Raw genomic sequence first — 124,223 nt, forward strand, 5'->3', positions numbered from 1 at the left:
CCTCCTACCCTGTTGGTGGGAATGTAAGTTGGTGCAGCCACTATGGAAAACAGTATGGCGGTTCCTCAAAAAACTAAAAACAGAGCTACCATATGATCCAGCAATCCCATTCCTGGACATACATCCGGAGAAAATATACGTGCACCCCTGTGTTCATAGCAGCACTATTTACAATAGCCAAGACATGGAAGCAACCTAAATGTCCATCGCCAGAGGAATGGATAAAGAAGATGTGGCACATATATACAATGGAATATTACTCAGCCATAAAAAGAACAAACTAATGCCATTTGCAGCAACATAGATGCAACTAGAGATTATCATACTAAGTGAAGTGAGTCAGAAAGAGAAAGACAAATCCATATGATACTACTTATATGTGGAATCTAAAATACAACACAAATGAACATATCTATGAAACAGAAACAGACTCACAGATATAGAGAACAGACTGTTAATTTAACTGTTAATTTAACTACTGTTAACTACTGTTAAGGTGGTGGTGGAGGGGGAGGCGGGGGAGGGATGGATTGGGAGTTTGGGATTAGCAGATGCAAACTATTATATATAGGATGGATAAATGATAAAGTCCTACTGTATAGCACAGGGGACTATATTCAATATCCTGTGATAAACCATAATGGAAAAGAATATGGAAAAGAATACATACATACGTATAACTGAAGCACTTTGCTGTACAGCAGAAATGAACACAACATTGTAAATCAGCTATACCTCAATTTTTTTAAAAAAAAGAATAAGGGGATTTATTAAATTATGGCACATCCATAAAATAGAACATTATTTACCTTGTAAAACTATGCTGTAGATGAATACTCATAGACATGGACAGATGGGTACGGTACAATAAACTGTTAGAAAAAAATATAATTGTAGTATGATGCCATTTTTGCCAGTATACATACAGATAAATGTACAGATAGATATATGTATTTCAAGTGTTAACAGCAGTTGACTTGAAATGGTGGGTATGTTTATTATCTTCATTTTGCCTAAGTGTAGGTTCTACATATCTTCTAGGGGTTACCTTTAGGGATGGTATTGAAGAAAAAGGAACATGAGGAAGATTTCTGGGGTGCTGGGAATGTTCTAAATCAGTGCTGTCCAAAAGAAATATAATGTAAGCTGCATATGTCAATTAAAATTTACAGGTGAAATTAATTTTAAGGATATATTTTTATTTAATATAATATATCCAAAATATTGTCATTTGGGTATTTAATCACTATAAACAAACTACCAGTGACATATGTTCCCTTTTATTGTACTAAGTTGTTGGAAGTGTATTTTACACTCACAGCACATCTCAATTCCAACTAGCCAGACTTGAACTGCTTAGTAGACACAGTGGCTAGTAGTTACTGTATCGAATAGTGCAAGACTGTATCTTGATTTCAGTGGTGGCTTCATGGATATTTATATAAAAATTCATCATGCTGTAGATTTAAGATATAAGCGTTGGGGACTTCCCTGGTGGTGCAGTGGTTAAGAATCCGCCTGCCAATGCAGGAGAGCCGGGTTCCAGCCCTGGTTCGGGAAGATCCCACATGCCGCGGAGCAACTAAGCCCGTGCACCACAACTACAGAGCCTGCGCTCTAGAGTCCGCGAGCCACGACTACTGAAGCCCGCGCGCCTAGAGCCCGTGCTCCGCAACAAGAGAAGCCACTGCAATGAGAAGCCTGCGCACCGAAACGAAGAGTAGCCCCCCCTCTCCGCAAGTAGAGAAAGCCCGCGCGCAGCAACAAAGAGCCAATGCAGCCAAAAATAAATAAAATAAATAAAAGACTTGACCTTTAAAAAAGAAATCTTTAGAAAAAGGTATAAGCGTTGTATCAATACTTCAATAAAATAAAATTTTAAAAATTTAAATGAACCTTTAAAAAAAGAGGGTTAGGAGACCTATCAAGCAAAGAAAAGCAGCCTCTGGAGACTCAGCAGAGCTGAGCAGCCCTCTCTGGGACTGAGGATACCATTCAGAGTTCCAGGGGCAACCCCCTCAAGTCAGCTGATTTGCCTACACAACAGAGGCTCAACCCAGGGCCAGGCAGAGCAGGGCGAATCAGCTCCATTAAGAGAAGGAAGAACAGAAACTTGGGAAGAATGCCCTAATGCTAGTAGGAGTGTGGAGTGAGTCTAAAGGTTTACACACAGCACCTACTAGCTGTGTTTGCCCCCAGAGATGAAGAGAATGTTCTGGGACTCATGTAGAGAAGAGGCGGGTGAGATCCCAACCCACTGGCCAGGAAGGCTCCCACGGCCACAGCTGACCCCTGCTGCACGCAAGCCTGAGAGAATCTACTTCCATTCTGCTCTGAGCACTGCAGGTCAGGCCAGTGTTCCTGAGGTAGGGTACATGCACCCGATAATTTTAGTGGTATATCAGAAAATTTTTTTAATAGTTATGTATTTATTTAAAATTGTGTGTGTGTGTAAGTACATGTGTATATAATGGAACATAAAATCCATAACTTCATAGATAACAATGGTTAGGGTAATGCTAAAGTTAAAAAAATGACCATAGGGAGTCCCCTGGTGGTCCAGCAGTTAGGACTCTGCGCTTCCACTGCAGGGGGCCCAGGTTCGATCCCTGGTCGGGGAACTGAGATCGCACAAGCTGCATGGAGCAGCCAAGAAATAAAAAAATAAAATAAAGTAAAATAAATAAATAAAATAAAAGATGACTGTAAATAAAAATATTAAGTATGTAACAACACAGATGGTACATGGATATAGCAGCAACAGCAACAAATCGTGAAGCGGTAGGCAAATCTTTGAATTTTTGATAAACCACTGTCCCTCCATGAAATGATCCTGGAGACCCAGGCTTTTTGGGGTGGGGCAGGGGGAGGTACTTAAGGGACTGGTCCATGCAGGTGAATCAGGAGGAAAAGAAGAGCAACAGTTAGTTCAGAATCTCTTCAAGAGGCATCAGAAATGGCTGGTTGGAAGTCAAGAGACCATTTGCTAGAAAAAGCAAGACCTTGAAGGAAACACAGTGCAGGTTTCTCCAAAGGGACTTATATTGTGGTCACAATAGAGATTCTTCTTCTTTGTTCCCCTGGGGCAAAGGGGAAAGGCCCCCACTCCTCACCCAGGCGGCATCCCAGAGCGATGCACTCCTGGGTCAGCAGATCTCCCAAGGGGGCACTTCCTGTCTGTGGGGTTCACAAGCAAGTGGCTGCCTGCAGGGCTGACCAAGGGCCGGGACAGCTGCCAGGATGAAGGACTGACAGAGAGGAAAGCCGTGGGGACGTGCACATCCGTGAATACTGAATTTGTTGAACAAAAAAAGATAATGGACCAGTTCCCTAACTCTGGGTGGCACTCTCTTTCTTAGGTCTATGAGTAGATCTGTTTTGGGAATTTGTCTTTCCTATTAATATCCCCAAAGTCCTATCTTTCTTTTCTTTTTACCTGTTTCTGACCAGAATGCTTCCCAACTTGGATAGAACTACCTTTGGATGCCAGAGCTAAGGGTCAGGGTCCCGCCAGCAGAGCAGGAAGTAAGGGCTTTGTCTGCCCTTGAGTTCCTGGGGGCCGCAGGGCCCACTGAAAAGAAGCCACACACACACCCATTCAGCAAGCATGTGGGTTTCCCACTATTTCTTTTGGGTCCTTTGAGCCGAAAGCCTTGTGTGTGACACCTGTGGAGCGGACACAACGATGTCACCACCTTGTTCTTAATGTACTCAGTCCACCTGGGAGTAGAGAGGAGCAAAAGCATTAAAAAGGCAGAAGGAAGCCAAGAAGGCGGGATGCCTAGGAGTGCGCTGAGGAAGGAACAAGCCAGGCTCACAGAACAGGGTGGCAGTGAATTATAACCCTCCACAGCGCTCCCAGCCATATGGATGGGCCCATGATGGTAATAATTGTTTCTATTTATGGACAGTTGACAACGTGCCAGGACTGTGCTGAGCTCTCTCCATGTGTTACCCCACTTAGCAGAGCGGCTGAGAGCACAGGCTCTGGAGTTATTCAGTCAGCACATTTTATTAAGAGCCTACTACATGCCAGGTGCTGTTCTAGGTACTGGAGAAACAGCAGTGCCAAGTCCAAGTCCTTACTCTAAGAAGTTACCTAAGCCAGAGGCTTCACTTGGACCAGATTTGTGTTTTAAACCTACCTTTCGCTAGATGATCGACCAATAGCCCCTGTGGGCCTTAGTTTCTCCAGCTACGAAATTTAAAAAGAATTTACCTTAAAGGTTTGTGTGAGGCTTAAATGAAACAAAACGTGTCAAGTTCTTAGAGCAGTGCACAGGACCCAGTAAAGGCTCAATAAATACTGGCTGTTATTTGTAATGCTTCAGGTAGGTACCCTTATTGTCCCCATTCTTTTTTTTTTTGCTGTGGTGGTAAAATATACATAACATAAAATTTATCATTTTTACCATTTTAGAGTATAGAGTTCAATGGCATTAAGTACATTCACATTGGTGGGCAACCATCACCACCATCCATATCCACCTTCCCAAACTGAAATTTCATACCCATTAAAAATAACTCTCCATTTCTCCCTTCCTCTGGTCCCTGGCAACCACCATACTACTTTCTATGAATTTAACTACTGTTAAGTACCTAATATAAATGGAATCATACAATATTTATCCTTTTGTGACTGGCTTATTTCACTTAGCATAATATCCTCAAGGATCATCCATGTTGTAGCATGTGTCAGAATTTCCTTCCCTTTTTTTTTCTATTTCTATTTTGTTTAACATCTTTATTGGAGTATAATTGCTTTACATTGTTGTGTTAGTTTCTGCTGTATAACAAAGTGAATCACCTATACATATACACATATCCCCATATCCCCTCCCTCTTGCCTCTCCCTCCCACCCTCCCTATCCCACCCCTCTAGGTGGTCACAAAGCACCGAGCTGATCTCCCTGTGCTATGCAGCTGCTTCCCAGTAGCTGTCTATTTTACATTTGGTAGTGTATGTATGTCAATGTCACTCTCTCACTTCGTCCCAGCTTACCCTTCCCCCTCACCGTGTCCTCAAGTCCTTTCTCTACATCTGCATCTTTATTCCTGTCTTGCCTCCAGGTTCTTCATGACCTTTTTTTTTTTTCTTCTTAGATTCCATATATATGTGTTAGCATACGGCATTTGTTTTTCTCTTTCTGACTTACTTCACTCTGTATGACAGACTCTAGGTCCATCCACCTCACTACAAATAACTCAATTTCATTTCCTTTTATGGTTGAGTAATATTCCATTGTATATATGTGCCACATCTTCTTTATCCATTCATCTGTCAATGGACACTTAGGTTGCTTCCATGTCCTGGTTATTGTAAATAGTGCTGCAATGAACATTGTGCTACATGACTCTTTTTGAATTATGGTTTTCTCAGGGTATATGCCCAGTAGTGGGATTGCTGGGTCATATGGTAGTTCTATTTTTAGTTTTTTAAGGACCCTCCATATTGTTCTCCATAGTGGCTGTATCAATTTACATTCCCACCAACAGTGCAAGAGGGTTCCCTTTTCTCCACATCCTCTCCAGCATTTACTGTTTGTAGATTTTTTGATGATGGCCATTCTGACTGGTGTGAGGTGATACCTCATTGTAGTTTTGATTTGCATTTCTCTAATGATTAGTGATGTTGAGCATCCTTTTATGTGTTTGTTGGCAACCTGTGTATCTTCTTTGGAGAAATGTCTCTTCTGCCCATTTTTGGATTGGGTTGTTTGTTTTTTTTGATATTGAGCTGCATGAGCTGCTTGTATATTTCAGAGATTAATCCTTTGTCAGTTGCTTCATTTGCAAATATTTTCTCCCATTCTGAGGGCTGTCTTTTCGTCTTGCTTATGGTTTCCTTTGCTGTGCAAAAGCTTTTAAGTTTCATTATGTCCCATTTATTTATTTTTGTTATTTCCATTTCTCTAGGAGGTGGGCCAAAAAGGAACTTGCTGTGATTTATGTCATAGAGTGTTCTGCCTATATTTTCCTCTAAGACTTTTATGGTGTCTGGCCTTACATTTAGGTCCTTAATCCATTTGGAGTTTATTTTTGTGTATGGTGTTAGGGAGTGTTCTAACTTCCTTCTTTTACATGTAGCTGTCCAGTTTTCCCAGCACCACTTATTGAAGAGGCTGTCTTCCCTCCATTGTATACTCTTACCTCCTTTATCAAAGATAAGGTGACCATATGTGCATGGGTTTATCTCTTGGCTTTCTATCCTGTTCCACTGATCTATATTTCTGTTTTTGTGCCAGTACCATACTGTCTTGATTACTGTAACTTTGTAGTCTAAAGTCAGGGAGCCTGATTCCTCCAACTCTGTTTTTCTTTCTCAAGATTGCTTTGGCTATTCGGGGTCTTTTGTGTTTCCATACAAATTGAGAAATTTTTTTGTTCTAGTTCTGTGAAAAATGCCATTGGTAGTTTGATAGGGATTGCACTGACTGCTTTGGGTAGTATAGTCATTTTCACAATGCTGATTCTTCCAATCCAAGAACATGGTATATCTCTCCATCTGTTTGTATCATCTTTAATTTCTTTCATCAGTGTCTTATAGTTTTCTGCATACAGGTCTTTTTCTCCTTAGGTAGGTTTATTCCTAGCTGTTTTATTCTTTTTGTTGCAATGGTAAATGGGAGTGTTTCCTTAATTTCTTTTTCAGATTTTTCATCATTAGTGTATAGAAATGCAAGGCATTTCTGTGCATTAATTTTGTATCCTGCTACTTTACCAAATTCATTGATTAGCTCTTGTAGTTTTCTGGTAGCATCTTTAGGATTTTCTATGTATAGCATCATGTAATCTGCAAACACTGACAATTTTACTTCTTCTTTTCCAATTTGGATTCCTTTTATTTCTTTTTTTTCTCTGATTGCTGTGGCTAAAACTTCCACTATGTTGAATAATAGTGGTAAGAGTGGGCAACCTTGTCTTGTTCCTGATCTTAGTGGAAATGGTTTCAGTTTTTCACCATTGAGAATGATGTTGGCTGTGGGTTTGTCATATATGGCCTTTATTATGTTGAGGTAAGTTCCCTCTATGCACACTTTCTGGAGGGTTTTTATCATAAATGGGTGTTGAATTTTGTCAGAAGCTTTTTCTGCATCTATTGAAATGATCATATGGTTTTTCTCCTTCAGTTTGTTAATATGGTTTATCACATTGATTGATTTGCATATATTGAAGAGTCCTTGCATTCCTGGGATAAACTCCACTTGATCATGGTGTATGATCCTTTTAATGTGCTGTTGGATTCTGTTTGCTAGTATTTTGTTGAGGATTTTTGCATCTATGTTCATCAGTGGTATTGGCCTGTAGTTTTCTTTTTTTGTGACATCTTTGTGTGGTTTTGTTATCAGGGTGATGGTAGCCTCGTAGAATGAGTTTGGGAGTGTTCCTTCCTCTGCTATATTTTGGAAGAGTTTGAGAAGGATAGGTGTTAGCTCTTCTCTAAATGTTTGATAGAATTTGCCTGTGAAGCCATCTGGTCCTGGGCTTTTATGTGTTGGAAGAGTTTTAATCACAGTTTCAATTTCAGTGCTTGTGATTCGTCTGTTTATATTTTCTATTTCTTCCTGGTTCAGTCTTGGAAGGTTGTGCTTTTTAAGAATTTGTCCATTTCTTCCAGGTTGTCCATTTTATCAGCATATAGTTGCTTGTAGTAATCTCTCATGATTCTTTGTATTCCTGCAGGGTCAGTTGTTACTTCTCCTTTTTCATTTCTAATTCTGTTGATTTGAGTCTTCTCCCTTTTCTTCTTGATGAGTCTGGCTAATGGTTTATCAATTTTGTTTATCTTCTCAAAGAACCAGCTTTTAGTTTTATTGATCTTTGCTCTTGTTTCCTTCATTTCTTTTTCATTTATTTCTGATCTGATCTTTATGATTTCTTTCCTTCTGCTAACTTTGGGGGTTTTTTTGTTCTTCTTTCTCTAATTGCTTTAGGTGTAAGGTTAGGTTGTTTATTTGAGATTTTTCTTGTTTCTTGAGGTAGGATTGTATTGCTATAAACTTCCCTCTTAGAACTGCTTTTGCTGCATCCCATAGGTTTTGGGTCATCGTGTTTTCATTGTCATTTGTTTCCAGGTATTTTTTGATTTCCTCTTTGATTTCTTCAGTGATCTCTTGGTTATTTAGTAGTGTACTGTTTAGCCTCCATGTGTTTGTATTTTTTACAGTTTTTTTCCTGTAATTGATATCTAGTCTCATAGTGTTGTGGTAGGAAAAGATACTTGATACGATTTCAATTTTCTTAAATTTACCAAGGCTTGATTTGTGACCCAAGGTATGATCTATCCTGGAGAATGTTCCATGACCACTTGAGAAGAAAGTGTATTCTGTTGTTTTTGGATGGAATGTCCTATAAATATCAATCAAGTCCATCTTGTTTAATGTGTCATTTAAAGCTTGCGTTTCCTTATTTATTTTCATTTTGGATGATCTGTCCATTGGTAAAAGTGGGGTGTTAAAGTCCCCTACTATTTTTGTGTTACTGTCGATTTTCGATTTCATGGCTGTTAGCATTTGCCTTATGTATTGAGGTGCTCCTATGTTGGGGTCATAAATGTTTACAGTTGTTATATCTTCTTCTTGGATTGATCTCTTGATCATTATGTAGTGTCCTTCTTTGTCTCTTGTAATAGTCTTTATTTTAAAGTCTATTTTGTCTGATATGAGAATTGCTACTCCAGTTTTCTTTTGATTTCCATTTGCATGGAATATCTTTTTCCATCCCCTCACTTCCGGTCTGTATGTGTCCCTAGGTCTGAAATGTGTCTCTTGTAGACAGCATATGTACGGGTCTTGTTTTTGTATCCATTCAGCCAGTCTATGTCTTTTGGTTGGAGCACTTAATCCCTTTACATTTAAGGTAATTATCGATATGTATGTTCCTGTTATCATTTTCTTAATTGTTTTGGGTTTGTTATTGTAGGTCTTTTCCTTCTCTTGTGTTTCTTGCCTAGAGAAGTTCCTTTAGCATTTGTTGTAAAGCTGGTTTGGTGGTGATGAATTCTCTTAGCTTTTGCTTGTCTGTAAAGGTTTTAATTTCTCTGTCAAATCTGAATGAGATCCTTGCTGGGTAGAGTAATCTTGGTTGTAGGTTTTTCCCTTTCATCACTTTAAATATGTCCTGCCACTCCCTTCTGGCTTGCAGAGTTTCTGTTGAAAGATCAGCTGTTAACCTTATGGGGATTCCCTTGTTTTTTTTTTTTTACCTTGTATGTTATTTGTTGCTTTTCCCTTGCTGCTTTTAATATTTTTTCTTTATATTTAATTTTTGATTGTTTGATTAACATGTTTTGGCATGTTTCTCCTTGGATTTATCCTGTATGGGACTCTCTGAGCTTCCTGGACTTGACTGACTATTTCCTTTCCCATATTAGGGAAGTTTTCAACTATAATCTCTTCAAATATTTTCTCAGTCCCTTTTTTTATTCCCCTTCTTCTTCTGGGACCCCTATCATTTGAATGTTGTTGTGCTTAATGTTGTCCCAGAGGTCTCTGAGACTGTCCTCAATTCTTTTCATTCTTTTTTCTTTATTCTGCTCTACGGTAGTTATTTCCACTATTTTATCTTCCAGGTCACTTATCCGTTCTTCTGCCTCAGTTATTCTGCTATTGATTCCTTCTAGAGAATTTAAAATTTCATTTATTGTGTTGTTCATCATTGTTTGTTTGCTCTTTAGTCTTCTAGGTCCTTGTTAAATGTTTCTTGTATTTTCTCCCTTCTATTTCCAAGATTTTGGATCATCTTTACTATCATTACTCTGAATTCTTTTTCAGGTAGACTGCCTATTTCCTCTTCATTTGTTTGGTCTGGTGGGTTTTTACCTTGCTCCTTCATCTGCTGCGTATTTCTCTGTCTTCTCATTTTGCTTAAATTACTGTGTTTGGGGTCTCCTTTTCACATGCTGCAGGTTCGTAGTTCCCGTTGTTTTTGGTGTCTGCCCCCAGTGGGTAAGGTTGGTTCAGTGGGTTGTATAGGCTTCCTGGTAGAGGGGACTGGTGCCTGTGTTCTGGTGGATGAAGCTGGATCTTGTCTTTCTGGTGGGCAAGACTGTGTCCGGTGGCGTGTTTTGGGATGTCTGTGAACTTATTATGATTTTAGGCAGCCTCTCTGCTAATGAGTGGGGTTGTGTTCCTGTCTTGCTAGTTGTTTGGCATGGGGTGTCCAGCACTGGAGCTTGCTGGTCGTTGAGTGCAGCTGGGTCTTAGCGTTGAGACGGAGATCTCTGGGAGAGCTCTCACCGATTGACATTACGTTGGGCCAGGAGGTCTCTGGTGGTCCAATGTCCTGAACTCGGCTCTCCCACCTCAGAGGCTCAGTCCTGACACCTGGCTGGAGCACCAAGACCCCATCAGCCACACAGCCAGGTACGTGGGGAGTTTCTTGCCTATTGGGAAGTCTGAGGTCTTCTGCCAATGTTCAGTAGGTGTTCTGTAGGAGTTGTTCCACATGTAGATGTATTTTTGATGTATTTGTGGGGAGGAAGGTGACCTCCACATCTTACTCCTCCGCCATCTTGAATGTCCTCTTCCTCCTTCCTTTTTAAGGTTGAGTAATATGCCATTATATGTATATACCATATTTTTTTTATCCATGGACACTTGGGTAGTTTCTACCTTTTGACCATTGTGAATAATGCTGCTATGAACATGGGTGAACAAGTATCATTTCAAGTCCTTGCGTTTGGATATACACCCAGAAGTGGAATTGCTAGTTCATACAGTAATTCCATTTTTAATTTTTTGAGGAACTGCCATACTGCATTTCCACAGCAATGCACCATTTTACATTCCCACCACAAGAGTTCTAATTTCTCCACATCCTCACCAACACTTATTATCAGTTTTCTTTTTTTTATAATAGCCATGCTAATGGGTGTGAGGTGGTATCTCATTGTAGTATTTATTTATTTATTTATTTACTTATTTATTTAGCTGCACTGGGTCTTAGTTGCAGCAAGCAGGATCTTCGTTGTGGCATGTGGGCTCTTTAGTTGCGGCATGCGGGCTCTTTAGTTGCGGCATGTGGGCTCTTAGTTGTCGCACGCAGGATCTAGTTTCCTGACCAGGGATTGAAGCTGGGGCCCCTGCATTGGGAGCACAGAGTCTTAACCACTGGACCACCAGGGAAGTCCCCTCATTGTGGTTTTGATTTGCATTTTCCTACTGGTCAGTGATGTTGAACATCTTTTCAGGTACTTCTTGGCTATTTGCATACCTTCCTTGGAGAAATGTGTATGTAAGTCATTTTTGAATTTGAGCTGTTTGTGTTGTTGTTGAGTACAGCAAGGTGTTTTACACGAGTTTAGTCCTTTCTTCCCACAATGCTCCCAGAGTCTCCTCTTAATGCCCCTGCCAGGCACAGACTCAGGCCCCGCCTCCTCTGCTGGCATCCCAAGGCACCTCAGACTGATAAATGAAACCTGCAACAGTAGCTAGACAAGAAATAACCAAATGCAGAAAGGAGGGAGGGGAAGGCCAACTAAGAGGATAAACAAACAGGCTCCAATTCTCTCAATCCAGTCCTTACTAAATTGGGCACAAAATGTCAGTGCCTCAAATCCAAATGTGAAGTGATTCATATGAATTTCACCTTTGCACTTCACAAAGGGAATGTGTCTTTGCACATTCTAGGAGCATCCTCCCTACATCCCCTCACAATGGAACAGCAGCAGCAAGGACCAGAAGACATAAGAAAAAGAGGGGCCTGGAAGGATGGTAGGTCCTGTGCAAGCAGCCTTTGGGGAGCAGAAACGTGTCTGGGGGAAGAAGCAGGAAGAGTGATTGCTCCCCCAGCATATTCTCCAGAGGTGGAATTTTAGAACAATAGTGTAATAAGTAAGTTGATGTTAATAAGGCAATTGCAGCCATGATGAAAAGTTGTGTAGGGAAGAAACGTGAGAGCAAAATCAGGAGACCTCCTAAAATGGCAGCCATCCATGAGCCACTTTTTAAGCATACTTGCTCCTCTGACAGTGACCCCAGCCCCATCCCAGGTTCCTTCCCCTAGACATTAGAATAAGACTATAGCTCTTCACCAGGAAATACTACATGCAGGTTCCCAGGCACCATCTCTGGAGATGTACCCTCAGTGGGTCTGGGGCAGGGCCTGGGAACCTGAATTTTGGCCCCGCTGCCCAAGATGATGGCAACGCTAATGGCTAGAGCCCATACCTTGAACCCCGCTGGCTACTCTCAGTGGCAAGAGACTCCCCTGGGCTGTCCCCAGTCTGTGAGACAGCCACCATAGTCTCTATTCCCCCTTTCCCTTCCCCAATACTGGGAATGATTCCTGAGATGATGAACAGAAAAATTAGGGGTCAATGACTTATTACCCCAAGACAACAGGATTCTTCCCTCCCCAAAAGAATTTGCTAAGGGATGCTTTCACTTTTCAGGTGCTTGCTCTTAGGTGTTTGCCAGATTAAGAGTGTGAGAAGTTTGGCAGATGGCATTCAGGGGAGAGGTGGAGAGCATTTAAGATCCATGGCAAACTGGACATCACTGAGCAACGAAGATAAAATGAGAATCACAGGCTAAAGTTACAGAGAGATAGGATTTGGTTTATACACTTGTCAAGAACACATCCATTTGTAACCATAATAATAATGGCTCATGAGCCAGGCCCTGTGCTAAGTGTTTTATTCATTAATTCATTTAAAAATATATTTACATAAGTAAACGTGTACAAAAATATAAACAGAGGCTGTATTTACAGATGGTTGCAAGTCAGTCAAGCAGTGTAGCCTTCTGTTTTAGCACTTGAGTTCTAGACAGCCTCAGGTTCAAGTCCTGGCTCTGACATTCATTAACTGTGTGACCTTAGCAAGAAGGATATCCAGACCTCAGTGTGCTCATCTGAGAAATAAGGCAGCACGTACCTCACAGGACTGTTCATCTGATTAAAGGAGATGATACATGCAAAGCTCTTAGCACAGTCTCCGGCATGTGGTAAAACAGCTTATGAGTGTATCCAATGGTTGTTATTATCGTTGTTGCTGCCAGAGTAGAGTTTGAGTCCCCCATCCTAAAGCAGGGCAAGAGTTGGGTCTACAGCCACTTCTGACTTCACACATTCCCACCAAGATACAGAGGAAATCCAGGGGATGCTTTCAGGCTAGTGTAGTTGCCGAGGTGGTTACCAGAGCTGGAAACAACCCGCCACCAGCATTCATACTGGATAACTCCTCCTGCACAGACAGTATGTCCTAGAAACTGCAGAGATCTGTAAGATAGATGTGAGGTCACTCTAAGAATTAAATGAGGTAGTAGAGAGCCTAGCACACAGCAAATATTCCATCATTATTAGGCATTGTTATTATCTATCATTTTGTAAGATATTTGCTATAGTGTCTCTAAAAACATGACTTCATTAATAATAATTCACATTAATTGAGCAGTACTCCAAGAGCCATCTCTTGGGTCTGCATGCCCAATACCTTCACCTTTTCCTGATGATAGCAACTCATTTACCTCTGGGGAACTTCCTCCCTCCATCACAGTCCTCTATTCCAGCTCCTGACAGTCAGTAATCAATCGTTCCAGCCTAATCAGCCAGAGGTGACCAAGAACAAGCCTGTGGCCTGATGGAATCAGATTTCTTGGCTCCAAGCAGTGAGGTGGGGCACTCCAGAGGACCCACAGAAGGATGGCAGCTCTTTTGTAAGTTTTGGGCTCCAGCTCAAGGATTCCAAGGAGGGTCAAAGAGAAGTGGGAATCAGTTCTGGACTGGTTGCTGTCTTGGACTCAGGACTGAGAAAAGCAGAGATTAACTAGGGATGGAGCGCTGTCATGAGGTGAGGCCACAGAGCAGTTGGTTATCCGTGCAGTAAGAGATGAGAATAGCAAACCAGGATTTTGCTTTTGTCTCTGTCAAAAGTCAGAAAGCAGCAGTCACCCAAAGAGAGGTCCTTGTGGCATTTCACAGCTGCTGCCTGACTGTGGGAGAAACACAAAGCTGTGGCTTTGCAGCTGGCTTTATCTCCTCTGTCCTCCCAGCCAGCTTTTTTTTCTTTTTCAGTCCAAGCTGATTTTCACTTTCAGCCCCAACTGTGACTTTGTACAGAGACACCCTTCCTCAAGACACTTGACTGTCATTTGCTAGAAAATTGTCCTAATGAGAATTCAATCCTCTGATGACTGTGACGTGAAAGAACCCCCTGGAGCGTGCAAAGCCCAACCTGCAGTGATAGGCAGAACCCTGCCACACCAACAGAGGTTGGAGCTGGGTCATCCAAGACAGAGCCCCAGGGGAGGCCGAGCTACAAGCCTCTGGTGCTGAGATGCCCATCACTTCCTGGCCTCTTTCCAGCCTCCCAGAGGACTGATTGTTTAGCTATTCTTTGCATTCTGGGAGCTATCCCAATCTTTATCCAGTAATCCTTGTTAAACCAAGCCACTGAGTTTCTGTTGCTTGCTACTCCAGAATCCTAAATGACCCATCTCTGTAAGCCCTGTGTTGGCTGCTGGGGATAGAGGAATAAGATGCAGGCCCACCTGGATGTGTTCACTGACTACCTGTGACTAAAGGGAGTGATTATTCTCATGACAAAAAAATTCTTCCTTTTGTAAAATAATTCACTCCTGGGTCCTCCCTTCCTCCCCCCATCCCTCATTTTGTAAACTTCACGATGGCTTACTCTATCCCCAGTGCCAGACCTGCAACAAGCCCTCAGCGGATTCACTGAATGAATGAATGAATGGATGGTGTGATCATCTCCATTTCTACAGATAAGGAAAAAGACAATGGATGGTGTGATCATCTCCATTTCTACAGATAAGGAAAAAGACAATGGATGGTGTGATCATCTCCATTTCTACAGATAAGGAAAAAGACAATGGATGGTGTGATCATCTCCATTTCTGCTGATAACGTATTAGCAGATGCTTTCAATAAGTGGTAGAGCAGACATTCAAAACCAGGTCAGCTTGTGTCTTCCCTGCACTACACCACACTGTGTTTCTCTTATTCACCTGAAAAATGAGCTCTCCTTTTCCTGGATAGGAGAAAGCCAAGGTACCAAGGAGAGATTCTAATATCAAAACGTCACATTCTGATTTGGCGGGTCCTCTAAAAGTTAAACAGAATTCCCGTATGACGCAGCAATGCATTCCTAGGTACACACCCAAAACACTGAAAACAGGTACCCAGACAAGCACACATACACTTACGTTCACGGCTGTACTAGAGCCACAAGGTGGAAACAGCCCGAAAGTCCATCAGTGAACGGATGGATAAACAAACTGTGGCAGATGCACACAATGGAATGTTATTCGGCCATAACAAGAAACGAAGCACTGATGCATATTATAACGTAGATAAACCTCAAACACATATGCTATGGGAAAGAAGCCACACACAAAAGGTCACATATAGTGTGATTCGATTTATATGAAACACCCAGAATACATAAATCCACAGAGACAGAACACCTATTTGGTGGTTATCAGAGGTTGGGGGGAGGGGGTAATGGAGAGAAACTGCTTAACGGGTAGAGGGTTTCCTTTTGGGGTGATGAAAATGTTTTGGAACTAAATAGAGGTGATGATTATAAAACACTGTGAGTGCACTAAATGCCACTGAATTGTTCACTTTAACATGGTTAATTTTATGTTAGGTGAATTTCACCTCAATTTTTTTTTTTTTGCCGCACCATATGGCATGCGGGATCTCAGTTCCCCCACCAGGGATTGAACCCATGACCCCTACAGTGGAAGCGTGGAGTCTTAACCACTGGACGGCCAGGGAAGTCTCTCACCTCAATTTTTAAAAAATCACATTCCAGGGGCTGTGCTGGCACTCAGAACATCAAATGTTTCCCATGGCACCTATGCTTAATGCTGTTAATTGGTTTTTAGGTTGTGCCAGAGAAGCCCTCTTTTGGAGGCAGTATGGTCAAATGGCTGGAGTACAGACAGCCTTGGTTCAAACCCCAGATCAACTACTTATGTGACCTTGGGTGAATTTCTAAACCTCTGGTTACCAGGTTTCTCATCAGTGAAACTGGAATAAGGGTATCTACCTCATAGGGTTGTTTTAAGGACTAAGTGAGATTATAATGCATGCAAAGTACTTGGAACAGTCCCTAGGACACGATAAATGCTCAGTGAATATCAGCTGCTATAATTATGATGATGATCCCCTATAGCGGGTTCACTGTTTCCAACTCCTCCATTTTCAAAAGTTTTTGTCATACTCTCTGTTATACATCTTATGCTGCAGAGATCTGTTTCTGCCAGGAAAGGAGCTGTTCTCCTCAAAGCAGACTGACTCCCCAAGGAGGAGACCTCCAGCAATGAAATTCCAAGGATGTTCCAGAGGGACCCTTTCCGGTTTTTATCTCCATCAGCAGTGGAGAGCTCCCAGGAAGTGAACTCGACACACGATCATTAGAGCGATCCCTGTTCCCTGTGGCTGCCTGCGCAATTCAGTGCACTTACTGTGAGCTCTGTTTCTTGGTCATTTGCTACGTGGGATGACATTGTTCCCCTCCCAGCCCCAGGCTAGTTCCTGTGCTCTCTGGTGTGGAGACTTGGAGATGTGGGAAACATCCCACACAGCTGGTTGGCCAGCCTCAGAGGTCCACCCTTGTGCAGACGGGTCACTAGGCTCAAAAAACATCCTGTCCACACCCTTAGCCTATCAAACCTGTGCCTCTCACCCATGCCCAGGTCACACATTCGATTTTTTAAAAATCATTGTTTTAAAAATAATTAAAAGTGTTCCGTTTGCAAAAGGATATGCCCTGAAAAGGAAGCCTCTTCTGCTCCCTGCCCTTCAGCCTCTCAGCCTTTCAGTTCCCCTCCCCCAAGATCATCATGACTGTTTCTTGAATATCCTTCCAGAGACAGTCGACACATATAGGAACATATATTTATTCCTCTCTGCATGACCCCCACGCATATTCTAGCACAAATGATACCATACATGGAATTTGCATCTTGTTTTTTTTTTTAATTAACTATCTATCATGGTAGTACTCATATTAGTTCACAGAACTCCACCTCATTTTTAATGGTTGCATTGTATTCCATTTTACAGGTACCCAAAGCTTTATCCAACCAGTTCCCGACTGATGGACATTTAGGTTGTTTCCAGTATTTGCCTTTAACAAGCAGGCTACAATGAATGCCCTTCTAGAAGGAAATGAGAATTCAATTTCCTTCTGTTGAGGTGAGGCTTCCTTCTCTTCCCTTAGCACTTTGCTCATAGAGTTGCCTGTACATACAGGACATGTCCTGTATTTTGTCCTGCGTCCTGTATTGACTGTCAGGACACCCTGAATGTCCTGTATTCAGCTTTTTTCAATAAATTACTAAAATGCGTCGGAGCTATTTTTCCTCCTCAGTAACTGGTGCTTAAATCACTTAAATGGCAACACCAGCTGAAAAGCATATCTCCACAAATAAAAATTCAACCTCTTATGATCTCCTGCAGGTTTAGCTGAGGGAAATAAAAGGGGAGACTGAGAATTAAAGGTACTTATTTTCATATGCAGGAAAGGAGAACACCGTTCTTTGGCCAAAGTCCCAAGCTGTGACCAGTAACCGCGTTGATGAGAAATCACTTACGATTTTTGTTCTGAAAATCAGCCAATCAGCGATACTCTCACTTCAGTAACTATGCTTCTGGATGTGAACAAATCCACGACCAACCCTCCGAAAGCCAGCCAGTCAGTGACAGTCCCCACGCTCCTAGACGACAGCCAATCAGCAAGCGTCTCACTCCCAGGACCATGCTCGAAAGCCAGCCAGTCAAAGGCAACCTTGCTCCAGGGATACAGTAACGCAGCTGAAAGTCCTTACATCCTTAAATCCTTTCTCTTTTGAAAGTCCACCAGCCGCTGCACCCAGGCTCCCCAAAACCTTCCATAAAATCAGCTCTGGCTTTGCTGGGGAGACTTTGCCTTAAAAGTGCAGTCTCACTTTCAGGCAAACAGGAAGTTCACCTTTTTTTTTTTTTTTTAATCAGATGTTAAATTCAATTTATGTTAGCATGCAGTTTTGCAGCCCTTTCAACAGTTGGACCCAGTTTATAGTAAGTCAAGAGTTTGAACCTGTAAATGACAAATGCACTCTCACGGCTGTGAGATTATCAAATTCAATCTCTTTGATTCTTTAAGTGGTTTCTCTTACTATTTTTTAAACCTTCCTGCAATATTTTTTTTTACTGAGGTGTAACAGACATAACACTGTATTAGTTTCAATTGAACAAAATATTTGATACTTGTAAATATTGCAAAATGATCACCACAATAAGCCTAGTTAACATGTCACCATACAGTTAAAAAATATTTTTTTTGTGATGAGGACTTTTCAGATCTACTCTCTTAGCAGCTTTAAAATCTGCAGTAAAGTTGAACTGTTGTCACCATTACATTGTACCATTACATTACAGTCACATTACATCCCCATGATTTATTTACTTTATTGCTGGAAACCTGTACCTTTTGGTCCTCTTCACCAATTTCTCCCACTCCTTACCCCCTCACCTGTGGCAACCACCAATCTGTTCTCTGTATCTGTGAGCTTGGTTTTTTGATGTTGTTTTAAATTTCACGTATAAGTGTAATCATAGGCTATTCTTTGTCTTATTTTGCTTAGCATAATGCCCTCGAGGCCCATCCATTTTGTTGCCAATGGCAAGATTTCATTCTTTTTGATGGCTGAATAGTATTCCATTGTGTAATGTATACTGCATCTTCTTTTTTAAAAAATATTTATTTATTTACTTACTTGGCTGCGCCTCATCTTAGTTGTGGCAGGTGGACTCCTTAGTTGTGGCATGCAAACTCTTAGTTGTGGCATGCATGTGGGATCTAGTTCCCTGATCAGGGATCGAACCCGGGCCCCCTGCATTGGGAACATGGGGTCCTATCCACTGCGCCACCAGGGAAGTCCCTATACTGCATCTTCTTTATCTATTCATCCATTGATGGACACGTGGGTTGTTTCCATTATCTTGGCTATTGTAAGTAATGCTGCAGTGAACACAGGGTTGCATATATCTTTTTAAAAAAACATTTATTTATTTATTTGGCTGCACGGGGCCTTAGTTGCAGCACGTGGGATCTTCGTTGCGGCATGCGGGAATCTTTTAGTTGCAGCATGTGAACTCTTAGTTGCAGCATGCATGTGGGATCTAGTTCCCTGACCAGGGATCGAACCCGGGGCCCCTGCTTTGGGAGCTCAGCGTCTTAGCCACTGGGCCACCAGGGAAGTCCTAACATATATCTTTTCGAATTAGTGTTTTCGTTTTCTTCAGATAAATACCTAGGAGTGGAATTGCTGGATCGTATGGTAGTTCTATTTTTAATTTTTTAGGAACTTCCATACTGTTTTCCATAGTGGCTGCACCAATTTACATTCCCACCAACAGTGCACGAGGGTTCCCTTTTCTCCACATTCTCGCCAACACTTGTTATTTGTTGTCTTTTTGGTAGCAGCCATCCTGACAAGTGTGAGATGATACCTCATTGTGGTTCTGATTTGCATTTCCTCATGATTAGTGATGTTGAGTATCTTTTCATGTACCTATTGGCCATCTGTATATCTTCCTTGGAAAATGTCTGTTCAGATCCTCTACCTATTTTTAATTGGGATTGTTTGTTTGTTTTTTGCTATTCAGTTGTATGAGTTCCTTATATATTTTGGATATTAACACTTTATCAGAAATCTATTTTTCTGTATATATGAACCCCCAAATATAAAAGAGCAAGCATAAATTTTGTGCTGAACTTTCTGAGCAGTGAACATTTATTAAACAAGACAGAAATCCCTTTTGAAAGTTTCTGCAGTATGCATTTGTTCATTTAATATAAAAAAGATGAAAAATCAGACATAAGCCAGCATATATTAACAACTAACCATAAGAGATGTATGATTTCCTTAACTAACACTAAGGAAAGTGATAAACAATTTTTATTAGGAAAAATTCAGATTAAGAAGATAATACAATCACAGCAGAAATGTAATGGACTTCCACACCTGTATATCATCATCAGTCTTTCAACTCAAGTAAGTGTTTGGATGTACTACCACCAGAAGTGTTTTCAGGTTCCAAAATTGCAAACAAATTTTCAAATGCTAGGATGAAATCTACTGCCATAATAATAATAATATAATAGCTCCATTTATTACTACAGAGATTATCAAAGATCTAAATGTCTTACCCTTTTATGGCATAGCCAAAATGCAAATAATCACAGTGCAGAAACAAATGTTCCTTTGTGCAATATTTTTCTTATGAAAAAGGCTTGCATATAAGGCTACTGCAAGTAGAATGCCTTTCAGATGAGACTTTAGAAACAGTAAAAATTTTTGCAGACACTCTCTTATTGAGTTAAGAGTTAATCACACACACACACACACACACACACACACACACCCGAAAACCAAAAACAAAGGGACACGGGAAACTTTTGGAGGTGATGGATAAATCTATTACCTTGATTATGGTGATTGTTCCCCAGGGAATGCATATGCCCATACTCATCAAATTATACACATTAAATATACATAGTTATTTTGTATATATTTTAAAAAGTTAGTAGTGCAAATCAAAACCACAATGAGGGACTTCCCTGGTGGTCCAGTGGTTAAGAATCCACCTTCCAATGCAGGGGACACAGGTTCAATCCCTGATCAGGGAACTAAGATCCCACAAGCCATGGGGCAACTAAGCCCGTGCGCCACAACTACTGAGCCCACACACTCTGGAGCCTGCGCCGCAACTGGAGAGAAGACCACATGCCACAACAAAGAGCCCGAGTGCCGCTACGAAAGATCCCATGTGCCGCAACTAAGACCCAACGCGGCCAAATAAATAAATTAATTTAAAAAACCCCACCACAATGAGATATCACTTCACACCTGTCAGAATGGCTATTACCAAAAAGACAACAAATAACAAGTGTTTGTGAGGAGGTGGAGAAAAGGGAACCCTTGTGCACTGCTGGTGGGAATGTAAATTGGTGCAGCCACTATGGAAAATAGTGGCTCAAAAAATTAAAAACAGAACTACCATACGATCCAGCAATTCCACTCCTAGGTGTGAAGTGATACCTCATTGTGGTGGGGTTTTTAAAATTTGAATTTAATCTGAAGAAAAGAAAAACACTAATTCAAAAAGATGCACCCCGGGCTTCCCTGGTGGTGCAGTGGTTAAGAATCCTCCTGCCAATGCAGGGGACACAGGTTCGAGGCCTGGTCCGGGAAGATCCCACACGCCGTGGAGCAACTAAGCCCATGCGCCACAACTACTGAGCCTGCGCTCTAGAGCCCACGAGCCACAACTACTGAGCCTGTGCGCCTAGAGCCCGTGCTCCACAACAAGAGACACCACCGCAGTGAGAAGCCCATGCACTGCAACGAAGAGTAGCCCCCGCTCGCCGCAACTACAGAAAGCCCACACGCAGCAATGAAGACCCAACACAGCCAAAAATAAATAAATAAATAAATAATTTTTAAAAAGATGCACCCCTATGTTCATTGCAGCATTATTTCCAAGATATGAAGCAACCTAAGTGCCCACTGATAGATGAATGGATAAAGAAGATGTGGTACATATAATGGAATATTATTCAGCCATAAAAAAAGAATGAAATCTTGCCATTGGTGACAACATGGATGGACCTGGAGGGCATTATGCTAAGTCAGATGGACAAAGACAAATACTGTATGATATCACTTATATGTGGAATCTAAAAGCAAAACAAATGAACAAACATAACAAAACAAACACAGAGAACAACAGGTGGTTGCCAGAGGGGAGCGGGGTGGGGGAATGAGAGAAATAGGTGAGGGAGATTAAGAGGTATAAACTTCCAGTTACAAAATAAGAGTCATGGGTATGAAATGTATAGCGTGAGGAATATAGTCAATAATAATGTAATATTTTTATATGGTGACAGACGGTAACTAGATTTATTCTGGTGATCATTTTGTAACATATAGAAATATCAAATCACTATGTTGTATACCAGGAGCTAACACAGTATTGTAGGTCAATTATACTTCAAAACCAAAAAAACTCAACATATACACACTACTATGTATAAAATAGATAATCAACAAGGACCTACTGTATAGCACAGGGAACTCTACTCAATATTCTCTAATAACCTATATGGGAAAAGAATCTGAAAAAGAATAAATATATGTAGGGACTTCCCTGGCAGTCCAGTGGTTAAGACCCACACTTCTACTGCAGGGGTGTGGGTTCGGTCCCTGGTCGGGGAACTAAGATCTCACATGCAGCACAGCCAAAAAATAAATAAATAGAATAAAAATTAAATTAAAAAAAATTTTAAAAACCCAAACTATCTTCCCTTCTAAAAAAAAAAAAAATTACATGTGCATCACAACCAATTCTAAGGTCATTGCTAATATCCTAATATGGTAAAAACATTTTTATCATGAAGCTGTGATTCACCAAAATATATATTTGTATTGAGACCTCAGAAACAATTTTATCTTGAATGCTGGATATTTTAACTAAATTTATAATTGTGTTTACATTAATTTTGGATGCTTTACCTTTGGCAGAATGAACTTCTTAAAGCTTTATTTTGATTCCATGAATTGGTTGAAAAAAAATCAAATCCCTATTGGAGTTAACTGATATACTTAAAACACTGGATGACATTGATATCAAACTGGCATCATTTAGCTGTCTGTAAGGTTGTTCTTTTGCCCATGGAGCCCACACATTAACAGTTATCACTTCTCTTTGGATATGTACAAGGAAACTTGGAATAAAAAATGAACAAGATTAAAACAAACTCACAGAAAAAGAGATGAGATTTGCAGTTACCAGAGGCAGGGGGTGGAGAGAGAGGGAGTTGGATGAAGGTGGTCAAAAGGTACAAACTTCCTTTTAAAAGATAAATAAGTACTAGGGATGTAGTGTACAACATGATTAATAATAATTAACACTGCTGTACATTATGAATGAAAGATGTTGAGTAAATCCTAAGAGTTCTTATCATAGGTAAAAACATTTTTTTCTTTTATTTTGTATCTATGAGATGAAGGAGGCTCACTAAACTTACTGTGATAATCATTTCATGATGAATGTAAGTCAGATCATTATGCTGTACACCTTAAACTTGTACAGTGCTGTATGCCAATTATATCTTAATAAAACTGGAAGGAAAAAAATTTCCCAAATAAGTGCCCCAAATACACATTTTGGCTGAATAACTGAATGTTTATATCAGTATTTGGCCAAAGTCAAGGTCAAAACGCAATACTACAATCACAGAATGAACTTCTTGGATATCAGAATAAAGTCGAAATTTTATTTTAAAAATAAAGAGTTAATGAGAAATTTTTACTACTTTTGTTGGAGATAATACAAATACAACTTTTGGTGGATGTTTCCATAAAGGCACAAACAACGTTTATTCAAAGTTGAAGCAAAGCATGAATAAGTCTATGGAAGGTGTTGGTGGTCCTTCCTGTGCTCTGCATAATGTGCTCAAGAGAACCTGATGTTGGGACTTCCCTGGTGGCCCGGTGGTTAAGACTCTGTGCTCCTAATGCAGGGAGCCTGGGTTTGATCCCTGGTCGGGGAACTAGATCCCGCATGCCGCAACAAAGATCCTGCAGTCCGCAACGAAGATCCCGCGTGCTGCAACTAAGACCCGGTGCAGTCAAATAAATAAATAATTTATTTTTTTTTAAAAAAAGAGTACCTGATGTCTTTTCTTTTGAGATTGAAGTAACTGTCATGCAATGTTGTCCTACTTCAGCATTTACACTATTCTAACTAAGCGATTTAAAGCTTTTTGTGATTTTTTTGGCATTCAGTATTCTTTACTTCTCTCACATTCAAAAACTACTGGCTCTCTAACAACTGCAGTTGAGAGAATCCTCCATTTATTTGAAGCACTCACATTATGCTTCAGTTCTGAAGAAAAGGACCCCAAAATTCTTGTTGGCTTTTTAAATAATGCACTGAATGAAGTTTGTTCCTAGTTTTCAGTATCAATTTAGCAATAGGATTATGCCAACAGTGTTACTGCAGTACTCCATTGCTTAAAGGAACTTGTTGAATTGTTAATGTGTTAAAGAAGAATTGATGGAAAATGTATCCCTTTTATTACCAAAGCTGTTCTTAAAAGGGACATTATGTGAGCAGGAAAATAAATTTCAGCCCAAAGTGGAAAATTACTGCAGCACTTGCTATGATTATCTTTTGAAATGGATCTCATCCATTGACAAATTCAATTCTTTTACATGGATGTTACTAAATACGCTTTTAGCGTGGAAACAGGTGGAATCATCAGGTGCAGTGTTGAAGACAAAAAGAATAAACACTGATGACAATGCTCCTTTTTGTTTGTGCACATTTTAAAAAGTTGTTGATCAAAAGGTACAATGTAACCCTGAAGAGTGGAAAAGCAAGTTATGCTGTGAAAGACTGTATTATGGGCTTCAACCAATGAAATTTGAAGAGTAATTCTCAGAGTTGTTAACTTTATGACAGTACGTGTTCTATATACTGGCTCATAATGCTAACGCTGAGCATGATTTCTCATTAGTGAATGTTCAATGGCCAAGAACATAATAAGTTAGATGTGACCACTAAAGAAATCATACCAAAATGTAAATGAAACACAGACTGTAACTTTGAGGAATTTTATAAGCAAATCCTGCAAAACAAAGATTAAGAGCTTCAGTAGTTGTGGCGCGTGGGCTCATTAGTGGCTCGCGGGCTCTAGAGCGCAGGCTCAGTAGTTGTGGCGCATGGGCTTAGTTGCTCCGCGGCATGTGGGATCTTCTTGGACCAGGGATCGAACCCATGTCCCCTACACTGGCAGGCAGATTCTTAACCACTGCGCCACCAGGTAATTCCCCAAAATATGCTTCTAGAATAAGTATGTATCATGTGATATTTTTCTTTTATCTCAAAGTACATATGCACAGGCAAGTAGCCATAATTCAAATTTAACTCGATATCCTGTGTTTTTGTTTCTTAACTCTGGAAACACTACTCCCCCAGCCTCAGTGCCTTCCTGCCTCTGATCATCCCTGTCTGTAATGCCACCCTCCTCCTCTTCAGCGACCAAACCCTGATTCTCTTTCAAGGCCCATCTCAAAACCCTAGTAATAATAATGATCCCTCAGTGACAGCTAACTCAGTGCCAGGCACTGTTCTAAGTGCCTTACATGTATTAAATCATTTATTCCTCCCCTAAGGTAACTACTCTTGGCAATAATAGTCCATACAATAAGGTAGGTGTTATTTTTCCTATTTCATGGATGAAGCAATTAGTCAGAAAGAAATTGACTTCCCAGAAGTTAACCAATCGGTAAGTGGTAGAGCTGGAATTCAAAGCCAAACAGTGTGGCTCTGGCATCCATTCCTGGATATGCCACCCAAGTCTGCCCGGCTCTGACAGATGTGGCTCTCTTGGGGCCCTGACCTGCTTCCCCATTTAATATTTGAACAACACAATCATGCAGTTTATTACATTGTCTTCCCCTTGTGAAGGAGCCTGAAATTACTAAATTTGTTCATATTTCCCCATTTAAAAGGAATTCTGCAATAGCCAAGAGGTAGAAGCAACCTCAGTATCCATGGACAGATGAATGGATAAAATAATATAGTATGTATGTATGTGTGTGTGTGTGTATGTATGTATGTATGTATGTATGTGAGGACACTGTGCTAACTGAAGTCAGTTGCAAAAGTCAAATACCACATGATTCCAAGTATATGAGGGAACTAGAGTAATTGAATTCATAGAGACAGAAAGTAGAACAGTGGCTGCAGGGACTCGGGGCAGGAGGAAATGGGGAAGTTGTTGTCTAATGGGTATAGAGTTTCAGTTTGCCAAGAGGAAAGAGAAGTGGAGATTGGTTGTACAACATGAATGTACTTAACACTATTGAGCTGGATGCTTAAAAATGGTTAAGATGGTAAACTTTGTATGTTTTTACCATAATTAAAATTTTTTTAAAAGAAAGAAGGAATTTCACCTTTGCCTTCTCAGCCTCTCCCCTCTCTTCTGCTCTCTAGGAAGCCAGTTTTGGGCAGTATCATGTCTAGGTTTTTGCAATGAAAGAGAGGAAAAGAGAGACACCTGGGAAGCCAAACCCACGTGTCTGCATCAAAAAAGACAGAGAAATTTACTGTGAGGAAGAGAATGGAGGTAAGTTGAAGGATGGGCAAGGTAGTCACCTACTTTGGCTGGTTATGTGGGATGGGGTGTTGGGGCAGATATTTTTTTAGTTAGGAGTTTAGAATGAGCAGTGGAAAAGGTTTCCTGGTAACAGTAAAAAGAATGAGGCAAGGAGAATTTTAAGAGGTGCTCTGAGTTCTGATTTGGATTGTCTTTAACATTCTTCTAGAGACATTACCAACAATTGTAATTGTTTTGGGTTGCCGGACTGTTTCTTTGAATATAACTCTGGTGAAAGGATAAAAATAATAATATGAGATTAAACTATGTGAAACTGCCAATATTTAGTTTTTTGACCCAGAAAAATGACAATTTTTGGATGATTCAATCTAATAAGTGATATTTATGGAGCAGCTGCCATGTGTCAGGCATAGTTCCAAATGCTTTCCACGTGACAATGTATTTTAATGCTCAAAACAACCCTATGAAGTAGGTACCATTATTCTCCCTATTTTACAGTTGAGGAAACTGAGGCACAGAGATTAAGAAAGTGCCCCAGCTAATAAGTGGTTGATCTAGCATCTGAACCCAATGGGCTCCAGAGCCAATGCTCTGAAACATGTGGGGCTTTGGCTTTTATGTGCAAGGTAGTGAGCTAGGTGGTATGGGAAATGCAAAGATCAGTGAGAAACATCTACAGGGAATGAAGGTAAGACATGGCCTCAGATAATTAGAAAACAGCAAGTAACAGGAAGAAAGGCTCAGCAGAAGCCTTGGCAGGGGATTCCACAAACATGGCGGAGGGCAGCACAACGTGGGAATGTGTGGTCTGAGGAATGGAGTCTCTGGTGGGTCAGATGGCGCACCTCCAGGCACAGGGGAGAGAAACAGGGGTTGAATCCCCTGCTTAACACCTACCCCACCTATGGAATTTTCCTGAGTGTGTTAAATATCTATTGCAGCATAACGAATGACTTTATAATTTAGCAGCTTAAAACAACAAATGTTTATTATCTCACAGCTTCTGTGGGTCAGGAATTCAGGACTGACTTAGCTGAGTGATTCTGGGTCAGGGTCTCTCATGAGATTTCACTCAATATACTGATCAGAGTGGCACACTTGTTACAAGTGACAAACCTACACATTATAATCACCCAAAGTCCATAGTTTACATCAGAGTTTACTCTTGTACATTCCAGGGTTTAGACAAAAGTATAACCACATGTATCCACCACTACAGAGTGGGAAGGCCTACCTTATAACCTGTAAGTCACTACCCTATAACCTCCATGCTCTACCTATTCATCCCACCCTCCCTGCTAACTCCTGGCAACCATCTTTTTATTGTCTCCATAGTTTTGCCTTTTCCAGAACATCATAGGGTTGGAATATTACAATATGTAGCCTTTTCAGTAACACACATTTATGTTTCCTCCAGGTCTTTTCATGGCTTGAAAGCACATTTCTTTTTAGCCCTTATTGTAATTACTGCTTTCAGCCATTAAGTTTTGGGGTAATCTGTTATGCAGCAATAGATAACTCAATATTCTTCCAGAGTCTCCCTTAACTAGCCTCAGGGAAAAAAAGATATTTATTTTTGTACTCCCTCATTCATTCACCCAACTTAAACCCAACAGAGTATATTTGGCTTTGGACATGGCTAGATCTAGGAAGCTCAAATGATGTCACAGGGCTTTGTATCTCTTTTCTATTGTTTCTACTTTCCTCACTGGCAGCTCTAAGCTTTCCTGGATTTCACAGCTCAAAATTCCTGTAGAAGAAAGGTATCTCCCCGCAATACCAACATAAACCCCAAGGAAGACCTGAGTCATCTGCTGTAACAGTGAGTCATGTTTTTAATCTCAAGACACAGAAAACTCTACCAGCAGTGGCTTAAATAAATACCACACGGATATTTGTTATTTCCTTAGAGGAAGTCCAGAAGTAGAGGCCTAGCACTTGTCAAACATCAAAGACTTAAGTTCCTTCTATCCTCCACTCTACCTTCATGCTTATTGCCTCATAGTTATAATATGGCTTCCCCAGCTCCAGGCATCACATCTGCCTTTACCACAGGAAGGAAGGAAAAGGAACAGAGACTGCATAGATGAACTCACAAGCAAAAAATCTGGGGTGGGAAGGGACTCACAATTCTTTTAGTTAGCCAACTTTAGTTCCAAAACAAGAGGATGGAAGGATGGGTATGGGTAACAGTTTAAACCCAGGCATGGAGTGGGAGGAGCCTGAGGAGGGCAGAAGGTTAGGGTAGAGAGTATTTCAGGGTTAGAGAGAGAGAGCTGTAAGGAGGGTAGGAGGAAATAAGGGGTATCAGTAACATGGCTAGCCATGCTATGCTATGCTAACACAGTCAGCCATCAGTTTCCCCAGGAAATTGGTTCCAGGACTCCCACAAATACCAAAATCCATGCATGCTCAAATCTCTTACATAAAATGACACAGTATTTGCATGTAACCTACATACATCTTCCCATACACTTAAAATCACCTCTAGACTACTTATAACACCTAATATAACGTAAATGCTATGTAAACAGTTGCCAGGCAACAAGCAAATTCAAGTTTTGCTTTTTGAGAACTTTCAGGAATTATTTTTTGAATATTTTCCATCTGAGGTTGGTTGAATCTGTGCATTTGGAACCACAGATATGCAGGGCCCACTGGTTTTCATTTAATGCTTACAACAGCTACATGAGGCCACTATTGCATAATTTCCACTCAATTCCCAAGTTCCAGATAAGAAAATGAAGAGTTGGAGAAGCTGAGTCACTGGCTTGAGTCACTCACTCAAGAAGTGGATATTGGCAAGACCAGAATTTAAACCCAGGCCTTCCTGATTAGTCCGTATGCACAATCAAGAGCCTCCAGACTTAACAGACACCTGCACTGGTTCCCTACAGAAAGGGTAACTCTGGGGAAACAGGCCCAGTTAAAGTCACATGAAATCACTTCCTGTACCATCTGAGGGCAACTGCTGCAGACCTGGAGGTATGATCTGAAGTGTTTGGAGACTGGGGTGGGAACCTCACTGTGAAACATCTGCAATCCTCAGGCTGAGATGAGATTTCTAACTGAATTAAAGAAAACAAAAAAACAAAAGACACCTACACCAACACTGAGGCCAAAGAACAAGTCCCTCAAACTGTGTTAGCTCCACCGCCCGGGCTCATCAGGGCCTCACCATTAGAAGCCCACTCTCTCAAGCTGCTCCGCAGCCGCAGCGAGGCCCAAGGAAGAGGCGAGCCGAGTCACGGGAACTGCAGGATGTGGTCGCCCAGCTGACTGTGGACCACACGTGTGGTGTGTTCTCATTTCTGTAAAATACAATGTAAGGATATTCACGAAAAATCACTGAGGATGTAGTCTAACCTGTTAGCAATGATTACCTTAGGGTGGGGAGTAGAGGAGACCAGGGACCTACATTTTTCTCTAGTTCATAGTGCTGTAAAGATGGATTTTTTTTTTTAAGGTAGAAAAATCCAATTATATTTAAAACAAAAAAGCAGTAATATCTAGGTAAATAAATGATATCTAAAAAAATAAACTGAAGGCAGAGCCAAGCCCAGCCTAGAGGAAGCGATTCTGCTCTTCCTCCCGCGCCCCACCCCTAGCACTGAAAACCCTGCCGCAGCCCCCGGCCTTGGGGACTGCATCCCTGGGAGCGACCTGGGACCCCCCAAGTCTCCCTCCTCCACCAAACCAGTCTCCAAGCCCCGCCCCCCACGGCTTCTCCGGTGCCTACACAGCCTCTGGCCCGCCGGGCAGAGTCCTCCTTGGAGCCGCGGCCCCAGAAGTCAGCCCCGCGGGCGGAGCGCGGCACCGCGTGACCTGCAGCCACATGACCCACGCGGGGCGGGGCCGCCAGCGCAGTCGCTGCATCAGCCGCGGGAGGCGTCCGCGTAAGTGGGGAGCGGGGTCCGCGGGGACTCTCCTCGCGGGCGGGCGTCCGGGCGCTGCCCAGCCTCCGGCAACCTGGGGCCAGGACTCCCAGCGATCCGCTCGGGTCCCCTCCCCGGGAGGGGCGATGGGATCGCCACTGGGGTGGGGGAAAAACTCCTGCACCCCACGGACCGCGGATCCGGCCACCTCAGCCTTGGCCTTCCCACTCTGATTTGACCGCAGTGCGGCGGGGAGGACTAAACGCCCTCCTTCCAGAGCGATTACCTTTGCCGCGTGTTCTTTGGGGGAAACAGGATCTGCAAAGCAAGGCAGGCCGGTGGGAGCGCCCCTCTCTGGTACTGAAAGAGAACACACCTTTCCAGGCCTCCACCTGCTCTAGTGATCCAAGATGATCCCATGACCTTCCCACGACCTTCCCAACCCCCATCCAAGATGATCCCATGACTCTTCCTATTGAGGAAGAGTTCAACAGTAGAGTATCTAGCCAGGTGGGGGTTGTCGAGGGGTGGCGAAGAGGGGCCTGGGTCGAGCTGCAAGATAATAGCCAACATGTTATATTGAATACTATGTGGTTTACATGCATCTTCTTTCATATTCACCATCATGAAATTTGTCAGGTAGGTGCTGTTGTCCCCATTTTCCCGTAAGAGAAAACAGGCTCAAAGAACTTGGGTTCTTCACCAAGCTCCTGCAGTTGATCAATGGAGGAACCGAGATTAGAACCCAGGTCTGTCCCACAGCAGCGCCTCCCGGTGGGTAGTGGAGGCACTTGGCCCAGCTTGTCAATGCTCTGTGAACTTCCCCTTCCAGGCTCAGACAGCATGGAGAGAAGGGCTTCTCCCCTCCACCCCTTTCTCCTTACCCCTTACCACTGATTCCTTTTGTCACGTACCCCTGCAGGACAAGATGAAGCTCATCATCCTGGACCACTATTCTCAGGCCAGTGAGTGGGCAGCCAAATACATCAGGAACCGCATCATCCAGTTTAACCCAGGGCCAGACAAGTACTTCACTCTGGGGCTCCCTACTGGTGCGTTGTGGGATGGGGAGGGTGGGTGAGGGCATTATGGGCTTTTAAGGGGCCAGGTAGGTAGGCTCATTCAGCCAAGGGACTGCAAGGAGGGCTCTGAGGTACTGGCCCTGTGAGTGAACAACTCCCCTGCCCCCGGACATACGAAACAGAGGACCCAGCTTCCTCTGGGTTGGTTTGTTGCTGCCTGCTCCTGAAGAGTCCTGGAGTAGAAGGGATCTTGGTTAGGCAGGAAAAACTTTGATTTTTAGCCTATATCCTAAGCCAGCCCTGTCAGTCAAGTTTCCTTAACAGAATTAAGTCCTAATACCTTAAGGCATACGTTTTATGTAATGAATTAATTTCTCTTCTCTGCATCTAGAGTGCTACTAACTAAGCGCCATCCTTGGGAGAATTGAGAAGATAGTCACTCAACGCATTTTCTGTAAGGCTTAATTAAACACAGGACCTAAGTGAAAAACAGTCCTAGTTTCTTTAGGGAAAAAATCAGAATGTTGCCTTTATGGGAGGATATCTTGAACCCAGTTTTTCAAGGCAAATGTTCTGATTATTTCTTTCAGAAGTGGGGTGGATTTGCCTCAGTGACCAATCCACTATTGCAGGAGTCTTCAAGCTTTTTCTGTATATGGCCAAATAATAAATATTTTACACCTCACTGGCCATACAGTTTCTGTTGCAGCTACTTAACTCTGCCCTTGTAGCTCAAAAGGAGCCATAGACAATCCAGAGATGAGCATGGATGTCTGCCAGCACTGACGTTTGAGTTTATATAATTTTCATATATCATAATATTCTTTTGGTTTTTAAAAACTTTTAAAATGTAAAAACTACTCTTAATTTATCAGCTGTACAAAAACAGGCAGCAGGCCAGATCTGGCCTGTGGGCTGAAGTTTTCCGACCTCTGCTCTAGAGGTTTGTGGGAACACTATACTCAGGTAGGTATCTGTGAAACCACCAGCGTCTCAGGCTGTGTCGGGGCTGTGCTAACATCCTGTTTTCTAACTGTGGAGCCACCCTGGGTCAGAGTCTGGGCTTCTGCTGAAACCCCTCCCCGTTTCCCCATCGTCTGCAAAATTAGATCCAAGCCCCTCAGAGTGGTGTTCAGGGCCCTCCAAGACCTGGCCCCTTCCTGACTGTCACACTTGAACCAGCACAGCATTTCCATACGGGTTCCTTGGAACATTCCTACTGTTAGTTGAAGCACCCTCAGGGTTCTGGGTGGAAGCCACAGAAACCGACTCTGGCTAACTTAAGCAGAAAAGGAATTTATTGGCTAGATATTGGAAGCTCACAGAATTGATGGGAAGGCTAGAAGTTTGGAAAATGGACATGATGAAGCTCAGGGGGAGGACAGGGAAGCTGTGTGGCTCAGCCATGGCTAAGACCATGTCACAGGGATAGGCTGATGATTATGTGTGGATGGGGCTGCCACTGTCATTCATTCAGCAGATATTTATTGAATACCTGCTGTATGCCGAGTTGTTCTAGGTGCCAGGGATGCAGCAGTGAATAAAAAGAACACAAATTCCTGCCCTCCTAAAGCTTGAATTATGGTGGGAGAGACAGATAATAAACAAGTGAATTAGCAAAATATAGAATATGTTAGATGGTGATAAGAGGGAAGGAGAAAAATGAAGCAGGGAAAGGGGCTAGAGAGTGTTTAGGCAGAGGTGGGAGTTACATTGTTGGATATGGGGGCAGGGAAGGTCTCTCTGAGAAAGTGACACTTGAGTAAAGGCCTAAAGAGGTGAGTTAGCTGTGCAGATACCTGAAGGAGAGCATTGCTGGCAAAGGAAACAAACACCATGTGCAAAGGCCCTGAGGTGGAATTGCTTGAAGCAGGATTCCTAGCTGGGGAGAGAGTTAGCCAGGGGCCAAATTATATAGAGCCTTTGTTAGGACTGATTATAACTCAGAGTGAAATGAAAAGCCATTAGTGGGTTATGAAAAGAATGATCTGATTTGGGTGGGGCTTTTTTCTTTCCATCTTTTTATTTTTAAAAGTTTCATGCATTCAGAAAAGCTGAAAGAATAGTACAGTACCATCTACTTAGATTCAGCAACTGTTAACCTTTTGCCACATTTGCTTTCATCTCTTGTGGCTCACACATACACACATTTCTTATGAGCCACTGGAAAGTAAGGTCCAGAGATCCTGACACTTTACCTCTAAATCCTTTAGTACATATCTCCTCAGAATAAGGACATTCTCTTACATAACCACAATACTATTATAATACCTAAGAAAATTAAAAATCATTTCATAATATCATCTAATATACAGACTATATTAAATTTTTTCCCCTAATTGTCCACATTTATTTTTTATAGTTTTTTTAAAAAAATTAATCCCAGTGTCCAGTCAGGCGTCATGCATATTTAGTTTCTTAATCGACAGCAGTCCTCTTGCCTTTTTATGGGTTTTATGACTGACTTTCTAATGAGACTCAACTCGGGTTTGCTGCTCCGAGGCGAAGTCTTCCCCAAACCCACAGGCTAGCCTGTACCACAGCCGACATTACTGCTTCGGGTCCCCACACCTAGACAGTGAGCTCTTCCAGGGTGTCTGCTCACTTCTCTGTGTCCCCATCACGTACCTCTCACGTACTGGTTGCTCAGGGAATGTCATGTCAGTAATTAAGCCTGACACTCACTCAGGTGCTAATCACAGTCATTTCAATCATCAGTGTGCTGAGTGCTAGGGATTCAGCCGTGAACAAGACAGACACAGCCCTTCCCTCCTGCAGCTTACGGTCTAGGGGGGAAATAGGCATTAAACCAGCACTTAACGGGTGGCGGTTGGGATTGAGCATTGGGTAGGACTTCAGATCTGATTTGTTTGTCAGCTCTGACGGGTTCTCCTGGTGGAGCATCCCTGACTCATTCCCGGGCGGCCTCTGGGCTTCCAGGAGCGGGGGGCTGAAGGGGGTTCATGGCTGTGGCCTCTCTTGCAGGGAGCACCCCGCTTGGCTGCTACAAGAAGCTGATTGAATACTGCAAGAACGGAGACCTGTCCTTCAAGTATGTGAAGACCTTCAACATGGACGAGTACGTGGGTGAGTCTTGGGAGAGTCGTACTCCTCCCCTCACAGGATCGGCCCAGGAGAGGACTGGGGAGGTCTCAGGGAACCAGTGGCATTTGGGGGTAGGCTCAATTGGTGATACTATATCTTCCAGGCCTTGGTTCACTCAGCTATGACATGAGGCTAATAAAGCTGACCTCATGGGCCGTAAGCGTTAAGTGATATACCACGTGTGGAAGCTTCTTGATCAGAGCAAGCACTTAATGAATTCCAGCATATCGCCTCCTCTGCCTCCTCCCCAACTCCATGCCATTTCTTTCTGGAACAAATGGCTGCAAATGGGATCTGGGGTCCCATGGCTGGGGTGTGTGACCCTCCCCCCCCCACACTAGTGTCTGTGTCTGGACTTTCTCTCTACTGTTCATCTTCCCGTCCCCTTCCTGCCAAGTATACTGGGAAGGGAGCTGAGACTGGTGTCCTTTCCACTGATGAAAAGTGGCACCTTGGGCTTCTGTCACCCTCTCCACCCCCACCATCATTTTGTAATGGTTTCGCCTTAAAGATTCTTTTTTTTTTTAATTGTGGTAAACTACACGTAACATAAAATTTACCATTTTAACCATTTTTATGTGTACAGTTCAGTGTTATGTACATTCACACTGTTGTGCAACTAATCTCCAGAACTCTTTTCATCTTGCAAAACTGAAACTATCCATTAAAAATCAACTGCCCATTTCCCCACTCCTCAGCCCCCTGAAACATGCACTTTAAACATTGTTTTTCTTCTTGACTGAAAAAAATCTTTTTTGGGAAGCTCTGAGATAATTCTCTCCAACCACTTGGTGTTCCAGTTGGGGTGCAGGGTGTAACGGGGGGATGAACGGTGAGGTGGGAGGCACAGGGTAAGGGGTGTTCTTGCTTCCTTTCCTGATGGGCCCAGCCCTACCCCCCAGAGGCTAGCCCACCTCCAGAGGTCCAGACTGATCCTCGCCTCCAGCCATTCTCTTGTGAAAAGATCAGAATGAGGGCCCAGGCCCACGGTCATGGGCACAAGGACACCAGCTCAGCTTACTCTGAGTGGCTGGGGGTGAGAGGGCTAGTGCCCAAGGCTCCCTGATGGGCTCTTCCCTGAAAGTGTCTCTGGGGGTCTGGGGGTATCCTGGCATCCTTGGGAGGGCGCTCTTGCTCAGTCTGGCATGACTGAGTGCAGCCATGGCCCCACAGGCCTTCCTCGAGACCACCCGGAGAGCTACCACTCCTTCATGTGGAACAACTTCTTCAAGCACATTGACATCCACCCAGAAAACACCCACATCCTGGATGGGAATGCAGGTGACCTGCAGGCTGAGTGTGATGCCTTTGAAGAGAAGATCAAGGCTGCGGGTGGGATTGAGCTGTTTGTCGGAGGTGAGCGCGACACCGCAGCAGGTGTCCAGGGCAAACCCAGGGTGGCTGGAACATATGAGGAGGACAAGACCCATGCCTGTCTGCAAACAGCTCCCTCTCTCTGCACCAGTGACAGTGGGGTCACTTATTAGCCTGAGGCAGCAGGGAAGGCACAGAGTGGGAGCCCTGGTGCCCTGCCCTGCCTCTGCCGCTCAGAAACTTTGTGATCTGGGGCATCTCCTCTTTCTGCAATTCGATGCCTTGTCTGTAAATTGAGGTATTTGGATTTGGACTCTGAGATTCTCTCTATTCCTTAGACAAGGTTTTATGGATCAGTCATGGGACTTAGTTAAACATAATCACAGACTCATGTAGTTCCAGAAGATTCTACCATCAGCCCCTGCATGCTAAAAATAGCAATTGAACCCCAGAGAAGTTTTGTGACTTGCCCGGGGTCAGCCAGCCAGAGCAGTGGAGAGAGGGTGGGGACCTAGGGTATCCCGCTCTCAGGCTTATGCGTGTTCCTGCCCTGAGTTGCCCTCTTACACTTCCGTCTGTCACGGCCTCTGGAGTCCCCCATGGGGGGTGGGGGTGGGAGGCTGAAGTTGAACAGTCTTTGACTGCTCCAGATTTAACCCTTCTTTACTTCAAGGTGGGGAGGAAATGGCTAGGAGTGCTCATGTTCTGAGATTTTATAAACTTGGCAGCCCCTTTCCAGGCCCTGTGTATGTTTTCTTCGGTGTGACTCCAGCCCAGCAGGGATAGAGAAGTGGCAGGAGAGAGAGAAGTTACACTTGGATGATCTGGGGGGGCAGAAGCTTTTGGGATTGCTCCCTACTTAGCTTTCTGAGGGTGGTAGCAAGTTAACAATGTCTGTGTGTGCCTCAGCTAGAAATGAGAGGGGACGATCATATGCTTAAAGTGTACCTTTAAATGAATGAGGTGAGAGACACGGTTTTCAAGGATTTTTTTCAGACCCCAGGTGGGGAAGGAGAGATTGTCCATTCTTGAAATCTTGGATCCCTGGGACTGACAGGGCTGCCCTGTCTCTTCTGGGCAGGCATCGGCCCTGACGGACACATTGCCTTCAACGAGCCGGGGTCCAGTCTGGTGTCCAGGACCCGTGTGAAGACGCTGGCCATGGACACCATCCTGGCCAATGCTAGGTTCTTCGATGGAGATCTCGCCAAGGTGCCCACCATGGCCCTGACGGTGGGTGTGGGCACTGTCATGGATGCTAGAGAGGTAAGGGTGCAAGGGATCCACAGACCTTCATTGGGGGGCTGGACTTGGCTTTTTGCTGTTAATTTCAACTATACAGGTACCACCTGAATCCATTTTATTAAAAATGAAGACATTGTAAATAAGGCTAAAATCCCAACTGACCCTATCACTGCTCTCCTTCCTCTCTGGAAGTAACCATTCTTCCCAGTGTGAGGTGAAACCTTTTCAGCACTGACTGCCCAGGAGGCCACAGGCTCCTGGTCTCTGCTTACCCAGCACCACTAATATCAGAATATGAATTTGTACCTGTCCAGGTACTGAGAGGGGCCCTCTGGTTCCCTGCAGTTGGTGGAGGCCACTGCCTGAAGGGAGCTCCCCCTGCAACCGCAGGATGCTTGTGGTTATAGCCCTGTGCTCAGGGATTCATAAATGTGGAGAAGTGTGATTGAAATAGTGTCTTGAACTGAATTGAGTCTTTCTATAGAAATTTGGGTATCATTTGAATTTCTTGTAGTTCCAATTTCCTTACTTTCATTAGAAGCATTTTCTCTTCCTGATATATTCAGTGGGAAGCAGCTACAGACATTTTAGCTTTAAGTTTCTTTGCCCAAGTCTGTATGTAAACAAACATGTAAATCATTGGAAAAGTTTCCCTGTCTAAAGTGAATTTTTGTGAAATGAGCGATGGCAGCAGATTTCTGTTGGGTAACCTTGAATCCGTACCTAGGCAGGTCATTCTGCTGTTTTTGGCCTTGCAGCTTATAAACACTACAGTTTGAGGGCTCTTCCTGTGGTGTGCAGAAAGGACCTGGGGCTGGAAATCTGGAAATTCTCTTTTTTAAAATGAGTTCTGGGGTCCTGAACAAAGAGTCACATTCTCTCTATGCCTCTGTCTTCTCATTTCAAGAAAGGAACAGTAAATCCTGCTCACAATTCCATGGCACAAGTGAATTACAATGAAAGGATATCTGGAATGCTGAGTTCTTTATAATCACTTTCTGGCACTTAACATTCTTTTTTTTTTTTAATTAAAAAAATTATTTTATTTTATTTATTTATTTTTTGGCCGTGCCTCACTGCTTGCAGGATCTTAGTACCCTGACCAGGGATTGAACCCAGGCCCTCAGCCGTGAAAGCAAGGAGTCCTAACCACCAGACTGCCAGGGAATTCCCACACTTAACATTCTCGATATTTTAAGTGTTGAGGGGAGTCTGTGCCTGTTTTACTTAAACAAAAAGCATTACTCCAAGTCACATGAGCAGGTCTAATACTCTGAACTGAAAGTGACCAGATTAAGGGGCAGCTTTATTGGGATTCAACCTTAGCAGCCACACAGATAACTCTCACCATTGCTTCCAAGGCCTCCCTGGAGGTGCAAATCAGGACCCCTCTTTTTCCGGTTTGTCACTGTGAAAACTCACCCAACCTAGGGGCCCCGGGACCCAGCGTCAGAACTGTTGGGATAAGGCGTGGGCCTCTGTATGTATGGCACATCCGTTCACAGGGCACTTTCACGGTCATCATCAAAGGCGCCAGGAGGCACTATCATGTGGTGGTCAAGAGCATGGCCTCTGGGTTAGAAATGACCTGGGGCAAGTTACGTAAACCCCCATCACAGAGTCCACTTCCTTATCCGAGCATGTAGGGATGACAACGCTCCCCATCTCAGGCTCCTTGTGTGATAAAGCACACAGAGCGGGGAGCAGTGTGCCACGTGCTGACGACCTACAATGACACATAAAAACAACAGTCCTTACAGTCGTTTTGGGCGGCCGCTGGAATTCAGGCGTCTAGACTCCCAGCTCCGCTGCTCCTTCTCCTCCATCACAGGCCTGTTTTCTGACCCCCAGGTGATGATCCTCATCACGGGTGCTCACAAGGCGTTTGCTCTATACAAGGCCATCGAGGAGGGAGTGAACCACATGTGGACCGTGTCTGCCTTCCAGCAGCATCCCCGCACGGTGTTTGTGTGCGACGAGGATGCCACCCTGGAGTTGAAAGTGAAGACCGTCAAGTATTTCAAAGGTGAGGGTGGGGTGGGTCAGGGAGTAGGTGGCCAAGTTCAGGTGCGCCAGGAGTGAGGAATGGATCTAGCTTGCAGGCTCTGGCCACTTTGACAACTATGATTTTAATCAAATCAAACCCTCCTCTCAGAATACAGTTTTCTCTTCCATCCGTGACTATTTAAGGGTCCATTTCTAGAGACCTGTTTGCTCTGAGGAGGAGGAAAGAAAATGAAATGAAAGTTGTAGTTCAAGGGCTGTTTGGTAATCACCTTGCAGTGATATTGAGCCTCAGGCTTTTTATCTTTCCAGATCTTATACAGGCCTTTTCCTTCTAGTCAAGGCACTGAACTGTCATGCACATCTTTCTTTCTCCTACTTAAAGCGGACACTCACTGCTTTAAATAAACTTATGTGAAAATCCTCATTTACTGAGCAGGCAAATTAGGAATTTGTTTTTTTTTTTTAAGATTTATTTATTGATTGATTGATTAATTGATTGATTGATTGCTATGTTGGGTCTTCGTTTCTGTGCTAGGGCTTTCTCTAGTTGCGGCAAGCGGGGGCCACTCTTCATTGCGGTGCGCGGGCCTCTCACTATCGCGGCCTCTCTTATTGTAGAGCACAGGCTCAAGACGCACAGGCTCAGTAGTTGTGGCTCACGGGCCTAGTTGCTCCACGGCATGTGGGATCTTCCCAGACCAGGGCTCGAACCCGTGTCCCCTGCATCAGCAGGCAGATTCTCAACCACTGCGCCACCAGGGAAGCCCTAGGAATTTGTTCTTTGATGAAAAGATTAACCTTTTAATGGCCAACTCTCCTAGAGATTGAATTTATAACAGTCCCATGGATTGTAGCATTCATTAGGAATAACAAATTCTTTTCCTATTCTTAGGGTGTTTATCATTTGGGCCCACAGAGAAAAGATGATGAGTGTCAGTTCTAGGACAAAATTTGAGAGCCCCTGGATGTTACTGTTGATAATCATGGAACTCTACCTCTACCTGCATTAATGACTTTTGTTTTTCATTTTTTGTAGGTTTAATGCTTGTTCATAACAAGTTGGTGGACCCCTTGTACAGTATCAAAGAGAAAGAAACAGGGAAAAGCCAGTCTTCTAAGAAACCATACAGTGATTAGCCTGTGCTAATCCTAGTGTCAAGTACCTCATTGGGACAGGCAGGTCTTTCTGGAAATTGTCTTTAGGAGGACAGAATTGTATTTCTTTAATCTAGTACGGTTACTCCAGATAAGTGAGTGAACTTATTATTCTTGGCTATGCAGTGTGGAGTCTAGTCATGGAGTTTAGCTACTTGTTTGTAACTTACTGTTAATCAGAAAAAAAAAAAAAATCTCTCCATAATTTTGATGTCGGCCCAACTAGGGGTTTTTAGCTTTTTGTTCTGTCTCTGACACTGTTCACATGTACAATACACTCCTGCCAGTAAGTTCTATCATTATGTGCACTGATTCTCAATTGGGAGGGAGTTAGGGGCTTATGTATATGGGACAAAACCTCTTTGGAGAGTCCTGAGAGCCCCTCTTGAGCAGGCCTGCCCCTTATTTGGGAATCACTGTTTTAGATTAAGGAACAAACACTCTCAATGTCTAAAATCAGTATAAGGAAGTGGTCCCTCTGGTCAGTAACAAGTGCCATGGGAAGGAAACTATCCCTTATTTTCTTTCCCCAGTTTTTACTGCTCTTTCAGTTGGCCTTTCCGAGAACTCAGAGGACTCCTTGAGGGAGGATTTGGGTGGGTAGGACTAAGAAGAAGGCTTTTGCTGATAAACTCAGAGCCTCAAGGGGCCCAGCCACGTTAAACTCCCCTCCATCAGAGACCTTCCAGCACCAGGAGGAAGGCGGAAACCCTTTTCCCACCAGAGCCCTGTGTTTTGTTCCAAGGTCTCACTGTGGCACCTCTCATACATGCTCTTTCATAAGTCCACAAGGCCAGCAGATACTGTCAAGTTCAGCGTTGTGTTCAGTCAAGGTGATGGAGCCAGGGCAAGCAGCTTAGTTGAGTTAGAAACAACACACGAGTGACATGTTCTACATCCCTAAGAGCTGAGTGCCAAGAAACATACCAACTGTTTCTAAAGTTGCCTAATGTCCTTTCCCCACTGAAAATACCCTGCCCTTCTAACCCTCCCAGGTTCGTGTGGCATGGTCTGATGTGCCCAGAACATCAGGAAATACAATGCTTTTGCTCCTTTATCCTTCACCCCTTGTTCACAAGCTGTCCACTGCTCTGCCTTCCTTTTACTCCTATGCCTTGATGGTTTGGATGCTGCCTCCTCCTCCCTATTTTTGTGCCCATTTGAAGCTGCTGCCGCCTCTATTTCTGGGAAAGATCTTTCAGAGCCTGGCTCAGGCCTCTCTTTAAGTGCTGTGTTTGGTACCAGCATTTCATCTTTAGCTTTTATACGTGATTGTGCTGTCATTCTGTTTTAAGCTAATGGATCAATGAACTTGTTTACAATATTTTCTATTAAATCCAGTATTTTCAAGTAAAATGTGTTGTTTGTGGACTTCCACCCCCAAAGGTCAGAAGCTGGTTTGGGTTGATATTTATATATTTTGAGAATAGCTAGCGAGCAAAGCTTCATACTCACTCCTCACAGCAGCTCGGCAGGAAGTCACAATCATAGCAACTGTTGATCTTCTTCAATCACCAGAGGGGAAAATAATCAAAATATTTCATAAAAATGAAGTGCCTGTGTGAAAAAATGGTAGGAATGAACAGATGAGCAATAAATTGTCCGATTCTGTCTCTACTTGGCATCCAAATGAAGATATGACTGTTAAATAGAATAACGCAGATTTGTGACCAGGAGGGATATATCAACTGCAAGGTATGGAAAACAGGTTTAAGTTTTTTTTTTTTAGTTAAAAAAGTCAATATAATGGAACATCTTGAGTCAACATAACCAACTGAGGTACAAGTAGAAGTTGAAAGAAGGGTTTACTTTTTTAAGAACTGTATTAAGATAATTTACATTCCCATAGAATTCACCTGTTTTAAATATAAATTCAATGATTTTTATTAACTTTATGGAGTTGTACAATTCCTCACCACAATCCCTCTCTGTCATCCCCCAAAGCTCCCTACTCCTTCCCCAGCCCAGGTGACCACTCATCTACTTTGTCTCTATAGATTTACCTTTGCTGGACATTTCACATATAAATGGAATCATACAGCAGACATCTTTTGGATCTGGCTTCTTTCACTAAGCATAATGTTTTTGAGGTTTACCCATATGACATGTAGCAAGCAGTCCATTCCGTCTTATTGCTGAAGAATATTCCATTGTATGGATATACCACATTTTGTTTATCCAGTAAAGAAGGGATTACATTTTAAGTACATATGTTAATAGGAAAAAAATCATTAGAATGAAATGAGAAAGGATTTAGTGATGACAGCTAAACTGGAGATGTCGTATGAACTCAGGACCTTAAAAAGATCTGTCATGGGAAAAGAATCTTAAAAAGAGTGGCTATATGTATATAACTGATTCACTTCACTGTACAGCAGAAAGTAACAACATTAAATCACCTATACGCCAATAAAAATTAAAATAATAATAATGATTAAAAAAAAAAAAAAAAAAAGATCTGTCTTTCCCAGGCCAGTTTCCCTGGTGGCCCAACAGCCGTGTCGTCCTGCTACAACCAGCTCTTATGCAGATCAAGTGGGATGTATAGTCCTGGGCCAGACTGGGCCTCTGATACCACTCAGGTCTTGGAGAGGAGAAATTATATGTTTTGGGGCAGGGATCACAGTGGGCCTGGAATATCTTGTTCCCAGAAAACAAGGATGCTTTAAAAAATGTCCAGGGTAGTACTGAGAGGACAAAGCAGCCCGTTTAATGAGACTCCTATTGGCCAGGTTGTGACAGTTTGATCAATAAAGAAATATTAAATACAGCTAAGTGGAAGAAGACATACAGATGGCCAAAAAAGCACATGTAAAGATGCTCACCACCACTAATTATCAGAGCAATGCAAATCAAAACTACAATATCACCTCACACCAGTCAGAATGGTCATCATCAAAAAGTCTACAAGCAGGACTTCCCTGGTGGCGCAGTGGTTAAGAATCTGCCTGCCAATGCAGGGGACACGGGTTCAAGCTCTGGTCCGGGAAGATCCCACATGCCGCGGAGCAACTAAGCCCATGCGCCACAACTACTGAGCCTGAGCTCTAGAGCCTGTGAGCCACAACTACTGAGCCCACGAGCCACAACTACTGAAGCCCGTGGCCCTAGAGCCCGTGCTCCGCAACAAGAGAAGCCACCGCAATGAGAAGCCCGCGCACCACACGAAGAGTAGCCCCCGCTCGCCGCGACTAGAGAAAGCCCGCGCGCAGCAACGAAGACCTAACGCAGCCAAAAATAAAATTAATTAAAAAAAAAGAAAAGTACAAACAATAAATGCTGGAGATGGTGTGGAGAAAAGAGAACCCTCCTACACTGTTGGTGGGAATGTCAATTGGTACAACCACTATAAAGAACAGTATGGAGGTTCCTTAAACTAAAAATAGAACTACCATATGATCCAGCAGTCCCACTCCTGGGCATAATATCTGGAGAAAACCATAATTTGAAAAGATACATGCTCCCCAGTGTTCATTGTGGCACTGTTTACAATGGCCAAGACATGGAAGCAACCTAAATGTCCATCGATAGGAATGGATAAAGAAGATGTGTTACATATATACAATGGAATATTACTCAGCCATAAAAAAGAACAAAATAATGCCATTTTGCAGCAACATGGATGGACCTAGAGATTATCATACTAAGTGAAGTAAGTCAGATAGAGAAAGACAAATATCAGGATATCACTCATATGTGGAATCTAATTTTAAAAAATGATATAAATGAACTTATTTACAAAACAGAAACAGACTCACAGATTTCAAAACCAAACATGATTATCAAAGGAGAAATGTTGGGGGAAGGGATAAATTAGGAGCTTGGGATTAACATACACACACTACTATATATAAAATAGATAACTAACAAGGACCTACTATATAGCACAGGGAACTCTACTCAATATTCTATAATAACCTATATGGGAAAAGAATCTGAAGAAGAACGAATATATGTATATGTATTGATATAACTGAGTCACTTCTCTACACACCTGAAACTAACACAACATTGTAAATAAATCAACTATACTCCAACAAAATTTTTAAAAAATAAATAAATACAGCTAAGTGGAACAAGTTGAATCTATCTGTAAAACCCCAAGTGTGACACTCAAAAAGGAAATGGTGATATTAAGTATACATGGAGTTGTATTTCAGGAAGGGTGGATGGAATGTGCTTAAATTTTCATTACATTTAGTAAAAACAAGCAGCATGTTGACATAAGTGGGTGTCACCTCTCCTATTAAATACGTCTGTTTATAAAGAACAGACGGATACAAGAGTCTAGCCCACTATCTACCTGCCCCTATCTATGGCTTACTCCCTTACTTCCTAAGGTCTTTGCTCAAATGTCATCTATCAGAGAGATCTTCCCTGACCCTCCGATATAAAATAGCAATCCTGATTCTCTATCCCTCTCTGGGATAGTTTCTGATGCCTCCTTCCTGGGAACTAAAATCCTTACTGTGATGAGATGCTAGTGAAGCATGCATAAGTTTCCAGTAAGACATATTGTGATAGAATCCTGGGTTATGAAATAATGGGTAAATAAAACAACATAGTAATTTGGATCTCAAGGGTGCCCTTAACACCAACTATTTTCCCCTAGTCCATTCGGTCTACTTAGAGAGCCCTAATTCATAATGTCTCAAGACACTAATCCCTTTTCCTCCAGTTCTTCTCTGAGCTGATGACCTTGAAAATAGAAGCAATCAGGAAAGAACTTCCACAAGTTCCCACCATCACACACACCCGCCTGCCAGCCCTGTCCCTGTCACTTGTTCCTTGGCCAGTCCCTCTGTGCACCAGATCCCATCTTCTCTTCCCTTCTTGAGGGCATTGCTCCAGCAAGACTCTCCTCTCGCACCTACAGCATCAAACTCCTTCTTTCCTGGATCACCCCTATCAGAATACAAAACAAGCTTTAAAAACAAAACTCTTTACCCTGTTTGTCCCCTCCTATCATAGCTTCATTCTCTGATACCCTTTTCAATAAGCAAAATTTCTGGAATTACCTATACTCCGGCTCCAATCTCTCTCCCCCAGTTCTCTCTCTTTATTCTGGTATTCCCATTATGCACGTTACACACCTTTTGCAAGTCTCACAGTTCTTAGATATTCTGTACCTATTTTTCTTTCATTCCTTTTTCTCTTTAAATTTCAGTTTGGGACATTTCAAGATATTGACATATCTTCAAGTGCAAGATTCTTTTCTCAGCTGTGTTCAGTCTACTGATGAGCCCATCAAAAGCATTCATTTCTGTTACAATGTTTTTATTTCTAGCATTTCTTTCCATTCTTAGAGTTTCTTTTGCTTACTCATCTGTTCTTGCATGTTGTCCACTTTTTCTGAGACCTTAGCATATTAATCTGGGTTATTTTAAATTCCCATTCTGATAACTCGAAAATCTCTGCCATGTCTGAGTTCGGTTCTGATGCTTGCTTTATCTCCTCAGATTATTTTTTTCCGCCTCTTAGCATCCTTGTAATTTTTTACTTAAAGTTGGACATGAGGTACTGGGTAATAGGAACTGAGATAAATAGGCCATTAATGTGAGGTTTTATGTTTATCTGGCTAGCAGCTAGGCTGTGTTTTAATGTCTCCTGTAGGTGTCAGAGGCTTCAATTTTCTTCAGTGTCTTTTGTTTTTGTCTCCCCTGTTGTCTTTGGGTTTCCCTAGAAACTCCTTCTTAAAATAGAGGCTGTGTCTTGCAACTCTTTCAAGAGCTGTAATCCACTGTTATAATACTGGAGCCCTATAGATGGTATAGTATTAGGGAGAAGCATTCTATAATCTTATGGTTGAATCTGCTTTATTTTACTGGGCTAGAATCTCTGGGCTGAGACCTACAGAAGTTCCTTAGCCTTTTGTTTCTCCCCACTTATGTGAGCAAGGAAGGCTAGAGAGGGCTCAAACCATCCAAATGCCCTTCCCCTAGATCACAGAAGACTCCAGCAAAGTAATTTTCCTTGAGGGCAGGCTTCTGCCCTGGAAGCAAAGCTCTGGATATATTTCCAAATGGTTACTCCTCTCACCCCCCAACCCCCGACTGCCCCTACCCCCCCCCAACCCCACCCCCACACCGCCCCCACACCCCCCGGCCACCCGGTTCCCCCGACAAGAGGGGATTCCTCTGCCATCTTCACAGTGGGAACATGATCGAGCTCCTGGAGGTAAAACCCACAGAAGCATGGGGGCCCCCTCAGGAAAGCTCCCAGGAGTTGTTGTTGTTCATGTTTTAAGTTGTAATAATTTATTTGATACTTGTTACAAATTGCTCCCCAGAGTTTTAAACTCTCAAATGAATCCACATTCAGCCCCCTAGCAATTCATTTAAATCCTAATTATTGCCTCAAGCAACTTCGACTTTGGGTGAGCTAATCTGTATTTTCTGCATTTTTCGGTCTTTATAGTTTTTGTGGAAGTTTGCCCTGTGACCTCAGTTCTCTGATGGATTGAAGAAAAGTTGATTTTCAGTTTGTTCAGCTTTTTTTTATTGTGAAGATACCCCATTCTTTCTCGAACACACCCCAGATTTTCACCTCCCCTCCAGGGAAACAGCACTCATCAAGGCCACCAATGACCTCTACATTGATTGCCAAGTCAGTTCTTAGAGCGCATATTACTTGATCCATTTGCAGTACCTGACAAAGCCGACCCCTCCTTCCTTCAAATTTGACATGGCTTTCCAGGACATCGCACTGTGCTGGTTTTCTTACCTTACTGGCCACTCTCAGTCTCCTTTGCTGGTTCCTCCTCATCACCCTGAATTCTTAGCATTTGCAGTGTCCCAAGACTCAGTCTTTGGACCGCTTCTCTTAAAACTCACTCTCTTGGTAATTTCATCCAGTCTCATGGCCTTAAATACAATCTATACATTGACTCCCATATTTATATCTCCAGCCCGAATCTCTCCTTTGAACCCTGGACTAGAATATCCAACTGCCTATCGAACATCTCCACTGAAATAACTATCAGACATCTCAAACTCATCTGTCCACAACTCAAGTCCTGATCTTCACTTGCAAACCTCTGCTACCTATAGGTTTCTCCATCTCAACTATTCAAACGACCTAGAAATCGACTCTGATGCCTCACCTTCTCACATTGTACCAATCTATCAGCAAATCCTATTAGTTTTACCTTCAAGGAAGTACAGAATCTGAACATTTGTCAAGATTCCAAGTGCTGGTACACTTGTCCAAGCCATCTGTACTTCTCACCTGAGTCACTGCAGTAGTCTCCTAATTGGTCTGTTTCTGTCCTTGCTCACCCTGCTCCCCTAAAACGTAAGTCAGACCCTATCACACTTTGCTCAAAGTCCTCCAAAGGCTCCCATCGCAGAGTAGAAGCCAAAGTTCACCCAAGGCCCTATGCAGTCTGTAGCACCACCCACTCCCATCCCACCTCTTAAAATTCTCCCTTCCTCAGTCTGCTTAAGTCCTTACTGGCTACCACACTGTTCCTGGAGCCCTCTATCATGCTCCTATCCCAAGGGCCTTTGCCCCTGTTCCCTCTGCCTCGACTCTCTTCTCACAGGTGCCCACAAGGTTCACTCTCACACTGCCAAGCCTTTGTTCAAGTGCTATGTTGATGAACTCCTCTCCACTCTTTAAGATTCCAACATCACTCTGCTTCCCTTAACACCCTATTCCTTCTCCCAACTTCTCTCTGTGGTGCTTATTTTCTGATAAACCATATGATTTGCTTAGCGTCTGTCTCCTTCCGCCAGAATTTAAGTTCTACAAGGGCAGGGAGATTTATACCTGCTTTAATCACTGTTACATTCTCAGCACCTAGAAAAACAGTAAGGCCCATTGTGAGGTGTTCAATAAATATTCGTTAAATGAGTGAATGAATACTAGAAAACACAATAGGTTACAAGAAGTGGAACGGGATTGAAAATAAGATACACAATCACCTTTTAAATTTATATGCATTAAGGTTATATTAATATAGTTTAGTTTGTTGATTCAATGAAAAAAATAAAAAAGAGCCAAGGAAAAGAAATAACTGTGCTGACTTTATACTTACCAACTTTGGCATCAGAATCTCACTAAATTTTCAATGTGTACAATATTCTCCAAAGCAACCCCTGGCTCTGAGAAATAGGGGACTACTTGGAGTGGTAAATCTTTGGACTACCTGAATAATTGTGCAAAGACTAGACTATGAGTGCTGAAAGTTGATATTACCATAAACAGCTTTCTGACCACAAACTCTCAACCTGTTCTGCAGGCCGATGTTTTTTTTAGTGAGCCAAAGTTCAGGGAACAGACTATTTGGCTACTCTTACCAGTATGAGAGGGCACCACAGTTGTTACAATTCCTTGGTCTTACTTAGCAGCTTCAGCTATAACTTAATTTCTTTACTTCAGTGGTGGCAGGCAAGTGCTACTATCAGGAGTGACACTTTAATGTCACATCACAGTTGGATGTCAACTATGGTTCAAATAGTTTTAAGTGGCCTTACAGTTTTTGGTAATACTGCTATTCCTGCCTTGCTTGTCTCATTAGATGCTATTCTACCTACCAAGGTGTGTAACAGACTATAATGAAACACAGTGAGGAAAATTAAAATCCCAGAAATACACCTGCTTCTATAACAAAGTACTACTCCTGTCATAAGCAGTTATTGCATTTATAACATGGGAACTGTTGCCACCTGCTGGTGCTGCTTATGATAAAATTAATACTTGGTGGGCTCTCCAAAATTCCAGTCAAAATTTTAAAATTCCCTTCTAAAGCAGGCAACCACATGAATGGCTTTATGGTTATCATATTCGATTAACTCTAATTTTTTTCTCTGAACTAAAAAGTAGTAAGTATATTAATGAAATTCTAATGTAAACGAGAACCCTCTACTACTAAAAAATGACTTTGCTGACAATGCTATAGGTCTGGGAATACGGCTGCCAAGTATTTTCTGCCTCACCCATCTCCTCAACAGGAAGGGATGTAGCCACTAGATGCTCACTCGTTGGATTCAGTATTTAGCTGAGGTGGCAGGCTAATCCTCTCACACTAGTGCAGAGCCTCCGTGAGTCCAGATGACCCACAAGTCTGTCCAGTGTTTAATGATTTCCTCATGAAGCTGAGCAGAAAAATGACCATAACAGGCACACAGCCTAAAACTCCAAAGACAGCCAGTGTTCTCAAAAAAAAACTGATTCAAAGCTACAAAAAGACCTCAATCAAAAAAGAATTTCAGGGACTTCCCTGGTGGTACAGTGGTTAAGAATCCAACTGCCAATGCAGGGGACACGGGTTCGAGCCCTGGTGCAGGAAGATCTCACATGCCACGTAGCAGCTAAGCCCGTGCGCCACAACTACTGAGCCTGCACTCTAGAGCCCGCAAGTCACAACTACTGAGCCCACGTGCCACAACTACTGAAGCCTGCGTGCCTAGAGCCTGTGCTCCACAACAAGAGAAGCCACCGCAATGAGAAGCCCACGCACCGCAACGAAGAGTAGCGCCCGCTCGCCACAACTAGAGAAAGCCTGCGCGCAGCAACGAAGACCCAACGCAGCCAAAAATAAATAAATAAATAAATTACTTAAAAAAAAAATTCAAAGGAAGTTAACAGCAATTCATAGAATGAAATTTCAAATTTCCAAAAATTATACTCATTAGTAATTAATGAGTGTGCAAAAAATTTTTTAATTGTGTGCCATTTTGCCCTATCAGATTGGCAAAAATAAGTTAATTTTAAAATAAAACAATAATCTTAAATGCTGGGGAAAAAAAAAGCCTTCATGAAATGAAGCTAGATACACAAAACTCTTTGTCCTCTCATATACTTTCTTGACAGCCCAACATTCCACAGACCTATTCATTTCACAGGTCATATGAGGGGTTACCTCAAGCTTCCATTTTACTCAGAGACAGAAGTACTCTACCCAAAACTATACCATCTTAAAATTAGCTCGTGACTCACGCCGCAAAACTAAGCCCTACTGTCTTTGTGAAAATTAAGGGGTGAAGATTTTGTACCTAAGGAAGAAACACTCAGTTAAACAAACAAATCTTTGAGACTAACGACCTGCTGTGTTATTTATTTATTTTTGGCTACGTTGGGTCTTCGTTGCTGCGCGCAGGCTTTCTCTAGTTGCGGCGAGCGGGGACTACTCCTTGTTGCGGTGCGCGGGCTTCTCATTGCGGTGGCTTCTCTTGTTGCAGAGCGTGGGCTCTAGGCGCACGGGCTTCAGTAGTTGTGGTGCGTGGGCTCAGTAGTTGTGGCTCGCGGGCTCTAGAGCGCAGGCTCAGTAGTTGTGGCGCACAGGCTTAGTTGCTCCATGGCATGTGGGATCTTCCCGGACCAAGGCTCAAACCCATGTCCCCTGCATTGGCAGGCGGATTCTTAACCACTGCGCCACCAGGGAAGCCCACGTTGTTTTTTAAAATCATGGAGAAAAACCCTGCCATTTGTTTCACGAAACTAAGGCTTCTTTCCTACTTCCAATACATCATCAACATAATGTACAACAGCCTAAAATAAAATGATCTCTAGCAACATCAACTAGCCCATGAACTAAAGAGCTTCTGAGTGGCTAGTAGTGAAAGATGAATTGAACTCCTATCCAGTCACTGAGAAGAAGCACTCTTCTCAAGTATGTACTGTATAATTAGTTGTTTTAATTTCCATTTCTTATCTTCAACTTATTCTTTAAGTTAACTTTCGTTCTTATATTAAATGTGCTGAATCGAAGTCCGTGTAGTTCAAACAAAATATGGGTCCTAAAATCTAAGTTCAGTCACAAGCGGAGGCGCTGTACTATGACTTTCTTCTGCTCATTTTAAGAATATGTGTTATATACCATATAGTTTTTAAATGTGATCAGTTGCCTTGGTGACAGAACACAGAGCAGCAACTCTGCTTTAATTATAAGACAATTTTTAAATAATTTTTATTTTTAAGATTAAGCATCCTCATTGACAATCCAGAAACAGTCCGTGCTCTTTGGATACACACACTTAAAATGGTTAAAAGTGATTCCCCAATTTTCAATGACAAGGCATGAAAAAAGAACATGTTCACAGCTGCAGCTGAATTCCTCTGTCCTTTTTTCCCAAAAATCTTATTTTGCTACCAAGCCACTCACCAAACCACAAGAAAAGACAATTTTTCAAAAAGCCAGCAAAACCCAGAAACAAGGATCTAGGTATCAAGCCAAAATTATCCCCTGAAACAGTGCTGTTGCAAAAAAAAAAAAAAAAAAAGGATAGGAAGACAAATTTCCATAGCTCATTAGAGAAGCCCTTTAAAAAGAATTCAGAAAGTTAGGACTGGAACTATGGTGGTGCAGTGTTCAAAACGCAGATAATTAAAGTTCAGCTTGTTCGGCTTGGGAACATATTAGGCTTTCTCCTATCCCAGCAGAGGAAATAGAAATATGAGCTGCTGGAGCTAATATTAAAATTGTCCTTACCAATGAAAAGCAGGGCAAGAGTCAACAGAAAGAATGCAGAACAGAAGACAAGTCATTCTGAATCTAGGCTCTACTGCCTAGAAGGAACAGGAAAGTTGAATAGGGCTGAAATTCTTCTGAGCCAGTATCAATAAATTCTAGACTGGGCTCAAAACCAGTGGACTATAGACCACTAATAAATATATCAGGTGACCCACAGTGTTTGTGGTATCAAAAAATATTTTTAAAATTATCTATAAATTTCTATTCTGAAAATCAGATCAAAATGACACTGGGCCATCCAATCAGCTAGAGTAAAGGGCTTCCTCCAAAGAAAATTAATTTAGCAGAAATTCTAGACTTGGCTCAAAAACAGTGGACTACAGGCCACTAATAAATATAGCAGGTGACCCACAGTGTTTGTGGTATCAAAAAATATTTTTAAAATTATCTATAAATTTCTAACCTGAAAATCAGATCAAAATGACACTGGGCCATCCAATCAGTTATAGAGTAAAGGGCTTCCTCCAAAGAAAATTAATTTAGCAGAAATTCAGGTTGGAAAGAATGTAACATGGAGTAAATAACATCAGGCTCTCGGTACAATTTTAATAAGGCTTCTACCCACCTCAGCTGTAAGCAGTACTACTGAGGGAGCTCCCACAGAATGTCTTAGAGGGATGCTTCTCAAGAGATAAAAAGGACTATAAGTTTAACTCTTGACCCCTCTCTCCTTACCTAAAGCTTGGAGAAGAAAATAAATATTTAATTTTTAACTACTCAAAGCTTTGGGCACACTGTAATACTAATATTTTCTAGTTTTCATTTTCGGAACCTTTGGCTTAATATTTCCTCAATCATGTTGCAATGAAAAATGTCTGAATGTGCCTTAATCAGTAGTACCACATGAAAATATCAACCTTGTTCTCCCATATCTTCTACATAGGAAGAGGGAATCAATGGTACCCTAAATATCCTGCAAAGTTACTCTGTATACTTGACAAAAGATTAGGGCAAACCACTCCACTTCCATATCTTGAGCAGCAGAAGTTAACTAGTCTTCAACCTCATCTTCCCAAATATCTCCATTAACATCCACAGCATGGAACAACCTGGAAGCATAAAATAAGGTACATTTTAATACACCTGATAGAAACTGAATATAATTTCTTTCCTTTTCTCAAATATACTTTCTGCACTCTTCTGATAACATCTTTGTATATCGTTTCCTCTCCTTTAATCATTCCACTGGGGAGGGCTGAAATATGGGTCCCTTAAAGTTTATAGGAACAGCCCTTTTAAGGATCCAGACAACTCTCTAGGACCAAGTATAAACAATAATGGGAGATGGGTATCACAAAACTGATACTAAATGTGTACAACATGTGGAATAAGCCAAGACTGGAAAATTCAGGCAGTCTAGAAGCTGAACTCCTTCAAAACACTAAAACTTTATTACACGCTAATCACTCCATCTTCACTGTCCTTGCACTCTCCATCTATAGAATATTTTTCAGTTGCCAATTTGTTTTCCTCCCCTTATGTTACTTAAAATTTATGCAATTTTCAACACTATATTTCCAATGGTTCATGGGAAGAGCCTGTTTCTTCAACTTATCTTACAGTTTCATAACACCAATGATTGATTGTAGGTACTCCACAGATGTCTATTAACAAAGATTATCAGCTGATGCTGAAATTGGAGCTGGTGGAGAACAAGATATTCACATTGTGCCAAGGAATCACCCCACAGATCACTTACTAATAACAAAAAGAGAAACCTTTCCTTTACAATGGAACAAATGATAGAACTGAGCATCATACTAACAGTGAGACAGCCTGACATTATGGATCTGATGTGGTACAACATGAAGTATGTCACCCCTTATTAAGTATTCTTGCCAAAAATGTTACTCTAAATCTAGTCAAACTCCAGTCTAGAGCTAACTTCCACTTTACAGGAAATAGAGAGGATAGAGAAACAAACTCAGAGGTACCATGGAGAAACAAAACTCCAAAAGGTAAGAGGTTATACAGGACAACAGCCTGGACTCTTCAAAAAGTCAATGTTCCCCTCAACACAAACAAACAAAAAAAAGGTGGGCAAAACTTTTCTCCATTAAGAAACTAAAGAGACAGAACCAAATAAAGTGATTGAACTTGATTAGATCCTGGTATAATAAAACAGCTTCAAGAGGTATTTTTAGGGATAGTTGATAAGTCTTAAATATTTTATTAGATGATAGTAAGCCATTGTTGTTAAATTTTTTGCGTTATTGTTGTTATGTAGAAGACTTTTCTTATCTTAGGAAAGACGTGTGAAAGCATATAGAGGGACTTCCCTGGTGGCGCAGCAGTTAAGAATCCACCTGCTGATGCAGGGGACACGGGTTCGAGCCTTGATCCGGGAAGATCCCACATGCCACAGAGCAACTAAGCCTGTGTGCCACATCTACTGGGCCTGAGCTCTAGAGCCCGCGAGCCACAACAACTGAAGCATATGCACCTAGAGCCCGTGCTCCGCAACAAGAGAAGCCACCGCAATGAGGAGCCCACGCACCGCAACCAAGAGTAGCCCCCGCTCGCCGCAACTAGAGAAAGCCCGCGCGCAGCAACGAAGACCCAACGCAGCCAAAAATAAATAAATTAATTAATTAAAGAAGAAAAAAGCATATAGAGATGAAGCATCATATTTCCAACTTAGGGTCAAGTAGTTCAGCAATAAATTTAGAAAACAAATATGGCAAAATACTACCAATTGTTCATTTTCGTGGAAGGTATCCTATTAATCATAGTCCTATCCTTTCTGTATGTTTGAAAATTTTCATGAAAAAAATTGAGGAGGATAATAAATAAAAGAAAATCCCCAGATAGTATATTTTCATCATAAAACTCATTTTCAAGAAAATTCATACATGGGGGAAAATATATGAGAATTCTCTAAATAAGCAAAGTACTGAAGTAATAAAACTTTCTGGGCTTATGGTCCACAAACCAAGTACCCAAAACTGCTGAGACTAGGAGTTCTGTGTGTACGTACCGGTTAAAACATGGGGAAGCAGTATCAGTGAAATGTTTATAAGGGTTTGCTCTGGATAGAGAACCCATGCAAATCCAGCAGAAATATTGCATACAGCCGGTACATGTCATCTTGTTACATCCATCTAATTTCTGGTGGGAAAGACAGAGAAAAATATCAAGGCTACAAAAGCAAAAGAGAAATGCACATGCCAAAGTGATTTGGTACAACATTCTCCTTGTCTTCCCCCTTTTCTAATGCAGGGTGGAGATATACAGGTAACACACAATGATAACTATGAATGCCTAACTCTTTTGCATTACAAGTAAAATACAGAAAATACTTAGCAGGTGTTCCTACAATTAGATACTCAGCAAAACCTCTTCTGATAAACAGTAAATACAAACCAAACATGTATAAGTGAAACATATAGTTAGATTAATATTAAAATGTTTGGATTTAATATGTGGGATTTAAACTTTTTACATAAATCTAAGTAAACATTTGGTACCAAGTCCCCCATTCTATAAGAGCTGAGGCATGTTAGAAGTGGTTAAATAGAAGGCCAGTTTCCTTAATGGAGTAACTGGGGCATCACTACCAGGGTCAGCTCAGATATGATGGATTGGAACAACAGAGTCAAATGCAAAGACATATTTCAATTTTGAAACATATTAAGATTTTGTCAAGAAGCAGTAGATGTATCTATCTATCTTGACTCAGATGTCTCCATTTCATAAGCAGGCACTTGTAAAACAGCTATTAAATTCCAGGGTAAATAGTTCGGAGGAGAAGTCAGGCTTGATTCTTTTTTAGTCACGTAGATGAGTTAAGAGTTGACTGTAGCTCGAGTATGGCCTCTTTATAACCCACTCAATTTTGAGGTGGATATAATGTGAGAACAACTGTCACCGTATGAAAGCACTTTGAAATGGGAAGTCTACATACATTTTAGGTCAATAACAATATTTAGTAGTAAATTTACATCTTCCAAGTTAAGAAAGTTTAATAAATACCAAAATGTGTTTTCTTAATTAGTCACAAAATTAAAAGGCTTCTTGAGGAAATCATAACATGCTTGCAATTAGGTTTGCCTCCATGTCTGTCCCCAAACCTTTACCTCGATGGGAGTCCCACAACATGGGCAGCTCTTTGAGTTCTTTTCTAGCCACTCCTTACTTTCCATCTCTTCCAGTGCCTTCTGAATCACCCTCTTACCATACCTCTGTTCCAAAAATCTTTTATTGGCCTCATCTGCTTGCAGGTACTCATTTCGTAAGTCCATTAATTTCTCTAGAAAGTGAAATGGAAAATTAACTTTTATACAACTTGTAATGCTGATTAAAAACCATTGAAATTGGCCATAACCTTTGACTACTCAATAATGCTATTCCTGGGATTTTATCATAAGGAATTAATCTAAAGTAAAGTTACATATAAAAATGGCAAACAAATTAAATGTCCAAGGGAATAATTACGTGTGGAACCACTTAAGATATAATATTTAGTTATTAAAACTTATAATTAGGATGGCTACAACTCAGTTAAAATACTCATTATGGAATTCAGAAAAAAGCATATTTAGGTTGTAACTAGGTAAAAATTACACATGCATGAAAGACAAAGAACAGACAGGAATCCTCCAAGTAAAAAAGCTGGACTTGTTAATGGTGACAGAATAACAGCTTATCTTTTTCCTTTGATTTTAACTTATTAATGTTGATATTTTTGTGCAACTAGCACAACTAGTAGTACAGTTTAAGACTGACTTATCTAAATGACACAAAGGTTGAAACAGACGCTGATTTTCTACTAAATCAGCATCATTCACCATTTGATAACAACAGGCCTACCAAATTAAACAAAAGCACCTAAGGGCAAAGACCAGCTGTTCAATTCTGTATATAAAAAGAAGCCAGTGAATAAAGTTTACCACCCACAGGAAATGAAAAGTCCCTCCTGTCAACTTTTCCCCTTAATACTCTTCAATCTGGTTTCTACTGCTTTATCACTTAACTCAAATGGAATGGGCAGCCATTCCCAAAGGCTTTAGTTGTAGACAAAGCTTTTGCTCACAATTCTATTACCTTAATTTTTCAACACAATTAATTAAAAACCTCTCTCAACAATGTTCTAGCTATTTTATTAATTTACTTTCCTCACATTATTTAGAGGTGGACATCTTCCCTCTAAATGCAGTGGACATCTTCAGGGGCGGAATTCTATCTGCACTTTTGCTTCACCTGTGAATCCTTTCTCTGTGTTGTGCATTCCCATGACTCCATCACTTCTACTTAGATGTAGCAGACATGTAGTTTTTTATCCTGTCACTTTTATCTCCTCTACTAATTCAAAGCGTTTTTATGTTCCTAGACATCTTAAGGACAAAAGTTACTGCTCTAATGTTCTCAAAATAATAAAATTATTAGTATTTCATATATTTTGTATGGTAATATGGAATATGTAGATACAGAGACTGAGAAAGAGATTCCTAATTTTGCTGAAGCCCCTAAGCCTATCTTTGATTTCTTCCCCAAACACTGTGAAACACCTGAAATGTACTTCAGCCTCTCAGTGATAAGGATACAGAAGTCTAAAGTAAAGGCTAACATTATATTCTGGTGAGTTCTCCATCCCATCTGCCTATAACCACTACAAGACTCTGCAATAGGCAACTGGAAGTACTGTATTTACTCATTCCCCTCTCAGGGTCCTTTCTTAGAGATAATGACACTCTGCTAACAATTAATAACTATAGTAATACTGGCATTACTAGTTACCATTTTGTGGTTTAAGACTTAAATATAAGACATAACACCATAAAACCTCTAGAAGAGAACATAGGCAAAACACTTCCTGACCAAGGCAATAGAAATAAAAGCAAAAATAAACAAATGTGACCTAACCTAACTTACAAGCTTCTGTACAGCAAAGGAAACCGTAAACAAAATGAAAAGACAACCTACAGGCTGGGAGAAAACATTTGCAAATGATGTAACCGACAAGGTCTTAATTTCCAAAATATACAAACAGCTCATACAACTCAACAAAAAACAAACAAACAACTCAATGGAAAAATGGGCAAAACAACTAAATAGACATTTCTCCAAAGAAGACATCCAGATAACCGAAAGACATATAAAAAGAGGCTCATCACTGCTAACTATTAAAGAAATGCAAATCAAAACTATGATGAGGTACCACTTCACACCAGTCAGAATGGCCATCATTAAAAAGTCTACAGGGGAGGACTTCCCTGGTGGCGCAGTGGTTAAGAATCAGCCTGGGGGCTTCCCTGGTGGCGCAGTGGTTGGGAGTCTGCCTGCCAGTGCAGGGGACATGGGTTCGAGCCCTGGTCTGGGAGGATCCCACATGCCGCGGAGCGGCTGGGCCCGTGAGCCACAACTACTGAGCCTGCGTGTCTGGCCTGTGCTCTGCAACAAGAGAGGCCGTGACAGTGAGAGGCCCGCGCACCGCGATGAAGAGTGGCCCCTGCTTGCCGCAAGTAGAGAAAGCCCTCGTGCAGCAGCGAAGACCCAACACAGCCAAAAAAAAAAAAAAAGAATCAGCCTGCCAATGCAGGGGACACAGGTTCAAGCCCTGGTCTGGGAAGATCCCACATGACACAGAGCAACTAAGCCCATGTGCCACAACTACTGAGCCTTCACTCTAGTGCCCGCGAGCCACAACTACTGAAGCCCACGCGCCCTAGAGCCCGTGCTCTGCAACAGGAGAAGCCACCGCAATGAGAAGCCCGTGCACCGCGACGAAGAGTAGCCCCCGCTCACCACAACTAGAGAAAGCCCGTGCGCAGCAACAAAGACCCAACACAGCCAAGAATAAATAAATTTATAAAAATAAAAATAAAAACTAAACTTTAAAAGAAAAAAAGAGTCTACAGGGGACTTCCCTGGCAGTCCAGTGGTTAGTTAAGGCTCCACGTTCCCAATGCAGGGGGCACGGGATCAATCCCTGGCCAGGGAACCAAGATCCCACATGTCACACATCAAGGCCAAAAAAAAAAACCAAAAAAACAAACAAGTCTACAAATAACCAATGCTGGAGGGGGTGTGGAGAAAAGGGAACCCTCCTACATTGTTGGTGGGAATGTAAATTGGTGTAGCCACTATGGAAATCTGTATGGAGATTCCTCAAAAAACTAAAAATAAGAGTTGCCATATGATCTAGCAATTCCACTCCTGGGCATGTATCCAGACAAAACTATAATTCAAAAAGATACCTATGTTCATAGCAGCACTATTTACAATAGCCAAGACATGGAAACAACCTAAATGTCCATTGCCAGAGGAATGGATAAAGAAGATGTGGTATGTATATAGATACAACAGAATATTAGTCAGCCATAAAAAAGAATGAAATAAGGCCATTTGCGGCAACATGGATGGACTTAGAGATTATCATACTAAGTAAACTAAGTCATAAAGACAAATACCATATAATATCACTTATATGTGGAATCTAAAATATGACACAAATGAACCTATCTACAAAACAAAAACAGACTCACAGACATACAAAACAGACTTGTGGTTGCCAAGGGGGAGGGGGGCTGGGGGAGGGATGGATTGGGAGGTTGGGGTTAGCAGATGCAAACTATTATATTTATATAGAATGGATAAACGACAAGGTCCTACTGTATAGCACAGGGAACTATATTCAATATCCTGTGATAAAGCATAATGGAAAAGAATATAAAAAAGAATGTATATATATGTATAACTTAATCACTTTGCTGTACAGCAGAAATTAACACATTTTAAATCAACTATATTTCAATAATTTAAATAAATAAATAAATACACAAACGAAAAAAAAAATAGTTACCATTTTGCATTTTACATACATTAGCCCATTCTCAAACTATGGTTAAGTACCAGTTTTTTTCCCTCACTCTGTCAAGGACCAGTACTTTTGCAAAATATAATCAAATGAATTATTAGAAAAATGAGGGTAAAAAGACAAAAAATATAAGCCTAAATTTTTACTAGATTTGACTGCCATAAAATTTAGTCAGTGAATAGCGATAGCAAAAATGTTATTAAACTTTCAAACACTGACTCTCAATTTCTGTATTTACCTTGTCACAGACCAGTATTAACAACTATAACAACTTTAAGTAGCACTACAATAGGTCATTTCAAACTTACAATAACCTTATGAAGTAGCTATTATCATCAGCCCTTTTAGTTTGAGAAACACTAAGTCACCAAAGTCTAGTCAAATTGATGTCCAGGGCCTGATTCCTCAAACCTTAATCTAGATCAGAAATGGCTAACAGGTTTTACCTCCTGTGACTACCTCAATAGGGGGTGGCCTTCTGAAGCACTGTGTTGAGGAAGATTCTGAGGCCTCCCTGGGCTCATTGAGAAAGCACTTGATGACTGATCAAACATGTGTACCATGGAAACAAGAGTGATAGCTTAGATGCTCTGCATGTGCCGACCAGGATCTACATTATTGCATATTCATAGACAGAAATTACTCTGTCATTCCTTCCCTGGAATGCTCCCCCCGATATCTGCGTGGCTTGTTTCCTTACTTCCTTCAAGTCTTTACTCAAACCACTCTGCCAGCGAGGCCTCCCCTGGTTTTTCTAAATAAAATCCGAAGCCCCTTCCCCTTCAGAACACTTCATAGCCTGTCCCTGCTTTATTTTTTTTTTCCTCTTCAGCATTTACCACCATTGAATATTCTTATTTATTTTGTTTGCCTATCTCCCCCATGAGAATGTAAGTTCCATGAGGGCATTTGGTCACTGCTATATCCCCAGAACCTAGGACAGTAACTGACTCAAAAATATCTGTTGAACAAACACAGAAGAACACAATTCTTCCAAACTGAAGAATTGAAGTGATGTCTCTTTTTATTTGTGGGGGGGTGCGGGTAGAGCACTGGGATACTGAGTTCACACAGTTACAACCTACCTGCAGTCACCTTACATGGAGAAACCCCATGGTAGGTCAATCTGCATAAAGTACAGAAGGCAAAATTGCAGCTGGAACAGATGCCCATTGTGCAGCCAGGCTCCTGCATCACAGGCAGCTGGCAGGATGGGCGGGGGCAGTACACCACATCTGCCATCAGGTCCAAGGTAGACTGGAGGAGAAGGCGGTCATAACGGGCAAATAACTCTGCTTCCACTAGCTCTTTGACCTGGAGGGAAATATAAAACATCATAGGTTTGATGATTTCCCAACCAGTTCTGATCCTGAGTAGATCCTTAGGAAGCTAGCGTAAACCAGAGGCACATAAACTAAAACTCTATCTCCCTTCAAAATCAAACCAAGTATGGGAGGTCTACATCTTAAGTGAGATGGTGGTTACATGGGTCTACACATTTGTCAAAACTAAGCAGACGGTACACTTTAAATGAGTACATTTATGCCTTAATGGAGTTGACTGAAAAAAAAGGAAACCAAGCAGGCTGTCTTTAAAGTCTGTAAAACATTTGGTTAACTATTCTAAGAGATAACCCCTCCAGATCCCAACCTCACATAGAGACAGGGTAGTAGTTCCCCCACCTAGCAGATATACAGAGTAAATCACCAGAATTACTTTACTTTTTTAACGCTCATCCCTGCAGAGGACCACTCATTCCAAAGCCAGCAAAGGAAGCATTTACATTTGCTTAAACTAAGATCATGGCATTCTTGATGGATACAATGAAACAACTTGTGGGCTGGCTCCCAGGCCTCAGACTGCCCTGATGAGCCCTATCAAGAAGTCCCAGGGTCGCAGCTGTGGGCACCTGTGGTTCACCCCCTGGCACAGGAGGTGGGAGGCTGAGCACCACTGGGATGTGTGTCATCCTTTCTCACTGTCAAGATACACGTGGGGCATTTTGCTCAAGTCACAAGTTATTTCAGCAGGTGACCCTTAGAGAAAGCAGTTGGTACCATCACAGAAATCTTTTCTGGGACAACAATTAAATCATGTTGGTTTTTTTTTTTTAAGTTTATGAATGGATTGCACAACAAGGTAAAAATAAAGTTCATCCTAATAAAAAAAAAAAAAAAAAGAAGTTCCTGAGAAAATGTCTCCCTTTGTGAGAGAGAATTAGGGGGCAGCTGTCAGCAGAGTAAAAGAGTTACCTGACCAGGAGTGGCCACTGAAGGGCACTTGGGTTCTGGGCAGTTGAGGCACTGAACTTGGCCATCTCTGATCTGGATTTCAAAGTAGTCCTTGAGACAGGCTTTGCAGTACACATGCCTGCACTCCAAGAAGTACATGCACTCACTACCCAGCTTCTCACAGAAGCAGATATTGCACAGGAACAATTTACTATTAAAGCATTTTATCTGTTGAGCCTGATCGAAGTCCAAGATTTCCTGGATCAGACTGGACAACGATTCCACATCCTGCACGGCTCTCTCGTCCACAACTTCCTCTTGGTCTACATCAGATCCAGCAGCTCCTCCAAAATCTAGCTCTGTGTTGGAAGACGCTTGAGCCATCCTCCTCTGAACTTTTTTCTGAGAACCCATCTTGAGTTCAAAAGGAGAGATAATATTCAGGTACGCTAAGGTCTCTTCTTTAAGAAACTGCATCCAGGCAAACAGGACCACGCTGCCGCGGTGTTCTTCCCACAGGTTGTCTAAGTGCTTGCACAGAGCAGACAGCTAGGGGAAAACACATGAAGATGCTGGTGAGTTTGGAAAGATGACGATGCTGTCAACTCCTGATTTCCCTTGAAATCTTTTTAAGTCAGGCCTTTCTACTTCCTAACATGATTTTTCACTTCTGTGATAAACTGTGCTGCACAACAGCATCAGTGTTCTTATCGAAGCACTTCTTAAACTATTCAGCAACAGGAGCCACAGTGGAACACAAGGTCAGAAGCTAAAAGAAGTATCATTAAGACAAGAGAAACAGCAAGACTCTACCGGATGTAGAACTAGGTTTACATACGAGCCACTGCAACGGAGGACTTTTTCTGTTCTTTATTTTTCTTCACGTTAGTATTGCTACCTCATGCAGAAGAGATCTAGCTCTAAAATGAACTATTTCTATTCCTTGGAGTCCTAGCCCTGTAGGTACCCTACAATAATGATTAGGAAAAGAACAGTTTAAAACTACCATCCAAACCTTAAAATTAATTCTTTCAGTCGTATCAAGAAGCCACCTCGTGCGAAAGAATCACTAACAGAATCTAACCTCAGAGTCCTTGGTATTCAGATTTACAAGCTGATTTTAACTAAGCAATCTGGGCTTACACCAGATCCTGGCTAATAGAGGGAGGCAGGCTGATATTGAACCCAGACATGATTATAAGCCCTTAACATGGTTTGGCTGCCATAGGCAAAGCTCACATTTCCTAACCTAAGCAACCAAAGTTTAAACTACTTTGACTTTTCCTCCTTAAAACTGGTCTGTTCAATTTGAAAGGCAAATGTAAGAAGATTTTCCATTAGAAATGTAAAATATTTTTAAGTAGAGCTCAGGAATCATAAGCAGCTTTTCTTTTTAAGGTAAACATCAAAAAATAAGCCTTCCAGATGTAAGTAAATTTTGTAAATTTGAATACCAACTGAAAAAGGACCACATTCTCTCTTCCTTACGCTGCGTAGTGCTATTCACTAAACCCTATACAGGCACAAAATTAAACACTTACTGACTACTTCAAGACTGCACAACTAATGCTTTTATACATTTGCATGAATATGCTTATATGATCAACCAGAAACCTGATGAAATCTTTAAAATGTAATAAATACTAAAAGGGAAGCCTTGTTCGTGAGTATTGTTTGAGCTACCAAGTCCAGTTGAAGAAGCCATTCTCCTCCATCCTCTTTTCTTCTCTAGTCCCTTCTCAAGAGGCATCTGGGATGTACATAAATGTGAGGAATAAGGGAGGTAGAAAGAGAAGAGCATGCGAGAGATTGTGTATATATATTGGAAGAGGAATAATGGAAAATACTAGAAAACTAAACCCACTTCTATCTACCAACCAAATTCAGTGAGGGACAGGTCCATGAATCAACTTCACTATCAACAGGTGAAATTCATAATGCCAAGGAATCAGGGCCCAGTAACAAACAAGAATTGAAGGAAGAAGGAACACAGAACAATTAAAATGTCAATTATATGGACAAAAATTTATTTGATAGAAGAACCCTACTGTAATTTTAGCTGTGTAACATAAAATAATGAATAACCCTCTTCTCCCCACACCCTAAAAGCCAGCATTAAGTAGATGCTATTTGGCTGGAATCTGAAACTGTATATGTGCAAACATGCATGGACATAAAGTATCAAGAGCTCTCTGGAGAAATGGGACTATAAATATCTAGATAATTCAGTCAACTCTCAGTGATCTAAATGTCAAACATCTTTGATATTCTTGGGCAAATCATCCACTGCCTTGCATGTGTTGCCTCTGACACAGATATTAAAACGTAAGGTAAAATTCCTTTTTATTCTATATGTATTATTCTTTTTTAAAGTTTAATTTTGTTTTTAAACTGTAAGTTCAATTTTACAAAAGCACTCTCATCTAAAGATTAGACTGGTGATGAGCACGGGTGGGAATGAAAATTACACGATCAAAAAGGAAAAACTCACAGCTGTTCCTTGAGGTCAAGTAACTCTGACAGCTTTTGTCTTAATACATCAGCCTATCAATCTTCATCATGACTTCTAGAAAAATAACTGCTACTGATCCATTATCTATCCCAGAATACATTATATTAGCTTCAAGCTATATTTATGTCTCAATCAAGAGTTGAGGTTGTTACTAGAAAAAGATATATAACCCAGAGGAAATGAAGATCATAATATAAGATCTCAAGCCTTAATGAGATATCTACAGGAATCATACACATTTCTATTTGTGTGCATTCACACCTATGTGAGAGTAGTCAACAACTCTGTTATTAACATACAGACTTTTAAAAATAAAAGCACTCTTATGTTTTCTTAGGAAATATTTATTATAACTACATTAGCTCAATTTTAGTCCTCCTAATTACAATTAAATCTTTCATTTAAGGAATGGATAAGAAACTAAAAAAAATAAAAAGCAATACCAACATCTAAGGAAAATGGGAGGACCTTATAGTATCCATTACAATACAGGTTAAATAGGAAAATAGCAAGACAAGGAGAGAAACAATATACTTGATTAAAAATTACTCCTACTGCAATTCAAAATGATTAATTGTTCTAATTACGCCATTCTTTTCTAAAACACCAAACATTTTCAATTTATTAACATTACAATTCATGAAGGCAAGGGAAAAAAAATTACAAAATCAAACCCATTTGTTCTTCATGCACTGAATTCAAGATCATCAAGGTAGTGTTCAATTAAAGATGATTTTTAAGTTTCTAAAAATGGATAGGAGAAATTAAGTTTCGGGTCTAACCTGAGTTGGTGACAGCCATTTGCCACTAAGTGTGAATGAAGGTGGGGCGGAGGATGGATAATCTGGTGGCAGTTCAAAGTTCAGCACAAGTGGAGGCAGAAAGCAAATGGTGTATTCAAAGCCACTATTCTGGAGACACTCATTTGAATTGCCTGAACCAAAAACAAAGATTAGAAAGGATCAGTTGGTCAACACTTGAGTGTCCGTTACTGTTGAGCAGTGCTCAAGAAAAACGTAATGCTTTAGCTGAGGGGATAAAAACCCTCCCCCAAAGCACCTTCTATTCCCTAATGTACTTCGTAGCTGCCACCTTAAAAAAAAAAAATCTTGTAAGCCCTTAAAAAAATCTACTAAGCATCATGAAATTTAAAATGAAGATACACAACTTATTCTTGTATACACTTTTGAGTATAATTCCTAACACTAATGACAGGTAATACACAATGATTTCTTTTGTTGTCGTTTTACAGTAGATGATTAAAGACACAATCTAGAGAAAAGGACGTTTATTTCTATCAAAGAGCCATGACCTACTTAGACCAGCATGTGCCAACTACCCATGAATCATAGTTGGGAGAATTTGTGCCAATACAAGGATCTCTTGAGGGCAAGATACAACACACAACACTCTCACAATCAAAGTTTCATTTTCAGTTATCACACTTACTTTGTTTACTCAAAGCCTTTATAGTAGAAACATTTTGAGAAAGTGTCCACAGATGACATCTGGTACATTAGTATCAAAAGTACCAGTTTTCAACTTTTTTCTAAAGCAGAAGGTCACAGAGTAGCAGCAAGTGTCATGTGTTTATGGTGGTTGAAAAGATTCTGGAAACCAAATAGTATTAACAACCGCCATGGTACTTTAAATCTTTCCAAGTGTTTTCACATATATTATTTCATTTTCTCTTTTATTATCCCTATTTAACAGCCAATGACTCATGGCTAATGAACTGCTAGTTAGACGATTAGGATGCATGAAATATGCAGGATAATATCCTAATTCAGTGATCAAAAACGCAGAATCAAATTGAAAATTGTTCACCCCCAGCTCAATTTTCAATTAAAAGAGAAACAGGCATTAAATCTGTAATACTACCATATATCACTAATGCCTATAAACACAAGATGATAAATAATTTAGGGTACACTAAGAAACTGAGAATAACCTTTATTTAGAAAAATCTGTTTAAGAGAATATTAACTAACCGCTCACAAATATCTTGAAATTTTGTGGTAAGTCCAAATAGATCCTGGTTTCTCCACCTTGGACAGACTCTGCTTTTCTAAATTCATCTCCATCATAAATACTCGCCAGGGCCAGCAATTCATCCTCCTGAGCTTCTCGGTCTTCTGACGACATCTAATTTTCTGAGGCGCTGAAGACAATCATTCAAGTCAGTTAAGAACAGAAAAGGCACAGAGTTTGGAAAAGTCTAGTGGCACTGTCCACGCACCCCCCCACACCCCCCAAAAAGAAAGTTCCTCAAAAACAACTGCAAAGAATTAATCAATATTCTCACTTTTCTGTCAAACTAAAAATGACAGGCATATCTAATATTCCAGTAGCTCTGCAACAGTAACAGCCTTTTCCAAAAAGGACAGTTGTGGTTCTTTTAATTGCTGACTTTATCAGTTAGGTATGATTTAAGAAAAAAAGCACAATCAAAAAAATCACAAGTTAGTTTGACTTGCCCACTGAACTTAGGAAAATGCCTTGCTCATAAAAGTAGTCAAAGTATACTTGATATGCTTCTTAAAAATAAATGAATTTTTTAAATCCACAGCAATCTCTAGGACAGGTTTTCTCAATCTCAGCGCTACTGACATTTTGGAACAAACAATTGTTGTGGGAGGTTATCCTGTGCATTAGAGGATGTGTATCAGCATCCCTGGCTTCAACCTACTAGATACCAATAGCATCCCTTTTCCTCAAGAGCTGTGACAGTCACAAAATATCACCAGACACAGCCAAATATCCCCCCCTTGCATGGGGGAGGCGGAAGAAAATTGCTCCCAGTTGAGACCACCCTACTCTAGAGAATGTTACAGGGACAGGTACTATGTAAGACAGATAACTGAGGAAGTAGCAAAATAACATTAAATTTTTGAAACAATGATGAATTTTGTCAAATCAATTTTAACATTTATCATTTTTTAAGGTAACACCAACAGTGAAAATATGCTACAATTAAACTGTACAATGCTTTTTTTTTTTTTCATTTTCTTCAAGCCTGTTGGGAACCCACAACAGTTTGTGTGTAACAGACGTTACAGTGGGGAGAAGCCAGGGCCCAGACAATGCTTTTTAATCGCAGCAACTGAAAGATACACCACACCATCAGATAATTTAAATGTGCAAAAAATATGTAGTGATAATCTATGAAAATTACTTTAATAAAACAACCAACAAAAATTACCATTCTATCAATTAAAATATTGGACTATAACTGCATTTGCAAATATGCTCCCTCTTGGCTGAAATATTTTTCTAAATTGAAATGCACAGAATTGAAAAGTTAGGACATGGTTTTTCACATTATACAAGGTGACACTACAAAACTTAGACAAGTTCATTTAAAATGATTCCATTTTCAAAAAGTACGTTTTTCCAGCAGATGATAACGGTTCTGCTTAAGCTGTGTCCCTAAGACACAGTGACATATTCTATTCGAGGTCAGTTAGTACCTGTTAATAACAACCAGAAGAAAAGGATATTAGCACTGCAGTCCGTATTTCAGCTCAGTTTGGAACTCATGCAAATCTCATTTATTCTCCAGATGATGGAGATGAGACTGCTGAAGCTGGATAAGAGGCCAAGATGTGGAACTCATACTAGGTATACTACAGAAATCCTGCCAACTGCAGAAAAAAAATACAAAAGATGGTGTTAGGACCCTCTTCAAATTTAAATTCTGAATTTCCATTACCATCACTCAAATCAAACACATCCTAACACACAGTCAATCCTAATCTACAGCTGCATATTACTCTCCTAGGTCAGCCTAACTGAGGCACGTGGTTGAACGGACATTTGCATGTCCCCAGTAATAAGAGCGCCCTTCTTATCTGACTGCCTTCAGCCCCAGGAGGAGCTGAGAAGAAACACCGAGGTCATACGAGAGGACAGTACAGCATGCTCCCATAACAAACGACTTCCTGCGGTTTTCTTGATTTTGTTTTTCCTTTCCTCTTCTGCTTCCTCTATTCCTTCACTTCCTATCTCCCTCCAGTTTGTCCTCTTGCCTGCTAATGAATTAATCCTGCCAGGGACACTCAACATTAGGTTAATTTAAGCAAGACAGCAGGATATTTAAAAACAAAACAATAAAAGCGCACAGGCACACGCACACACACACATACACACTTTTAAGTCCTATTCTAAATGCTTTACCAGGCTTCTTAACTGGGAATGAAGGAGAAGGGGAGAGTGGTCCATAGATAGGTTTTAGAGAATCCTATGAACATCCTAATATAATATGCAAAAAATATGATATAAAACCATAATTTTAAAACCAGAGTCTCAGATGTGTGACTCCCAAATAAGCTAAGAATGAAATTCAGGATTAATTTACATTTACTGAGTAGTATTACTATGTACTATACTGTCTTTTCACATTACTTAATTGTAAACAATTTTACCAGGTGTAGTACATGGTGATAATGTAATTAAGCTTTTTGTTTCTTCCTGTTCAAACATTATAAATGGGGTGAGATGAATTTATAGTTTCTGGTTTTAGATTAGTGTTCTCTACCTTGTCTGCATGGTAGAATCACCTGAGAAGCTACTTTTAAAATCCCAATACCCAGGCTATACCCCAGAGCAATTCAATCAGGCATCAGTAGCTACCCAAGCTCTCCACGTGATTCTAATGAGCAACCAGGATTAAGCTCTACTCCAAGCTGTTTCCCATCGGCAGCTCCTCATGACCTACCCCACCAGACCCCAGCTTCTGAAGCTGCCACTGGGTCCCAGTCCCTTAATTCAGATCGCTGACCTAGATTTTCTTCTGATTCTATCCATTCAGCTTTCAAGACCCATGTCCAAAGCCCCTACTCCATGTAAAAATTTCCAATTAGATATCATGTCTTTCTTTAAAAATCCAGCAAACTTTTCTACTGTAACTTTCCTATGACATTGTCACAACCCACCTTGCGTTACAGTTCTTCCTCTTAACTTGCACTTCCTCTCCTACCAGACCGCATTAGCTCCTTAAGGGTGAGGATCAAGTCTTTTGCATCTGTGTATATTGTTCTCAGCATCTAGCAGTGCCTTACATTAGACACTGGAAAATGTGAGAACTGAATTGGGGTGAGATGCAGTGTGCTCTAATGGGGGACTAGAATCAAGGTTCAGTGACAGCGTTGCCACATCCCACTAGGAGCAGGTTGGGTCGGTCGTCACAATAACAGTAAGAACAGTCACTTAGGGAGCTCTTACCGTGTGTCAGGCATTGTGCTAAGTCCTTTAAATGCATTAGCTCGTTACATTCCCACAGCCCCATGGAGCAAGTCCTGGCCCTACCTCCATTATACAGAGAAAAATGACATTTTAAGTCCTTGCTGGCCCAAAGTCACACAGCTAATACATAACTAAACCTGGATTCAGACCACCCTGTTTCTTCAGCTGTAACACGGGAACGAGAATAAACCCCGGTAACAGGACACAAGAGAGAATTCAAATTTAATATTACTTTTGGCAAACCGGAAACCGCTACACCAGTGAGGGAAGGCCCCTCGTCCGCCGGGTTTCCCTTGGGCCTGGGAAAATCCTACTCATACTCCCAGGCCACACCGTGCGGGCTCCAGCCCTGGGGTCTGCCCTGGCTCCGGGGTCAGCACGCCGCTGCCGGTGTCTCCACCGCTCACCGCGGGGTGTGGAGTCCTTGTTTGTGAGACTCATCTACAACTTGGGGGCAGGCCCGAGCCCTGCTACCTGCCCCGGCGCTTGGACACGGAGGGCGCTGCGCGGGTGTGGGCCGGCCCGGGGCGTCCCAAAGGAGCAGAGCCTGGACCTTCCCCTTCCTCCTCTAAGCGCCCCGGGGGTCTCAGCCGGGCCGGGCTGTGGGCGCCCCGTCCCGGGTCTGGGGAGCTGAAGCCCGCTGAGCAGTCCCGGCCCGGCAGCCCTTCTCTGCCTCACGCGCCCGGAGCGCAGTCCCCACCGTACCTTCCGGCTGCCCCGCCGTGCCGGGTCCGACAGTCCCGCCCTCCACCCTAACTCCGGGTCCCCTCACCTCCACTCGCCGGCTCCGCCTGGAGACGCCCGGCTCAACCAGCGTACCGCCTCTTCAGTCTTCGGAGCTGTCAGCTGAGCGGCGCGGATCTGCCTGAGAGGCCCCAGCGTGAGAAGGGCTCTGCGCAGCCGCCTTGACCGCCCCGGCCCCTCGGCCGCCCCCCGCAGGTCAAAGGCGGCGCTGCAGGAGAGACCACCGTCACCCGTACCGCAGCCTGCACACTTAAGTATGCCTCTGGAGAAGTTGACACAAATGCAGATTCTGGGGCCCCCTACCCAGGGGGGTCCTTTCAGTACTTCTGTGACAGTGTCCGGGAATTAGAATTTTTACCAATCCCTACGGGTGATCATGAGGCAGCGATCTACCGGGGGCAGACATTCCTGTAACAATCCCAGACCTGCTCCCCCAGATAGACTAAGCAAGCCTCTTCCCCCTCCTCGGATCCCGGTCTCAGAAATGCTGCCCATCTTTCTGGCACCTCCACTATGAAGGCATTCACTCATTGTTCATAACAGTAATAACTACCACGTTTATTAAGCATAGGATGCTTCAGGCCCTGTGCTACGTGCTTTATGTAAATTTTCTCTTTATCATCACTATAACCTTATGATTTCGGTACCATCTGTTATTCCCACTTTACCAGTGAGAAAACTGAAACTTAGAGAGGTTCAAGAATTTACCAAAGGGTACACGATTATTAACAGGCTGAGTGGGAGTTAAAATTACATGTCCCCTACCTCATGCCATAAGCAAAAATTAATTCAAAATGGATCAAAGACCTAAATGTAAAAGGTAAAACTAAAAAACTCTTAAAAGAAAATGTTGGAGTAAATCATGAACTTGGATTATGCAATAGGTTCTTAGATATGAAAAAAAGCACAAGAAACGAAAGAAAAAGTAGATAAATTGGGTTCATCAAAATTAAAAACTTTTGTGCTTCAAAGGACATTATCAAGAAAGTGAAAAGACAACCCACAGAATAGGAGAACATATCTGAAAATCATATATCTGATAAAGGTTTAATAACCAGAACATATAAAGAACTCCTACAACTCAACAACAGAAAGACGAGTAACTCAATTTAAAAATGGGCAAAGGATCTGAATAGACATTTCTTGAAAGAAGATATACAAGTGGTCAGCAAGCATGTGAAAAATGCTCAATATCATTAGTCATCAGGGAAATCAAAACCCCAATGAGAAGCTACTTCATACTCACTAGGACTGCTATAATAAAAAGAAAAATTAAAAAAAAAAAAAAAACAAGCTCATAGATACAGAGAACCATTTGGTGGTTGCCAGAGGTAGGGGGTGGGCAAATTGGGTGAAGATACAGCTTCCAATTATAAAATTAATAGGTCATTGGGATGTTATGTACACCGTGGTGACTATAGTACATAATACTGTATTGTACACGGTATTTGAAAGTTGCTAAGAGAATAAATCTTAAAAGTTTTCCTCACAAGAAAAAAAATCTGTATGTATGGTGACGGATGTTAACTAGACTTACTGTGGAAATCATTTCTCAATACATACACATATTGAATCATTGTTATATACCTGAAACTAACATAACGTTTTATGTAAATTACACCTCAATAACAATTTTGAAAAAGAAGACAGACAATAACAAGTGTTGGTGGGAATGTGGAGAAATTGGAACCCTCATATATTGCTTTTGGGAATGTAAAATGGTGTAGCCACTCTGGAAAACAGAGGGTCTGCATTTTCATTTTGTGCTGGGCTTCACAAATTACGATGCTGGTCCTGCACCCAGGAGAGAAGAAAAGCCAAGTGGGAAAAAAAATCGGGCACTGGAGGGGCTTACCTGGCTGCCACAGAAGGGAAATTTTTGAAATGCAAATAATCAGCCCTAATTTTCTGTACTGTAAATCTTGACCGTTACAGAACAGAAACCTAACTACCCCTGTAATGGACACCCAAACCAGAAATATACTCCTTAAAAACGTAAAGGAAGGAAGAAGACTCTCTGAAGCCATTCACTAATATCATTGTTCATGTTTGGCCAAAGGAAATAAAATCAAGAGAGAAATGCATGGCAACCCTACCCCAGAGTGCTTGGAGGTGAGACCACGAACACAGACAGAGACCTCCCAGATGCAAAAAGTGAGGGAGCCGAAGAACCAGGTCGGGAAATTCTCACAAAGTCGGAGTAGGAGGTGAATTGTGACACCACATCATGACTTCATGCCAGAGGTCACAGGATGGGGGGAATAGAAGGGAGAATTTCAAAGCAGTGTTAATAAAATGGATGAATGTTTAAAGTGGACTAAGCATTCAGAGTCCAGTTTGGAGGTCAGGATTGGATAAAGAGAGTTTTCTACTTAATTTTCTTTTTAGACTCCATAAAAATAACATTTTTGTATCTTTGATTTTATGTGACTGGCTTTATGTCGTTTGGTTTTAAATTGAGCTATACCCACGTGCCCAGCCCTTCACTGTGCTAAGCATTTTACACGCATTGTCCCATTTAAACACCCAGGACCCCATGACCAAGGTAATTTTATCTCCCCATTTCACAAATCAGGAACTTGAGGTGCTAAAGGGTGAAGTGATTTTACCAGTGTCATTCAGTGGTGACATATAGTATTAGGACCAATTCTGCATCAGTTTGACCCTCTCTTAGAGCCTGTGAAAGAATTAGGGTTTGTTGAAACAGAAATACAGAATAAAATCATTCTGGCTTTAAGAATTAAGAGGGAAGGCCCTAGGAAAGTCAGGATTACAGTTTATGACTTCATGATAGGTGAGAATGAAGATACAAAGAGAGAGAGAAAGAGACCCAACTCCATCCCCCGTCCCCAGGGACACTAGATGATGATGGAGTCTAGGGCTAGGAGAGGATGGGGTGTGTGACCTAGGCCAGAGGTCAAGACCCAGGCCATTGGGTAGAGATGCAGGAGTAAGTCACAAAATATGTCTGGTCTTGTAGGGACCAGCAGGGCTTCCATCAGGACCTGCACTGGTTCCCGTCCATCACTGGCATCCAAATGGTGTCCAGAGACTTTGCTGAGCTCATCCCACCTGCCCAGAGGGGACAGCCTCCTTTTCAATGGCCACCACTCACCCCTGAAACAAGCCTTGACGTATAGAGGGGCAGCAGTGTGGAAGCCCTGCCCCAACTCTGGGACAGGACTGGACAGTGGTGAGCCCCACCCCAGTACAGAAGTATCACTGCTGGTCTCCTGTCATTATGTATTTGCTCACTCTGTAGATCTCAAAAAATTTACCATTATCACCTGGGAATCTGAAAAATTGGTATTTCTTTAAAACAGTGGCTTCATCCTCAAAAGAAAATTGAGAGCTACTACACTAAAAGCAATTATAAATAATTAACAACTAGAGCGCTACTCAAGTCCCATGCCCCACTCTAAATGTTCTGTATTGACTAACCTAAACCTGACAGTAACCCTGTAACATATTACCATCATCGTCATCCCTATTTTAAGGCTAAAGAGACTGATCACAGAGAAGTTAAGTGGCTTGCCACTGTCACACAGATAGGAAATTACAAAGCCAGGCTTTGAGCCCAGGCAATTGGAGTCCTGAGCCCACATTATTAACCCTAATGCTATGCTTAGATCAAGTTTACACTTTGCTCAAGCAAAGTGCTCAGGTCTGTAAGGAGAAATAGCCAGACTACCTGTGTGGCCAGCTTCCCTGGTCAGCGTAGCTCAAACAATACCTCAGGTCATCCCAGGGTTATATAAAAACAGACTCCTAGAAAGGCTTGCGGTGGCTAACAGTATAAAAATGTTTTCTGTGCTTCTGATGCAAAAGGTAAAATTTGATTTACACTAATAGGCACAGAATGATCATGTTTATACTTGCAACCTGGGACTTTATTAATATTCCCCTGAATAACAGTGCAAAGAGTTTTGTAACCCCAAGGTAACATGGCACTGTAAGAAGGAAAGAGGGGTGAGATTTAGCAGCAGCTGCCATCATAAATCAGTGCATGTCTGTTTCTCTCGGAGCTCCAGGCTCAACTCCTGGCTGTCATAAACTTATAAAGGGCAGCCCCATGAGAATTTATGTAATGATGGCAGGACTCATTTTCCTTCCTGCAAGAATCTTTCTGAAGCAAGGTGAGAATTAGGCTGATTAGATTCTATGTGAAGAAAGAAAACCAAACCAATGGGAAGGGAAAATGTGGGTCAGCTTTAGCTATTTACCACTTCCCTTGCCAAAAAAAACTGACCTTGTAAATGGAGAAGAACATGCTGAATTCCACCAAATAAATGAGTGACTGGATGACCGAATAAATTAATGAATGAGTGTGATCCAGGCTTTCTCTGGGGTGGTTCTTTCAGTGTGAGAACAGTTCCATCCTAGAGTCACCGAGAAACGCTGACTACATAACAAGGCCAATCAACAGTCAGCCTCTGAATATTCATGCACAGATGATGCTCCCAGTCAATATGTTTGATTTTTGTGTTTACTGATAGATTTTTAAATTCACTGTGTAAACCAAAATTCTAAAAATAAAAAGAAGAAGAGGAAAAATGAAAACAGAAAAGAACTTGTGGTAAGATCATACATTACTTCTGGATAGGATTGCCAGATAAAAATACTTATACTAAAAATTTTTCATTGTTTATCTGAAATTCAAATTTAACGGGGCACAGTATATTTTTATTGGTTAAATCTGGCAAACGATTTCTGGGCTAATAACCCTATGTAGAAGAGAGGGCTGGAGAGAGTTAGCTGGTGGACATGCCCACACCTGGGAGTCAGAAGGAAGGCAAACCAAAGGAGGAATCAGAGAAGCAGACAGAAGAGCCTGCAGAAATACGGAAGAAGCACCAGCTGTGCACAGAGCTTCCGCTGAGCGTTGACACGAGCACAGGGGAGAGGTGGGGACCAGGAGGACGCTCAGTGAGAAAGGCCTGATGGCTGTAGAGTTCGGCCCTTACAAGGTTGTTGGTGCTTCTAAGAAGTTCTGTGTCAGTGGTTCTCAGTGAGGTTGGGGTGGAGAACGGGTGCGTGGCAGAATGACCTACAGTATATCAGAACGGAAATCTACATGCTGGAAGTAGCCCTCTCCCCCTCTGAGGACTGGGGAGAGAGACATAAGTGTAACCCTTATCAACTCAGAATTTATGTGGTCCGTCTGGGGGGCCGTGTTGTGGTTACTAAAGCACAAAATAAATTATAAATCTTTTCTTGCATTTATCTTGAAAACCACGAAGGTGATCCATGGTTTACAACTATCTGTTGGAAAGTCCTTATCTTCAATCTACTTTCTTCACAGCCTCTGCTGTTCTGTAGGGTACCTCCCTCCACAATGTCCTCAAGCTTCAGCAATCCCCCACCCCCTCATCTATTTTTCCTTTTATTATGTAGATCAATTAGGCCTCTCTTGCCAGCAAAAAAAGTCCAATCAACTGTCTCAATCCAGTCCCAAATGATCTGAAAGATGAAGCATTTTCAGAGAGGGGGTAATAGAGCTGGCAATTATAAAATTCTCTTTGGCAGGCTGGGAAAGAGAAAAGTATGAATTTTCTTGCCCTGTTCCTGGTATTTTGAAAAGCTTTTCAAGTGATCGTGATATGTGGACGCTTTTGAGAGATACCACTCTTAATCAAGACACAAAGCCTTTTCATTTCTTGAAAAGTCTTATTTCTTGGCAAATTTCTCCCTGCAAAGTGCATTCTTCTCGCTGCTCTTTGCCCAGAAAGAGGTGCCATTGCGTGGGAATGGACATCTGTGGTCTGTCCCAATAGAGATCACAAAGTGCGGGCCAGAACCAGGTGACCCAGAACAGCTACTTGAGTCTCCCAGTCAATGGCCCTGGCTAGACTGCCTTCAATTTCAACAAGGTCTTGCTGAAAAAAAGAGGCAGACCTTAGGTGGTCCAGTCACCTCCCCAACCAGAATGATCCTGAGGATGAAGCTTCCCAGCTTCATCAGCACTGCCTTGGTGGGTGGTGATGACTATGGCCAGCGACTGGGCAGATTCACAGGGAGCCCTGTGGGTGAGCAGCCAACCCCGCAGGACATTCATAGGTGGGGCATGACCTTAGCCTTCCTCCAACTGGTCTTCAAGTCCCCCAAGGGTCAGAGTCCCACCCTGCTGGTCTGACCCCTCAAGGTTCCTCAGGACACCAGGGATCCTCTGACCCCCACCCTTCTCACTTCACTCCCCAACCCCTCCCAAACAATGGACCCAAGTGTGAACAACCCCAAGGCTGGTGGTGAACAAGGCCTCCAAGCACCAAGCCCAAGCCTGCCCTCTTTTCAAAAATATTTCAGACTTAGGGAGGCTGTCCTCAGCTATTTCAGACCTATTTCAGAGGACTTCTGCTCCTTCAAACCTATTTCCAAAACTCAGGATGATGAAGGCCCTCCAGATAAACTCCAGTTTCACCCCCTGATATGTGGTGGCTAGAGATCAACTGACCCTGTAGCCAGAAAGGAGGAGGAAATATTACTAAAAGGGGACCTCGTTCCCAGAGGTAATAGCCTTTAAAAGGTCTGGTTTGCCGACTTTGGATTCTTAAAGGGTTGTCTTAGCTTCCTGTCCCCAACGTGAGTAAAACAGAGAACAATAATAAAACCACCTACGAAATCCGAATTCAAAGTTTTTCTTGACCTGTGAGTCCATTTTTTACGTCCACGAATCCCAGTCAAGGCAACACACACACACATACACACACACACGCACACACACACACACACACACACACACACATTAATGCCCTTTCCAAAATATAAATGTTAACACATGTAAAATCATGAATTCCATAATTCCTCCTGTGGGCATTGGGTCACATTAGGTTTCCCACTAAGTGAAATGATTGTCACCTGGGTATAGCTCCTTCCATTGTGTTGTATGCAGCACAGGAACACAGGTCTGGAGCTGTGGACATTTGTGAACTCCAGCCACCCACCTCCCTGCCTCTGTGGCTTTCCTGCCTTTGGCCACCAGATGGCATTCTGGAAACGTTCTCAGCACCAGAGTTTCCTGCACTAAAGCTCCCCTGCATTACTCCCAGCTGGCCTTCTTCCTTCCCTCTTCTCTGTTCCCTTTCAATCCATGTCCCAGAGTACAGTTGAAGGGGCTTTGTGGAGGGCAAATGTGCGTGATCTTGGGCAAGTTACCCAACCCTCCATGCTCAGCTTCTTCACCCCGATGGCCTGGTTGTGAGGGTGACATGGGACGATGCAGGTAAAACACTCAGGACAAGGCTTGGCAGGTAGCTGCTGTTCTCATCAGTCTGCTCAGACCCCTTCCAAAGCTCTCCATGGCCTTCAGGACAAGGTCCAAATCCTTAGCACGGGGTCCCAGGCCCTCCATCATCTGGCGGCCCCTGCTGACATCCCCAGCCCACCTTCCTCCTCCCCACTCGCACAGGCCCTCGTGTGGGGCTGCAAGGAGCCAGCTCGCCCACCTCCAGCCTCTTCCATTCTGCTCCCTCCGCCTGTTCGCACCTGGCCCCCTCTGGCTCACTCCTCCCTGTCCTTCAGGGTGTGTCGGAGGGTCCTCCAGGAGGAGCCTCCCCTGATCCCTAAGCCTGAATCTGGAGCCATCCACTGGACCCACTTCTTTCATTTTCCCCACCCTGACTTGAGACTGCAAGCCCCTTGGGGGTCACTCTGTCTTGCTCACTGCCTTGCACATAGTAGGATGAGTGAGGGCCAGACAGTGAGGCCGCCATGCAGGCTGACTGTCACCAGAGGGCCTGGGGCCCACGCTGGTTCCCCTTGCAGGGCAGGTAGCACTGGGCCCTCGCCCGAGCTGAGGAAGCCCTGGGAAATGAGCCTTCCTGGCCAAGAAGGCAGAGGAAAAAAAGTGAAGGGACAAATGCAAGACCATTTTTACCATTTGCATTCGAGGTATAAAGCCTGGCAAATAGTACAAGGTAAACTAGTCCCATGTAATGAGTGCTTTCTCTGTACCAGGCATTGCACCGAGCCCTCACTTGTATTATCTCATCAAATCCTTACCACAAACTCGGGAGATGGGTGACAGCCACGCTCTACAGAGAAGGAAACTGAGGCCCAAAGAGGTTACGTGACTTGTGCCATGTCTCCGAGCTAGTGAGCGTTCTGTCTGTCTTCAGAGCCAGACTGTAGGAAACATCCCATTGGATTCAGGCCCCTTGCTATTGGGAAACCTCCAGGAGTAGAATATGAAAGGATAGGGTGTGGAAAAGAGAATACAGAGGGGAAGGGGGGTGCAAGGTGAGGCTTAGGCCAGAGAGGTCCTTAGTCGCCCCATCCTAATGGCCACAAGCCCCTTGGCCAACGGGCCTGATTGGAGTCACTTGTGTCCCAACAGGCACCTCCAGCCCCAAGGACTGAGCTGCCAACACCCATCGAGGGGAAGCTGGCCCTTAACTCCCATCACTTCAAAATCTTTACAAACCTCTGGACTCAACCTCAAGGTAAAGTGCAAGACTGGACAATGGTGGGGGCAGTGGATGCAGGAGGAAATGAGAAGCAGCAAGCCACCTCAAGGCCACCCAAACCAACTGCCCACTCGCCCCCCTCCTGGGCCTCACCTCCGTGACGGGACTCTTGGACATGAACAGCAGTGGGAAGAGAAGAATTGGAGGAAGGGAGGGAAAGGGAGAGGAAGGTGTGGGAGAGGGAAAGGTATAAAAACCTCCAAGACCAAGGAGCAGGAGGCTGGGGGATTCCCCCGCACAGGGCCTCAGGCTGGACCAGATGTGGAGAACAATGGGCCCGGAGGCTGGGGAGCCGGAACGGAAGGGGGAGGGAGGCCACACTGTCGGGTCAGAGAGGTCATTGTGCTTCAGGAGCCAAGGACACGGGCACCTTTACAGGTCCATGTGGGCAGGGGCCGACCCAGGGCCAGTGCAAGAGCCAGAGGCAGCCACAAGGTAGGCCAAGCTGGCAGATCACGCCACCCACCGCTAATAACAACGTCATTGCCTATGACTCCGTGCTCTCCATGCACGTTTCATTTCATCCCCACGATTTCCTGCTGAGAGGGCTACTGTTGTTATTCCCATCTGCACTCTTAAGATGAGGCCCAGAGAGGTTGAGTGACTTGTCCCACATGACCCAGCTGGGAAGTTGCAGAGTCAGGATTTGAACCCAGGCAGTTTGGCTCTGATGGCCACTCTCTTAATCAGCGCTGCTTCCCATGAGACAGAAACGGGTGATGAGGGCAGAGTCAAGACTGAGAGGTAGACAAGTGTGGGAAAAAGGGGGATGGGAGAAGAATAACGGGAGATGACGGAAACAAAGAGAGACAAGGAAGGGAAGAGAGGCCAGGGTGTGACTTGCCCAGGAGGGGCTCAGGCTCTCTGCTCACTTGGCCACAGCAGGGGCTCCCCTCCCCTCAGTGGCCGCCTTGCCGCATGGACAGCACCTTCCCATCCGGCCTGTCCCCAGCCGCATCCTCCTCAGCGGCGGGCCACTCAGCTTCACGGAAACTCTCTTTCTCTAATTGGCATAGAAACTCATAGCCCTCCCTTTTCCTGTAGGTGGGGTTTCCATAGGAAAAAGCTGCTTCTCTGTTTCCCCAGCCTAGCAACTGTTTGGAAGTCAGATCCCCACATCCTGCTCTACTGGGTCAAGTCCCTCCTGGACCGGCTCTTGTCCATCATTTGCTAACGGGGACCAACAGTGCCCCTGGACAATTTTACTTCATTGGTCCTTGGACCCCTCAAATCTCTTCTGATGAAGATGGCCTTGCCTGGGAATTCTGCTGGCTCCATCAACTAATTATGGGACGAGGCTGTGTCAGCAGGTCTGGGGGCAGGAGAACAGGGCTAATCAAGCGCCCCAGGAAACACTGGAGGACTTGCCCAGCCTTTGAAGAACTCTAGCGGTTTTTGGATCTAGCCCACTCTGGCGGTAAGCATGATGCGACTTCTGCCACTTCTGCTGGGACTTTTGGGGCCAGGTGGCTACTTGTTCCTTTCAGGGGATTGTCAGGAGGTCGCCACTCTCACTGTGAAATATCAAGTGTCAGAGGAAGTACCGTCCGGCACAGTGATAGGGAAGCTGTCTCAGGAACTGGGCCGGGAGGAGAGGTCTGGGCGAGCAGGGGCTGCCTTCCAGGTCTTGCAGCTGCCTCAGGCGCTCCCCATCCAGGTGGACTCCAAGGACGGCCTGCTCAGCACAGGGAGGCGGCTGGACCGGGAGCAGCTTTGCCGGCAGCAGGATCCCTGCCTGGTTTCCTTTGACGTGCTTGCCACAGGGGATTTGGCTCTCATCCACGTGGAGATCCAGGTGCTGGACATCAATGACCACCAGCCACGGTTTCCCAAAGGTGAGCAGGAGCTGGAAATCTCTGAGAGCGCCTCCCTGCGCACCCGGATCCCCCTGGACAGAGCTCTGGACCCAGACACTGGCCCCAACACCCTGCACTCCTACACCCTGTCTCCCAGCGAGCATTTTGCCCTGGATGTCATTGTGGGGCCCGATGAGACCAAACACGCAGAACTCGTGGTGGTGAAGGAGCTGGACCGGGAAATCCACTCATTTTTTGATCTGGTGTTAACTGCCTATGACAGTGGGAACCCCCCCAAGTCAGGCACCAGCTTGGTCAAGGTCAATGTCCTGGATTCCAATGACAATAGCCCTGTGTTTGCTGAGAGCTCGCTGGCACTAGAAATCCAAGAAGACGCTTCCCCTGGTACTCTCCTCATAAACTTGACTGCCACGGACCCTGATCAAGGCCCCAACGGGGAGGTGGAATACTTCCTCAGTAAGCATGTGCCTCCAGAGGTGCTGGACACCTTCAGTATTGATGCCAAGACAGGCCAGGTGATTCTGCGTCAACCCCTAGACTATGAGAAAAATCCTGCCTACGAGGTGGACGTCCAGGCAAGGGACCTGGGTCCCAATCCCATCCCAGCCCACTGCAAAATTCTCATTAAGGTTCTGGATGTCAATGACAACACCCCAAGCATCCACATCACATGGGCCTCCCAACCATCACTGGTGTCCGAAGCTCTTCCCAAGGACAGTTTCATTGCTCTCATCATGGCAAAAGACCTAGACTCAGGAAACAATGGTCTGGTCCACTGTTGGCTGAGCCAAGAGCTGGGCCACTTTAGGCTGAAAAGGACCAATGGCAACACATACATGCTGCTAACCAATGCCACGCTGGACAGAGAGCAGTGGCCGCAATATACCCTCACTCTTTTGGCCCAAGACCAAGGACCCCAGCCCTTATCAGTCAAGAAACAGCTCAGCATTCAGATCAGTGATGCCAACGACAACGCACCTGTGTTTGAGAAAAGCAGGTACCAGGTCTCCACTCGGGAAAACAACCTACCCTCTCTTCACCTCATTACCATCAAGGCCCATGATGCAGATCTGGGCGTTAATGGGAAAATCTCATACCACATCCAGGACTCCCCAGTTTCTCACTTGGTAGCTATTGACTCAGACACAGGCGAGGTCACCGCTCAGAGGTCACTGGACTATGAACAGATGGCCGGCTTTGAGTTCCTGGTGATCGCAGAGGACAGGGGCCAGCCCCAGCTTGCATCCAGTGTCTCTGTGTGGGTCAGCCTCCTGGATGCCAATGATAATGCCCCAGAGGTGATTCACCCCATACTCAGCGATGGGAAAGCCAGCCTCTCGGTGCTTGTAAATGCCTCCACAGGTCACCTGCTGGTGCCCATTGAAACTCCCAATGGCGTGGGTCCAGCAGGCACTGACATGCCACCACAGGCCACCCCCAGCTCCCGGCCATTCCTTTTGGTGACCATTGTAGCAAGAGATGCAGACTCGGGGGCAAATGGAGACCTCCTCTACAGCATTCAGAGTGGGAACGAAGCCGGTCTCTTCGTCCTCAGCCCCCACCTGGGGCAGCTGTTCATCAACATCACCAATGCCAGCAGCCTCACTGGGAGTGAGTGGGAGCTGGAGATCGTGGTGGAAGACCGAGGCAGCCCCTCCTTACAGACCCGAGCCCTGTTGAGGGTCTTCTTCGTCACCAGTGTGGACCACTTGAGGGACTCAGCCCGTGAGCCTGGGGCTCTGAGCACATCGGTGCTCACAGTGATTTGCCTGGTCGTACTGCTGGCCATCTCCGGGTTGATCTTGGCTCTGATTATGTCCATTTGCCGGACGGAGAAGAAGGACAACAGGGCTTACAACTGTCGGGAGGCCGAGTCCACCTACCGTCACCAGCCCAAGAGGCCCCAGAAACACATCCAGAAGGCGGACATCCACCTCGTGCCTGTGCTCAGGGGCCAGGTGGATGAGCCTGGCGAAGCTGGGCAGCCCCCCAAGCACGTGGGCAAGGAAGCGATGATGGAAGCAGGCTGGGACCCCTGCCTGCAGGCCCCCTTTCATCTCACACCAACCCTGTACAGGACTCTGCGTAACCAAGGTAACCAGGGAACGCTGGCTGAGAGCCGAGAGGTGCTGCAGGACACTGTCAACCTCCTTTTCAACCATCCCAGGCAGAGGAATGCCTCCCGGGAGAACCTGAACCTTCCCGAGCCCCAACCTGCGACGGGCCAGCCCCGCTCAAGGCCCCTGAAGGTTGCGGGCAGCCCCACAGGGAGGGTGCCTGGGGACCAGGGCAGTAAGGAGGCCCCGCTGAGCCCCCCAGCCTCCTCTGCAACCCTGAGGCGGCAGCGGAATCTCCATGGCAAAGTAGCCCCTGAGAAAGAGTCAGGCCCCCGTCAGATCCTGCGGAGCCTGGTCCGGCTGTCTGTGGCTGCCTTTGCGGAGCGGAACCCCGTAGAGGAGCTCACTGTGGATTCGCCTCCTGTTCAGGTACCTCGGTGTGGGCAGCTCCCTCTCTTGTCACCACCCCCTCACCCGCCCGCAACAGCATCAGACCCCATTACCCTCACATTCTTCACATTCATTCCTCAGGCTCACCACGCACTTTAGGATGCACTGGGTGCAGTGGTTCAGGGCACAGCTCAGGGGTCAACAGAATTTAGCTGTGTGATCCTGGACAAATGACTTACTTTCTCTGAGCCTTAGTTTCCTTATCTATAAAATAGGGATGACAGTAAGAGCATCTGCCTTGCAGAATTGTCCTAAGGATTTGGTCAGTTAATTCCTATATGAGCACTTACTTAGAGTGCCTTGTGCAAGTAGACACATAGCAAAGGTAGTGATTAAGAGTACAAGCTTTGGAGCAAAGGTGCCCAGGTTCAAATTCTGGCTCCACCTCTTCCAAGCTGTGAACCACAGGGAAGTCACTCAGCTCTTCTGTTGAAGTTGCCCAAGTTAACAGCACCCATCTCCCAAGTTTGCTTGAAGATAATAAAGTGAATGTACTTAAAGCCTCTAGAATAGCGTCTGGCGTGTAGTCAGCACTCAGAAAATGATTATGATGATTTCTGCAAAGCTCTTCTCCATTTCACCTGCCCTCATCTCATCTGGGCAACCTCCGGGTGAAGCAAGCCGGCATACGCATCACTGCTCAGGGGCGCATTTGACCTGCCTGAGACCCCACAGCTTGCCAGCTAGGCCTATGGGATAGGACAGTGGAAACAACCTTGGAACTTGGGAGTTAGGCAGATCTAGGTTCCAGTTTCAGCACAGCCACTTTAGGAGCTGGGCAACATTAACATCTGAGCCTTATTTTCTTCATCTATAAAATGGGGATTGTGATGCCAAATTTAGCTGTATCTACCTCCCAGGGGGTTGAGAATTAAATGGGATGATGAATGGCTGTGTCCAATGACCTAGGATTTACTGGACACACCTGGGAAAGCTTTTTCCGGATGGTGCCTGATCTCACACCTGTATCAACTCCTCTGAACCCCAGATCATTTTCCCTGTGCCAGGCTGCCCGCCCAAGGCACACTTCTGTCATGAGCCAGGCTATCAGCTCACGTTTCCTGCGGAGCAAGGACACAGCTTCCTTCCCCCACCCCTTCCCCAGGAAGCCACCTCGAGAGGGCCCAGCTGCTCTCTCAGGAGTCCTGCCCTGGGCTCTGTGCAGCCCCAGAAGTTGCCCAGAGCCAGTCATTCATTCATTTGTTCATTCATTCATTCATTCACCCATGCATTCATCAAATGCTTATTGAATGAGCTCTTTGTGCCAAACACTGTGCTGGTGGTTGGCAAACAGAGACAGCAGATAGCAAGCCCTGTGGGTGACCCCATTGGGGTGAAAGAGAGAAGGGTACCAAGTTGGGATCAAGTTGAGGGTAAGAGGCAGCTTGCCTAATGCTTGTCTTTCCAGTAGCACAGTGCCACAGTGGAGTCAGATCCCGTTTCAAAGTCCAACCCTGCCTCTAATTGCTGTGTAGCCCCTGTGAGCCTCAGGTGCCACATCTGTAAAGTGGGTATAATGGTATCTCTTTCCTTGGGTTACTGAAGAATGACATGAGATTATATACCACTGGACAGTTATTAAGTGCTTATCATAAGATCTATTACTAAGTAATTTATAGACTTTCACTCATTTAATCCTCATAGCCACAACCAACACATGACCTGGGTCTCATTATTATTCCCTTTTTTTTTTTTTTATTGCTGAGGAAACTGAGGCTCAGAATGCTTAAGTAATTCCTCAAGGCCACACAGATGGGAAGTGGAACAGGGGCAGATTTAGGACTTGAACCCAAGTCTGACTCCAGAGTCTGGACTCTTAACTGTGGAATGACAGCATACAACTTAGGGTTTGGCACTCAGGGAGTTTCCCTGAAGTATCACCTGTCACCCGAAAAAAGGGTGGCAGGTGCTTGTAGGAGGGTTTCTGGGCCTGAGCCAGGAGGTGGGAACTTCCCTGAGGCAGGCAATGGAACCCTGACCCTCCCACATCACAGTGAAACCCCAGTCCTGGCCACCTCCCCTTCCAACTCTCCTCTGAGGTTGGCACTTTCTGTCTTGAGCTGCCCAGAGGGCAGAGGGGCCCTCTCAGGGCAGAGGGGGGGCTGGGCCCAGGAGGGAGGCAGAGGCAGCATTTCTAGTAGGAACAACCCAAACCCCTCGACTCTGCAGAGCATTTCAAACTTTCAAACCACCTAATTAATCCTGACAACCCTGTAAAGAAGTCTGGGTGGTATTTTTAGATCCACCTTAGAGATGAGGAAACTGAGGTCTGAGTATGTCTAAAAACCTGCCTGACATCACACAACAAGCTAGAAACGACCTTGACTTGGTCTGTTGCCTTCTCCCTCACAAGGGCCTGTGGGGCCTGGCCCTGACATCTCACCCACTCCTGCCCCATTCACCAGCCTTTCTGAAACACCACCGTCTCCTCTGGCCTTTCAGCTTGAGCGCCTTCTGACCGAAACTCCCTTCCTCCCTCATCCTGGCCCTCACCCTCTCTCCACTTGCCAAGCCCCTGTGGAACCTCCAGGTCTCAGCAGAGGCGCCTGGCATGTAGTATGAACTCAGAAAACATTTGTTGAAATAAGTGAATTACTTCCCCCTGTATCCACAGCCCCACCCCGTAACTCCCTCCTTGCTGCAAGCTGGGTGAGGGGCCTTCCTCTGCTCCACTTGACCTCCACCCTTTCTCATCCCTGGTGCAACCCCCACCCCCGTAGCAGCTGCTGTGTCCCGTCTCCCCTGACTGTCCTCCCTGGCAGACTGGGAACTCCCTGAGGGCAGAGACTGGGCCTTGTTCTCATTCTTAGCCCCCCAGCAAGCACTCGGCCTGGCACAAACAAGCTCTCATTAAATACTTGTCGAGCGAATGAAAGGATGAATAAACGAATGATTCAAAGACACCCTTCTGCCTTCTGTACAACATAGTCTTACATCTGGCCCGCCAACAATGGCTTAGTCTTTGAACATCACTGAAGCGGGGGAAATAACACTTTACAATAATCCTTATCGAGGTTATAATACATTTATAGTCAGGACATGCCCTTTTCACCCCCGTCCCACAGCTTCCACCGGGAGCAGGTCTCCTGGGGGAATGAGAGTTGGGGGACAGGCCCAGAGGGTCCTCATTCTCTCTCTCAGACTCCCAGGTCCCGGGAATTTGTAGTTGACACATGGCCAAGCAGGGAACCTGTCTGCATACATCCCTGCCTCCGTCACCATCACCGTTCACCATCCCCCATCCGATCCACAAACATCTGAAGCTGGAGGAAAGACTATAAAAAGAAAGCGCCGGCATTGAGGGAAACATCCGGTGAGGAAGTGTGCTGGGTCGGAATTGTGTGGAGTCAACAGATTTTTCCTGTCTTGTAGCAAATCTCCCAGCTGCTGTCCTTGCTGCATCAGGGCCAATTCCAGCCCAAACCAAACCACCGGGGAAATAAGTACTTGGCCAAGCCCGGCGGCAGCAGGTAAGCTGCACGTAGCCCCCACTGGCTTCTCAAGCCCCCCACCAGCCTGCCCTCACCCTTGCAGCCTCTGTGCCTTGAGGAAGGGTGAGCACATCCCAGACGCTGCTCCCCTGGGAGACTGCAGCAAACAGCATCCATCCCCCCAACCAGGCATCCTGGGCCTGGAGCAACTGTATTAATAGTATTTACAGGACCCGAGTCACTAAGGAAGTGACTTCATCCCTGAGGCTCTGATTATCTGTTCCCTGATTGCAGAGGTGCTGGGCTATGAACTTTAAATCTGTAACGTTTAGCTCTTTCTCTTGACCCTTAAACATAATATGAAGGCTCCTGGCTAAGGATGTGGGTGTGTGGGTGTGTTCCTTTGGGCGGTCCTAGAATTAAAGAGACCTCAGGAGGACATCTAATTTAACTCCCTCTTGCTACAGATGGAGAAACTGAGGCTCTAAGTAGTTTGATCCAACCCAGCTATGTAAACTTGAGCAAGTCAGATCAAGCCTCAGGGCCGCAGTTTCTCATCCATGAAACAGAGGTCACCGCACTTCCTTGTAGTGATGGGGTAAGGATTTAATGATCACATGCGTTCTAAGCTCATGGCCCAGTGCCTGGCACATAGGAGGTACACAAACAATGCTAAGTCCTTTCCCCTTAAAGTGACTTTGCTCAAGGTCAAACAGCCAGTGAGTGGCAAAGCTGGGACCAGCTCTCAGGACACTGACTTCCGGTTCAGTGCTCTTGCTGTGACAACTTACAGTCTTTTTGTTGTTGTTTTTTTTTCAAAGATAGCTAGCAATAGTGTAGAGTAGGGGTGAGCTCACACATTCCAGAGTCATATCAGCCTGGATTTGAATTCTCACTTAATTTGTGGGGACCTTGGGCAAGCTACCTAAACTTTACAAATCTTGGTTTTCTCATTTGTAAAATGAGGACAACAAGAGAACCCCTTACAGAAGTGAAAGGTTTGATGAGAAGGTAAATATACCTTGCAAAGCTTATGTCTGACTCAGAGTAATTGCTCAATAAACATTAGTTGTTGCCATTACTTGCAAACTTGCTACCCCTGCATAGGAGCAGAAATGGCCACAAAAAAAAAGCAGCAAGGACCCCCAGGCCTTAAAGGGAGGCTTTCCAGATGCTGGGATGAGGGGCCAGGCCTGTCCCCACCATGCTGAGGTAGTCCCAGGAACTGGCCTCCCCCAGGTGATAGGGAGCGTCTTTGGGAGGGAGGGGTCAGGGAGACAGCAAGAGACACCATAGTAGATTCTGAGTAGCTTTTGGATGCCTCACCTCAGCTGCATCCTCTATTGACCTGCTCTTCTGGTCTGGGATTTAGCCTCAAATAGGGAGGAAGGAACATTCAGTCACTCAGTCCACAAAGTATTTATTAAGCACCTACTCTGTGCCTAGTCCTATTCTGAGCACTGGTGAGAGAGCAGGGGATAAGACAGACAAATATCCCTGCCCTCACTGGAGCTCATACTCAGATAGAGGGATGGAGGGGTGGAAGGATGACTGCATTAGATCACCCAAAGTTTACTAAACTCCTATTCCATGCCAGGTAATGAGAAGCAATGGAGGGACAATGGTGAGTAATACCAGGGCATTCGTAGTCACTTCTGTTTGCTGACTGCTTACAACACTGTGCTAAGCTCTTTACATGCAACACCTCATTTTACCTCCATAATGCCCCATGAGGTGGGTGGTATTTATTACTCCCATTTTACAGATGAAGAAGCAGACTCAGAGTAGGCAGGAGGGCTGGGATCAAGTAACCCAGGTTGGTCTGACTCTGAAGGCTGGGCTGTGGACCCACTTCCCTCTGTGGATGAATGAATGCTGGCATGAATAGAAGACTATTCATGAGCAGGAATGAATGAATCTATGTGTGAATTTCCTCACTCGTGGACTGGGTCGGCTTCCTTTGCAGGAGTGCAATCCCAGACACAGATGGCCCAGGTGCCAGGGCTGGTGGCCAGGCAGAACCGGATCAGGAGGAAGGGCCCTTGGACCCTGAGGAGGACCTCTCTGTGAAGCAGCTGCTAGAAGAAGAGCTGTCGAACCTGCTGGACCCTTACACAGGTAGGGACTCCCCAGGGTCACCCCAACCCCGCTTCTGCCCCCACGGTACCCTCCTGTGCCCAGGCTTCAGAGTTCTGCTCCAATCCACTGCAGGAAAACAGCCATTCTATTTCTGGAGAAGACTATCAGCAACATTTTTTTACTTCCCCTGGAGCTTCAGATCTTCATTTGTTTAAAGATCAGATTCTACTTTGATTATTCATTTTAAAAAAATCATCATAAAAATAGTGAACAGTTACTGAGTTATTGGTGTGTGCCAGGTACCAAGGAAGCATCTTATACACATTATCTCAGTTAAGCTTCCAAACAGTATTTTCAGGTAGATATTATGAGCTCCAATTTAGAGATCAGCAAACTCAGGCTCAGAGAGGTAATACAGCCTGCCCTGAGTCACCTTCAATGATTGAAGGGAAGCCATCCTGAGCCCACCTACCATCAGGGGACCTCTCTTTACCTCCTAAACCACTCATCTGCATTTCTTTGAAGTCTTTAAATACCCTTTTACCCTGAGAATTCAAGAATCTGCCAGCTCCCTCCACCCCCTCACCAGTCAGCCCCCTTCAGGTAACACACTGTAAGTCCAACCTACGCTGTGATTTTCTGTTTCTGTAGTTAATAATCTGCTCCTCATCTGGACATATTCTGTGCACTGAAGGCATGACAGCCTTGGTTAAAAAAATATATAGCTAACTTTTATTGAGTGCTTTCTGTGTGCTAGTCCCTGTTCTAATTGCCTCATGAGAAAATCTTCTGCGATAGGGACTATTCGTTATCCCCATTTCATAAAGGAAAAAAACTGAGGGGCCAGGGTGTTTAATAATTTTCCCAAGGTTGTGCAGCCAATGGTTATTAACCCAGGCAGTGTGGCTCTAAATTAAAATTAAGTAAAATGAAATCTTATTAAAATCAAGCAAAATGAAAAATTCAGTTCCTCAGTCATATCAGCCACATTTCCGGAGCTCAGTAGCTACGTGTGGCTAATGGATATTGGTTGGGACAGCACAAATCTACAGAGTTTTATAGGACAGCATTGTCTAGAATGCAGAGCTGTGAGGTCCAATAGAGTAGCCACTGGCCACATGTGAAAATGGCTAGTACCAATTGAGATGTGATAGAAGTATAAAACACGCTCCAGATTTTGAAGACTTAGTATGAAAAAAGAATGTAAAACATCTCATTAATAATTTTAAAAATATTGATTATGTGATAAAATGATGATATTACATATAAAAACACTTTTACAAATTAATTTCACCTTTTCTTTTCTTTTCTACTTTTTAAATGTGGCTACTAGAAAATTTCAGATGACCTCACTGCCTTGCATTATATCTCTGTGCACCAGCTCTGTGCTGGAACCTGTGGGCTCAGTTCCCGTGTGGTCCTGCTTCCCCATAGCACAGAGGGCAAAGAACACAGGGAGATGGTAACAAGTGGTGTGACGAAGAGCGCAGCAGGGGTAGAAGTGCCTGAGCTGCTCACAGGTCTGGACTGTGATGGGGCTACTGGTGAATGTGCCTGACACTGGGGTCTTGGCTGCATCAGCTAACAGCCCCACCTGAGGATGTGATGATGACCATATTTTACCGTTGCATGAGCTCATTGAATGCTTACAGCCACCTGACAAGATAAGTGCTACTATTTCACCACTTTATGAGCGAAAAAGGAGGCTCAGAGAGGTTGAGCAAGTTTTTCAAGGTCACACTGCTCATAAGCTGCAAAGTTAGGAAATCAAACCCAGGTCTGCCCAGTGCCCACCTGCCGCGGAATGAATTCATCATCACATTTCAGCCATTCTCCTACACTCCACTGATTTTCTCATTCCAAGCTTCGCTCCTTCCAAAGCTCTCTGACCCTTGTGCAAGGAAAAGCCTGATTCTGTAACAGCAAAAGAGTTCTAACCTTATTACCCCAGAGTCTCAGGGAACTTAGGTTTACATTTCCCAAATGTCCAGGGTTAATATTTATGTCCATTCAATCATTCAATAAACGTTCACTAAGCCCCAGGCATGGGCTGGACCAGTCAGGAAGGGGCCTGACCCTGCCTCACAGCCTGCACAGCCCCACACTGTGAAGGCAAGACCGAGACTCATTTATCATTAGAAACAGCATTTACTGTATTTTGGAATAACTTTTCAAAATCACAAAAGTAATATTTGGTTAATACAGACAAATGTAGATAAACAAAAAGAGAATAAATCATTTCTGCCCAAGGGTAATTTCAGTTAACACTGTGATGCGTCCCCTTCCAGTCTTTCATTCTACGCACAGATTTTAAAGCAGGTTACCTTAAGCAAATATTAAATACATGTTAAAGCCGATGTTGTATCTTTTTTTTTTTTTAAAGACACACATTCTTAACCACAAGGCCTATACTTTCTTCCCTCTGGCTTGGCCTCTATCATTGGGCCTGGGACTAGTTTTCTGAGACAGGATTTTCTGTTGAAGAGATGGGAAAAGGAGAAGTGTGATGGTGGGATTTGGGGCCTGGGGGACACTTTTTCACTGCCCCGGCCCTTTCCTGGGACAGCTCTTAGGCAGCCAGCCCCTTCACACGGTTTCCTGCAGCTTGAGAGGGCAAGGTTGAGGAGTTGAGAGCATGGGGCCGGGAGGCAACAGTACAGACCTTAGTAGGCCTGGGAAACCAGAACCACCTAGCATCCAGGGGGAGGAAGGGCCAGCTCTTCAGAGAGTGGGTGGGGTGGTGCAGTGACAGGGGGCTTCCAAGTCATCAGACCTGGGGGTCAAATCTGGGCTTGGTTGCCTAGTAGCTGTGTGACAACTTCTTGGAACCTCAGTTTCCTCATCCATAAAATACTCTTGACTTCAAAGGTTTGTGTGGAGGTTAAATGAGATAATTATGTAAATTGCTTAGCACAGAAGTACTTAATGAGTGGTCACTATTATTATGAATAGGAACCGAAGGCAGCACCAAGCCAGGAACTCCAGCATTGGCTAAAAACGGGGATTCCCCCCCCCACCTATCCTCAGCTAGTGGTGTCCTGAGGGAGTGAAAATCCTGGCTGTACAGGGATGGATGAAGGTCACCTAAACTTGAAACACCCCTACGGACCGGGAGATGCTTTAGAACCGGGCCATTTCTCATTCTAGGCCTTCCTCCTCCCCCTGCCGCGTCCTCACTCAGCTCACGCGCGGACCTCAGTCGCTGCCTTCCTGCCCGGCGCGCTTCCCTGTCAGGGCCTCTTCCTTCCCGCCCACCTCCGGCCGTCCCATCGGTCCCCTCCATTTCCCTTTCCTCCTTTGTCCGGCGCCCCGCCCTGCCCACGACCCCACCCCCGCCCGCCATGGGCTCCGCCCTCACCGCGTCCCTTCCGCCCCCTGCAGGCCTGGCCCTGGACCGGCTGAGCGTCCCCGACCCGGCCTGGATGGCAAGACTCTCTTTGCCCCTCGCCACCAACTACCGTGACAACGTGTTCTCCCCGGACGCTGCGACCTCGGAGGAGCCCAGGACCTTCCAGACGTTCGGCAAGGCGCCGGGGCCCGAGCTGAGCCCGACGGGCACGCGGCTGGCCAGCACCTTCCTGTCGGAGATGAGCTCACTGCTGGAGATGCTGCTGGAGCAGCGCCCCGCCGTGCCGGTGGAGGCCGCCTCCGAGGTGCTGCGGCGGCTCTCAGTCTGCGGAAGGACCCTGAGTCTAGACCTAGCCACCAGCGGGGCCTCGGGCTCCGAAGGCCCTGGGGGCCGAGCTGGAAAGCAGGGGGCCGAGGGCAGGACCAGCAGCGGCAGCAGCAGCAGGGGCCTGTGGATCCAGGAACCAGGGGCCCCGGGAGATGTTAGGAAGCCCAGGCCCTGAGGATTCTGGGACAGGAGGTGGTTTCTCTAATCTTTGAACTCACTGACCAGAGGTGGCCTGAGAACTTAAGGTGACCAGTGCTGCCCCACAGAGGAGGCAGGAGCCCCAGGACAAACAGCGGGCTGACCAAAGCAACCCCTTGTTAGGGGCTGGTTCTGCCTGTGGATTTTTTGGAGGAGGAAGACAGTTGGCCGCTGAGATAAGTGTTTGCTGGCAAAACACATGTAAGAGCACAGAGGGTTCATCCTCCTGCAGAACGGATGCCAAGGAGTGTCACAAGCAGGAAAGGATGGCCTGGGTGCACACTGGAGGGTGTGGGGGGCTGGATCCTGGGGCACCAGGCAAAGCTCTCTGACCTATAAATAAAGGAAAAGCAGTGGCTTGTTATCCTGTTTGCACCTGTCGAGAGGGAGGACGGAAGAATAAGAGTAAAGGTTCTTTGTCATCCAGTCCCTGGCCAGAGGGTCATGCGGGGCCTGGGCGGGAGGGTGCACAGTGTTAGGTTGGCAATGATGGACATGGGTACTCTTGACCCCTGCTCCTCTGCTGCTGCTACATTATCAAATAATCCGATTCTCAGCTGGAAAATTAAGGCTAAGAAAAGCATGACTATAGAGCATTAACACGAGCCAGGCAAAAGTCTTTACAATAGGATTTAATTTCATTTCTCCACAACCCTAGGAGGAGAGGTGTTATTATCCCCTTTTCACAGACAAGGCCATGAGACTTGGAGAGGCTGAGGGTCTTGCCCAAGATCAAGCAGAGAGAGGAGGCAGAGCCAGGAATTGGAACTAGGCTTGTCCAACACCAAAACCCATGCCCTCGACCTTGACACTAGACTGCCAGCCAAGGAAAGGAAAGGAAAAGCCCCCATAGGTGAGCTTTTGCCAGTAGCAGACTTGCCTGAGATCCCCGCAAGAAACACTGTTGAAAAGAAGATTTCCAAAGCCACTCAGGCCTTCACATCTCTGCTCTTCCAAGCACATAGTGAGAGGGACTTGGAACTGACCTGATGCAGGGTAGCCGTCTGCAGACTCCTGTCCTTTCCCAGCAAGCAGCCCTTCAGGTACAGAAGTCATCTTTCCAGACCCACCAATCGTGAGTAAATCTTCCTCTGTCACAGCAGTGAATTCAGGCCCTAGAGGACAGTGTGTGAACCGGGTCTATGAAATTGACACTGACAGCAGCAAACCTTCCAGGAGAGGAAGGAGTGAAAAAAATAGCAAATATTTTCCCAAGGCTCAGCCTTATGATTTCCCTGGAAATTTCCAAGCAGTCTATTCAGCTTCTCAGTAACGTGGGGCTTTCTTGGATACTAAAGGGAAAAATTCCTTTCTGTGCCTGTCCTTTTGCCCTTTTTCTGGAGCTCAGTACACATGTTCACTGTCCACAGAAATGGGCCAATCATACTCCCAACTAGGGATAATGAAAACCATCCACACTTGGAATGCAATGAGGCATCATTATTCCATTATCCCGTTTTACAGATGAGGAAAATGAGGCCCTCATAGTGCTTCAGGAGCTCCAGGAATGCTTCAGGAGCTTCAGGAATGCTTCTGGAGCAGGGTCTCTAGGTCTCTGATCATCTCACTCCGAGGCAGAGTAAACTCTTTACAAGGTCTGTGATTTGCAAGCTGTTGGGTTCCCCAAGTCAATGAAAGAGGCTGGGGGACACCAAGCAGGTAGGGTCTCCAACCTGACCAGCCGGGTACCTGGCACAAGGCAACACTTGATGAATACTTGTTGAATGGAAGAATAAATGAATAAATGGGTAAATAAATGCTACAGGAGTCCCTTTTCTCTATATTGGAGCTCCAGGTAAGACTTCCTTAGAAAAGAGAAAAAAAATGTTCCATTATGTGAAGAGAAAGTCTGAAAACCACAGCACTGGAGTAGACAGTGCTGACCCCCAATTACTAGTGGATTTTCAGTGCAGAGCTGATGTTGGGAGGTGGAGAGAAGAGATGGGGAGAGGAGGTGACCTAGGGAAACTGGAACCAGGGCTCGCAACTGGATCACTGCCTCACTCTAGTTCAAAAGTCCTAAATCTTGGGCCCCCTGAATGACAGGCAAGACTTTGTGTACAGGCATTTTTCTAGGCAGAAGATACGGAGTTATCAGATTTGCAAAGGAACATGTGACCTATAAAAAGATAAGCAGCACTGCTCTCAGTCACTATCTAAACCTCCAGAGACATGGGCAACTTTAGTCACAAGGAGTCTGAACACTTTATAGCCAAGGAAATGGCAAGACAGAAAGGGCTGACTGGCCCAGAGCCACACGGCAGGCTTGTGACAGGGCTAGCATCTGCATCTGAGATCCAGGATGATGTTCTTTCTAATATATCAAGGGCTCTTAACCTGGGGTTCTTGGTTGGGCTTTAGGATCTAAGAACCTGCTGAACTGCATGCAAAATTAGGAAGATGTGCATTTTTCTATGGGAAGGAGTCAGTGCTTTCATCTGATTCTCAAAGGGGTCTGTGACCTAAATAAGATTAAGGCCCACTGTGATCCTCTATTCCCCGCAGAACCTGGAGAACTCATGGTAGAGCCGTTCCTGTTCTGAGGCAACCGACCTTTGATCAGGGCGGGGGTGTATGTACGTGAGGGTTAGTGCTCTCACCCGAACGTTGCAACCCCTCCAAGTAGGCTGATGCCAGCCCATTCCCCGATAACCGGCTGAGAGTGAGACGGTGTGTATGCTGACGGAACCGAGTGTGCTGAACAGAAAGGTTACAGAAACTTCTTGACATCAGCCGAGATGTCAGAGCTGAGACCTTGGACGTGCTCAAAACTGTTTCCACCAAGATGGGCTCTGTCCCCCGGGAGACTGAAGGAGCTGGCGAGCCAGCGAGCACTCAGTTAAATGTCGTCTTAATTTGGAAAGCGCAGAGGGACATTTTTTATCAATAGTCAGCCGTTCTCCTGCACCAGGAGTGCAATGCGGTGCTCACTCGGAGCCTGGGGGCAGTTCTGAGATTGACAGGAAGCCTCCTTGTCTGTCACCCAACTTCAGCTTGGCAGCTCACTGACCCTACCTGTCCTCTGACTGAAATGAGTGAGATGGCAACTACCACTCTTGGGACTCTGGAGAGAACCAAATCTCCAACACGAGAAGAGAGCACAGGGGAGGGGAGGGGAGGGAGGAGTTTTAGCACAGGCTCAGCCTGGCACATAGTGTGTACCTAGAAAATAGGTCAGTGTTTTCCAGTCCCTACTGAGTACTGGGCACAATATAATGGGTCCGGGGTCGGGGGCACGATCAGAAACGCTCATTCAACAAACATTTTATGTTTGCTGAGCAATTACTACAGGTCAGAAGTAGCACTAGGAATGGCAGTCAGGGGAGGGGTATACAGAATCATACATTCAACAGATATTTTAAAGCACCTCCTATGTTGCTGGGTAGGCTTGGTGGTGGTGTCCGGTGGAGAAAAGACAATGCATGGAATCACTCATTCACTGAATGAATATTTACTGAACATTTACTAAGTGCCCTGCCCTGTATTAGCACTGAAGATATAATGAACCAAACAGCCTCATTCCCTCCACAGTGTCAGGGCTCCCTGAAAACAGCATCTCCAGATGAGGAAACTGAGGCAGCAGAGCCTTGCGCAAAGGGCTCATTGCTGAGGGCATCAGGGCTCGAACCTGGGGTCATCCTGACCCAGGCTGGCCCTGCTAACAAAGGCCACCTCCCTAGCCTCCCCTCACATTTCCTTTCAGGGCACTGACAATGAGTCATTAATAATGGAATTTTAATGGCAAAAGCACAGCAGTTCCAGGGTCTGCGAGGAAGCCCATCCCCTGGGGCTGTACAGAGACCGTAGGGACTGAACAGCAAGGATTCTTGGCCCCTTGACAGCATTTCTCTCACAACTCTTCCATCCTTCCTGCTCCACAAGGAGAGCTTAAAAATATCCTCCCTCCACATTTGGTACCCTGAATTGGATCAGCACTTAACTTATAACGACGGAGAGGGAGGGAGAGCCCTATCTGGCCATCAACACAGAAGGCCCTGGGTCCCTGGACTGTGTGAACTGCCCCTCTGCCCCAGGCATGGCCAGAGGAGCCCATAATCAGAGAACCCCAAGTGACAACAGGAGGGGAAGAGGCTGGCAAGTGGAGCTCCATGGGAAGGCAGGAAGTGACACTTTACACAGAGGGTGCCCCGGGAAGGTTCATCGGCGATCTGCAGGGAGCCGGGCTCTGCGCCCGACTCTGTGAGGGAAGCATTGGGTTAACCAAGTTCTTTACTGCAGGACTTCTTGGAACCTTGAATATGCTGATGTGCATCGTGCATCTATAAAAAGGGGACGTCTAGTGCAGTGTTTCCCAAACTTATTTGACCACAGAAATCTTTTTTTTTTTTGCAGAGAGATTAGTGCACTGCACAGCTTAAAAACCGGAGCTTTAACCAATGTGTGTATTGAGCCCTTACCTGCATGACGGGACCTTGTGCTAAGTGCTGAGGATACTGGAATCCAAAGACAAAGTCCCTGCTTCCAAGGAGCCATCTGTGGGAGAAAGCCACATGAGGGGACCAGTGGGGGTGAGGCCAGTGTGCAGGGCAGCCCCGGAAAGGGAGCAGAGGGCCGGAGAGGCGCTCAAGCTGGAGGAAGCTTAGGGCTCCAGCAGTGAGAGGAAGTTGCTGGGAAAACTGTGACGAGACCACTAGAGGCTGGGGAGGGGGGTGGGCAGCAGAGAGGGAAATGTGGACAACTCCCCTCCTCAAATCCTCCCCGCTTTGAGCTGGCCATGCTGGGTGGTCTTTCACATTTGGACGGTTCCTAGGGGGTTTGGGCCTCAGTCCCTCCCACGCCCCGTCCTCAACCACATCTCTGCTATTGGACTTGGGCTAACATCCAGAAGCCGGGGAACAGCTACACACAAATTCAGTAATTGGAGTCATTAGCGTTGACTCAGAAATCATTTTTTGCTACGTCTCTCTCTTGGAGAAGCTTTTAAGACCCTTTAAATTGGTTAATGGAGAGTTTAGAGATGAGGATGGAACCTCGGCTTTCTGCTTCCCCTGCCCGTCTCCCTGGCCTTCCCCAACATACTCAAGGGCGAGAGTGATGAGATAATCCAGTATCTGTTTTATTAAACTCCCATCCATTTCTGGCACAAACCTTTCACAAAAGAGGATCTCAAAATCTACACTCTCCTGCTCCAAGACTCCAAGGGCCCAATTGCCATTTACCGCCCCCCCATATCGGCAGGACGATAGTAACGCTTTCACCTAAAATTACAGTGAGAACTGTGCAAAAGAGCCCTGGGCCAGGAGTCAGGAGGCTGGGGTCCTTGTCCTGGCCTGGTGACTCATAAAGCCATGTAACCATGGGCATCACTCTGCCTCCTCAGGCCTAAGTGAGCACCAACGTCCTTTCCATAGTGAAATGCCCTACGTCAGCCCTGGAGGGTAGGAGGGCAGACACCGCTGCCCTTGGTCTACAATTGAGGAAACAACACAGCAAGTCAGGCCACTGCTTCAAGGTGATGTGGCCAGAACCTGGGTCTTTACACACTTTCTTCTTCTTTACTGTGCTGGGCAGGTACTTAAGGTTCTTTGGGAAGGCGGGTGAATATCTGGCCTCTTCTCTGGGATTCAAGTTGTGGTATCTCTCTGAGAACTCGCAGGCTTCATCTTTAGGGCTGAGTGAAGTGTGAAGGTCTGAAAAAGTCAAGCAGTTACATCAGGCATTTAGACACTATGCTCCTTCCTTCCAAATCAAAGGTGCAATGGAGACAGTCAGGAATCCAATGGGGATGAACAAAAGCGGACGTCATTCAGTGTTTCCTGAGTTTTAGGCATTCATGAAACCACCCCATGACTTTTGCCACCTCTCGATCTGTGCTCCCCTTTACGCAATGTCACAAGGTTTTTTCTCTACTTGATTCATTATTTTTAATATCTGTGACATTATGATATGCTAATCGCATTTTTATAATATATATTAATATACAAACACTAAAAGTAAAAAATATTACTTTGAATACTACCTAAAATCCCCTTGTGAAGCACTGGAGGCACACACACATCAGACGCTGGCAAAAAATGATGTGGTCCAAGCCTGAGGAAATTGAAGACTGGCAAAGGGGAAGGGAAGGGATTTGCTCAAAGGCAAAGGCTAAGGCGAGGACCAGGGTCTCTGGACCCTTCAGTAAAGTTTTTCACAGGTCACTGAACGAATCTTTTTTATGCACAGAACAGAAATGACTGTGAATGGGGAATTCCCTGACAGTCCAGTGGTTAGGACTCGGCGCTTTCACTACTGAGGCCGCGGGTTCAATCCCTGGTTGGGGAACTAAGATCCTCACAAGCCGTGTGGCATGGCCAAAAAATGAATGTGTCCACTGCCCATTTGTGAGGCTACCAACTAGGGGAAATGGTCAAAGTCATTTATTAGCCATGCACTTGAAATTGCTTGGGAACCTGAGCCCCCATGGAATTTCTACCCTGTAAAGGGATACTGACACCCTGCTTTTGTTGCCATTCCATCTCCTCCCTGCCCGCCCCTCCCCCCAGCACCAGTGAGAGGTACCAGTGACTGCATTTTATCTCACCTTAGCCAAAACCCAGTCTGACGAGACTCCTTTCCAAGGGGTAGGGGTGTGGGAGAACAGCCCTGCTGGGGGCTCCGGGGCTGGCTCTGAGACGAGCGCTTCTATAGAGCAGGCCAAGGTTCCCTGTGCTCGAGGCATGTGGCAGGCGCGAGGCTCCTGCCAGCAAGGTGTTCAGGCTGCAGAGGGAGGGGCTGGAAAACGACTTCAGTCCTCTCACTGCCAGGTCGCCGGGCCCCGGGGCTGCGAGGAGAGGCGAGAGCAACTCTTACTCAGGCTGTGTTCTTAGACTCCTACTTTGGAGCAAGGGCTTCTTAAAGGACTTGGTTCCCCTGGCACTACTAACCCAGGTCAGCCTGAGTGAGTCAGGAGCGAGCAGGGCTCCCAGAGCCCTAGACGGTAAGTCAGGGCACGGAGGCAGCCTTGGGATAGTGTCTCTCCTGACAAGTCATTGGAGTGACTACCATTTATTCAACACCTACCGTGCGCCAGGCTGTGCTAAGCCCTTTCCTGTCATCTCATTTAATCTTTTTTTAAAAAATTTGTTTATTTATTTATTTTTGGCTGCGTTGGGTCTTCATTGCTGCACACGGGCTTTCTCTAGTTGTGGCGAGTGGGGGCTACTCTTTGTTGTGGTGTGCAGGCTTCTCATTGCGGTGGCTTCTCTTGTTGTGGAGCACAGGCTCTAGGCATGTGGGCTCAGTAGTTGTGGCTCGTGGGCTCTAGAGCGCAGGCTCAGTAGTTGTGGCACACGGGCTTAGCTGCTCCGCGGCATGTGGGATCTTCCCGGACCAGGGCTCAAACCCGTGTCCCCTGCACTGGCACGCAGATTCTTAACCACTGCGCCACCAGGGAAGTCCCATCTCATTTAATCTTTACAACCTAATGAGTTTTCAGAGGTGAAGAAACAGAGGTGCAAAGACATACAGGCCAAGTTCAGGAATAGAGCAGGGGTTAAAACTCAGGTTTGATTTGTCTGACTCAGAAAGCTGTGCTCGTTCCCACCAATGGAGCAGAAGTAACAAAGAGACCAAAGGCTACTGCCACCCCCTTCTGTCACAGGGTACTGAGCTCGGGGAGGCACCTGCTGGCTTTGACTCTCATCTGTACCTGCTGCCTCCATGGAAAAGAGGGTCCGCAGCCTCTCCTGGGCGGGCGCATTCCCCAGAGCTGCTGACTGCTGGTAGCATCTCACAGCCTCTCCCAGATTCCTCTGCACACCAAGGCCCTTCTCATAGCAAATTCCCAAGTGGTACCTGCTCTGTGAGTCCTAAAGGAGAAGACGGACAGACACACAGATGCCCACGCATGCAGGACTGAAGAACTGAAACGCTGGGGCAGGAGGAAGGTGCAGCAGTCAGCAGGCTGGTGCTTCACCCCTGCAGGGTCAGGCCCAGCCGCAACCCTCCCTGGACCAAGGGATCTCAACTGTGAAGAGCCAGAGGCCCAGAACAGAGGACACGGGCATCCCTCCACCCAGGGAGCTTCCGGCCAGAGCAGCGTGGAGGCTTCTCGTGCTGAGGATGGTGCAGAAAGTGTGCAGAAGTGAAGGCTGCGGGAAGCACTTGGCCCTGCTCTGGGAGCCCAGGTAGTCAGGCTCCTATGTTATCCTGAAAGAGCCAGGAGCAAGGGTGGAGACTGGGCTTCCAAGGCCCTGAATGCCTTCCTGATCTCTACCCAGAGGGCTACAAAGCATACATTACAGAGAACATGTTTCTCCTCCTTTGAAAGGTTAAAAGGCTAATCCCTTTGTCCCTGGCTCCGGATCCTCTCTCCCCTCTCACTGAGAATTAGGCTCCTGAGAGAGGCAGTATCAGGTAGGGAGTAGGAGCCCAATCTCCACAGCCAGACGCCTGGGTTCCAATCTTGGCTCCACCACTTACCAGCTGTGTAACCTCAGGCATCATATTCTGTGTCTCTGTGCCTCAGTTTCCTCATCTGTAAAGTAGGCATAATAATAGCACCTACCTTATTACCCTGTCGTGAGGATTAAATGTGTCAATATGTGGAAAGTGCTTAGATTAGTGTTATTATTTCCACACCTTTAGTTGCCCACATCATTCATCTCTCCTTCTCTGTAATGAATATTTTCATTATATTCAATCTCCCAACCATGGTTCTATTTCTCTTCTACCCTCTAAAGAGTTTCCGTAACATGTAGGTCAAAGTCTATGTAATAAATATGGTGGACTCATGGCTACAGGCCAGCTTAGGACACAGTCAGGCCAAAACACACATGCTGTTACGTATGTGTTACACAACATCCCTTTGTGCACTTCTCCTGGCGCGCTGGGTGACTAATGCCAGCCAGGGTGCCCCCAGCCTTGTCCCACACGTGGTCACACAACCCACTGAGCCCAAGGAAGACTCTGGGGCTCTTTCATAGAAAGACAGGCACAGAGGCAGGTACTGTTTTGATGACATTGGTCCCCTTTTGATGGCTACTGCAGATACTTTGGACAACACAGAGTGAAAAAGGAGAAGTATTCTGATGCCCAAGAGTTCAATGACGCTATCACTGTGTTGGCCAGGAAGTAAAGAGAAGCAGCAGCCCCTAAGCAGGGAAATTCTAGTACGTGGCCACTGTTGGCTTTAACCCAGGGCTCCTGGTCCTTCAAGATACAACTCAAAAAATATACTGGTCAAAGGCACTTGAGGATACAGCAAACCCACAGATGCCTTTTCAGTAATTCACAGTGACATAAAGCTCTGAGATTTCCTGCATTAAAGATACCTGTTTAACAAAGTATTTCCCAAACCCATCTGACCATTTTTCCCTCGTATTATTTATAAACGTTCCATGGAACTAATGCTCTGTGGAACAAACTCCATGCTGCCTGGATGCCAACCCCTAGTTGACAGACAACCAGACATCCTCTACCCCCCAAACTGCTCAATGTCTTCACCTCATGTGCCTTCTGACTTCCCTGGACTAAGCCACTTGTGATGATGCACCTTCCACGTGTTCACTTTACAAAGCACTTTCACACTTACTATCTCAGTTAGATTTTGATCCTCACAACAACCCTGTGAAGTGGTAGACAGGTCAGGCAGGCATTATTATCCCAATCTTAGAGACGAGGAAAACAAGAAGTGACCAGCCCGGTAGTATGCTAGTAAATGTTTAACAACCAGCTCTCCAGGGGAAAAAGCCCTGTTTTGTAGCATTTGGCAATTCTGTGGTACTAATGCTCTCCCCGTAGCTGATTTCAAGCTAACAACAATTCTCGCAGGCTGGTACAAGCCAGTGCCAGCACACCGCTGGACGTGTCCAAGGGGCACACAGTAAGTCAGCAAGAGTTAAGGCTCGAAGCCAGCCCGATGCTCTTATCAACCGTCTCCTAGGCACGGTACCAGTTCCAAAATCCCTTCCTTTATCAGACTTGATCCCCATCATGCCTGGATATGGACACCTCATACCCCATTGTTGGCTGCAAGCCAAAGATATTTCACGGCTCTCTGCTCGTCCAGGTATGCCTCCTTGGTGAAGAGCACCCCGAGGAAAGCCTGGGCCTGTGGTCAAGGAGGAAGGAAAAAGGTATCTTGGTCACTGCCAGGCCCCACATGCCCCAAGTGCCCAGGAGTGACCCCACCAATGGCACTCACCTCTCTCAAGCCTGAGTCTGCAGCCTGCTTCAGCATGGACACTGCCCTCTGCTGCTCAGGGTCCCACGAGGAGGCTGGATCTTGCAGCAGGCACCTGGCATAGCGGTACTGAGCCAGGTTGTGGCCCTGGCTGGCAGCCAGCTGGTAATAAGAGGCTGCCTGGGGCAAAGGGAAAAACATCCAGTCAACTGATAACTCTGTAAGCTGCCTTTTTTTGGAGTGAAGTTTTTAAAAATTATTTTAATTAAATAACACATAATCATTATAGATTAGTCAGAAAATACAGATAAGCCAAAAATAGAAACAAAATTCCAAGAAATCCTGCCTCCTAAAGATCATTCTCTGTTAACATTTTAGTGTAAAATCTTGCAAATTTCTTCCCCCCTGTACTGTATGTATTAACATATATACACAAATATGTTAATATACAGTCACACATATATAAATGTGTGTGCGTGTGTGTATATGTGTGTGTAGGAAGAAAGGGAGAGAGAGAGAACTACACTCACTATTTTTTGTAACCTATTTTTTTTCATTTAACAATATACCATGAATATCTTCCCCTGCAAATAAATATAGATCTAGCATATCATTTTTAAGGCCCACATAGATGTTATTAACCAATTCTCTGTTGAAGGAACTTCAAGTTTCTTCCCTTTTTTTGGCCATTGTATCTAATTCTAAGAAACTGTTATATATAAATTCTTATATGTAACATCTATGCATACTTATCCTACTTTTTAGAATTAATTGATCCATTCATCAAGGTAATGTTCTAGGTCGTGAGGATACAGCTGCAAAGAAGAAAGACAAGGTCCCTGGCCTTCCTGTGTTTTGAGTCTAAATTCCTAGAAGCTGGAGACTTCTTTCTTAGTTTTCCCTCCGGGCTGGAAGAGAGAAGCTGGACTTTCCCAAGCCCTGCCCACTGCTCATTTCTGGAGGTCACTCTGGGTGGTGCGGCACAGGCCACAGGCCTGGGGGCAGGGAGGAGGTGTAGTACCTTGCCGAGGTCCCTGGGGGTGCCTCTGCCGTGCTCGTGACACAAGCCCACATTGTACTGCGCTTTGCTGTAGCCACGGTCTGCTGCTTTCTGGAAGCAAGAGAAGGCTGCCATGTAGTCTCCATCCCTCATGTTCTCTGTCCCTGTAAGAAAGCACTAGGCGTAAACATAGCTTCCTCTGTGAACTTCCCCACATTCTTAGTCAGATACCCACATGCTCCTTCCTTTCTTTTTTGTGCTAGACACTTCGCATGCACTTCCATCCTCTGAATATTTCACTGGTTTGCCACAGGTATCAGCGGGTTCTGCCCTCCTGTACACCATCCTCCTCTTGGTAACAACATCCTAATTTCCATTTGGGAACAGCCCTCCCCCCAGTGCTGTCAATCAATGTGCCTGCCCTCTTCCCAACCAATGAGACCCTCTCTCAGGAACCTGAATCTTGGTCTGGCTGCAACAGGAGAGAAAACAGCTTCTGCAGGTTTATTCTGATGGCAGCACTCTGAAGACACTGTTTCTCAGTTACTGCCGCGTGCATCCCTGGAGCCTCTCTAATTCCTGTCCTTTCTGAGGCTTGGCAGGTCAACAGATCCCAATAGATTCCTTTTGTGCTTAGGTTAGCCAAAGTGGTTTTAGGCTGCTTGTAACCAACATAACGTAACTGATACAGCTGACACTGTCAATCTTGCTTTATGAGGAAACTGTGAGAGAATATAAGAAAGAGAGCCCAGCTCCAAAGCCCATGTTCTCTTTATCATCCAAACGAACAGGAAAACAGGGAAGGGGCTGAGCACAGCCTACTCTCAACTCTAAGCCTTTGCTCAAGCTGTTTCTCCTGCCTGGGATACCTTTTTCTAACTCTTATCATCAGGCCTTCCCAACCTGTTTCTGCTCTAGAATCTTCAGACCACACTCAGGCTTTAAACACTCTTTTGGCACTTACTTCATACACAAGCCTTTTTCTAGGAACTGAACTGTTTCAAGAGTACAAGCCCTGTCTCCTCAATTAGACTGTAAAATCCTGGAGGCAGAAGCAGAAAAAGAACGTAGAAGAAGTAACTTTGCATAGGGAGAAAGCTCTATACAAATGCAAAATATGATTATGGCTTATGCTCCCTTTGTGTTCTGCCACAGTGCTTAGCACTTGCTGAATAAATGAATATGCATATGAAGGAAGGAATGGGCAAGAAAATTCTCAGAAGACTGTCTGCCCATGAAAAATCACAAAAAGCTAATGAGGCAGAAACCGGGTTCCATTCGGCCAGCAGTGAATGAGTCACCTCCTGGCTGCCTGAAAACTCACTGTCGAGGGTTCACAGAGCCCTCTGTCCTTGAGGAGAAGGCTCGAGAGGGCACAGGATCCCACCCTGTCCCCATCCCCCACACTGGATCCTCTGCCTCTAACCTAGACCAAGTCACCATCATGTTTCGCTTAGCCATCAGTAACAGCTCCAATCTAGTCTCCTGTTTCCGCTCTGGCATTCCTACGACCCGCGTCTGTCTGCACAGCAGGCAGAGAGATCTTTGGAAAAGTAAATCAGATCACATGACTACCCCCACTTCCTGCTCCAGCGTAAAACACTCCAATGGCTTCCTGTCTCACTTAGAAGAACCATACACCACCATGGCTCAGCAGGCCTGATCTGATCTGGCCCCTGCCTGCTTCTCTGACTTCATCTCTTTCTACTCTCCTGGTGATCGCTAAACTACAACCACGCTCACCCTTTTCTTTGTTCCTTTAACAAACAAAACTCAATCCTGCCTCAGGACCTTTGCACTTGCTGTTCCCTTTACTTGGAAAGCTTTCTCCACAAGACTGGCTTGTTTTTGTCAGTCAGGTCACGGATCTTTCCATCCGCGAGGCCTTCCAAATCAAAGCTGCTCCTTGCCCAAGTCACTAATGCATCCCCCTGTTTAATTTTCTCCATAACATTTATCACTATCTGAAATTCTCTTTTTTATTTGTTTACCAATTTGTTGTTTTTCTCTCCCTCAACTCACATGGCAGCTCCATGAGAGTAAGGACTTTGTCTTGTGAATCACTGTACCCCCAACACCTAAACTAAGGCCTAACAAAAGGTGAATGCTTAATACATTTGTACTGAATGAATCCTAGCCTCTCACTCACTTGCCCACTAGAGTCCAGGAGATGCTGCTGGCAGTCTGGGTCTCCACATGAGAAGGCCTGAAAGAAGCCAAGTCACTGCGGAGAATAGGACAAATGGTGGAGTGGAATCTGGAGTCTCCAGATGTGGGTAAGAAAGGGCACTTGAGGGCCTGCTCCAAACCTCAGGAGCCTGTTCTTGCCTAAGTGCGGCAGAAAATTCAAGGTGTCATTCAAGATTTATTTTCTCCTTCTTACACAGTAACCGAATTTTCAGGTAAGCACATGGTCATTCAGCTAAGGACTATATTTCCCAGGCTCCTCTGTGACTAGGTAAGGCCACGAGCCTTCATTCTGGACAATGATTTGTGCAACTTCTAGGTTGGGGAGGAGTGGTCCTTCAGTTTTCCCACCTTTCCCTTCTAGCTAGCTAGAATTTGGATATGAGGCAAACTGAACCTTGAGATGGGAGCCCATTTTAAGAATGGCAGAACCATTTGACTGAGAATAGGTCCCTGATACCACTGTGCCACCATGCCAGATTTGGTCGACCTACCTGGGAGAAAATAAACTCTCTCTTGTGCACTCCCTGCCCTGACTCTACTTGACCTACCGCATACCCTTTCCATTTTCCCATCCGCCCTCCTTGAGACAGAGTCCACCCAGTTACCCAGGAAGTTGAAAGCGATGGAAACACTGAGCTGGAAGAGCTGCTGAATGGAAGTCATGGCCTCCTCGAGGGAAAGACTTTTTGATTTATCTTGTTCCTGGGGAAGAAATATAAAGACTCATCATGGGGCAGTTCACTGGGATTGCCACCTGTCTAGGGGAATGTTACGGGGATCCAGGTGGCCAAATCTGGACAATACCTGCTTTTCGCCAGCGGGCTGAGGTTGGGCTGGCTTCGTCTTGGACTTGAAGCTACTGCTGGCATGCAGGAAGCCGGCGTCACTGGGATCTGCAAGGGAAAAGGCAAAGGAGGAAGGTGCTAGTTCTCCTTTTCTCTCACTCTCCCAGTCCACAGAGCCCTCCATCCAGCACCACTGCCAGGAACCAGAATCATTCCAAATTGCCCCAGAAAGCAAGGGGGCTCACAGGAATGACAATTCCCCAGTGTGGCATATGCAGCAACAAATGTCCATCTGCCCAACTCCCCACCCCGCCACCGCCTTCTGCTGATTTTAGGAGGTGGGACCATACCTTCCTCAGAGGCACCCTGAAGACCAGCTGCTCTCAAGGAACTGGGTGAAGAGAGGCTCTCGGGCCGAGTGGAGGGTTCTTCCTGGCCCAGCCTGAGTTCCCTGAAGCCAGTGTGCCTGGGAGCCGGGCTATCAGGGCTGGGCAGAATGTGTCTCCGCAGTGCTGGAAAGAGCCAGTGAGAGTGGTCACATCAGAAGGGTAGAGGTTCAGCCTGCCGGGGCTGACTGAGCCCTCCCTGAGGCTTCGCGGACCAAAGGAAGAATCTGGAAACTCCTGAGACACGTCCTTCACATGCCTCCTCCTCCATTTCCTTGGCTGGCTTCCCTCCGCAGGGGTGGAGAGGGGCCCACATTTATGCTGATCCCCACACCCCAAGCATAAATCGCTCCTTGGCTTGAATTCTTCCAGTCGCAGGGAGGGATCTACTTTATTCACTGTTCTAGCCCCAGCACTTAGGACTTTGTTTGATGCTTAATACTGATTATGATTATAATCATAATACTAAGGGCAAGAACTTAAACCGCTACTTACTGAGCACATACTACATGCCAGGCACTGTTCTAAGTCCTCGACATGTATTAGCTCATCTGGTCCTTCCAAGAAACCTGTGGGGATGGGTTTTATTATTTCCCCATTCTATAGGTGAAGAAACTGAGGCACAGGGAAGTTAAAAGTGACTCATCCAGGGACACCAAACTAGTATCAGCAGTTCTGGGCTTGAACCCTGACAATGTGACTCCAGAGCCTTAATCACTATGCTGCGTTGCCTCTGTACCATGGCACATGAGAGCCATTCAATAAAGATTCACTTATTGATGAATGGCTGACCAGAGAATGACCTAACTGGCTGAGGAGTGGGCAGGAAGCCACTCCTAGGATCTAAAATTACCTGGACCCCTGCGGGGCTCCGTCAATGGAAGGGGAGGGGAGGACATGGGAGGACCCTGGAGGGCAGGCGTGGCCCACACGCCGGGTGGACAGACCTTCCTCCCATTCCTCTTCCTCTGACTGCAGATAGGAGAGGCAAGGAGCTGCTGACGGCTCTTTTCCTGAGGTGTGTCCAGAGATGCTTCCTGGCCCAGAGAAACTCCCAGCCCAGCTCTCCTGTCCCCGGGACTGAGAACTCACAGGAGCGCGGGTGCCTCAAGGGAGATGAGAGGAAACGGTCCAGAGGACTGTGCCAAAAGCAACGCTCCGCTCGCCAAGGTCCTGCTGGCAGGGACGCCTGGAAGTGGATCTGCCTTGCCAGCTGCAGGGCCAGCACGGCCAGGGTGCCCTGAGGAAGACAGCACATCAGGGGACACAGCTCTCCACCAGTCAACTCCTTCAGTCTCCGCCTACATCTCCAACATCACTTCCTCGAGAAGTCCTTCCTGACTCCTGGCTGTAGCCGCTCCCCCACTGCACACTCTCGTAAGCACCCGAACTTCCCCCATGGAGCCCTGATCACACTGGTACTTAAACAGCCATCTCTACAATTATTCATCAAGGTCTGTCTCTCCTGTTAGTCTCTAAGCACCACGAGGGAGGAACCATGTCTGTTTTGCTCACCTATGTATCCCCGGCGCCTAGCAGAGCACTAAGATACAGCACTAATAAATACACGCTGAATAAACGCCTGAGCGAGTGACTGAATAAACAAAGTCTAAGCAGGCAAAAAGATAACGTGGAAAGTTTGGGCTTGGCCACACATGCAGCCAAATGCAGACAGGTCAGAGTTCCCCATCAGGCTCCCTCTTTCTCTAGCCTGGCACAACTCCTCCCCCACCCCCAAGCCACCCCACTACACACATTCACAGCTACAGGCTTGTTGTGGGTGTCTCTTCTCCAACAGGTCTGCAGAAGACCTAAGCTAGCTCCTAGCCCAGTGACTGCTTGGTTTTCCCTGTCCCCTCCTGTGTTATGCACGAGAAAGGACACCCAACTACTTACTTGTTGCAACAGGCACTGTATACAATGGCAAACAAGACAGACCCAGTCTCTGCCCTCATGGAGTTCATGTCTTCATTGATGGAGAAAGACAAAATCCAAGTACACAGAGAAATAATATAATAACTACAAATTATGCTAAAGGCCGCTAAGGAAACAAATCAAGAGTTTACACAGGGCATAAGAGGGACCCCAGACAAGACAGGGAGTAGAGGAAAGCCTCTCTGTAGAAGTGATGTGTGTGCTGAGACCAGAAGGTCCCAGCAATGAAGAGAAGAGAAGAGAAGGAAGAGAAGGTCCCAGCAATGTCAATAACAGGGACACGTATCCATATCACTGGAGATAAGCTTGTGCTCAGGCCTGTTCACATAGGCAGTAGTGACAGAGCTGACGGATGGCATCAGGACCCCTGAGATGCAGACCCAGTTTCTAGAAGGACTCACTATAGGATTGCCCTAGGGTTCATATCTTTGACAAAATGGGAAAACACATCCCTCTCCAGGGTGTGTTATGCCCCTAGGCCACAGCTCCCCAGAGAGAAGTGTCCCTGGCATGGAGGCATTCCAGTCTCAGCTCTGCTGATGACACCAAGTTACAGATGAGAGAACTGAGGCTCAGAGAGGTCAAACCACTTGCCCAAAGTACGCAGCATGAAAGTGAGAGGGATGAGAAGTGATGGAGACAAGTGTGACGTGAGGGCCAACTTCCTTTAGAATATCTTATAAGCAGAACCTAAGAGTCAAAGATTCTGCCTTGTTAGACCTCGTGTTAGCTCGTATTACCGAGCCTCTGCCTTTATAGATCAGATTTAACAAATATTTATTGAGCGACAATCACGGGTCAGGATATGTACTATGTGCTTTTACAAGACATACTAGGTATAACAACCAAGCTGTAGAGCATAGTAGCTAAGAGCACGAGCTCCAGAGTAAAATCTGGTTCCTCTACTGAATAGCTGTGTGACCTTAAGAGTGTTACCTAAAGTTTCAGAGCCTGAGTTTTCTCATCTATAAAATAGAGATTATATTTCCTCTGCAAGATTTTGTAAGGATTAAATAAGATGATATATATAGATACAATAATAAATTAAAAGTTAGCTATTTAGTATTATTTAATTGTAAGATTCAGGAAGGCAAGAATCATATCTACCTTGTTCTCTGCTATGTCCCTAGTACTTAGCAAAAAATGCCTGGCTCAAAGAAAGTGTTAAATAAATGTTTACTGAATGAAAGGAGGAATATATACATGGAGAGCAGGGGGAAAGGGAGCAGCAATAGCTCCCCAAATATGCTCCAATGCCATGAGTTACCCAAATTTTGAGTGTGGCCACAATGATGCCCTAGCTCTTGTTTCTAGGCTATACTTCCATACAGGATCATTCTCATCCACACTGAAGGTCAAGGACAGGACTGGGGAAGCCTTACCCATGATATGGCATCCCACAGTGTGTTCCGGGAGTCACGGGCAGACATCCACTGGAAGGCATCCTTCCATCCATGGGACCTTGGGCCCCTGCTTGTGCCTGGGCCATGGTGGCCAGACCTAGAAGATGTAACAGAGGCTATCAAATTCTGTCCTAAGTAGGAGTAGAGGGAGGTTAGGGGAGCACATGGGGGATGGAATGGCAGTATTTCACCTGTTGAAACTGGGCACAGGGACCAGCAGGTTGGAGGAGGTAGCCTGAGGTCCATCTGGACTGGTGGACTTGGAGGTCACCCCACGGAGGCCAGGTCCCAGCAGACGGGGAAGAGCTGTGCAGAGCAAGGATCAGTCACTTTGACATGAGTGGGACTGAGGCAACAGTGGCCCCACCAATCTTCCCTCTGACCCTTGACAGAGCCCCACCCCAGGAACCCAGGAAACACTGGCACCTGCTTCTGCAGAGGTTCTTAAACAAGGATACATACACGTGGGGATCTTTTGCTTAGTACAGATTCCAGCGTGCCACCCCAGAACCAAATAAACTAGGATCATTCAGGGTTGAGCATCAATATTTTGAAAAAGCTCCCCGGGTGATCTGACGCCCTCCTAGGGCTGACAACCACTGTTCTAAAATGACCAGACATTCATACACAAACTCTCGCTCAATGTTTGTAGCTCTTTGTCTCTAAATCGCGCCTCTTTTCATTGGCCCCGCCTACTGCACTGGCCTCTACTCATCTTTCATGAACTCCGCCCACCATCTCCGGCTACTTGGCTCCTCCCCCTTCCAATAGCTCCTCCCATCTCCTTGGCTCTAAGTTCCACCCTCTTCCTACTAGCCACGCCCACACCTAAAATTCGAACGGCCCCTTGACTCAGGGTGCAGCGCGGCTCCTAACGACCCCGCCTCTCTTCCGCTCTAACACCGCCCACTATTGCTTTGGCTCAGTCTTCCGGCCCGCCCCCTCCTCAGTTCCAAGTCTCAGCTGCCGCAAGACCCGCGGCCGAAGGTCCTTACCTCGGCCCAGGAGTCCCGGGAGCCGCCACATGTCGTCGCCAACACCATAGAGCTCGCAGCCGAAAGAGCGCGGCCAAACCCCGGGACGGCGGCTAGAGTGGCCTGTGTGGCGCCCTCGGAGTGGCCGAGTCCCCAAGGAAGCTCACCGCCAGCCAATTAGAAGGGGGCCCAGCCGGAAGGACGGCGCTCAGCGAAAGGAAGTGGGGGGTGTAGGCGTATTGGGGCTAGCGGGGAGGTGAGCTGCGACAAGGGCACGGGGACATGGGCCCGGCCTCCGGTGGAAGAGGTGTCATTTGCTGCCTGCATAAAAAGGTGGGGGGGGAGGTCGCGCAGAGGAGTGGGGTCGCAGGTCGCGCAGAGGAGTGGGGTCGCAGGTGGCGAAGCTGAACCGCCTCAGAAGAAGGACCATTGAGACGCGGGGCGAGAGCGCCCTCGGTGGTGCCAGACGACCTTGCAGACACCGTGGAGACTCGAGGGGGAACAATCTTCCCCAGGCCGCGAGGCTAGAGGAGGTGGGAGACACCAGGCCCAGTGGGTGGAGGAGAGGAACCTTAGGGTCCGACGGAGGAAACCAGTATTCCGAGCTTTCCGCCCAAGGCCATCTGCTTGGAGTTGCCCGACTGGGTAGGCTTTGAAAACTGCGAGTGGGGTTCCGATTCCGGGGGGATCCAGCTCTGGCTCCAGCTTTGGCTCACCGTGTAGCCTCGCGCCGAGCCCTTCCCTTGTCTGGGCCTCAGTCTGCCCAGTGATAGGGTCAGATGGAGTGAGCTCGACTGGTCCTTCCTGATTTGACAAGAACAACTTGAATTGCTGCTTTCAAAATACCTAAGAGGAGACTGGCCCCCTCCCCGCCCCCACGCCTGTTAATCAGAGCTCTCATCTTCAGACACAGCCAGAGTTATCTGTATTCTTTTGTTGGGCAAAGGCTCGGTCCTCTTTCCCCACACCTGAATCCGTGAAATAAAGGAGCTCAAAATCAAATGTAAGTTGCTTACACTTTCTCCCTCCTCCTTTCTCCCAGGTAGTGACTTCTGGTTTGATGGAAGTCTCTATCTGGGGTAAAAGAGTACTGGAGGTACCTACTTTTAGACCCAGGCATGTGTATGACAGTGGTATTAACTTGTTCAGCAATTTTTGAGCCATATGTCAGCCACCATCCTAGAATCTGAGAAGACCGAGGAGTAAAGAGCATTTGTAGCCTCCAGGAAGACATGGTCCAGTGTTTTAAGAGTGGCCTCTGGAGTCCCACTAATGGTTTGAATGGTTTCTTACTTCCTGTTATGTATTCTTGGTCAGTTTACTTAACCACTTTAAGCCTCAAGTTCTTGATCTATAAAATAGGAAAAAGGATACCTCATGCAATTGTTGTGAGGCTTAAACAACACATTTAAACTGTTTAGCATAGTTCCCGGCACATAGTAAGAGCCTAATGAATGTAAGTTGCTATTAATGGCAGTGGTAGAGGAGGTGAGTAGGCAAAAGGCATAGATAGATGTGTTCCAATAGAAGCAAGAGCACTGGGTTATGGGATACCATGGAATGATTCAGAAAAGTAGTTGCATTTGAGTTGGACCTTTAAATATGAGTAAGAATTTACCAGGTGGAGAAGGGAGAAAGGTATTGCAAGCAGAAGAGGCAATAAACAAAGGCCCAGAAATGTGAATATTGGGAAACTTCAGAAATACCCTTGGCTTTGGGATTTGGGGCAGCCACCTTTCACATTCCTTCTGTTATTGTGTCAAAATAAAATAACAAGCATCCTGGTTCAGCTCTCTTCCTTCTCCCAGCACTTCTGCATCCTTCTTCCTTTCAGCCTGTCTGCAGTTGGTTTCATTCCTCAAGGCTCAGCCAGCTCATCCAGCTCTTCAGTGACAACTTCCCAACTGTTTGAGCCCTCACTGCTCTCCACTTTTCCCAATTCCTGTAGCACTTAATTTCTTACCACACAATTTAGCAGTAATTATATGTTGTCCTGTTATTTAATTATCTCATTTGTGTAAGTCTAGTCTCCCCAGTTCTCTCCCTCAGGGTAGGGATGGCATTTTCCCATTTTGCATCCCACGTAAGGCTTGACACAGAAGATATTCAAACAATACACGTTGACTTGACACTTTGTGCTGATGATTATTACAGACAAGACCACCAGACCTCAATCCTGGGATTTACCGATTTGAGCAGAAATGTATTCATTCCGCATACATTGAAGGCCCTCCGTGTTTAAAGCGAGTTAAAAAAATTTGACGATGATGTCTGTTCCTGTGTGTAAAATGGCATTTCGATGTCTCTTGTCCCTAGAAGCCTGTGAGTGCTAAAGACCATTTGAGTGAGGGGTACTTGGCTAGGGCAGCTGGAGTCCTCACTGACTGACACACCAGATCACCTGTTCACTGCTGCCCAGAGGAGCACCATTGGGGATAACAACTTTGTTCCCTTGCCTTTAGCTTCTGAACTTGCAGGCCTGAACCATTAGCCATTCTCTTCTGCTCCCAACGTTGCTCTGTGTTGTTGGCTTGCGGCCCAAAGTCAATCTGACTCAGTCCCTCTACAAAGGTAAGCTGTCTTACATCGGGAACTTACTGCCCAGATGTCCAGTTAATCACCTTTTGTTGATGCCATTGTATACTCAACACAGTGAGTGGTCTAGACATTTGTTGTTGGCTTCGCCTTGTAGACATTCTTAATTTGCATTCATCAACTATATGAGAGCTTATTCTGTGCTGGAGAATGTCCTGAGTATATAACAATTTTTAAGAATGGAATGGTCCCTGCCTTCATGGAGAAAATAGTCTAGCAGGACAAACAAATTCAGTAGACGATTGAAATCCAGAATGGTCCTTTATTTATTTATTTATTTATTTATTTATTTATTTATTTATTTATTTTCATGTAATGTCTGAAACATTTATATTAACATATTTCCATACATATTTCCATACAAATACAAATATAAGATTTTTAGGAATTTCATGTACTATCTGAAACATTTATATTAACATATTTCCATACAAATAACCCAATGAAAGTTTAGTATTAGTTGTTTTGTTTGCTTTTTTATACTGCAGGTTCCTATTAGGCATCAATTTTATACACATCAGTGTATACATGTCAATCCCAATCGCCCAATTCAGCACACCACCATCCCCACCTCACTGCAGTTTTCCCCCCTTGGTGTCCATATGTCCATTCTCTACATCTGTGTCTCAACTTCTGCCCTGCAAACTGGCTCATCTGTACCATTTTTCTAGGTTCCACATACATGCGTTAATATACGATATTTGTTTTTCTCTTTCTGACTTACTTCACTCTGTATGACAGTCTCTAGATCCATCCACGTCTCAACAAATGACTCAATTTCGTTCCTTTTTATGGCTGAGTAATATTCCATTGTATATATGTACCACATCTTCTTTATCCATTCGTCTGTTGATGGGCATTTAGGTTGCTTCCATGACCTGGCTATTGTAAATAGTGCTGCAATGAACATTCGGGTGCATGTGTCTTTTTGAATTACGGTTTTCTCTGGGTATATGCCCAGTAGTGGGATTGCTGGGTCATATGGTAATTCTATTTTTAGTTTTTTAAGGAACCTCCATATTGTTCTCTCCATAGTGGCTGTATCAATTTACATTCCCACCAACAGTGCAAGAGGGTTCCCTTTTCTCCACACCCTCTCCAGCATTTGTTGTTTGTAGATTTTCTGATGATGCCCATTCTAACGGGAGTGAGGTGATACCTCATTGTAGTTTTGATTTGCATTTCTCTAATAATTAGTGATGTTGAGCATCTTTTCATGTGCCTCGTGGCCATCTGTATGTCTTCTTTGGAGAAATGTCTATTTAGGTCTTCTGCCCATTTTTGGATTGGGGTGTTTGTTTCTTTGATATTGAGCTGAATGAGCTGTTTATATATTTTGGAGATTAATCCTTTGTCCGTTGATTCATTTGCAAATATTTCCTCCCATTCTGAGGGTTGTCTTTTCGTCTTGTTTATGGTTTCCTTTGCTGTGCAAAAGCTTTGAAGTTTCATTAGGTCCCACTTGTTTATTTTTGTTTTTATTTCCATTACTCTAGGAGGTGGATCAAAAAAGATCTTGCTGTGATTTATGTCAAAGAGTGTTCTTCCTATGTTTTCCTCTAAGAGTTTTATAGTGTCCAGTCTTATATTTAGGTCTCTAATCCATTTTGAGTTTATTTTTGTGTATGGTGTTAGGGAGTATTCTAATTTCATTCTTTTACATGTAGCTGTCCAGTTTTCCCAGCACCACTTATTGAAGAGACTGTCTTTTCTCCATTGTATATCTTTGCCTCCTTTGTCATAGATTAGTTGACCATAGGTGCGTGGGTTAATCTCTGGGCTTTCTATCTTGTTCCATTGATCTATGTTTCTGTTTTTGTGCCAGTACCATATTGTCTTGATTACTGTAGCTTTGTAGTATAGTCTGAAGTCAGGGAGTCTGATTCCTCCAGCTCCATTTTTTTTGCCTCAAGACTGCTTTGGCTATTCGGGGTCTTTTGTGTCTCCATACAAATTTTAAGATGATTTGTTCTAGCTCCGTAAAAAATGCCATTGGTAATTTGATAGGGATTGCATTGAATCTGTAGATTGCTTTGGGTAGTATACTCATTTTCACAATGTTGATTCTTCCAATCCAAGAACATGGTATATCTCTCCATCTGTTGGTATCATCTTTAATTTCTTTCATCAGTGTCTTATAGTTTTCTGCATACAGGTCTTTTGTCTCCCTAGGTAGGTTTATTCCTAGGTATTTTATTCTTTTTGTTGCAATGGTAAATGGGAGTGTTTCCATAATTTCTCTTTCAGATTTTTCATCATTAGTGTATAGGAATGCAAGAGATTTCTGTGCATTCATTTTGTATCCTGCAACTTTACCATATTCATTAATTAGCTTTGGCAGTTTTCTGGTGGCAGTTTTAGGATTCTCTATGTATAGTATCATGTCATCCGCAAACAGTGACAGTTTTACTTCCTCTTTTCCAATTTGTATTCCTTTTATTTCTTTTTCTTCTCTGATTGCCGTGGCTAGGACTTCCAGAACTATGTTGAATAATAGTGGTGAGAGTGGGCAACCTTGTCTTGTTCCTGATCTTAGTGGAAATGGTTTCAGTTTTTCACCATTGAGGACAATGTTGGCTGTGGGTTTGTCATATATGGCCTTTATTATGTTGAGGTAGGTTCCCTCTATGCCCACTTTCTGGAGAGTTTTTATCATAAATGGGTGTTGAATTTTGTCAAAAGCTTTTTCTGCATCTATTGAGATGATCATATGGTTCTTATTCTTCAGTTTGTTAATATGGTGTATCACATTGATTGATTTGCGTATATTGAAGAATCCTTGCATCCCTGGGATAAATCCCACTTGATCGTGGTGTATGATCCTTTTAATGTGTTGTTGGATTCTGTTTGCTAGTATTTTGTTGAGGATTTTTGCATCTATATTCATCAGTGATATTGGTCTGTAATTTTCTTTTTTTGTAGTGTCTTTGTCTGGTTTTGGTATCAGGGTGATGGTGGCCTCATAGAATGAGTTTGGGAGTGTTCCTTCCTCTGCAATTTTTTGGAAGAGTTTGAGAAGGATGGGTGTTAGCTCTTCTCTAAATGTTTGATAGAATTCACCTGTGAATCCATCTGGTCCTGGACTTTTGTTTGTTGGAAGATTTTTAATCACAGTTTCAATTTCATTACTTGTGATTGGTCTGTTCATATTTTCTGTTTCTTCCTGATTCAGTCTTGGAAGGTTATACCTTTCTAAGAATTTGTCCATTTCTTCCAGGTTGTCCATTTTATTGGCATAAAGTTGCTTATAGTAGTCTCTTAGGATGTTTTGTATTTCTGCAGTGTCTGTTGTAACTTCTCCTTTTTCATTTCTGATTTTATTGATTTGAGTCCTCTCCCTCTTTTTCTTGATGAGTCTGGCTAATGGCTTATCAATTTTGTTTATCTTCTCAAAGAACCAACTTTTAGTTTTATTGATCTTTGCTATTGTTTTCTTTGTTTCTATTTCATTTATTTCTGCTCTGATCTTTATGATTTCTTTCCTTCTGCTAACTTTGGGTTTTGTTTGTTCTTCTTTCTCTAGTTTCTTTAGGTGTAAGGTTAGATTGTTTACTTGAGATTTTTCTTGTTTCTTTAGGTAGGCTTGTATAGCTATAAACTTCCCTCTTAGAACCGCTTTTGCTGCATCCCATAGGTTTTGGGTCGTCGTGTTTTCATGGTCATTTGTCTCTAGGTATTTTTTTATTTCCTCTTTGATTTCTTCAGTGATCTCTTTGTTATTTAGTAACGTATTGTTTAGCCTCCATGTGTTTGTCTTTTTTACGTTTTTTTCCCTGTAATTCATTTCTAATCTCGTAGCGTTGTGGTCAGAAAAGATGCTTGGTATGATTTCAATTTTCTTAAATTTACTGAGGCTTGATTTGTGACCCAAGATGTGATCTATCCTGGAGAATGTTCCGTGCGCACTTGAGAAGAACGTGTAATCTGCTGTTTTTGGATGGAATGTCCTATATATATCAATTAAATCTATCTGGTCTATTGTGTCATTTAAAGCTTCTGTTTCCTTATTTATTTTCATTTTGGATGATCTGTCCATTGGTGTAAGTGAAGTGTTAAAGTCCCCCACTATTATTGTGTTACTGTCGATTTCCTCTTTTATAGCTGTTAGCAGTTGCCTTATGTATTGAGGTGCTCCTATGTTGGGTGCATATATATTTATAATTGTTATATCTTCTTCTTGGATTGATCCCTGGATTATTATGTAGTGTCCTTCCTTGTCTCTTGTAACATTCTTTATTTTAAAGTCTATTTTATCTGATAGAGTATAGCTACTCCAGCTTTCTTTTGATTTCCATTTGCATGGAATATCTTTTTCCATCCCCTCACTTTCAGTCTGTATGTGTCCCTAGGTCTAAAGTGGGTCTCTTGTAGACAGCATATATATGGGTCTTGTTTTTGTATCCATTCAGCCAGTCTATGTCTTTTGGTTGGGGCGTTTAATCCATTCACGTTTAAGGTAATTATCGATATGTATGTTCCTATGACCATTTTCTTAATTGTTTTGGGTTTGTTTTTGTAGGTCCTTTTCTTCTCTTGTATTTCCCACTTAGAGAAGTTCCTTTAGCATTTGTTGTAGAGCTGGTTTGGTGGTGCTGAATTCTCTTAGCTTTTGCTTGTCTGTAAAGCTTTTGATTTCTCCATCAAATCTAAATGAGATCCTTGCCGGGTAGAGTAATCTTGGTTGTAGGTTCTTCCCTTTCATCACATTAAGTATATCATGCCACTCCCTTCTGGCTTGCAGAGTTTCTGCTGAGAAATCAGCTGTTAACCTTATGGGAGTTCCCTTGTATGTTATTTGTCATTTTTCCCTTGCTGCTTTCAATAATTTTTCTTTGTCTTTAATTTTTGCCACTTTGATTACTATGTGTCTCGGCGTGTTTCTCCTTGGGTTTATTCTGTATGGGACTCTCTGCGCTTCCTGGACTTGGGTGGCTATTTCCTTTCCCATGTTAGGGAAGTTTTCGACTATAATCTCTTCAAATATTTTCTCTGGTCCTTTCTCTCTCTCTTCTCCTTCTGGGACCCCTATAATGCGAATGTTGTTGCGTTTAATGTTGTCCCAGAGGTCTCTTAGGCTGTCTTCATTTCTTTTCATTCTTTTTTCTTTAGTCTGTTCCGCAGCAGTGAATTCAACCATTCTGTCTTCCAGGTCACTTATCCGTTCTTCTGCCTCAGTTATTCTGCTATTGATTCCTTCTAGTGTAGTTTTCATTTCAGTTATTGTATTGGTCATCTCTGTTTGTTTGTTCTTTAATTCTTCTAGGTCTTTGTTAATCATTTCTTGCATCTTCTCAATCTTTGCCTCCATTCTTATTCCGAGGTCCTGGATCATCTTCACTATCATTATTCTGAATTCTTTTTCTGGAAGGTTGCCTATCTCCACTTCATTTAGTTGTTTTTCTGGGGTTTTTTCTTGTTCCTTCATCTGGTACATAGCCCTCTGCCTTTTCATCTTGTCTACCTTTCTGTAACTGTCCAGAATGGTCCTTTAGTTATGTATTGCAGCATAGCAAACTCTCCAAAATTTAGTGGCTTAAAACAATCATTTTATTATCTCTTGCAGTTCTGTGAACTGACTGGGCTCAGCTGGGCAATTCTGCTGGTCTCACTTGGGGTCTGTCATGAGGTGGCAGTCAGATGGCAGCTGGGGCTGGAGTCATATGAAGGCTCAACTAGGCCTCTTTCTTTCTCCATGTAGTCCCAGGGCCTCTCCATCTGGGTAGCTGAACTTCTTAAATAGTGGCTCAGAGCTTCTAAAAGTACAAAAGCGGAAACTACCAGGCTTCTTCAGCCTTAGGCCTGGAACCTGCACAGGGCCACTTCTCCCACACTCTGTTGGTTAAAGCAATTCACAGGGTCATCCCAGCATCAGTGTGGGAGGGGAAGACACACAGGCACGAATACAGGGGAATGTGGGTTTTTTTGTGGGGAAAGAACAGGGTGCTATTGGAACACCCAGTGGAGGCTCATAACCTAGGTATGGAAGTCAGGAAGACTTCCTGGAGGCAGTGACTTCTAAACTGATGAACCTGAATGAGGAGGCCTGGGAACTAGCCAGATGAAGAAGGGAAGGGAAAAACAATTCAGGCAGGGGAAACAGCTGGTACAAAGTCCCACGGAGGCAAAGAGAGCACAATTTAAGATCAGTGCAACTGTAGCTAGGGTAGGGGATGGTGGAGGGGGTGGTATAGGATAGCAATAGCCCTTTAGTCTGGAGAGGTAAATGGGGCCAGATCATAAAGTCTTTTTTTTTTTTAGCTTTTTATTTTATATTGGAGTATAGTTGATTAATAATGTTGTGATAGTTTCAGGTGTGCAGCAAAGTGATTCAGTTATATATATATATACAGGTATCTATTCTTTATCCAACTTTTCCCATTTAGGCTGTTACGTATTATTGAGTAGAGTTCCCTGTGCTCTACAGTAGGTCCTTGTTGGTTCACAGTCTTATATAGCGCCCACCCCCACCCCCACCCCATGTCTGGACTCTGTCCTGAGGGCATGAAACATCAAAGAAGGAAGGAGGGGCATGATCAGGCCCAAGGGATGCTAAAAGGCTCTTGGCTGCTGTGTGAGGGATGGTTTGGAGAGGGTCAAGCCCTCATTTTCACCCTGTCCCTTCTAGCCAGTGACCTCACCTTCATCACTGAGAAGGCTGAGTCATTATCGCAGCACTGATACCAGTTCCTTTTGCTTTTTGTTAGTGGGAATTTGTATCATTAAAAAATGCAGACTCCTTTGTGCAAGTTTTTGATTTTTTTTTTGTTTTGTATTAGGGAAAAAAACCAAAAACATGTCATAGAAAGCCTGCTATTTCTGGTAGCATCTGGACATGAGGTTGGCCAGGTGGTCAAACAGTTTATACTTAAGTGTGAACTGTGTTAAGGAAGAGCCTGCCTGCAAAAAGCAGGGACCGTGCCAGGCTCAGTGGATTCTACCCCTCACTTAAAAAATGGTCTGCCTGCCGGGACTTCCCTGGTGGCGCAGTGGTTAAGAATTCGCCCGCCAATGCAGGGGACACGGGTTCGAGCCCTGGTCCGGGAAGATCCCACATGCCGCGGAGCAACTAAGCCCGTGAGCCACAACTACTGAGCCCACGAGCCACAACTACTGAGGCCCGCGTGCCCAGAGCCCGTGCTCCGCAACAAGAGAAGCCACTGCAATGAGAAGCCCACGCACAGCAACGAAGACCCAACGCAGCCAAAAATAAATAAGTAAATTAAAAAAAAAAAAAGGTCTGTTAAAGGAGAGCCTACTCTAGTAAAAACGGTACTAAACGGCTTATAACAAAACCCAGCAGACCCCTGCCACACACAGCTCTCTACTCTCTAGTCCTACTCCCTAGAGGCAACAATTTTCAACTCTTTAAAATTTCGAGAAGCAGCACAGAAGAGCACTGGAATGGGACTATCTGGCATCCAACCCAGCTCTCCTGCTTACCGGCTGGGTGACCTTGGTCAAGTGAATTATATTATCTTTTACCTTGGTTTCCACAAATGTAAGATGGGAATGATAATTGTACACATCTCATGAGATAACACATAATTGCCTGGCACGTGGTCAACAAACAGTGATGTGAAGAAGGATCTAACTTGAAAGCAGCTGTGAGCACAGCTGTGGATGTTTAGCTGCACACTGTACAAATAAATGTAAGCCATGAATGTGAGTTGGAGGAAATGACAAGAACACAGAAGAGGTCTGTCTCTTTCCTTTGTTCTAAGGCCAAACTCTGTATTTGCTCCTAGTCCCATTCCCTTCCTGTCTCTTCTAGAACCTTGTCTCTATAATTACCCTGACCCTCAAGACAAGCATACATCTATTAGTTTTTTTCTTTCTATGAAATATACACAGGCCTTTCCTATCTTGGGGGGAAAATCCTTTGTTTCATCCTCCTGCCCTTTACAGCTACCATTCTGTTTCGTTCTCTCTACTGCTGGATTTCTTAATTAAGTAACACACACACTGCCTCCCATTCCTTCACGACTCCCTCACTTTTCGGCTGTCTCCCAGCTTCCATCGCTATTCTTCTGACACAGCTGTCACGAGGGTCATCAAAGACCACCTCATTAACCACCAGTGGGCCTTCGCTCAATCATTCTTGACCCAGAGCACTTGGCTCAGTTGACCGTCCACTCCTTAACCCTCACATACCAAACCACCTCGTCATCCAACCCTTCCTTACGGCCGTCAATTGTATCATTTCCCCAAACCATTCAGGAATAAACCTTAAACTCAGGGTTGGCTCAACTCCTTTCTCTGCCCACCCCCATATTACTTTTGACTCTTACTGCAAATGTGAGAAACTCATTGAAGATAGCTTTTTAGAAAAGTTTTTATCAGGATATGGAGGAGTGGGGGACAGCTAATGGACCCCAAAGGTAGAATGCATCTGGAACCCAGGAAAGCCCAGGACTGCAGACTCGGAGCCAATGATGTGAGTCCTCTCTCTCTAGCTTGCCTCCTGGATTTCTCGTGATCAGCGCCCCAAAGGTGTCAGACACTCCCACACCCAGCTAGTCACCAGGTCCTGTAAAAATCGCCGTCTTTTGTGTCAGCCCCTTGAATCTGTCTCCTCTCCAGCTTCCCTTGTACTGCCTCTCCCATGCTTGTTTACCTCCTGATCACTGTTTCTGCCATTGCCTCTTCCTCCTGATGCTGAGTACAGCATTGCCCACATTTCAGTTGTCTGCCCGCCACTCTTGACCTTCCTTCTGGGCGGCTGACTCCTAAACAGGAGTAGAGTGGTTAAGAGCTTGAATTCTGGAGTCCTAATGGCCTGGGTTTGAATCCCCCACCACTTTGTTTTTGTTTTTGTTTTTGTTTTTGGCTGCGCCGTGCAGCATGTGGGATCTTAGTTCCCTGACCAGGGATCGAACCCGTGCCCCCTGCAGTGGGAGCATGGAGTCTTAACCACTGGACTGCCAGGGAAGTCCCCACCACCACTTTCTAGCTGAGTGAACTTGGGAAAGTTACTTGAATTTTTTGAGCCTCAATTCCTCATCTGTGAAATGGGGATAATACTGGTCCCTTCCTGACAGGGTTGATGTGAGCATTCACTGGGCAACCACACATGAGGTGCTTAGCACAGCTCCCTGCACACAGAAAGGACTCGATAAATGGCAGCACTTATCAGCCTTACCCTTGTTCTCTTTCCTGAGTTCTAACATCACCTGCTAGTCTCTTCCATTAGATGTCCTGCTGTGACCTCAGACCTGTCGGAATACTCCAGCCACTGCTGGAAGATGCAGCTTTCTGAGAACTGGACAGGGGGGTGCTGAAAAAGAGGGGTGGTCTCATCAAATCCTCGAAGGAACCCCCACCTAACCTCAGCCACGCCCCAGCAGAGAAGACTCTGAAGAGCAGTTCCCCTGTAAGCCTCCAAAAGCTTTGCTGGCTGACTCTTGGAATCCGGGAGAGCAGGCAGGGCCGCTGTTAAGAGAGCAAATGAAGGATGTGAATCCAACCTTTAAAAAAAAACCCCGGGGGTGTGGTGAAAGGAGATGTAGCAGGATCAGTGGAGCTTCGAGGTGGGTGTGAAAGGTGAGAGCAACACCCTCAGGGTGCTGAGCCGGCTTAGGCTGGAGCCTCCCTCCAGTGCTGGGGTTTGGCAGCACAGAAGCCAGAGGTGCTCCTGTTTTCAGCTGAGCTGTTGCAGGTCCCCTTTGCCACCCTGTGAACATTTCTCATTAAGCTCCTGTGCGGAGCAGGGCATAGGGCTTTCACCTGCCCCTCAGCCCTGCGCGCCCACCTCCCTCTCTGCCGCTGGGTGGCGGGATTTCTACTGGCAAGAACGTGGTGAGGGGCAGTGCCCCACTCAGTGCAGAACCAGAACTGGGGTCGTGGGCAGGGAGGGTAACCTCACTGAGAGCCCTCTGCTCTGAGGCAGAGTGGCCAAGTAGTTGAGAGCTCTGGCTTTGAAGCAGAATGTGCCCTCTTTGAATGCCACTTCTGCCATGGCTATCTTTGTGATCCTAGGCAATTTGTTTAACCTCTATGCTTCATCTATACAATGGGGATAGTAATAGGCCTATCTAATAGTTGTGAGTTTTAGTAAGATAATGCAGGAAAAGCACGAAGCTTAGTCCACCTAGACCACCCCACACACACCCTGTCTGCTGTCTCCACCCCATCTGTGTGTTGTGTTGTCCTCTATTTACATGTCTGTCTCTGCCATTGGACTATGAGCTCCAGTAGGTCAGCAATGGAATTATACGGATCTGTGTCCTTGGTGCCCAGCTTAGTAAATACATTTATTATTGGAAGGAACTGGTAAAACAATATAGAAGATTCAAGATTCCCTCTGGCCTCAGAGTCCCACCATTTCACCACAAATAGTGGGCCTAGGTCAGTCACTGTCCTGGGGGCTGGGGATACCACAGTGAATGCAATAGGATGGGCTCCTGGCCTCAAGAAGTGAACTGTCTAGGGAGTGATGGACATCAAACATATAACAAAACTGATGATACATTACAACTGAGAGTGTTGCTAGTAAGAAGCCAAGGCTGCTATGAGAGTATAGAGCGGAGACTACGTTTGGGGGAGGGGAGAATCAGGAAATTTCCTGGAGGCAAGTAAACTGAGGCCCCAAGAACGGGCAGCCTGGGTCGAAGTGGAAGGTGTAAAATAGCCTTCCAAGCAGAGGAAACAGCATGTGCAAAGGTCCTGAGGTAGAAGGGAGCTAGGCTGCTGGGTGGAAGACAAGGTTAATGACTGGAGCCTAGTGATGGAGGGGTCAGTGGCTTCTCCAAGGCCACAGAGCTGGAAGCA

At 44.5% G+C, this 124,223-nt stretch overlaps 4 protein-coding genes and 1 long non-coding RNA gene across 19 annotated transcripts; 2 read left to right on the forward strand and 3 right to left on the reverse strand.

Moving 5' to 3' along the window:
• Window positions 1–9,187: 9,187 nt before the first annotated feature.
• LOC309657208 lies at window positions 9,188–29,770 on the reverse strand. 2 transcript variants are annotated; one of them, XR_014261700.1, is made up of 2 exons: window positions 29,325–29,770; window positions 9,188–13,221 (listed from the first exon to the last, which is right to left on the reverse strand). It is a non-coding gene; the product is annotated as an uncharacterized lncRNA (long non-coding RNA). The 2 variants fall into 2 exon arrangements; XR_014261701.1 differs by having other exon boundaries at window positions 9,188–13,934; window positions 29,325–29,750.
• A 133-nt stretch (window positions 29,771–29,903) lies between these two features.
• Window positions 29,904–54,283, forward strand: GNPDA1 (glucosamine-6-phosphate deaminase 1). Of its 3 annotated transcripts, none has more exons than XM_082454290.1 (7): window positions 29,904–30,042; window positions 30,944–31,073; window positions 34,029–34,130; window positions 35,322–35,504; window positions 36,544–36,728; window positions 38,559–38,733; window positions 53,592–54,283. In XM_082454290.1, exons 2-7 carry the CDS (start codon window positions 30,950–30,952, stop codon window positions 53,612–53,614), a joined length of 792 nt encoding a protein of 263 aa, XP_082310416.1. In that variant the 5' UTR covers window positions 29,904–30,042; window positions 30,944–30,949; the 3' UTR covers window positions 53,615–54,283. The 3 variants fall into 3 exon arrangements, with proteins under 3 accessions (XP_082310416.1, XP_082310415.1, XP_082310414.1); XM_082454289.1 differs by lacking the exon at window positions 53,592–54,283 and adding an exon at window positions 46,287–47,723; XM_082454288.1 differs by lacking the exon at window positions 53,592–54,283 and adding an exon at window positions 39,751–41,225.
• RNF14 (ring finger protein 14) lies at window positions 50,684–91,773 on the reverse strand. Of its 9 annotated transcripts, none has more exons than XM_082454231.1 (10): window positions 91,647–91,735; window positions 69,921–70,013; window positions 67,375–67,548; window positions 65,896–66,065; window positions 64,687–64,838; window positions 61,414–61,941; window positions 60,247–60,475; window positions 55,422–55,594; window positions 54,323–54,453; window positions 50,684–52,394 (listed from the first exon to the last, which is right to left on the reverse strand). In XM_082454231.1, the coding sequence occupies exons 4-10, from the start codon at window positions 66,047–66,049 to the stop codon at window positions 52,337–52,339; spliced, it is 1,425 nt and encodes a 474-aa protein (XP_082310357.1). In that variant the 5' UTR covers window positions 66,050–66,065; window positions 67,375–67,548; window positions 69,921–70,013; window positions 91,647–91,735; the 3' UTR covers window positions 50,684–52,336. The 9 variants fall into 9 exon arrangements, with proteins under 9 accessions (XP_082310357.1, XP_082310356.1, XP_082310359.1 ...); XM_082454230.1 differs by lacking the exon at window positions 91,647–91,735 and adding an exon at window positions 71,989–72,114; XM_082454233.1 differs by lacking the exon at window positions 69,921–70,013 and having other exon boundaries at window positions 91,647–91,739.
• Window positions 72,130–92,426, forward strand: PCDH12 (protocadherin 12). 3 transcript variants are annotated; one of them, XM_082454065.1, is made up of 4 exons: window positions 72,130–82,657; window positions 86,051–86,148; window positions 88,076–88,227; window positions 91,570–92,426. In XM_082454065.1, exons 1-4 carry the CDS (start codon window positions 79,778–79,780, stop codon window positions 92,037–92,039), a joined length of 3,600 nt encoding a protein of 1,199 aa, XP_082310191.1. In that variant the 5' UTR covers window positions 72,130–79,777; the 3' UTR covers window positions 92,040–92,426. The 3 variants fall into 3 exon arrangements, 1 of the variants encoding a protein (XP_082310191.1); XR_014261648.1 differs by lacking the exon at window positions 86,051–86,148 and having other exon boundaries at window positions 91,570–91,693; XR_014261649.1 differs by lacking the exon at window positions 91,570–92,426 and having other exon boundaries at window positions 85,820–86,148; window positions 88,076–88,098.
• Window positions 92,427–97,118: 4,692 nt separating this feature from the next.
• On the reverse strand, window positions 97,119–111,051 carry DELE1 (DAP3 binding cell death enhancer 1). 2 transcript variants are annotated; one of them, XM_082454208.1, is made up of 13 exons: window positions 110,883–111,051; window positions 110,079–110,193; window positions 109,867–109,984; window positions 107,642–107,789; window positions 106,514–106,675; window positions 106,183–106,271; window positions 105,984–106,080; window positions 103,210–103,352; window positions 102,210–102,368; window positions 102,024–102,116; window positions 99,714–99,873; window positions 98,607–98,846; window positions 97,119–97,713 (listed from the first exon to the last, which is right to left on the reverse strand). In XM_082454208.1, the coding sequence occupies exons 1-12, from the start codon at window positions 110,911–110,913 to the stop codon at window positions 98,608–98,610; spliced, it is 1,554 nt and encodes a 517-aa protein (XP_082310334.1). In that variant the 5' UTR covers window positions 110,914–111,051; the 3' UTR covers window positions 97,119–97,713; window position 98,607. The 2 variants fall into 2 exon arrangements, with proteins under 2 accessions (XP_082310334.1, XP_082310333.1); XM_082454207.1 differs by lacking the exon at window positions 98,607–98,846.
• Window positions 111,052–124,223: the final 13,172 nt, after the last annotated feature.

Source organism: Balaenoptera physalus, assembly GCF_965194825.1.
Source record: "Balaenoptera physalus genome assembly, chromosome: 3".
NCBI classification, from domain to species: domain Eukaryota; kingdom Metazoa; phylum Chordata; class Mammalia; order Artiodactyla; family Balaenopteridae; genus Balaenoptera; species Balaenoptera physalus.

Excerpts from the sequence above, each read along its gene's own strand:
- RNF14 (XM_082454234.1), bottom strand. The coding sequence starts at position 66,049 with ATGTCGTCAGAAGACCGAGAAGCTCAGGAGGATGAATTGCTGGCCCTG. Across the intron at positions 55,595-60,246 it reads TCCATGTAAGGTGACTGCAG|AGAAATTAATGGACTTACGA; the intron begins GTAGGTTGTAAC and ends TTCACTTTCTAG. Across the intron at positions 52,395-54,322 it reads GCTTCCCCATGTTTTAACCG|GTTGTTCCATGCTGTGGATG; the intron begins GTACGTACACAC and ends TTATGCTTCCAG.
- GNPDA1 (XM_082454288.1), top strand. The coding sequence starts at position 30,950 with ATGAAGCTCATCATCCTGGACCACTATTCTCAGGCCAGTGAGTGGGCA. Across the intron at positions 31,074-34,028 it reads CACTCTGGGGCTCCCTACTG|GGAGCACCCCGCTTGGCTGC; the intron begins GTGCGTTGTGGG and ends CCTCTCTTGCAG. Across the intron at positions 38,734-39,750 it reads GACCGTCAAGTATTTCAAAG|GTTTAATGCTTGTTCATAAC; the intron begins GTGAGGGTGGGG and ends CATTTTTTGTAG.
- PCDH12 (XM_082454065.1), top strand. The coding sequence starts at position 79,778 with ATGATGCGACTTCTGCCACTTCTGCTGGGACTTTTGGGGCCAGGTGGC. Across the intron at positions 82,658-86,050 it reads TGGATTCGCCTCCTGTTCAG|CAAATCTCCCAGCTGCTGTC; the intron begins GTACCTCGGTGT and ends CCTGTCTTGTAG. Across the intron at positions 88,228-91,569 it reads CCTGCTGGACCCTTACACAG|GCCTGGCCCTGGACCGGCTG; the intron begins GTAGGGACTCCC and ends CGCCCCCTGCAG.
- DELE1 (XM_082454207.1), bottom strand. The coding sequence starts at position 110,913 with ATGTGGCGGCTCCCGGGACTCCTGGGCCGAG. Across the intron at positions 107,790-109,866 it reads TGTGGGATGCCATATCATGG|GGCACCCTGGCCGTGCTGGC; the intron begins GTAAGGCTTCCC and ends TGTCTTCCTCAG. Across the intron at positions 106,676-107,641 it reads CTTGAGGCACCCGCGCTCCT|CACTGCGGAGACACATTCTG; the intron begins GTGAGTTCTCAG and ends GGCTCTTTCCAG.